This window comes from Homalodisca vitripennis, chromosome 2 (assembly GCF_021130785.1).
Source record: "Homalodisca vitripennis isolate AUS2020 chromosome 2, UT_GWSS_2.1, whole genome shotgun sequence".
Taxonomy (NCBI): domain Eukaryota; kingdom Metazoa; phylum Arthropoda; class Insecta; order Hemiptera; family Cicadellidae; genus Homalodisca; species Homalodisca vitripennis.
The window spans coordinates 46,143,898-46,265,650 of NC_060208.1; the positions used below are offsets into that span (position 1 = coordinate 46,143,898).

General features: G+C 33.5%; 3 protein-coding genes and 1 long non-coding RNA gene across 4 annotated transcripts; 2 read left to right on the top strand and 2 right to left on the bottom strand.

Annotated features, from left to right (window-relative positions):
* Nucleotides 1-1,113: 1,113 nt before the first annotated feature.
* On the bottom strand, nucleotides 1,114-49,687 carry LOC124353878. Its single transcript, XM_046803921.1, has 6 exons — nucleotides 49,409-49,687; nucleotides 42,672-42,769; nucleotides 34,257-34,387; nucleotides 22,492-22,693; nucleotides 22,164-22,314; nucleotides 1,114-2,861 (listed from the first exon to the last, which is right to left on the bottom strand). The coding sequence occupies exons 1-6, from the start codon at nucleotides 49,434-49,436 to the stop codon at nucleotides 2,080-2,082; spliced, it is 1,392 nt and encodes a 463-aa protein (XP_046659877.1). The 5' UTR covers nucleotides 49,437-49,687; the 3' UTR covers nucleotides 1,114-2,079.
* Nucleotides 49,688-53,422: 3,735 nt separating this feature from the next.
* Nucleotides 53,423-85,122, top strand: LOC124353879 (zinc finger protein 830). Its single transcript, XM_046803922.1, has 5 exons — nucleotides 53,423-53,642; nucleotides 59,651-59,868; nucleotides 63,173-63,420; nucleotides 77,284-77,453; nucleotides 84,891-85,122. The coding sequence occupies exons 1-5, from the start codon at nucleotides 53,530-53,532 to the stop codon at nucleotides 85,033-85,035; spliced, it is 894 nt and encodes a 297-aa protein (XP_046659878.1). The 5' UTR covers nucleotides 53,423-53,529; the 3' UTR covers nucleotides 85,036-85,122.
* An 8,701-nt stretch (nucleotides 85,123-93,823) lies between these two features.
* LOC124353880 lies at nucleotides 93,824-97,813 on the top strand. The gene is made up of 2 exons (XR_006921637.1): nucleotides 93,824-97,323; nucleotides 97,628-97,813. It is a non-coding gene; the product is annotated as an uncharacterized LOC124353880 (long non-coding RNA).
* Nucleotides 97,814-116,018: 18,205 nt separating this feature from the next.
* On the bottom strand, nucleotides 116,019-116,900 carry LOC124355615. The gene has a single exon (XM_046806776.1). The coding sequence runs from the start codon at nucleotides 116,898-116,900 to the stop codon at nucleotides 116,019-116,021; it is 882 nt and encodes a 293-aa protein (XP_046662732.1).
* Nucleotides 116,901-121,753: the final 4,853 nt, after the last annotated feature.

Sequence of the window (121,753 nt, forward strand, 5' to 3'; positions counted from 1 at the left end):
GTCATAAGATTCCATCATAAATGATTTCACTAGAACAGACGCTCTTAGATACTGAAAATCGTGTGCGAAGCCGTGAGTAACAAATATAATAATTATTATTTATACTTCTGGATTATTTACATGCTGATTTAGAAGCAGCAAAAATATTTTACCGCTGATGTACAATGGTGAAAAGGGGTGGCAAATTTAGGGCTTGCCCCCCCTGGAAAAATATGTAGCTGCGGCTCTGTCTAAAGGTCACAAATATAGTCTAGTTTCAGAAAATGTAGTTTTTTTGAGTCTTTGGGTAAATAAATTAATTTTAGCGCAAAAACTGAAAGTAGTACAAGAAACAGGTTTCGTGATGAAAAAACCAATTTGTAAAAATGTTTATAAATTATTATTATTCGTAAACCTAACAATATCTGCCATCATTTTATTTACTATAAGCTATAAAACACTATAATAATAAATATTGTGAGAAAACCTAAGGTTTTTATTTTTTTATGGTTGGTAGAAACCAAAATTGTTATAATACCCTTCTAAAAAAGGGATAATTACCTGATAAAAAAGGTTATACTACTAAAGTTTTGGGGTTTAGTATAATTTTATAATAACCTAAACATCATTAAAATATAGTATAGTTTTATATATATATATAATAATAATATATATATATATATATATTATATCGATAATATATATCAATAATATTATTATGTTATAAAACTATAAAAACACTTACAAAAAAAAGGGTGGGTGAAATTATTTGTTCTGGAAAGACGAAAATAACAATGTCATTCTAAAATTACACCGCTGTCATAGAACAATAAAAAAAAACCACTGCTGTGTTCGGCAACACTTTACCTTTCCAATGGTACATGAACCATTTATACTCGATTGTTTACATACTATAACAAATGAGATTAAGCGGGTGGGCGGGCCCATAATCAACTGATATCTGTTGATTGGCGTTTAAGGAACGAAAATAAACAATGGATATCCGTTGAATGGCAGTCGGAGAGTTAAGATGTGTATTGTCCTCAAAAATTAATGGTATTTTTTTTATACCATAAAGTAAGTTTTCATAAAACATGCAATTGAAACCAGACAGGTAAATGCAATAAACTTCAGTAAAATTGTATTAATTTATTATTAGATGCTTAGGGCAATGCAAAACAAAAATTAGGTTACGCCCATAAAAATTGTGTTAACAGTTAAAATTTTACATAATGAAGATTAAAATACATAATAAAAGGTAAACAAGGAATATATAAGTGATGCTCTAAAGCTAATTAACTACAATAAAATAAATTACATCAAATAAAATTCACCATGACTAATACATAAATCAATGTTAGTGGAATTATACATGGTTCAAATACAAATAAAACAATGTATCATAGATACATGTAATAATACATTAAATAGCATTGTAATGGCAAGGTACTAACAGCAGCAGCACAGTACTGCAATTTCTACATGTTCATGATTTAAATACAAATTTTAGCACAGTATTGATAGAATGAGTGAAACAATATTATAATGAGGAGGAGTAAGGTTAAAATGTAATCAATCATAATGTAATAATCAGCCTTGTCTTTATCCTTACACTACAGAGGCTATCTAAGAAGCAACATATGAATACACAAACACATGGAACATGGTATATACCACACCAGGGGTTATGTCAAGAGTTGAGGCATGATAAAAACCTTCAGTTGAGGGAAAATATGTCCAACTTCTGCCCATTCGTCTTTCCGAAAACATGTTACTTGTTCGCTAAAGCATTAATCAAAGTCGGGTTTTTAAAAAAGTAAAAGATTGGACTTGATTTTGGCATTTCTGTGAATAGTCATGAGACTGGCTTATGAAAGAATTTTTATAAACATGGATATATAAAGCATAGAGTTGAGTATATGCTATCTAAGTTTTCTATGTGAAAAATTGGTTATTTGGTGATTGCTTTACACCAAACAGTTGAGCAACCCAAAAATATAAAAATCTCAATATAAAAATATTAATGTTGGAAAGGAAAAAATAAGAACCCTGAAATTATTACATTACAAATATTTAAACAAGAAAATATATCTTATGAGCTTACAATTTGTAAGAAATATGTTTAACATGTAGTGGTGTGTTGTGTGTGATTATAATGCCTTCATAATGTCCTTCACTCACGAAAGTAACATCACTGTCATCATCTAAGCTGATCACTCTGTATACAGGATGTGGAGAGTCAAACTCCAAGGTGAAAACATATTTGCTTTTATTCTCCAGGATCAGAGATTGTCCGTCACTCAGCTTTAAAGGGAAAGTCATTTCCTTACTACCAAGCACTGTGCCTTCGATCTGAACAGTGTGGGTTTCTTCACATGAATCTAAAAATTCTGAAACCTGTATCTTTCTAACAGTTACTTTGCAACTGAGTGTGTAGAGCGGCTGGTTTCCTAGCTTCATAATCGACTTGGTCTGTACCGTGAAGGAATCAATCAGTATGTCTGAAAATGTTTCTAGTGTTAGATTGGATATTATCTTGTACTCATCTTCTTCTCTTAATTTAGTTCTGAATAAGGAACTAAATACATGAGAATTGTAATGTTTCTGTCTTCCAAAAACAGCATCATGTTGTAATTCGCTTAAATCCTCATCTTGAAAGGAAGCATACAACTCTCTCACTTCCCGGTTGTTGCAGAGTCCAGACAACTTGATCGGCTCGTTACTGAAGACAGCTAATGTCAACTCCTTAATTTGATCTTCAGTGAGGATTTTGGTAGGGATAACCTCCTCAACAATATCCTCTAAACGGAGAGTGGCCAGCCTCACATACTGGAGAGTTGTCTGTAACTGTTGTACTGAAGTTTCAAAAGATTCAGCAATGGCTGGGAACAAAAATTACACATTCCACAGATTAGTAACACAGCATGCTAAAAATCTTATTTTTGAATTACTATCTAAATACAATTAATTATGATTCACTACAATGAATTTTAAAAATTTAATTTACATTTAACCCTTTTAGCCCCGGCGTCCGATATATCGGACAGAGGTGGTCCGATATACCGGACGTCTTGAGAATTTAATGTAGCTGGCTAATAATATGTCCAAATGCCATCAGTTTTGGTATAGTGGTCTGTGAAGAAACGGGCTACATGCAAAAACAATAAACCTTCCAATTGGCATCGTATTTCGTCGTCGTTGAGCGTAGTTTATTTGTCAATGTCAGCCGTCAGACGACTTCAGTTGCATTTTGTTGTTGTATGCTGAGTTATAACCTCAATTAGTTTGCGTGATTGAAAGCGGTTGTTTTTCGTGTGATTTATTGTATTATTAGTAAAAAAACATGAGTAAATGTTGTAGAGAAAAGTTACCAGTGAGTGAAAACATTTTGATAAACAATATTATTAGTGATGAAGGTGCTATTTTTGAAGACAATGAACTGAGTTTTTTATATAAAATGTATATATTATATTATTTCTTTTACTATTTTGAAAAACTAAACAAGTTTTAGTGTTACAAACAATTACAATTAGTTTGTGTTATTTTACAATTGTTATTATTTAAAAGTGCAAAAACAAGTATACATATCTGTATACTTTTACTGACGTGTATGTGGGAATATATGAAGAAGTGCTTATGCAGCAATACAATGAATTGAATATATCTCCTGCATTTATCAAGGAAAGTTCTTCAAATTTTGTGTGTGTAGTAAGAAATATATGTATAACAAAATTGCTTCATTTTTCAAGGGCTACAATTTTTTTTTCTACCCTTTATGTATGTCCAAACTAATAAAAAATATTTTTTTATGTATGTATATATATATATATATATATACACTAAAAAAAATCATTCTGTAAAAGTACTTTTTAACTACTATATCTAAAAGTACACTTATTTGTGAACAATTTAAAACAAAAACCTAAAAGTTATCTTCAAAAATAAGAAAACTAGATGTATTTTCCCTCAATTCTGCACTACGGTCCTTTATCGCCATGGGCTTTATGGCAAGTCCATGGAAAAATGACTGGGGTTAAAAGGATTAAAGAGTGGTAATCTTCAATAATTCTCCTCTGAACAAACTGAACATTTCTCCCAGCAATAATAAAAAGGTATTGGTGAGGCTTTAGAATTTGTCTGAAGACTGATTAGAGTGCTTCCTGTGGCTAAAACAGGAATTATTTGAGTGGGAAAATTAAGATATATCGATTTTAAGCTTTAATCAGCAAAACTATTTTTACTAAACAAACTCCTTAGAACCAAACAAGTGTGTAGGAATGATAAACATACTGAAAATTGTAGTGTATTGTCATTGAAACAGTTGGTGCAATCTTTGATATAGAGAAAGTTGTAAAATGTGTAGTCAACTGCCCTTGTCTGAATAACTTTTTAAACAATTCTCTTTTGACATTGTTAATATTGCAAGCATGTTACGGAACATCATCAAAAGGCAGTTCCAGTTATAACAGCCCACTTCTAGTCGGAACTACCAATGTTGTATTATTCAGTTCAGTGAGGGACATTAGCAACTGCTGTGCCTCTGTCTTGTTATTGGTTTTACTTTTCTGTCATCTTTCTTTCAATGCTTTTTTTTATCATTGACGATATTTCCTTCCAGGTGTTATTTTCGAGCATTTATAGTTCAAATGTTCTTTGAAATCAGCTGTTGAACTAGCACTACTTCCATCTCAGTTCTCTCTGCCATTCACCAGCAACAAATAAATATTGTCTGTTCTGCAGTGTTCCGCTCCTTACCACAGTAGTTGCAGACTGTGATATCGCTCTTTAACCTCTAAAAAAGTAACTGCGAAAGTAGCCATGGCCACTGAAACTGTAGATGAAAATTTACCTCCCCATGTCCTTAATTTTGGGAAAAGTTTGGTCCAGACTTCTGTCTCTGCTATACTACATTTGTCTTATCATTTGTGCAGTATTTTGGCATCTTTGACATCTCTTCCTTCATGGACTGCTGCTCTTTCCTTTGCCAGCAGTTTTGGTGGTGGAACTACCACTATGACAAAAAAACTTCAGTTGAAACCTATAGCAGCTAGTTACTCTCAGAGCCACTGTCAGCCGTTTCCTTGCTTTCCGGTACTCCATACAGCACTACTGAGGACACTGCTGAAGTCAGCAAATGCCGCTCTACTGACCGACATTACATTACATTCTTGAGATGCCACTTATAAGAACTACGGTATATCATTATGTGTATTAAAAACATTATTGATACAAGTAAACTACCTTGAGGTACTCTTTAAGTTAATGTTTCTGATATCACTAAATTCATGATTTACTTTAACGAGACATTTCCTATTTGCTAAATGGGATTGAAACAACACCTGTATGTTTCCTTAATTCCAATTTTTTTCCAGTGAGTTCAGTAATTCCTTATGTTTAATTGTGTCGAAGGCTTTGCTAAAAATCTATAAATAAAGCAAGTGCAAGGCTTCTACTATTCAAACATTCTTTTACTTTATTTGCAAATAACTGTAATGCACTTTCAATTGATTTACTTTTTTGAAAACCATATTGGTTGACATTCAGAATGTTGTTTTCCTTTAAGTACTTTATTTGTTTAGATGATTCAGAACATAATTTTCCATTATTTTTTCAATTGCTGGTGAATTAGCAATTGGCCTATAATTGATATATCTTTTTTAACGTTTACCTTCATATATAAATCTAACTATGGATGGTTTCAAACACTCTGAAAACATTCCTTTTTCGAAAGAGAAGTTGAACAAAGTAGCTTAAATAGCTTTTATTCTGTTTATAATATATTTTACGTCTTTAACTCTGACTTTTGTCCACACCAGGAGATTTGTCAGTTTTCATTTTTTTGACTATCTTCACTAGAGGCTCTGGATTGTTGTTCACATTAAAAAGACATTTGTTTTAAATTTAACACCATAAAAAAAATTAATGGCTCAAAACCAGTATGGGAATGTAAGAATGTACGATTGGAACTGGCAAGGGGAAACAAAGTTACCCTCGACTAAGTGTCAGGGCTACGAAAACATTCAGGAAAATGATAAAGCAGACACTCTTGCCAAGACAGGCACAGAAAACCTTTTGATAGGACCAGAGCCACGCTGTGGAGTAGCCTACAGCAAACCTCTAGTAAAAGATTGAGAAAATAGGATTAGATCCTTAACCTGGAGAAAGACCTCAGGACTTAGACAATCTAAAATACTTATCTCTCCTTATGCAAAAGGATGGTCAGCTTGTTGACAGGACATGGAGGAAACATCTGATGAAGGTGGATCTAAGCCAAACTGATGAATGCAGACTCTGCGTAGAATCAGAAGAATTAGCAGAACATAAGACTTAATTGTTCTGCCATATGCAAAATCAGGAAAAAATTCCTAGGGATGTATTTTCTCAGCCATAAGGATATCAGAGATCAGGAGCCTTCAAATCTTATAGGCCTCTGTAAAAGCCTCAGATTCTGAGAGCTTAAATCTTGAGTAAGTGAGGTGCAAAGGTCCTTTCAGGACTACGTGCAGAGATTTTTGTCTCTTTCTCTCAATTTAATTTTTTTTAATCATGCGGAGCTCTCATGCAGGTGAATTTCAGTTCTCTAGCTGCTCGTGGAATGCAAAAATAAAACTCGAGGGTGATTAAAAATAAAACTCAAAGATCAACCATGGCTGAGTGTTTTGAGTGTGTATCATCACCTCAGTCTTAGCCTGTGAAAAAGGAATAATGCTCCTCTGGGTTTTCCCTTAGCCCGTGAGCCTCCAATAAGGATATGTTGGTTGAATGAATTGATCCAGGGCTTGTGAATGTTATCCAACACCTTAAACAACATAGCTGACTGCCAACATTCCCTGTGAAAGTGCTCTCAAGAAACAGTAAATTAGTGATGGTTTTAGGTTCAAACAACAAATAACCTCCGACCAGCACCTTACCTGGAGTACCGTGAGTCTGTTCACAAAAAAATTTGACACTTAAAACTCAAAGAAAGTGAAATATTTGACTTATTCATTCACTTACCAGTAACTGACCTATATATTGAAGTCAACAAACTTTATTTTCGACAATACATAGAATGACAATAATATATCAAATAAACAGAACCACTTTTAATCAAGTATTCTAGGAGCGTAAGGAAAGAATTTTGTCTTTTCTAAAATACTAACATTGACAAAACACTACTGAAAATCACCAAATCTGGTGTGACGTCACGGCCAACTCATCCATTGCTGCTAAATCAAATCAAATCAAAGAGAACTTTATTCATATACATCGAGTACAGAATATGTGTCAATATGTATGTAAAAATTTTATCTAGTTTAAAACATAGATCAAGATAAAAATGTCATGTCCAGTTTAAAAATTCCTCGATGGAGTAAAACGTCCTGTAAGCAAGCCATGCACTGAGATTCCTCTTCAACGCTGACTCTCTTGTTATACTCTTGAGGTGTCTTGGTAGGAGATTGTAAAATTTTGCACCTGCATAAGATGGCTTCTTGGTAGTCATGGTGAGTCGATGAGGTTGTAAGACGAAGTCTGTCACATTGCGGGTTCCATATGAATGAATTTCGCCCAGTCTATTGTAATCAGTGTTAAATACATGTAGAATGGTTTGTTGTATGTAAAGAGCCACCACTGTCTGAATTCCAAGGTCTTTGAAATCACTTCTGCACGAGTCAAGATGATTTAGACCTGCCAATATTCTTACTGCTTTCTTTTGAAGTTTTAGAACTTTAGTCATATTTCCTATACTTGACCCTCCCCATATTATCAAACCATACCTCACAACAGACTCAAATAGGGCAAAATAAGCAACCCTGGCCGTTGACAGATCTGCAACAGACCTTATTCTTTTTACAACATACAGGGCAGTACTCAGTTTCCTGCACACCATGTCCACATGAGGGGTCCAGGACAGATGTTGGTCAATGATCACTCCTAGGTATTTGGTCTCGTCCTCTACTTCCACCATTGGCAACCCCTCGGTTAAGTTTGCAGCTCTTGTAAACAGGATTTGTTTAGTTTTGCTGTCATTTAGTGCAAGATCGTTCTCTTGACAATATTGTTTTGCCATATTGAAAGCAATGAAGGCCTGACAATCTAAATCATTAGGGCCTTTTTCAGCAAGTATAAGAGCTGTGTCATCAGCGTACATTGTGGTGTGGGCTTGCTCCTTTAGGTAATCTGGGAGGTCATTTGTTACCAATACATACAATACTGGACCCAGTACTGAGCCTTGAGGGACCCCTCTTGTTATATTGAGGGGTTTTGACCTAGCATGGTAAACTGTGTTATTAACTGTATATTTCAGCTCTACTAGTTGAGTCCTGTTCTTCAAATAACTATTAAACCAGTTTATTGCATTGCCTTGGATTCCTAAAGTCATCAGCTTAGTAAGAAGTAAATTATGTCCCAGTGTGTCGAAAGCTTTACTTAGATCCAAGAAAATAGCAGATACTATTTTTCCAGTTTCAATCTGGTCAATTACATTCTCAAAGAAGTCAGTGATAGCTGTGGTTGTAGATTTAGAGGATAAAAATCCGTGCTGATGTTTACTGAGCAAATTATTGTCCATGAGGTGGGTTATTAATCTTGTTAAAACGATTTTTTCAAATATCTTGGAGATGGTTGATACAAGAGATATTGGTCTAAAGTGGCCAGCTTCTGTGCTTTGTGGTTGTTTCTTAATAGGGATTATTTTGGCAATCTTGAGGTCAGCTGGAAAAATACCCTGAGCTAAGGACTTGTTCATAATATCAGTCAGAGGCAGTGTAATTTCATCAACACAGTGCTTAAGTAAGATAGATGAGATATCATCTATGCCTGCTGATGGCTTTGATTTCATTGCCATGATGGTTTTCTTAACTTCTGCCTGTGTAGTGCTATGAATAACAAATTCAGGTGCATTGGTGGTGCATTGAGACTTCCTTGAGATATCTGAAGTTTGACCTGCTTCTTTTAGTGTTATCTCAGCTATAGTTGTAAAATAAGTATTTAGGTGCTCAGCTATTTCGAATGGATTGTTTAATTTGTTGCCATTGACTGTCAATTCAAGTGGAGTATCCTGTTTCTTCTTATGGCGTTCATTATTAATTGTGTCCCAGACTGCTTTTGACCTGTTTTCTGAGTTGCTTATGCGGTCTACTATTGCTTACCTTTTTAGATATTTCAGTCTCATACCATAGGCTTTTTTCTTTTCTGCTGTTTGGGTTTTAGCAGCTACGCAACCTGTGGTTTCTTCTCTATTTAAGGCTTCTAAAAACTCGGTCTTCAGTCTTTGAGCTTCTGGATCATTAAAATGACAAGCTCTTGCATTACGCTTTGCTTTGGTTTTTTTATAAGGACATGTTAGGTTCATTGCAGAGTTAAGTATTTGGCTAAAATTTCTAAAAGCAGTGTCCACAGCTGGTGCATTAAGCACTAATCCCCAGTTAAGTCCCTTTAAGTAGTCACTCAGGCTGTCAAGGTTATTTTTATTAAGATGTCTTCTAATTGAATAAGTTGTGGGAACAGGTGATTACTTCAGATTCGTCGAACACAGCTGTGCGTTGTGATCCAAAAGCCCTGTGGTCAAGACATCTACTGTGACTTCTGGTAAAGGGATGTTGGAGCAGACACAGTCAATTGATGTTGATGTAGTGCTGGTTATTCTGGTAGGTGGCAGTGATAATCTCCTAACACCATATTGTGCAAGAGCGTCATTAAGTTTCAAACAGGGACTGTCTTGAACTAGGTTGTCCACGTTGATGTCGCCAATTATAATGCTTTGTTGATGGAATGTGCTCGTGAGAATCTTCGTCTGCGATATAGGGGCAAGACGATTAACATTTTCACGGACAGTCAGGCAGCGCTGATGGCGCTGGATTCTTGCGCAATCAAATCCAAACTGGTTTGGGATTGCTATCAGACCGTTTCCTCCCTTGCCAGAATCAACAATGTAACCGTTTGTTGGGTTCCTGGTCATGAGGGAATTTCTGGGAACGAAAGAGCTGATGCCCTGGCCAACCAGGGCTCAGCAACAATTATGACGGGCCCTCAACCATTCTGCGGTGTTCCAAGGTGTGAATCCTCTAGGGTTGTCTCGAAATGGATTCGCGCGGAGCATGGGAGAAGGTGGAGGTTGCATCCGGGTTTGAGAGTGAGTAGAATGGTATTACAGTCACCTTCCTCCAAGGTGGCCTCGGACCTTCTTCATTAAACAGATCAATGTCTTCCAAGGTCATTGGTCTCATTACGGGGCATGGTCACCTGAAGAAGCATCTACACAGAGTTGGTATCCTTCAGGAGGATCCGCTCTGTGGAAGGTGTAATGAGCAGGAGGAGACTGCTGAGCACCTGCTCTTTGATTGCCCAGCAATAGCAAGAGAGCGGTATGCCATCTTTGGTAGCTTGAACAGGGGTGGCGAGTTTTCCCAGGAGGACTTGATAGGTTGTTTTCGGCGGTTTGTTGAACTGCTGAAGTTGTAGACTGGTAGTCCTCATGGTGTTTTCGGGGTGCGCAAAAGGCCCTTGAGGCTTAAGTGCATGGCAGTAGGCCGCCCCAAGGAAAAAAAAAAAAAAAAAAAAAAAAAGGATTGTGTTCAAGATCTCTGTTAAGTGATCGATTGCCTCATCCAAGTTCCCAGATGGTGGTCTATAAACACCCAACACATAGATGCTCTTTTGACCTTCTTTGATTTTGATAAGTTGGGTCTCACATATCATCTCTAGTGCTGGAATTGTATCAATCCTGTCCACTTTATTTCCCAGATTTAAGTATTTATATATGGCTACACCTCCTTTTTGATGATGCATCCTAGAGAAACTTCCTACCAGTTCATAGTTAGGAATTTTGGTATTTTCAAGAGCATCCATCATGTTTTAGTCCGTGCTCCGTTAGCACAACAATATACTAGGGAGGAATTCGTCTAACAAGTGGTTTAGTCTGTTCACTTTATTTGACATGGAGTTGATGTTCTGATGTAATATAGTCAGTTTACTTGTGTCATTAAATTTCTCCCCTGTGTTTCTGTGCACAGAGACTATTTTGTTTTTAGTTTTACTTTTATCTTTTGGCAGAGGTCTAAAAAACTTTGATTTGCACCATTACCACATATAATGTTAATGGGCTCTTGTAGCTCATTTTCTGTTGCGTAGGATAGAGAGTTGTGGTTCAGTTTTTTGGTAAAGGGAGTTTGGCTGACTCTCCCTATGTCTTGGTCGGGTATTTGTCCATTTTGTAATAAAATGTTGTAGTTCAGTTTTTTGCTAAAGGGAGTTTGGCTGACTCTCCCTATGTCTTGGTTGGGTATTTGTCCATCTTGAGGTAAAATATCGTGGTTCAGTTTTTTGTTAAAGGGAGTTTGGCTGACTCTCCCTATGTCTTGGTCGGGTATTTGTCCATTTTGTAATAAAATGTTGTAGTTCAGTTTTTTGCTAAAGGGAGTTTGGCTGACTCTCCCTATGTCTTGGTTGGGTATTTGTCCAACTTGAGGTAAAATATCGTGGTTCAGTTTTTTGGTTCAGAAAAACTAAAATTGGCTGCCAAAATTGGAACAGCATTATTGGAGGAAAACAATTTACTGAAGAGACAAAAATTTGAACTAGAAACTAAACTAACGTTTGCTGAGGAAAAGGCGGAGGGACTTGAGAGAGAAAAAGAAATATGTGCTCTAAAAATTGAAGAACTTTTATACCAGCTACAAGAAATACATAATAATTCGGAGAAGGAAAAACAGATACGTACAGAAATGCAACAGATATTTGAGGAAAATGACAGAAAACAAAATCAAATAATCAATGAATATATACATGAAATTGACACCTTGGAGAAAGGCATCAATGTTTTGCAAATAAACCTAAAAGAACATATAACAACAGACAACAAATCTACAAGCTATAAAAACTCGGGAACTCAAACTGACCAAAACATGAGTATTCCTACTCATATGCATGAAAACACAACCGTTTTTATTGAGCTAGTGGAAGTGAAGTCAAAACAACATCTTCTGGAGGAAGACATTAAAACCTTAAAAGCTGAAGTAGCAAAAGGTAAGTTACTCTGTGAAGAAGCTCCAATGACCCCATTGGCAAAAAAAAAACTGCCTCAGAATCAGTCTTTATTGTTACATCAACGTTTATACATAGCATTGCTATAGAAACAGGTAACATTGTCATAAATTAATGTAATAATGATACATACACATATACATTCATACATATGCACATCACAATTCACATATACATATAAACATACATATAAGAGGTCAAGACAGCATAACAAATTTAATGTAATCTATGTTAAAACACAATTTTAAAATTCAGGATCCATCAAATACTCATCAACACTATAATAGTTTTTTCCAACAAAAAATCTGTTAGTTTGCTTTTAAATTGATTAAATGTTTATATTTTTGAGGCAACTTATTGTATAGTTTTTTTGCCGTGTATATTGGAGTTTTTTCTACCAGACGCAGTCGATGTATGGGATATTGAAAATTAGCTTTAAATCTTGTATTGTAATTATGATCAAAGTTATCACTTGATAAGCTTTCAAAATTTGATTGTACTGTTAGTAGGGTTTTCAGAATGTATAAATTTGGAAGTGATAAGATTTTTAATTCTTTAAACAGAGGTTTGCAAGAAGTTCTATATGATGAAAAGGTCATTAATTTCATAATTTTTTTGGATCTTAAAAACTTTATCAAAGTCAGAAGATGATCCCCAAAATGTAATACCATATTGAATTATTGAAAAAAAAGAAAGAGTAGTAAATTATTATTCTAGTTTCCAAATTAATTGAATTTCGTAACACTAGCATTTGACAACATGCCGAGTCCAATCTTCTAATAATATTTTCAATACATCTTTTCCAAGAAAAGTTTATATACAGATCAATACCTAAAAATTTTACGCTATCACATAATTTTATTTGCTGGCCGTGGAAAATCACATCCTTATTATAGCCCTCCTTTAATTGTGCTGTTCAAAAATTTAGTAGTTGAGTTTTCTCTTGATTTAATTTCAATCCGTTAACCTTAAACCAGTATGCCAATTCATAAAAAGCTTGATTTAATTTATTTTCCATTTGAAAGTGAGAGTCTGCTTTAACAACTGCGGTTGTGTCATCTGCATATAATATAATTTTTGGTGAAACATTTTTAGGTAAATCATTAACGTACAGAAGAAAAAGTAGAGGTCCCAAAATAGACCCTTGAGGAACGCCAACTTTAATTTCCTCCCAACGAGATCTAGATTTTACACTATTTTTAAAAATTACAGTTCTTTGAAATCGATTAACTAAATAAGATTCAATCCACAGGATTGATCTATTTGAAAAACTGTACAGTTTAAGCTTTTTTAAAAGGATATTATGGTTCACACAATCAAAAGCCTTGGACAAATCACAAAACACACCCATGGTTCTCTGTGACCCATCCAAAGCCCAAGACACCTCATTTACAAGTTTATTAATGGCCCCTAATGTACTGTGACCCCTCCTAAATCCGAATTGATCACAAGTCAAAATTGAATTAGATTCTAAAAAATTTGTAATTTGGTTTAGTGCCAATTTTTCAAATACTTTAGAAAATGATGGCAGTATTGAAATTGGACGGTAATTATCTGGATTTTGTTTTTGCCCTTTTTTATAGAGTGGTTTTAATTCAGCCCATTTTAAATTTTTTGGAAAACTACAATTTTTGAATGATTATATAATTAAAACTGATAAAGGAACAGCTATACTATACATTAGATGTTTCATTACGTCCAGAGGTATTTCATCCCACCCAGATGATTTTTTATTTTTTAATGATTTTATCACTTTAACAACATCATCTGATGACACATTACCAAAATTAAACTTAAAAAATTGACATTCAAGATCAGTTTGTGCTAAATTTAGGGCCTCTTGTTCACAAGGTCGAGCCTTAATTTCTTTGGCCAATTCTGCAAATTTTTTGTTGAAGAATTGTGCAATTTCCTTTCCATCTTTAACAACCCTACCACTATCTAACACAACATTAGGAAAATTGTTAACAGATTTTTTACATCCAAGCTCAGATTTAACTACATGCCAAGCAGCTATATTTTTATTTTCAGAATCTTTTATGAAATTAGAATTATACATTTGCTTTGATTTATTACAGACATTTTTGAAAATTGTTTATAATTTTTTACATAATTTATAAAATTTGGATTGTTTGACTGTTTGGCTAGTTTACTAAGCTCCCTCTTTTTAATGCTTGAATTTTGAATTCCCTTTGTTATCCATTTTTTATTTTTGGATTGTTTGGTTTTGTTAGCTGAGAATTTTAATGGAAATGATTCTTCAAATATATTTTGAAAGCAATTAAAGAAATTAGAACAGTTGTCAGCAAAAGTAAAATTGTTTGAAACATTCCACTTAGTGTCTTTTAATCTACTACTAAATCTATAAAGAGCTTTTTTAGAAAAAATCCGTCTTTTTACTCTAAGTTTAGTATTGTCATTATCAGAAATAAGATCTTTAGAAATATCTAAAAAGACTGCCCTGTGATCTGACAAACCCAATTCCAAATTCATTGTCTGAGATTCAAAGGATGACTTAAATTTAAAAGTTAAAATATTATCAATGCATGAATTTGTATTAAAAGTAACTCTAGTTGGTGATGCAAAATGTGTTTTAAAACCGTATGATTCAATCAGAGAAAGGAATTCAAATTTCTGCTGTGGTTTATTTGTTGTTTCCATTACATCTACATTAAAGTCTGATGCAATATAAACATTGTTTACATGGTTTTCTTTACCTAAAAGTTTTAACAAAGCCTCAAGCTTATTTAAAAATAATTTGAAATTTGAATCTTCTGGCACTCTATAAATAGAAATGATAATTATAGGCCTTTTTAAATTAATTATTTCTATGCATGAAGCTTCAAAAACTGAATCCAAATTATAAATGCACAGATCTTCTCTGGTTATAAATTCAAAATTATTTTTCAAAAGAATACACGAGCATCCATGATAATCTGTATCTCTACAATAAAAATGTGCCAGAGTATAATTAGAAAAACTATTTAAAATGGTAACACTATCCCTACTCAACCAATGTTCATTTAAACAAATAATTTGAATATTTGAATTTTGTAGAATTATTTCTAAATCAATTTTTTTATCAAGTACTCCTCCTTGGATATTTAAATGTAATAGCCTATTATATTTCTGATCAATTTTGGCTTCCTTACAAATAGGCCAATCATTCTTAAATTTTAAATTTTGATTTACCTTATTTGCATGATAGCAGTGAAATTTACTACAAACTAAACAGAAGTTATCTAAATCTAAGTGTTCTTTATATTTTTGTTTGGAGGTTCGTTTTTTAAGTCTATTGCACCATCCTCTTTCTCATCTACTGGAGTCTGGGTCGAAGTAGGGGGACTGTCCACAGGAACTGATACGTCTTGACACTCTATATCCTGTCCACCAGCAGATGAAAGGTTACAGATGCCATCTTCGATCAACTCTTTCAGCTTCAACATAAACTCCTGATGTGAAAGTCCACGCCTTAATTCTCTTTGTGATACCTGGTCACAGCAAACAATACTTACTGAAGCACCAGTTTCTTGATGGAATGCCACTATGTTCTTGGCGAATTGTTCAGGCGGAATCATATCTCTCACAGAGCCCATTGGGGAGCAGATCAATTTTTTAAGCCCTTTGGCCTTGAAGTCCTGAGTCAGTTGGGCAAAAGCATCATTGTAGTCCTGAATTGTGGGTTTTGCATTATACGTCGCTTTGGTAATTAGGCTGTATATGCAGGCTCCTCCATGGCTTACCTTTTGAAACGTAAGTTTGTCTGATTTGAGGTCTGAAAGCTGTGGCCTACCAATTTTCTTCCTGAATACAACAGCTACACCAGCTGTCATATTTCTATCATGGCCAAGGTCACCAGATATAGAATGGGCGAAACCCACAGATGAGTCATACATAAAATTATCAATTTTAAGGCCCATGTCCTGTTCAATTACATGGATTCCCTGCTCCTCAATCACAGAAGACAAACCCGAAGTCTGATTGGTAGGTTGTTCTATATTTTTTGAAAGCATTTTCACAATCATCTCCGCAATTTTCACTTTTCCTTTCTTATTATAGTGCATACCATGAGTAGTGTAATAATGCCGTGGCAAGATATGAAGTGGTAGAATTTGGAACTTATCAGTCTTAGCCTCTTTTTCAAGTTTTGCATTTATAACTGAAATCTTCAGATCCAATTTGGGTTTATCATGCCTCATTGGCAATGTCGCAAGTATTAAATTTGTGTGAGAGGAGTCCCGAATCAGGCTATGTACATCTTCCATCAATCGATTCACACTTGTACTTTCTACATTGTTAGTACCTGCTATCACTAAAAGATAATCATTCTTCGTCAAGTCTGTAGTTAGCTGTTGGACTTCCTCAATGACTTTGTTAAAATTTGCACTGGATCTAACAAACTAACAGACATTTACAGTAGCTCGTTGGTGAATTAAATCACTCAAGTTTTTCCCATGACTATCGGCCATTATAGTAAGTTTAGATTGGTTCGTTTTGCTTGACACAAAGCTGTTAAAAATTTTAGGTCTGTTGTCTTTAGAACTATTTATGTTCTTAGGTAAGCGTAAGTTTTTCTTGTGTACTGATGTCTGTCGAGTGTCTTCAACAAGTTTGTCGCACTCCAAAATGTCTTAGACAAAATTTCAAAAGAATTTTCACAAGATGTATTAATATTCTGGGGTATTATAGCTTTCCTTGAATTATTACTAACAATTTTCCAGGGTTCATTTTGTAATGTTGTTGCCTGTAGAGCAGAAGTTGTTGCTATAAAAAATGCTCAAAAAAAACCATCCTCACAAACCCATGCTCAGACCCAACTACAGACACATAATACACCCTTATCTCAGAAAGTAAATATATCCCCAATCAGAACAAACAGAAAAAACAAATTTAGTGTTTCTCTACAAGTGGCTAAAAGTAAATACAAACAAAATTTAAAGAAAAGCCTAAATACTCCTCTTGTAGAAATCAGTGAAACGATTAAAGAGTTTGGCACTTTCCGAGTTCAAAACAGCCGACCATTTACAGCAAAATTACTCAAAAAGAATCAAACATATGAAGATCTTTAAAATAAACACTTGGAAGAAGTTACTGGAAGAGGATCTAGTGGTTTTCTCCTGAAAATGACCACTCTTTTTTAGGAGTAAAACTAAAGAAAATAAAACACCTATAGTAAGAGCTACAAGGATCTTCCACCAGAATGTAGATCGGATAGGTAAGAAAGTGGACCGACTTAATCATCTTGTAAACATGACTCACCCTGATATTCTAGTCTTAACTGAGCATGGACTTGATCTAACCACAATAAAAAGAACTAAACTTATGGACTACAACCTTGTATCGGCATATGGGAGGGATTACCACCAAAAGGGCGGAGTTGCAATTTACAAGAGTGAGAAACTTGATAACCGTGTAGAAAGTTTTAACATAGAAGGACACAATGAAGAACTTATCTGTGAGATGGCTGGGATAAAACTTCTTTCCGATAAAGATTTACCTCTTCTTATTCTTGGAATTTATCATCCGCCCAGCACTCCTATACTTGATGCTCTGGCACTGATCGGGAATGCGCTTGACACAATTCTTTGTGGTGACAATAGTGTTGTAGTTATTGTTGGTGACCTAAATGCTAACAGCTTGGACCCAACAAATAACAATACAATAAGGTTGCAAGAATTTTTAACATCATACGACATCCACAGGCTTGAACTGCCACCCACAAGAGTAACCCCAACCTCAATTTTTTTCCATTGATGTAGTCTGCATCAATACTAATATTGACAGAGTCAAAGTTGATGTGGTGAATACTTGCATATCTGACCATACTGGGCAGCTAACTACCATTTCAATTCCTTCCAAAATTAAAAAGCTGTCAACTTCAATTCACAGACATTTTAACCCATTGCGGATCGTGAAAACGGCGCGCGCGCGGGCCTTAGAGTACGAATTAATCCGTATTACAACGCAGCACCCGCAGTGTTTGCACGCCTACCTGCCTGCTTAGCGCGCTCGCTAATTATACATGTTTTGTTTGTTTACGTTGTTATTTATGTTATATAAACATTATACAGATCATATTAGACAAGTATATTATACTAGAAGTATATTCAAGTATATTCATAAATATCCTCGGAAGCACTACTTTGAGCGTTTTTATTTATATTGAAATGATGTTGAAATAGAGTTTCCACATCCGGTGGTGTCCCAGGAACAATGTCTGAAATAGTCTGAACATCTGAATCATGGTCACTAGCCCGCTCGTCACTGTCAACATTAGTATCCGCGTAATTATGAAAACGTGGACAAATACGCGTGATAGAACCGTCTCCATCCTCAATAACACTATCGATATCACTTTCGTCACTTCCACTTTCTAATAATAGTCTATCTAATTCAGATGATTGTAAATTGTCACCCATTTTATTTACGTACACGCACACGAGACAAAGGAAAATCGAACGCCACGACTGTACGCCTCAGACAAACAATTTGTCGCAAATAATAACGTTATTGACCGATAACGAGGGGAGTGTTTGTGGGCGAGTACCAGAGATAAGATAGGAAGCCATTCCAGGAAAACTGAGTATAAATATCTCCGAGGCTTATAACAGCGATAAGCGTTCAAAACAAATGAGTCATCCGGACCACGTCATCCGCGTGAGGGTCACGTCATTGTGCTTTTGGTCCACGCCTCGCTCCGCGTCACCCTCACGTCGTTGATCCGCAATGGGTTAATACAAGAAATCTGACAAACCTCAAACAAATACTGGATGCTCAAACTTGGGAAATTTTATTTCAAGCTGTTCATGCCCAAACTGCATATACATACTTTAGCGACATATTAGCAGATGCTTTAAATATAGCCTGTCCTCCTGTATCATCATGCAACAGACCTTTAAGAACTCCTAAACCAGAGAGGCACAATCTTGAAGCTGAAGAATTAAGAAAACAGTTTATTGAAGCTCAAGAACTGTATTTTTTAAATGGGAATGAGGCTGATCGGCTTGAGATGATACAACGAAAGAAGACCTATGACTTGAAACTTCGCAGCTTAAGAAGGCAAGCTAATGAGTGCTTTGTAGCACAATCAACGAACAAAACCAAAGCTATATGGAAAGTTGTGAACAGTGAGAGAGTGTCAAGAAAAGATATTGGTGAAATGAAGTGGAAGATAAATACTGAAGGAGGGACAACTGAAGAGCCTAGAAAAGTGGCTGAGCTCTTTAATGAATATTTTACAAGTATAGCTGAAGAGACCTTAAAAGTGAATTGTCTTCATCAGTCTTCCTCTTATGCTCTAAATCTAGCTCAACCTGACCACCCTCTTTCAACGTTTCAGCCTACTACTGGGGAAGAAATTCTCAAGATAATCAACTCAATGAAGACCTCATCTGCAGCTGGAATTGATAACATCACTTCACAACTTTTCAAATTCTGTGCTTCTGAATTAACTCATCCTCTAACAGACGTTGTAAATAAATCTCTATCTCATGGAATTTTCCCAGACAAGCTCAAAATTTCCAAAACATATCCACAAAACAAACAAGGAAAGAAACATGAAATGAAAAACTTCAGGCCAATTTCCTTATTACCTACAGCCTCAAAAGATATTGAGAAAGTTGTATTAATACGACTTTTTCATCACCTACAACTGAATAATCTTTTACCTGCTGGACAGCATGGCTTTTTACCAGAAAAATCAACATTGACTGCTCTTACAGAACTTGTAGAAAAAATTATTGACTGCATCGAAGCTGGAAACACGGTTAATAGCACATGTTTGGATCTTAGCAAAGCATTTGATTGCCTTGACCACAGTTTAATTTTAACAAAACTTGACATGCTAGTAATCAAAGACACTGTACTTCAATGGTTTCATAGCTATCTAAGTGAACGAAGACAAATAGTAGAACTGAAACAGAGAATTAATGGAAGAACAGTAAATATAAAATCTGCTTCACGAGAAGTAAAAAAGAGGAGTCCCCCAAGGATCTGTGTTGGGACCAGTCTTGTTTGTTCTGTTCACTTGCGACCTCTCCACATTTATGGAACTTTACAGTCAGACAATCATGTATGCTGATGACACTGTACTGCTATCCAACAACAAAACAGCTCAGGCTTTGGAAATAGCCTCATACATATCTGTCAGCATGGCTCATGATTACTGTATAGCAAACGACTTGGTCTTTAACGAAGAGAAGACAACACAGATGATTTTGGGTAAGCACAAGAACAAAGTCTCTGGAACACCCAAGATTGCAACTGTTGAACAAATGAAGCACCTTGGAATGATTCTTGACGACAAACTTTCATGGGACAGCCACATTGATTCTCTTTGCTTAAAACTCAACACCGCTTTGTATGTACTGAGAAGAACCACAGCAGTGAGTACAGAATTGACTACAAAGACTCGCTCTTTGAGTCTCATGTTAGATATGGAGTGATTCTATGGGGCAGCTCGTCCTCAAAGAACCTTCAGCGGATCCTACTCATTCAAAAGCGAGCAGTAAGAATCATGGCTTCCCTCCAACATCAAGATAGTTGTAGAGAGGTATTTAAAACACTAAGAATATTGACAGTTGTGGCTATTTATATAACTGAAGTCATTGTACATGCCTCCAAACAAGGATTTACTAGAAATGGTGATCTTCATGGCCTGCAAACAAGACATGCTCAAGACTTCAGCCTGGCAATACACAGGACATCTCTATTTTCCAAAAAAGCATCATATGCAGGAGCGAAACTCTATAATCTACTCCCACCTAAGCTGAAAGAAGACGATCCTGAAATTCTAAAACGAAGACTGAAGACCTGGTTGCTGAGAGAATCAATCTACAGCCTGGAGGAATTTGTGACATGCTGTAGAACATCCCAAGGAGAGACATAACCTTATGTATTACTTAGATTTAATTTTTTTTTATTTGTTTTATCGATTGTTGACCCTTATTCTGTACTTGATGTTCACGAATAAAGCCTACTGATTGATTGATTGATTGATTAAGGTCTAAATACCCTATCAATGCCTTGCAAAACATAAAAACAATTTTTTTTAATAGTGAAGACAATTAAAATAAAAAAGGTGTGTTTTGGGTTTGATACTGTGTCATACAAGAATAAACTAATCCCATCAATTTCAACTTAAACCAACCACCGTTATTGTAAGGTGAGCCCTTCCATCAGCTCTATCACAGACAAGTGACCCTCATCCAAGTGTACACAAAAAAATCCCTGATGTCAAATGCGAGAATCGAAGCTGTGGCTCTTAGGCCAACTACTGTGTTCAAAAGCAGCGCCTTATACCATGTAGCTATCCTGACTACTGTCTTGGATGTGCAGATAGCTCATTTACGATTTCACTATACCCTGAATCTTCCCCTTGTGCTTATTTTGAGGTTTTCTGGTGTGACGGAAAGGTTCTGTAAAAGCAAATCAATCGGTTGACCTTACTTATGATAAGAAACAATACAAAAAAAGTTTCATTAAATAGAATAGCTCCACCAAATCACATTTTTTTTATTAAATCACTGTACGAGTATGTTACTGTTTTGAGTATCTATAGCAGTAAAAGAAACAGCTAAGGCATAGATATACATTACTTTGTCTATTTTTGAATCTCTGACACTAAAAGGATGAATTTAAACAAAAAGATAAACTAATAAAAAAAGATTTTACAACCAGAAACTTTTTCAAAACCTTAAAAACAATTACTACCCCTTGTGGAATAAATTAATTTTTGATAGTTTCATTGGATGTGTTACCTTTATTTAGCAAAAAAATATTCCGTTTCTGGGGAGCTTTAGCTGACTTGGATTCAATGAAATGTTTACTACAAGTTTTGACCTCATTCTATCTTACTATCTCACAGTAAGGCCACTAGATTAAAAAGTAGCAGTTGTGTTCTATATTTAATAAAACTTATGTGCCACTAATTGTAGCACTCTTAGTTTCAACATTATCGCTGAGATGCATTTCTTCAAAGATTAAGCACAGTTCCTGTTTTTATTTTTTTCAATCTTGAACACTTACTGTGGCTCTATACTGAGTGATCTTAAATAGTGTAACATACAGCACATGGACTATGGTGTCTGCAATAGTCAACATGTCAAGATCTGTAAACGGGAGTTTCAATTGTTTTATCTGAGTAAGTAATCTCTAATCACCTTTATGTTCCACCCAGCGGACGAGGGCTCTCCACAACTCCAGTTCTGTGACAGACAATCTGTCTTGTCTGCTGATGTACTCCAGACACTTGGCATCTAGATTTAGAAACTGCTCTGATCTCAGCACTGTTCGTGTCTTCTCCTGAATAATCTGGAACATAAACTAGGTTTTGGTTATTGTACTACACTAATTGATTATTTAATTTTGCTTCCTGTCAGGTCTAAGGCAATCTCGATATACAAACTACTGTCAGTCAAGGCTTACATTACACTGTATAGTTTTGTAGACTATTCAGAGATAGTTATAATTAGAAAAGCTGCAACTTACCTTGTTGACGTGAGGCTTCAACTGTGGACAGTCCATATTAGCTACACAAACCAGAGCTGCAAACACATCTGGTACTGACATTGGAACTATCAGTTTACAGATTTTAGTCACCAGAGGACGTATGTTGTACCGATTTGCAGCTATAGCCAATCGTGCTGCTGTGAGGTGATGCAGAATCGGTAGCTGTCCACCGTACACATATCTGAAATTGACACAATAATGTAAGTGAACAGTAAATTATAATTTATATACAAAAACAACTAGCCAAGTTGCTTATCACAGTTTTTTTAGGTTTCAATTTCAATTTTCCATTCTGGAATCTTGTGGATCAATATTATTGTTCAATAAAATTAATTTTAGAACACTTTGTACAAGGTAGACTTGGTGAAAACAATAACTGATGGTAGGGTAGGGTGTGTTGTATATAATATAGTACTTGATATACATCTCTAACGTATATCAGAGAACATTTTAGGAATCTCTCTACTAGAAAATATTGTACTTCGAGTACAAACTCAAGGAATGATACCCAACATTTATCCTATACAAAATGGCAGTTTTTTAGGGTTGAATATTGATCCTATTTCAACAGCCACCATTTGTAATAAATAAAGCTTTTGAAGTTTGAAGTGGCTTACATCATTATAATAGTAAATACTTTTGAAATAATATGGATATTCTTTTTTTAATATGCATTTAAAATTTCCATGACACTCCGCACGGGCTACTTCAATAAAGGCATGTGAGGGTTACTAGATAAAAAAATAGTTAAGATAGCCATATAATATTATACAAAGTTTGTAAATTTTATTTGCAGAGTTGTAAAAAAATATTGTACACACCCTGTATCTTTCATACTGGGTTTATTGATATTTTTTTTAGTATTAAAATCAGAATTGTCACTTAAATGGTATCATCTTATACTTCCCAAGTTTTATTTATTTTTGGTTGTTTTATCCAGTTTGCCACTAAACAAGATCACTCTGCAATCTGGTGGTCACCAGTGTACTACAATAATTAGTTTATTTACATACCACATGGTACTGGTGTCTATTCAGTTTAGCTGTAACAACATCAAATGCACAAGTTTAATGTTTGTGCTTAATCCAGTTCAGTTTAATAAGGTTAGTAGATTGGTTGTTGAGTTCAACAAATTATTTATTTAATAAAGTGGTCTTTCATGATTTACAAGCACAGTGCACAAAGAGAAAAAAAGGGGTAAAAGCTCTCTAAAATGTTATAAAGAAGGTCTTTGTTCATAATTGAGTGCTGAATGTAAGGAACATGAGGGCTGTAAGCAAAATATGCGATACTCAACACATCTAGAAGATACTGTTATCTATTTCAGTATACATTATCTCTCTTATGCTCCTGTTTGCACTGGGAATAGCTCTTATTCACACCTTCAATAAGTCAGCTTTCATTGCTCAGTGTATATGTTTCTCAAGTCTTTGTCAGCTTTTCTCCCTAAAATATGATAGTTTGGTTTTAAATACATGCAGAGATGACTCATACATTCATGTAATACAGCAAGTCTTTCAGAGGCGTTTTTCTAACTTCTGTGAAGTTTAGAAATAGCTGCAATTCGGTTGAAAGTTTTCTGTATTCTGGTTGCCCTTTATCAACTCTGAAAAAATTGAACGTGTGTGGTTAACTAACAATCAAAGCTAACAATTGCTTAACAGTGCACGAGTTGAAAAAAGATTTAGATTACAAAAACCCCTTTGATGACAGAATTCTGTAAGAAGGGTTTGGGTTTGAAATGAGTGGTTGTGAAATTAGTCCCAAAATTGCTCACTGAAGAACCAAAGGAACATAAGATTTGTATGAAACTATGACCACCGACCCCAAACTTCTAGCTGTTACAAAAATTGAAATCTCTGCTCAAAGGAACCACATTTCAGACAGTTAAAGAGGTAAAACTGATTGCGATGGCGAAGCCAACGGTGATTCCTAAGGTGGACTTGGCAAATTATTCCTCGTGAGAGGTTCTTTGAATAAGTGTATCTTGTCCGATTTGAAAAAGAATAAAATTTAGTTGCGATTGGGTAAGCTAGTTTTTCAGTAATATATATATTCTCTTTTAAGCCTCAGCTGGCTTGTTTGAATCACTATGGCTATTATTCCTATCATGATTGTACCTTCCCGAGATTTAAACCCATGATCTCTCAGTTAAGTTAAGAGAGCCGTAACTATATTCACTAATCTACGAAGGAGGAAAACTCGTTAATATTTCAATATCAAGATACTTTTCACACAAAAAAGATTAATTTTGATCTTCAGAATGCCCATCAACTGAGGAGTTTAAAGGATTATAATTTAGTTTAATTTTTTATTATTTTATTCTGCTTGGACATAGAAAACAAATCCAATTTCGAAGCTTAACATGATGTATGCCCATGCACTTATGGTTAAGCTTTATCAAATAGAAAGGCAGATTGAAGATATTTCTTCCGACGTCTTTTAGTAGTCAGAGCACTTCTTAAGGCAAATTGATGCCTTTTGACTGCCTGACTACTGTTCTTGTAAATTTCTGTTGGACTTATATGGAGAAAGGAAGGGTATGCATTCTGGTTAAAAACTCTCTTTCCTTTCAGAGGGTTGAGGTCTTCCAGTAAGTTACTGCTCGGAGAGACTCTGAGATTTCTGCTAGTGAAGTATTGTTCATTTTTGCCATCTACAGGCCACCTAGGATGAGAGTTGAAGTGGTAGTTTTTCTTTGGTCTCTGGGAGGTGCCTTGAGATGGTCATTGGATTTAATAATCTAGTGATTGTGACCTAGATATAATTTTAATTTGTCAAGTAACTTCTGCCCCATAAAGGATCTAACAATCATCATGATGAATACTATTGTATTCCAGACTTAAATGATCACATATTACATAATCCTTCAGATGTTGTCAAGTGGATAGTAGCCCTCCTAAAAAATATACAAGTAACAGCAAAGTTCAAGAATGAATCGGCCACAATCATGGACTGGACAGGATGCCCCCAGGGAGGGGTTCTGTCTCCCTTTTCTGGGCAATAGTGGTTGAACCTCTTAATAAAAGCAGAAGAGAAGGGAATAAGTCTACAATGCTACGCTGATGACCTGGTGATGCTATTGTAAAAAAAATAAAGGCATGCTGGAACGCCTCACTCAAGAAGTTCTTAACTTTATAAGCGACTGGGGAAGGTCTACGGATTAACCCAAAAAAACAAGTATGAAAACCTTTACCACGAAAAGAAAGTTCCAGCTTGTACAACCTGTTCCAAAAGGTATAAGGATAAAACACTGATGCATTCAAGTAGCTAGGTGTAGTCCTGGATAAACTGCTAACATGAAACCCAAATATTGAGAACACATTATCCAAAGCGACAAATGCTCTTGGGGCTTTAAAAGACTCTTTGGACTGAAATGGGAACTGAAACCCAAATGATTTATTGGATCAACGAATTCATAATAAAACCAATGGTCACATATGTTGTTTTAGTGTGGTGGCCGAAAATAGAACAAAAAGCAGTTGCCTAGAGGCTAACGTCTTTAAAGATTAGCTTGCATAAGCATCATAGGGGCGAAAGTCTTGGTAATAGAATCATGTACCAGGAGACTCATACAAATGAGACCAAAAGGAACAGAATACTTAATCCCCTCTGATAGCCAGGCTGCAATAAAGGCACTTTACGTCTGCTTGTTTCACTCGAAAACAGTATGGGAATAAATATGAATAAGAATGTTCTAGTGGAACTGGCAGAGAAGAACAGTTACATTCGGTTGGGTGCTGGGCCATGAGGGCATTCATGGAAACGAAAAAGCGGATATTTTTGCCAAATTAGATACAGAATCTCTTATGTAGGACCTGAGCCAGGCTGTGGAGTAGCTTTCTCATATAGTAAAGCTCTCATAAAAGATTGGGAAAAGGATTAAATCCTTAACCCTTTTAAGGCCAATGACCAATTGAGTTGCACTAGTCTCAAAGGCCAGCTCCTGATATTGCTCAGGTACCTTGAAGGCCAGGCTATTTTTGTTTATTTTTGCATAGTTTTAGTAAATAAGCTGTAACTTCCATATTGCTTAGTAAAAAGTGATAATTCTTTTTTTAATTTGTTTGTAAAATTATAGGCTTAGACAGGAAACTACAAGGTTGGTCATATAAAATAAAAAAATATTTTTTACATACATGTTTGTATGTAAAATTTGTAAGCGTAATTTACTTTTTTTTATTTAACACCTCAAAAAAAATACAAAAGATTGTTTTGCACCCAAGTAACACGTATTTTCTAAAACTACATACTATTTACAACAAACATGCCAATTTTCAAGTTTATGGCGTTTTGTGGCTTAACCCTTCAAGGCGGGAGTATTTAAATGCAAGCCGGACCCTGCTGCGGGACTATTTTTCCAGATCGCGCCATATTTTCGCAACCTTTAACAAAAACCTTTTTTTCTCGGGCTGTAGACACTTTATCAACACAATTGTTTTATTGAATTACAAAAAGAAAAATTAAATGCAATAACACTCCCGAAAATAACCTCACTCTAACCAAACAAAGATATATATATAACCAACACGTTGCTGCACATTTCACAATAACCTACATTATAAATGTAAGTTATACACACTCCTACGTGATTCTAAAGTTACAACACTGATTGGGATACCTATAAAATGTAGCTTGCCATTATATTATTCAACAAAATAATATTAAAAACACAAGACAACAATCACAGAACGCATTGCATAGCAACAAGTTGCACCGGCGCGAACGAACTGAGTATGCACAATGTCAAGGTCAGATGCTCAGTTTTGTAAACAATACAGCTGTCTCTGTCGCACTAATTTTCGACTGCAAACAGCTGCAAAAGATCGACCAACTCATCAAATCAAATCAAATCATTTATTGTCAGGACACTACAAAAGTGTATAACAACGTCAACAAGTTATAACATGTGAAACTAGTTAAAGAAGCATACTATTACTAGCATTGTAAAATTCATTTACACTATATATACACTTCTTAAGCAACATGTTTTTTATTGAGGGTTCAAACCTAGGCCTAGATAATATTTTTATATGTTCAGGTAAAGCATTGTACAATTTGATTCCCAGATACCTAAAGCTACTTTGCGTGCTTGTGTATTTACACTTCATCAGCAACAGATCATTCCTATTTCTCGTAAAATAGTTATGGTTATCACTAAGGCTAACAAGGTCATTCAAGTTATCTTTAACATACATCAAAACACTTAATACATAAACGGATGGCAGGGTTAAAATATTAAACTTTGCAAACCAAGCTTTACAGTGATCTCTGTTAGATACACCAGCAATCAATCCAACAGCCCTTTTTTGCAGAATAAAAAGTTTTCATGCATACTGTGTATTGCCCCATAAGGTGATTCCATAAGTGATAAAGCTATGAACATAAGCATACAAACAATAAATAATCAGTTGAAATTGTGCCCTTTAATGCCCTAATTAAGAAAACACCTTTAGCAACTCGAGAGGCCATATACTTAATATGATCATGCCACTTGAGATTCGACTGAACATATATTCCAAGAAACTTAATACTATTTTCGCTACTTCTACTGTACAAATTAAGAGGTAGGTCTTGAACTTTTCCAATGTTTATGCAAAGTTTATTTGCAGAACACCAATCCAAGACAGTAGAATTCTTATCGCTAAGTTTATTTACACTATCCAAGGCTGATTCAGTACTAACCAATAGCCCCAAGTCATCTGCAAAGAGATACGTATTTACACAGCTGTCATTTAGATTTCCTGGGAGGTCATTTATATAAAGAATAAATAATGTTGGCCCCAGTATTGAGCCTTGCGGCACTCCAAAGTTAACAGGTTTAGTTACTGAATATGAGCCATTTAAATATACACATTGTGACCTATTTGTCAGATAACAGTTAAAAAAATCTAAAACTAATTGATTAAAACCATAAAATTTCAATTTATTGACTAGAATACTATGTTCAACAGTATCAAAGGTCTTTGAAAGGTCATAACTTCTAAAATTAACAACATTTTTTTGTTCAAGGCCATCAAAACAAGCACTTACAAGAGCCTGTACCGCTTTTATGGTACTGCGATTAGAACGGAAACCAAACTGACAGTCACTGAATAACTTATTTGACTCTAAATAAGCCACAATCTGCCCATGTACCAACCGCTCAAAGACCTTCGACACAGCTGGAATAATAGAACTAGGTCTATAGTTGCAATGCTTGTCCATAGGACCTTTCTTATGAACAGGAATAACCTTACTAATCTTAAATATATCAGGATAAGTTCCACTATTAATACATTCATTAAACAAGTAAGTCAAGACCTCACAAATATGTTCGGCAGCAGCTTTTAGTACATGTGCATTGATACCAAAAACATCCAAACATGTGCTATTGCTTAGGCTAAGAATAGCTCCATAGGTTTCCTCCACCTTAATTTCCTTAAAACTAAAGTTAAAATTTATAGTCTCTGAGTTACAGGACTTGTCAAGATAATAAAAATAATCATAGGTACTATTACCAATGTTTTTACAAGTATCTTCCACAGAAGAGACAAAAAAATCATTAAAAGTGTCAGGACTGAGAAAATGAGACTTGGGAACTGGCCTGCTGTTGACTTTGGCTGACTTTTTTATTATGCCCCAAGCAGCTTTGCTTTTATTTTTGGATCTATCTATTACACTATTGTTATAACAAAGTTTAGCTCTGTTTATCTCACGTTTGTACACTGCTTTGAGACTTCTATATTTTGCCATTACATCCTTCTTATCCTTAATTGTATTTTGAGTAATAAAATATAACCTATCCAGCTCAGACTTAAGTTTAACAAGACCATCATGATACCATCTAGTACATGAACTTTTAGCTTTTAATTTCAAGTTTTTAATTGGAGCAGCACAATTTAAGGCCCATAAAAAAAGGTCAAGAAACATTTTAAACTTTAAATTGATACTTAAATTAAGGCTATATACATCTAACCAGTTAATTTGGCTAAGATAATGCACAAAAAAGGATACCCCAGACAAGCTCAAAGGTCTAGTTAAGTGTTTTAATATGAGACTACTTCCCGTCGATCCATCAGTCTCGATATCCGCAACAAAGAAGATGATGTTGTGATCAGAAGCAGGATTATGGAGCACCGACGATTGTCCTCTATCAGGATGTAGGGAAGTTAGTAGGTTATCAATGCAGCTACCCGCAGTTCCACAAGAGTTGGTATTTGGCCTCGTGATACCCGACACAGTCACATTTAATCCAAAACTATCAATTAAGTTTAATAGTTCATGGGTCTCTTCATTGTCTGCCATAAAGTTTACATTGAAGTCCCCAACTACAATAATGTTCATTTTGATGCAGTATAAAAAAGCAAAAACATCATGCAACTTTTCATAAAAAGAGGCTAGACTACCTGCAGGAGATCTATAAACCGCAACAACAACCGTCTTTAACACAGGGAGCACAACAGCTGCCAACTCACAAGTCATCTCCTCAGAGAAGCCAAGAACTTGGTCCAAGATGGAGAACTCGATACCTTGCTTGACACAAATAAACACTCCACCGTGCAAGTGATGTTCCCTTGCAAAATAGCTTGCAACACTATACTCTGGAATTACCAAATGCTGGACCTCAGAGGAAGCTAACCAATGCTCCGCAATGCACAAGACATCAGAATTAAGTTGGTTATTCAATAATTCAATGCTACAGAGTTTATTAGTTAAACTACAAATATTCCAAAAAGCCAATTTAAAATTATAATTACACCCAATTATTGTATTTACATCACAGGATGTAACTTTCAGGTTAGGCCTATCAACACACAGTTTAGTTACTATTGAATTGTTATTAGGCTTTTGCTCCAGAACATCACCTAAAAGTGAAAGATCTATTTTATTGTATTTGCCCCTTGACTGGGATCCAAAAAAGAAGGTACTGAAGCACTTTTACGTGGGTACCTAAAACGACTCACATATGTTCCCATTGGCCAAAAGTCTGGGTCATAAACCTTGTCCCAGAGTGTTAGAGGGATCCCGATTTTAAAAGAACTGTAGCCAGGGTACCTGGTTTTTAATTTTGTTACATCAAAATTACCACCATCAGAACAGTCTTGCAAGTATTGCCTTAGATCCTCACACTCCATATCTTCAGAAAGTCTTGATACGAAAATATGTCTGTTTTTTTCAACAATTTTTAATTTATCACTGTTAACAGTAGCACTACCAGTCAAAAACATACATCTTTTACCCGTCCTAGGCCTACTCTGTCCCGGCATTTTACGTTTTTTGTAATTAACCTCTACAAAAGGTTATTTGTATTATCCCTTCTTGGCTCAGACGGTTCGTTTTCAGGCTCCCTTGTATCATAATCAACACCACGGACCGCCGAAACCGAACTCAATGCTGTAGAATTAACCGATACTGGGTTGAGCATCGAGTTGTTTCCATGTAGCCCAGCCTGCCGCACTCCGGATTCACAGGCAGTGCCAACCACTGCCGACTTGATAAACTTGTGTTTGACATTTCCAGAAGTTATTTTTTTACTTACTGGAGCAGGTGGTAGCATTGGATTATATTCTCTGATTTTTCTAGCAGACAAGAAATCAGGTTTATTCACTGCCGTAGTCAAGTTTTGTTCACCAACTGCACTATCAATTTTAATATTACTGTCCTCATTAAACTTATTTATCGTATGTTCTTATCGACAACGTATTCCATATAGCCCGAGTCCGATATAGTTCACCAAAATAACGACAGGTTTCACCACATGACGGAATGTTGTCATGACGTTAAATACACGTCAAACCGCAGCTGACTACACTTTTGGGATGACGTTTTATACACGTCAAACCAGCTTGAAGGGTTAATCATTAGAGATATGACAAAAAAAGACTGAACCTTTCTTGTAGAAAATTTAAAACTGAAACGCCTGACATTGGATTTGAGCTACGACCTCTGGTTTGCCCGGTAGAACCTGGAAGAAGAGACTGCACAGGTCAGCTATTGCAAACTTTTAGAGTAATATAAATTAAGAAATTGCTGGCTTTCAGGTGTTTTCTAGTGGTTAATCTTGAATCGTACAAAATTTCAGGTTTCTAGTGTACCAGGTACTGGGCTTGGCTCTGTATAATCTGTCAGTACAACAGGGATTTTAAAGATAAGGGTGTTTTGGTTACCTGAAGAATACTTAACCAAAGACGGTAATCTTCATATCAGCAGAATAAGTTGACCAGAAAATATTCTCAGGGAGGGTAAGGTTACCGGAGGGGGGGGGATTAAAGAACAGGGGCTTCTATCCTTCAGGGAGTTAAGTCAATTATAAGAATAAGTAAACTACGCGAATTGGTTCATCAAAGGGTTGAGTTTGATAGACAGTAATCTTTGTTAGCAGAATAAGTTTATCAATGGGTTTAATTTACACTGAAGATTATCTAGCGAACCCAGGAAATTCCCAGGAGGAAGGGTTATTGTTATCGGGGGTTAAAAGAACACATGGTTCTTTCTGGGAGAAGTATATCAACAAGATGGGTTATATCGACATATCAAACGAGTGTATAGAAGTCACTTGTTTACGTAATAATAGTAATACAAGCTTAATCTAAAATCGGATCGAATTACACAAATTGTAGTCGCATTAAAATTTAAAACTCCTAACATTGCCAATTCACAACACATATTTTACAGCACTTTTCAGGGTTTACAGAAGGATATATGACAAAAAGCTACTTGACCTTTTTTGTAGATCCCAATATTGTCTAGTTTTTTTTTTGCTCTCAGGTACAACCTATTGTTCAGCCACTATTGACCTCAGAAACAAAATTTTCACAAAAAAATTATAAAATATTTGCATCCAGAGACGTTTTGCAGCCAAACTATTACTACAGTAAAAGGTTCGGCTCCAATGGAGAAACAACATTTTCATATAAAACTTAAAGTATTGCATTTAAACTTGTTTTGCGACCAAACCCTTGAGGATAGGGCAAAATGTGAATGGATTTGTTTACTTTTTTTGTAGAACACATGATTTTCCAATTCCCATTGAAAATTTGTTTTGAGCTATGACAAACTATTGGTTATGCGGCAAAAGGCACCTGTGTACCAAATTTCAAGTTTCTAGCACTTTAGAATTATGTATGGATGTATGTAAGTAAGTATATTAGACTTTGTATCTCTATGTCAAGTGAGTATTTAGATTCATTCCTCTTGAAAAACTGTTGATTGGATTTGATTTTTGTTTTGATAATTACAAATGGTATTGTACAGTAGGATGTGTGCAGCTGTGTTTAAGACCTTGGAGAGGAACGGCACAGGGGAGACTGTGTACATTTCTGCAAACACAGAGTAGACACTGTCACGTACCTTCCCCTATCCTGCTGAATTTTGAGAGGTTTAAAACTCTTTAAGCAAATACAATAGGTTTATATTACAATAGTCAACATTGGCTGCAATGATAGGTGGGCAGGTGTACCTTGGCCAGGTAAGGCACAAGGGAGACTGTGCATTTCTGCAAACAAATGGTAGACACTGTCAAGTACCTTCCCCTATCCTGCTGTATTTTGAGAGGTTAAAACTCTTTAAGCAAATACAATAGGTTTATATTACAATAGTTAACATTGGCCACATTGATAGGTGGGCAGGTGTGCCTATGACCTTGGCTAGGTAAGGCAAAGGGGAGACTGTGTGCATTTCTGCAAACACAGAGTAGACACTGTCACGTACCTTCCCCTATCCTGCTGTATTTTGAGAGGTTAAAACTGTTTTAAGAAATATAGTAGGTCACAATATGCAAAAATTGGCCGTTACAATGGGTGGGCAGTAGTGCTTATGACACACCCCTATCTTGTAACAAGTTGTTACGACAGTTCCAGCAGTACTTTGTCATGGTTCCATAACCATTCCAGTTACAAAGCGTCTCGACAAGACAGTTCTAGTAGTAATGGCCCATCTCTAATTCCAACTGCCTCATCCAGTAGCATAGAAGATATATAAACTGATACTAGGTGTAAAATATTTTCATGTAGGCCTACATCAAACATTTCAGGATTATATAAATCCTTGATTTCAGTTTTTGAAGAGCAGTAATTGCTGCTTTCAATTAATGATGAAAACATTCAATTAAACCATTGGAAACAGGATACCAGCTTGTAGCAAAATTATGCTGCATTGAGTTAGTGAATATTTTTTAAAAAGATATGAAGTAAATTGAATTCCTTAATCAGAAGTATTAGTTTCAGGGATGCTGAAACTATAAATCCTACAGTATAAAAATAGATGTCACCAATTGTGCAGTTTTGCATTGTAGAGGATGAACCTCAAAATATCAAGTAAATATATATAAGATTACCATAAAAAGAACGGTACATTCTGATATTTTTTAACTTTTATATTACATAAATAAATGATGTAGGTTACTCAATTCCAAATAATCCATGAGTTTCAACAAATGATCCTATTACAATGCAAGCATATCATGAAAAAATCAGAATAGAAATATAAGAGTACACAGGTTTAAAACTCTGTAAAGTTGCAAAATAAAGTAAAACATTCAATGAATATTATTGGAGAATTATGTTTCTTTTACAAAAAATAACATCATGAGTAATTTTTATTTTGATGTTTTCAACTGCATTGTGGTACCAAGTTAGTTCAACTGCTCATAAAAACAAAGTAGTTTGATGTAAAAGGGTGAATAACAAATATGATTAGTGTAAAGCAATAAAAGCTATTGGTAATATACAAATAACTTAATAAATTACTTATCCAATCCTTACGTCAATATCAGCTTGAACTCATCAGGGCTAAGATCAGAAATCCAAACCTCACCGATATCGGTATCTTTCAGTATCTTCCTAAACACAGAGCTATGAGCTGCAAGGTCGGAGGATACTGCACTGATCTTCTCCTGTAAAGAAATAAAAATGTTTTTTTAAATTCAAGCAGTATTTTTAAATAAGTACATTACAGAGATCCCAAACCCATCAACTCATATTTCTTGGTGAGGAGGATAGATCTCACATAATATAACACACTTATATATTAGAGATAAAGAATGTTTGGAGAATGTAGACTAAAACTTAGATATAACAGTAATAATAAAAAATCTGTTCCCCTTAAATTATAGTATCGGGATGAATAACTAATAGTTCTGTAATGTATTGAATTACAATAATAATTATAATAATAATTATTATACATATTATAAATTGTTACTGGCAAGTTAAAGCCACAGCCAAAGACCAACTGTATGATCGTATGATGCTGTGACGTCATATGGGGTGATCAGTTTGAATAAATGCCATTGGCTGTTCTCATCACGCCACCAGATCATACCACCACTACCACTTCCAGTGTCCTGCCCTTGTCTCTCTCTCAGTTACCCTCCAACCTTAACCGAGCACAGTCGATGATGTAAACTAATTCAGTCTTTTATTCCGATTCCCCGTAACCCGTACACAACAAGTTCCTTATCCTAATAATATTATAAATGTGAAAGTGCCTTGTTTGTTTTGCTTTCGTGCAATAAACTATTCAACCGATTGTACTGAAATTTTACATGGACATTCTTAGGGCCCCTGGGATGAATACAGGCCCTCACTAGTCTCAAAAGCAGTTAAAAATCCAACCCTGGTCACTAAAATTGCAAAATATTAATTGAAAGAGTTTGTTAATTATAATCAAATGTTCTGTGCAAACATTTTTTTATGACAGCACGACTGTATGTTTTATTAATACTCATACACTATTTTAAATTTGTTACATTTATAGAGTGAAAAATTTTAATAACATTGATAATAACAATACTTTTTACTTTAACATTGTGGCAACAAGGCAAACTAAATATTAAGTGGCATCACAAAGCAATACACGAGACACTAAATGCAATTTTTAAGACATTGTCAAGAGGACATCACATCCATTTCTCACTGATGAGGTATACAACACTGATTATATAAATACTGATATAATTCCTAGACTAGACAGAGGAATTAGTATGATGTAGCGAATATGGATTGGGAAGCAAGAGCATGTCACAATGTTAAGTATTGAAATGTGCTAGCATTATTGATGTTGATTTGAGGTTTTAATTCTCTATAACAATATCTATATACCCATACAATTCGGTAATCTGCACTGTTCTGAATAAAACCAATAATTTATATTTTTTCTTTAGGCTAAATACAAAATTCCAATTATGTGTTGGAAATATATATATATATTATATATACAGGGTGTTCACAAAAGGGTGTCGCTAACTTCTATGGATGATATTATTCATCATTTCAAGCAAAAAATGTCCTATAAATAAATATAGGTAGAAAAATGTGTTGTATAGCCACTAGCCGCAATTTTGTAATTTTTATTAAAAAATTAATATATCTAGAACTAGCTAAGCTAAAGAAATCAAATTTGGCACATAGGTTTAAAAAGATAAGTGAAAAATAAAAATAAATAATTCTGTTATTTTCTGTAATATTAATAAAATGGTGTCTGTTGAAAATTTTTAAAGCCAAATAAAAAAAATCATAATATTTATTAAACATGACACTAACTATTTGAGTCATTTTATTACAATTCTAACGGTACTTTTCCCAACAAAATCAGTCAGCGCATGAGCAAGCACGACTACTTTAAAGGTATGCTTACACAAGCCAGGAGCAACAAACAACTGATACCTCTCCAACTATGACACGTTTGGCGATCCCGGTTTGTGCAAGTGGTCGTGTTCACTTATACGTTGACTGATTTCGTTGGAAAAAGTACAGTTGAATTCGGTATACACATTGCAAAATATTTAGTATCTTTTAAAATTGTATAACCTACAAAAACAGCTGATGCTTATCAATAGGCAAAATGTTTGCTGCTCCCGGCTTATGCAAGCTTACCTTTAACCCTCCAAGTGATAGCGGCTCAGACCGAGCTGTTAGGGACCCCGTCTCAATCGATAACGGCTCGGTCCGAGCCGTTCGTGAAAAACGACGTAAAATAATAACTAGTATCGGAATTCAGCTATATTTTTATACTAAACGGTTTAGAAAGAGTTCCTTTACTTGATACTCTATGTCGTATATATTTTCAAGCAGATACAAATAAACATTATATGGAACTTGTTGATGAAAAGTACATTTTTTGGCAGTTTTCGATTTGTTTATGCTGGTGAAAAACATATTCAAAATCAATTTTCATGTAAATATAAACTACAAGTGTTATACATCTTTGTGTTCAAACTTAAATTGTGAATCTTTTGTATATAATGAATTTCAAATATGTTACTATGGAAATTGTGAAAAATAGCCTCAAAAATATAATTTTTTATTGGAAAAATTTGTTTTTCAAGGTCATTAGTAAATAATACAATGAAAAAATTTTCTTGGTAAGTTTTTCTGTATCATTACCATTTAGTACATATTATAGTGAACATTTTAATATATAATATGTTATATTTCAGGTATATTTGATATGTTTTATGAATTAAAACAAAAAAACACTGCGCATCATCATAAAAAGGCCTATCACTGTAGAGTAATATGAGTATCACTTGGAGGGTTAAAGTGGTTGTGCACACTTGTCATTGACAGATATTTAAAGGATATATTTTACTTGAAATGATGACTACTATCATCTACATAAGTTTGCAACATCCTTTTGTGAACACCCTGTATATATAATAATACAAAATCAAATATAGTTATAATGTAAAAATTAAATATAATTTGAACCAGTGAAGTGCAAAACCTGAAATAAAAAATAGGTACCAGATGATACGAGGGCGGTTTGATAAGTGAGTGACTTATCAGTGCAAAAACAAATGTTTTTCAGCAAATAAACATATTATTTTTTTAATATAATTATCTTTTGGCTCAGTACATTTAGTTAAGCATTTTTCTAATATTTTTATTCCCTCCAAATAATAGGTTTTCTCAAGGCTCTCAATATAATAGTTTATTTCAATAATGACTTCTTTATTCGACTCAAATGTCCTACCGCCCAGCTATTTCTTTTAAGTTTGGAAACAGAAAATAGTTGCAGGGGGCTAGGCTAGATCTGGAGAACATGCTGGATGGGGTAGCAGTTCATAGTCCAATTCATAGGTTGTCGCCATCATGACTAGTCAAATGTGCACAGGTGCATTGTCTTGATGGAACAGCACTTTTCCTCTTTGGCAAATGCGGCTGTTTTTTCTTCAAATCAACGTTGAATCTGTCCAAAAGCTATGAATATTCGCCAGATATTATTTATCCCTTCTCAAGGTAATCGATGTGAATGACACTCTGTACATCCCAATAAACTGTGGCCATGACCTTGTTGGCTGAGAGACTCACCTTGGCCTTCTTTGTTCCACGTTCAGCCTGAGCAACCCACTGTTTCAATTGTTCCTTGGTATCTGGAGTGTGGTGATGGATCTTTGTTTCGTCCACAGTTACAAAACAGCACCAAAACTTGTCCAGATTACGGCTGAACATCGCTAAACACTCTTTTATGGTCGAGTGGGAGTAATCGCAGCGCCCATCTTGTAGTTTTTTCATGTTCAAATATTAGTGTAAAATGTGATGTATCCGTTTGGATGAGATACTTACAGCATGAGCCAACTCACGCACTTTCATCCTCTGATTATCCAATATCATTCCATAGAATTTATTGACGATTTCCGGCGTGATCAATTCTTTGGGTGACCTGAATGTTTAGCATCACTAGTGCTGGTACGACCACAAAGGAACTCTGTAAACTACTTTTGAACCATTGAAATAGAAGGTACTGAGTTCCAGTAGTATTTATCAAGTCTTTCCTTAGTTTCAGTGATGGAACTTTTACGTAAAATGTAATGCTTATCAGCACACAAAATTCACTTTTTTCCCAATTTTGTGAAAATTCACAAGGTTGTCTGCTTTGAACGTTTATTAAACACCAACTGCATTACGCTGCTTGCTGAAAATTAGAAAGTTGTTCACTGACAGATTACAGTTGACTGCAGCACTGTTGCATTTAAAATTACTAATCGGGAAATTCAAAGTCACTGACTTATCAAACCGCCCTAGTATGTGACTAACTCCATTTTTAAAATATCATAGGACACTATCTTATTACATGACAAATGTTTTCACAAAGAAAGCTATGAACTTCGACTATGGAGTTCTTCTACATTGGTCTAAAATAGTTCAAATGTTACTGAAATCGTGGGAGCTATTCAATCAAATGTACAAAATGTTGCATAAAAATTAAGGGCAAAGCCATGGATATGTGCTAATGTATACATACATACACACACATATATAAGTTAAACATCTGTTTAAATGGTCCATATGTGTATATTTAATTGTTTATAATTTATTTTGAGGCTAATGGACACTGATGATGGTTTAATACCGAAACACGTGTATGGCAATAAAATCATTAAAAAAGGGTTCTAGTTGACTTTTTCATTGTACTAATATATATGTATGTATAATGAATATACAGTGTCCCAGAAGAGGTTAAAATGTTTGATTTTATATTACTTACCCATTTATGCACCGGCCATTTTGAAAGTCTACATAATTAATAAAGTAGGTTTTACAAATATTCTGTGAAAATTTCAGCTCTCTAGCAATTATTGAAACAAAATGGTGACATTTTGAAAAACTATACTTTAAAAACAGCAAAAGACAGTATTTTTGGTTTTGTCAAATTATTTATTGTCGTAAAAACCTAATATATATGTATATTAGCATAAATAGCAACACAAAATCATCTATCTAGATTGTTAAAGGAGGTGTTGAAATTGTTCCCCCAGCTTCTTGACAATATCCCAGCCAATGATAAAACACTGACATGTTTATTGCATCTACTGGAATATACGCAGCTTCTTCTACAATACAGTCGCCCTATTGTTACTAACCACAAAAATTATTAATGTGAAATTAAACTGATTAAAGTAACTCCCTGAATTTTCTGCTGAATTTACAGTTTACTTTTAAAATCTTTAAACGGCAACCACTTTGTAATGGATAAACCTTTTGAAATCACTAGCTCTTTAAAATGGTCTGCATATAGACCTATGTTTACATTGAAAATTGTCTATTTGACTCCTCATGGACCGTTCCCTTAGAAAAATAGCAGGACACAGAATACATCTTAAAGAAGGTATTTGTGTGGAGTTTTGTAGCTTCATTTGATATGGTTACAATAAAATTAAGCTATTCTTGAACTTGCGCATAAGATCAGTATTGAAACTTTCAAGCGCCCCCATTTTGTTTACGATTAACCTTCTGAGGTTTAATTGGCAGCAATGGTATGCACATCGACCTATCCTTACATTTAAGATTTCTGAGGTGGTGAAGAGCTACTGATTGCATCAAAAAGTTTTAATTTTATGCACGTATAACATGTCAATTTTTATAGCAACAGCTGATTATTATCTTGGTGACATAAAATTTTACACTACCAGATGCTGTGTACAAATAATTTATGAATTATGACCATTACAACAGTTACCACACATAAATTAATTAGTCATCAATAGATCTGGATGAGCTATAAATAAGCTCACCCAGTTCACACTACAACTAATTCAAGACTAGATTATCAGGAACTTAAAAGATCATTCAGACTCCTCCCAGTGATGAAAGTATTGTCAGGCATCAGAAAGCTTTGATTAAATTGTCATTATAATTTCTCAGTAGATCTGAAAACATTCCTAGAAGATAGTGAAGTAGTGTTGCCATATGGTAATGTAGGAAAAAGAGATTTTAGATGATGAGTACTGTCGTGGGTAAAGAAGATTGAAAGGAAATATTCTGGAAATGGTTCATAATCATTTATCGTGACCGTGCCTGACACGATATGTTAATAGGCACACCTTGACCGGACATGCTCATTGTTGAATTGTCATTTGCCTATACTCTGACTCTTGACTGGAGGGAGGGCGGAGCAGCCCAGCCCATCTAATGGGCACACCTAACAAGACATGCTCACTGATGGATTGTCACTTGTCTATATTCTGACTCTTGATTAGAGGAGGGGAGGAGCATCCCAGCCCATTTAATGGGCACACCTAACAAGACATGCTCACTGATGGATTGTCACTTGCCTACACTCTGACTCTTGACTAGAGAAGGGGAGGAGCATCCCAGCCCATCTAATGGACACACATAAAAGACATGCTCACTGATGGATTGTCACTTTTATATATTCTGACTCTTGACTAGAGGAGAGGAGGAGCATCCCAGCCCATCTAATGGGCACACATAACAAGACATGCTCACTGATGGATTGTCATTTGTCTATATTCTGACTCTAGACTGGAGGGAGGGGGGAGCAACCCAGGTCATCTAAAAGCTTATATATTATAAAGTGATAAGCTTACGGTTAAAGATGTTACGGGATAAAGATAGGAGAGAAGGGTTTATGTAATGATGCCAACTCCCTGACGTTGTCCAAGCTTCATGCCTGTCTTTATCCAAGGAGGGGGAGGGTCACTTCCAATTCTTCAGGGCCTCCAAGGCTGTAGCGGAGTCCATGGAAGAATAGGCCACTTACGACACCTCCCTCTTGTCAGTAGCATTAGGCTAGGACACAAGTTTGAAGGGATCCATCTGTCTATCGAACATGAAACAAAGTTCAAGAGCAACACTACTTCGCCAACCGAATTCATAAAGGGCATCGAAACCCAACATGGCACTAAAACAGCCATCGAGAAACCTTAGAGTTTGTTGAGACATCTCTCATCACGAGACGAGAGTAACGATAGTACTGCTACAGCCAACAAGATGTACAAGGAGCATTCAATACACACGTACCTTGATAGAGAAAATAAAATCGCTTCTGCTACTTCATGACGCAGCGACTTCCAAGACGAAACTGACTGATACTGTGTTCAAGGGACGCTTTGCACAAGACAGATAGATGACACATTGATTTCAGTCCACAGATGAGAAATGGCCGTTAGATAGTACAATAAGTCCAAGGACTGAATCAGCTCATTGATCCATATCCTGCTTGAAATGCCCTAGATTATTTTAAAGACAGCAAAGAGTCTTATTCTAAATAATGGAACTAAGCCTACTGTAACTAGAAACTGCAAATATTATACATCAGGTCCATCTCCGCCCCGCCTTTCTCCACTTAAGGATCCGGCCGGTCCTTTTTATATAGTATCATTATCTGTGTGGTAACTCTTAAATTACTTAAGAAAAATCCTACACTTGGTACAGTAAAACCTCAATTATTGGACATAATAAGGGCTGAACATGTTTTGAATAACCAAAATTTAAGATAATATGATGTTATATGAAGAACTTCTGGGAAATATACCTAGGTATATTCAAATTATAACATTACTTACACTTTTACGGAATATAAACTTATTTATTCTTAAAATAAATCAAAGGCAGGAGTAAACAACACTACTTGCCACTGAGAGATAATGGGCAAACACATTTTGCTGCTGCCAGCAGGGTTGGTGAGTGCGGCCCTGACATTCCAAGATAAGACGTGAAAGAAATGATGGCAGCTGAATAGAGGTCATGAAGGACTGGAAAGATGGTGACTAATATACTATACAGTTATGACTGGGTTTGGGACTAAAAGCTTGGATGGTTTTGAAGAGGAGGGAGTTTATTGCTCTTCTTTGTTAACATCTGCCTTGAGGCAAGGCGGTTAGGGTCTTGTCCTCCATTGACAGCCCCCGAAAAAAATATTCTGAATGCTGTCAAAATAATATTGTGGTTGCCACTTGCACCAATTATTTGTTGTTTCCTTAGCTTCTTGAGTCAAGGGTATTGGAACTGTTTTCACTTCTTCTCAAGTAGTTTCTGATAACCCAGGTTTCTGATAATCGATAATCCAGGTTTCCGATAATCAGGGTGTTACTGGTGTCTTTTGGTTTAAAGAACTTATTGTTGAATTTGGTGTGAAGAGATCAAAGGTCCATCTATTTGTCTCTTTTATTCTTTGTTGTATCAGTTTATTGTTACCTTTAGTTTCTAAGCTAGATAATACTATATGCGTACTCAACATAAAGTTTATAAATTTAGTCTTCTGACCTTATGATTGTTGCATACAGTGTAAGCAGTTTACTTTATTTGTAACCTTATATGTCAAGTTAAATCATTATTTGAGGAAGCAGATGCCAGGACTCAAAATGCTATTTGTAAGAAAGTAAATATAACTAATATTCATAAAATAAACTCTTAACTCCATAAATTACTTACAATTTTATCAATGTTTTTGCCCACTATGAAGATGCGATCATGATTTTCTTTGTGTTCAAATTTGTACACAGACGGATCAATATAGACCTCCCCCTCACCTGAAACATTAACCACATTTCTTTCAGTCCATGGATACTTAAACTAAACTGAGTACATTAATATAATGTTCATAGATTTTTTATGTATTAATGTAATGTAAGTATTAATGGATGAAATTACTTGAAACTACTAAAAACTAATAACCGTGCCTATATTGGCAAAGTAATTTTCAAAGAAAACACACAGACAGAGCATCCCTCCCATACCATTCCAGGTAGCCCCAACTGAGAAACAGGAGTCAAGTCCCCTAAGGTACATTAGCCACTGCATCATCAAATAGGGTCAGTTTAATAAAATAGTAGTCAAATTAAAATATACAGTATAATTATAATGTAAAGTTTATAATTTAATTTTTAACAGATACCAAAATAATCGAAAAACTTATTAAAAATCGGCTCATAAATTATCTTGATAGGTACTAAAAAATTACTTTAGCAGGAGACAATACGGTTTTAGGAAAGGGAAGTCCACCGAGGATGCTCTTGTCAAGGTTACGGACTACATTTACATAAACCTTAATGAAGGAAACAAGTCCACCGGTTTATTTATAGATTTTCAAAAAAACATTTGACTTGGTTAATCACAAAATACTATTACTGAAACTAGATGCACTGGGAGTAAGAGGAATAGCCCTAAATTGGTTTAATAGTTTTCTTCATGGCAGAACCCAACAAGTACAAATTAAAAATAGTTTTAGTTCACACCTTTCTGTGAAATCAGGTGTGCTGCAAGGCTCTGTCCTGTCGGCTACTCTTTTTTTGATTTTTATTAATGACCTTTTAGGGTCTAATTTTAATGACGTCCCTAGCGTATTTGCGGACGATATTGCTCTGTTTTATTCTGAAAAAAATATTTTACCGCTCTGGAGACAAATAACAGAAGACCTGGAGATTTTAAGAATCTGGTGCGATAGTAATAAAATGGAAATAAATTTTAGCAAAACTAAATATATAAATTTTGATTTTAGAAGTTTTCATTATCAATCTGAGTTGAAGTACCACATCCTAAACTGTGCTGAAACTAATTATTGTAACTGTCTAAGTATAGGGAAAGTAGACAGCTTCAAATATCTTGGAGTATTTTTAGATGCAAAAATAAATTGGGAAAATCACATTAATTATTTATTTAAAATGTTAGTCATCATTACGAAATTTTTTTTTTAATATTTGTGGTGAAACGCTGTTGAGAACACTATATTTTGCACTAATTGACTCTAGGCTGCAGTATGCATTACAATGCTGGGGAGTAACTTATAAATATAATTAGTTAAGAATATTACCTTTGTAACATCTTTTTGTATTTAAGGTGCTAAGGCTCTTCTATTTAAGAAGTGGTAATACAGGCACAATAAATTTAATATACAGAACTAGAAACTTGGTACAAAACTCTTTTAGAACGTCTAAAGTAAAGAAATTGTTGTTTAGACATTCTTTTAAATATGTTGGGCCAAAATATTTTAATCAACTGCCTTCTGAGTTAAAAGACTGTAGCACAGTAAAATTGTTTAGTATTAAGTTGAAAAAATGGTTATTTGAAAATAGTGATATCAGTTTCTTAAACAATACACTTGTATAATTATTTATTGTTTGTCAGCTATTTATTGGTTTCTCGTCGTTATATTTATTATGTCAAACTTCAGATAGTGTGTGTATTTATTTATTACCTCATTGTTATATTATTTATTTGTATATGTGTGTTATATTTATTTTTATTTTTGTTGCCATTACATGTTTGTTTCCTTAATATAGTGACAAAATAAAGATTTAATATCTAAAAGTATCAATTGTAAATACATTAGTCAAATAAGGCAATTGTAATGATTAACATTAAGTAAAGTGATTAGCAGACGGCACGGAGTGAGCAGTCAGTTATAAAGAAGAATTTGGACTCTAGCTAATAAACATTTTTTCTATTATTACCCTGCCACATTACTGGATGAAGTGGTAGTGTATATTCCCAGAATGTAGATTGTTGCAAAACTGGATTTTTGTGGAGGAATAAACTCATTATTTCAGATACCTAATTTTATTGTTGTTTATAATAAGTTTCGTGTGAGCATCCCATGATAAGTTATTGTCAACTGTTAGCCCCAAAAATTTAACTTCTTTGGCAAATACTACTTCTTTTCCTTCAATTTCAATGAGTGTAGCAATTGCTTGTTAATTTTGTTTTTTTCAAAACTTAGGCATTACATTTTATCCATGTTTAGATATAAATTGTGGCAAACATTTTTTGTAAATTGGCTAATTCAATATAAAATTTAATTTTTAGCTGTTATTTTGATTTTACTTGATATTTTTAAATTCGAAAACATGTTGACTAATTACTTTGCCTTTATAATGTACTGTTACATTGGAACTAATATTTGGTTGTTTGCCAACTTCAGATTGGATTATTTTCCAAGTCCTGACTTCTTAAAATTTTGAAATTTTTCTTAATAAAAAGTCTATGTGTTTGTGCTTATCAGTTGGGTTAGCTTCCTTTTTTCTTTCTTAATTCTAGTTAGTAATCCTTTGTCTTTAGAAATTTTAAGAGTTTTCTCTAGCCAAGATAACTTTATTTTTAATATAGTCTGTAATCCATTTTATATTGTTAGCTTTACCGGAAAATATATCTTACTATGTATTACGTGGAGCTTGGTTCATATATGATTTATCTGACTCTTTGTTATCTTTGGAAAATCTTCAACAATATTTTTACTTACATTTTAACTATTCATATTTAAGTTATAATATTTGAAGTTGTGCATCATGGCCGGATATTTGTGTGATAATTCTTGACATTTATTTTTGTTGTCCTTATATTGTTGATAAAATTATATATGCTGTTACTGATTTAAATGTAACCCTAATTGGAAAATTTACTTTATTTGTTATACTACAGGTATATATTTTCAAAACATTTACAACTCTTTTATACTGAGAGAGTCATGGTTTAAATCAACATTAAATTAAAATTAATAGAACAGTCACGGTATAGCAGAATTCAAATACCAGCAGACAGAAAGAATGGCCAAGAAGTAAGGTTTGCAGATCAGCTGATGATGTAATTGTTTAACTTAGATGGACATCACTGTAAACTAGAGTTCTTCTGCTACAATGTAACAAAAAATATGAAGACAAACAAATGTCTGCTACATATACATAATAATGTATATTACTTTGACTCACAGGTCAAATATATGTGATTCTAGCTAAATGAAAATGATACAGACTCTGGTTTAAGAAATATATTATCGTATATCATTATTTGCATAAGCCAGCTAAATGCTACTCCCCAACCTTTAATAAGATGAAGTATCCTGACTACACATTTAACATCACAAGTAACTAAAAATCGGACTAAGCTTCATTATAGAATATTGTTATACTCAGTTTTAACAAACAAATTTTCTTCGATTGAAGTTTATTATTAATGGTGAACCAGTCTATAATTTCAGCAGTTCCACAAACTGCCGAAAACAAGCTATCAGTTCCTTCTGGAGAAAGTCACCACTCTAGTGCAAACTACCAAAGATGGCATACCGCTCCCTTGCAACTGAAGGACAATCAAAGAGCAAATATTCAGCAGTTTCATCCTTCTTATCACACATTCTACATAGCGGATCCTCCTGAAGGATACCGACTCTGTGAAGATTCTTCCTCAGGTGACCATGTCCCATGATATAACCCAAGAAGACATTGTTGTATAGTGAGAGAAGGTCAGATGCCACTCTGGAGGAAGGCGACTGTAGTACCATTCTGCTCATTCTCATCCCTCAGTATAGAGCCACAGTGAAGGTATTATATATGGCGGTAAAAGATTTAATTAACAGTATTGATTAAAATTAATCCAGAAAAAGTAGAATTATTTGTATAATATTCGAAGTATAGCTACAAGCACAATGGCGATGTAAAGGCGTTATTTGTCTCACAAGCTGTCAAACACGTTTACCCTTAAAAATAGAATGAAGTAAGTTTTACACTGATTTATTTGTTACATTTTAATAAATAGATATAAATTTATTTTATTAGGCCTATCATCATTTTTTTTTTTTTTTTTTTTAATTGTAAGGTTAAAGGCCGACCTGGCAAATCACGAATTTGACGTTATTAACGTATTCTGCTCATCCTCCTGAACAAATATATATATATATGGTTTTAGGGGGGTGCAAATGATAAATAACATGGTTTTAGGGGATATATTCATAAATAGTTCAGTTTTTAATGTTTTAATGGCCTGTTTGTGTGCTATGTCTGGATATCTGTAAATATTATCTGCTGCCGGCACTGATAGTGTATCTGTTATCTGAGCGCTCCTGGGTAGAAATAAGTGCTTCAAAAGATAACGTGTATTGTAGTTTGGATTGAGTGTGCTTGACAATCATGGATCAACCATCCACTTCTTCTATGAGCTGTAGTGAATTGTGTGTCGGAGTGTTTTCTCGGGCATGTTAAGAGTTTGCGTTTTGACTTACAGTAGATTATTTCCTTTTTAATAGAACATGGAATTTTTAATAATGAGTGTATTTGTTTGTTGTGCAGTCGCGTAGTTATTAAATGGGAGACATTGATGTTTTGTTGTAACAGAAAAATTTGTAAAAGTAGTAATAAAGTTTTGAATTGAGTAATTTTTAAAAATTGGCCCGGGCAGGTTCTTTTTTTTGAAAGAACGTGATTAGACATAGAGATATATTTTGGTTTGGTGATCACATGGTTGTAGCCAGTGAGACAATGCTATATTTCCTTGGAGTTTGCCTTTATGAACATTCTGTGGAATACACTAATGGTGTTCTCTATTAATGTTCATTTATATATTTATATAAGGGGTTTTCATGATTTATTAAGTTTTTACACTGTACATAATTGCCTTTGCATTACAATTCAATTTATATTTCTGATCAACCACTCTAGAATTAGATATTTTGTTGATAGGTACTATCTTGAAAGGTGTTTTTCTTTTGTTGACATCAGCACAGGGTAGCACCAGAGGGGAAGCACCTTCAGTGCTGATGGCCAGAGGCACTCGTCTCAACCCGATAACAACTAATTAATTTATAGCTCGAAATTAAAAAAAACACTGTTCATTAGGGTCAAAAAATTCTGCTCATTTCAGTATTATTTTTCATTTACGTTTGCTAAGATGGCGCCTATCCAATGACGTCATCACGAGGTTGAATCACAGTCACAGGTCATGTGACGCCCAACGTGGCTGTACAACATGGAAATATTGCTCCGCGCATGAACAGTTGTTCCATTTTTTAATGTTCTACAACTTTGTTATTTCTCATTTACACCCCGTCAAACCTTATATTATTTGTTCTGTAGGATGATTCCAGTAAGGTAATAACGCAAATCTCGTATTTTGCCGCTCCGGCCATTACTTTCACAATTACAGTTTATTTTATGTAAAAACATAGCAGAATTACACTACAATAATTTAAAATAGCTGTTATGTATTCTGTTCCAACATTTTGGTTCTTTATTATTCTGTAGTTCAGATCACGGTATCAATTTACAATATCGTGACCATGGAAAGGTATGTTCATTTTTTTTTCTGAATACTACAATTTTTCCTGAAAACAATAGTGAAAAAAAATTCGTCGGCAATGAAAGGAGTTACGATTTTTTGAAATTCTCTGAAAACTCTGTTTTGACAGTACCTCTGGCAACACTATCCATATTTGACAGTTTGGTATTACTCCGCGGCTCTCTCAAATAAAGAAGGGACGCCATTTTGAACTATTTTGTTCCTCCGTGTCTATTCCTAACCTCCTTATTTGACAGTTTGGTAATACTCCGCGGCTCTCTCAAATAAAGAAGGGACGCCATTTTGAACTATTTTGTTCCTCCGTGTCTATTCTTAACCTCCTAGTTCAGTAGTGGTAATGGCACACCTTTGTGTTGCATGTTCGTAACCTACATGGAAGCAATTCCCCACCTGAACATTAAGGTAAGTGATAAGTTACTGAAATGATAGTAACTAGTACGTTCATCCTGTCAACAATGCCTGCCCGCTGCGCACTGCTTGCTCTTTAAAAAAAAAAATTAACTCGAGTTTGCAAAAGTCGAATCCCAGATCACGTGATGCCCCTGCTCCTTAACGCAATAATGCCCGAAAGGCATCAATATAATACAATAATATTCTTTCCCCCCAGTTTATATGCACCTGTGATAATAATACTAGGCTATGAATGCCCGACCCATGAAAAAAGTCCATTTTCCATGGTCACGGTATTGTAAATAAATACCCAGATCACAAATCATTAATACTACTTAAATACTGCAGCCAATGATTTGGCACAAGAAAGTAATCAATCACAAATGGCCATAAAATGTGAAAAATGTTTGTTACTTGAAGGGGGCAATTTAAAAATATATGTATGTTCCATTTATTTTTTACAACTTCTCATATTCATTCATACAGATTAAATTTACGTATAAATACCACATGTTTTGGGTTTATTATGTATTTTCTAGAATCTTAGTGTCCAAGAACAAACTAATACAACCCCTTTAATGTTGTGGGAAATCTGAATAATTGTAACCTGTTCTATAGCTTGTATTACGACATACATTACGATTCAAATTTTAATAACACTTATTACATGTAAATAATTAACGCAGTTATTTACATATCTTATTTGAATATATACTTACATGTAGTATTCGGCAAGGAATCCACCATGATTTGGCTGACAAGAATCAAAGCGGAAATAACGGCTAATCTAGGAAATTTTCTGCTTATATTTAAACAACCGTATTTGTTACGGTACTACTTTTCACCAAATCAAAATCCTCGATTAATCCAATTTGTAGTTAGTATCAAGAGCTATCACTGATAAGATAATAAAATTCACTCTAATCACAATGTGGTGGGCGTTGAGGGTGGGTGAATGAGTCATAGAGCAAGTGAACGAGGGAACGTTGAACAACCCCAACGGAAGGAACGAAGAACCACCACCGCACAGTATAGGAAAACTCCATAAAACTTAGCACAACTATTACACCAACTGTATACTTTTATAATAAATTTCTCATTGTTGTGTTTTGATGTGGTGATTAAGAATGTTTACTTGAATTATTTAAACAAATGGAAAATGCAATATAGGCAATTTACCTATATTAATTATTATTTATTTACATAGAAACTACAGATGTATTGTATTAAATGCTTCTCTTTATAAAAAGCTTTAAAATATACAGTCATTGATAAAAACTACCTGAAAATAAACTAACGCTGACTTATGTTTTGTTATTTTTTCACCTGCATATGCATTAACTCTATCTGACAATTCACATTCAACCATGTTTAAGTTACGGATGTTTTATCCAGCGACCACAGAATAACATAGGCAGAGCAAGTGCGACACTGTGTGAAGCCGGCCTTATACTGCAAAGATAGCGGCGGCAAAGGAGTCATGCCAACCCCTCGCGCCGCGCCCGGTGCCTTACACGCTGTGTTGCGGAGAATTACCCCATTTGGGGTAAAAATCAGGCAGAATAAAATAGAAAATATAAACTGTTCTACACATGCATTTAGAAAATTAAACCAATAAGAGCTAGCAATTTTGGTAGCTAATGAAGATAACGAAGAAGTAGAAATTTTTTATGTTTGAGGGTCAACATCCAACATTACCTGTGATGTAATCGATTACGTAATAGGTTACGTAGTGAATCACTTAAGTCTAAGATCGTCTGTGAGCGGTGTCTCAGTCTTATGAAAAATAGACCTAATCCACCCCAGAAACATAGTTTGATTAATTAAAAAAACAGAGGTGGACTGATCCAACCATCTCAAGGTATAATTAAACTTTATTTGCTTTGTGAATCTACTGACAAGTATTTCATTGCAACCGGTTCCATATCTTCAAAAAACATTTATGGCGTGCTCGTGCTCGGCACCTCAGTCAGTGTCCAACCGCGACAACAGGAATACTGCCCAATGTTTGTACTTCAAATTTGAAATGTGTGCTGCATTCAAAAATTTCCGCCAGTTGTGAAATGCGATCTGTGATTAGTTTCTTGTTGGTAAAAAGCTTAAAACGAATAAAAATTCATCGGGAACTGTGTGAAGTGTACAGGAACTACGTAATGAACTGAAGGTTCTGTCCAAAGAAGAGTGGACGTCCGACCGTTGTGACTGACGTTCTAGTCGCCAAACTTGATGAAAATATTCGTGAAAAATGCCGAACACAGTTACTGAGTTTCTCTATGTTTTCTCTAAATTTCACGGAATTTATTATTTGAATTTGTGTCACAGAAGTTAGAATACTACAAATTTTGTGCAAAATGGTTGGCATAAATGCTTACAGATCATATTAAAAGGAACAACGAATAGGGGCCAGCTTTGACGGTTTTGGAGGCCTACCACAGTTAGATTTTGGATTTTGATTTGTGCGGTTGGATTTTGATTTGTACAAAATCCATAACAGTTCACAGTCATGGATTTCCATTTGTGCTCAAAAATGAAAACTTGGCTAGCAACACAGCGTTTCAACAACACTCTAACTGGCGCCTTTTTGGTACGCGTCACTGAGTGGCTGAGGTCGCAGGCAACAGCATTCTATGACACAAGAATTTTAAAGCTTGTTTTGATAAGTTTCTATGATCAGTACCTGAATTTTTATAGTGATCATGTAAAAAAGTGGTATTTTGTTCCCTCCTATCAACATGTACATAATAAAATGTTTTTCTTGTACTTGTTTTTTTTTTTAAACGTTATGAATAGCACTCGTTACATCCAACTTCATTTTGTGACAGTACAGCAGTTACCGCTGGACCATCCAAGAACGCTGTGGCCAGGGACTATTAGTTTGAGGTAAAGAGTCTATATTTTGTGTTAAATAGGCATTGAATCATCTGTAATTAGTGATGAATTTATCTCCGTGGCATGGCCCGGTGAATCATGTATACCATGAGTTGCTTCATCAACAGCGTTCCATGAATAACTGAGTGGATCTCGATTTTTATATGACCTAGGTTCTGGTGCTGAAGCTATAACTTTGATTGATACGGCTTTCTACCATTCGTTTGAGAATACATGTGCATGGCCAAGATTCGCTTGGATGAGTTCAACTTAATCCACTAAAGAGTCAAATTTGCTAGATCGGTTGTGATTCTGACGGCAGAACCAGGTAGGGAAAGCCATGTTGGAACAGAATTACCATAGTGAGATCTTCTGAGATGCTTGAAAATCAACTCACGTCGAGTGGTATTTGTAGATGTACATAACAGAGATCTAATCGAGTGGTGGGATTTTTGGAGAAATGGTTCCCAGCGTTTGGTTGGAAAATCTTGGCTCCTCATGGCAAGTGTTATGGTTTTCCAAACTATACCATTATACTTTTCAACACTATTGCCTTTGGGATTGTACGCTGAAGAATTACTTCATACTATCAGATGTGTTTCAAGAAATGATTTCAGATCTTTTGACATCATCAGTGCCAATCTACAGTCTGAATCACACGCACACACGCAGACTGAAAGATGGCATTCCAAATGACTGAACAATTCACTTAGTTTTTTCAGGTTGTTGATGATGATGTATCTCGATATGGAAATACAAACAGATAGTGTGAATACTCATAAAAAATAGTAAGAATGAATTTGTGTTGGTTGATACTGGGAAGAGGTTCTTTAAAATATATGTTTAATCGTTCAAATATCTGTATAAGATAGCCTTTGTAGTTGCAACACCTTGTTCTCAGCTCTGATTGCATATACTTTACAGCAGGATACAAGTTGGCGTACTTCTACCAAAGGACAGGGAAAGTTTTGATTCTATAATAAAATCTTGATACTTCAGGCTGGCAAAGCTTCTTATGTATATCTTGAAGATTAATTCTGCCTTGAATGGAACCACACAATCTTGGCATGGTGTCAGCAACGATCCGTTGTGCTTCTGGACAATATCGTATTTAAAGCAAGACAGTTGCAAGCACCAACGATGAATATTTTCATTCATACAGGTAGAATTTCCCCTTGAATGACTTTATTTTAAGCCACAAAAATAATTAAACTTAACTTAATACACTTAATTTTTTAAGCGATTGTAAGTATTTATCCACAGTCTTTACTTGGTTTTTGACAACGAGTAGGTGACAGTACAGGGAGAAAATTTAGTTTAGTCTGGAAATCATACAAAATATTGACTGCTTCATTAAGTGCTTTTGCATGTGCTTGTATACAGGAACAATCACAGGTTTAATGTGATTTACTATTAAACCTAGTTTCACTCCATCTGATGTTACTTTTGTAGAACACTCCTGTACGAAGTTTGTGAATGCCTGGTACCAATATTCACCTACTGTCCTTCTGCGTTGTCATTATCAGGGTTCAGGGTGTACATCCAAATGAAAACACAAGATATAAATACATGAGTGTCTACATAAATTGAAATGAAGAATGAAACAATTAGAAAATAACCTAAAGATAGGTTTTATTAGACACAGAAGTAAACTACAAACATCAAGCTTTAGTATTAGACAGTGATTTAATATAAACAACAAAGCAAGGAACAGCTAATAATAAATGTAAACTAGTACAATGAACACATCATCAATAGTATGCTAAATATTATATTACATATAATACCACAATAAAAAAGGAATCAGCTGCATGTTTTATAACTAGCCGGGCTATATGACAAACAGAAAGGTTAAAATGTTCTATAAAACGAAACGACGCGACACTGCGACAGGTTGGTTTCTGTTAGCACGTAGGTTTGTTTTGTGATTGAGGTTAAGTTAAATTTCAGTTGAACTTGGTGGATTAAAGCAATGGCAAATGAAAATAAGAAGAGAATAACCCAAAATGAATTGCGAAGAATTATGTCGGAACAAAAAAAGAAATTTATTTCTTCTCCAAGAAAAATAGAATCTCCGTTGGCAAAATATCCTTTATTTCAGTAACACTAATGTTAGCTATATTTCTGTTGAGGTTATATTATTTAGTTGTAATCTACTACATTTTTTGGAAAATATTTCAAACAAAACTCGTTGGCAAGAATATGATTAGACACTAGCTTTATATTATGGAATCATTTGGATATTGGGACACCTAAAACTATAAATCTAAAACCGCCCTTAAAATATTTGTGGCTGTAAATTCTTCATTATTATCAATAATGAAGGTATTAAGTAAGTATATAGGAAATAGTCTGAATTTGGCCATATACCAAAGTTGCATCAATGAACTAGGGGAATGAGGGGTTAGACTTTAATAAGTGGCCTACACTCCTTATTATTCCGTTGTTTGGGTAGGGTAGGATAAGCGGACCCGGTTTTTTATATCAAACGATATTACTTAACCATAACCATTGATATAATCAATCGATACTGATTAATTATTTTGTATTATTAACTTAAATTGTCTATATCAACAGCTGTAAACACTTTAAAATAATACGGGTAGGGTACGATAAGCGGACCCGGTTTTTATATCGAAATTGGCAAATGATATGACTTAACCCGCGGGAACTCGCGCTATTAGGTTGAACCTAACATTTTTAGCTGTTGTTAAAGAAATTTTTTTAATGATCGTTGTATAGGCCTCAGGTTATAAATATGCTATCTAGAGTATATTCGGCAGCTTTCCCTTTTTTTTAAGGTAAAGGTGGCAGGTGTGGGAAAGTCTGTGCTCATGCCTTTGTTAGTCTGGCCCTAACTATGCGAGCGACCGCATCTGTGTTAAGTCGACCCTAATGGCGCGAGTGATCACGGAACATTCCATTCTAGTTTTATTATTGACTGTGGTTTTAGTGTTTTGGTTGTGTTGGTGTTTCTGTTAGTGAATTTTCACTCGTAAGCTCAATTTCTCATATGTTTAGTGATGGAGAGAACAAATGACAATGAAATTCGGTGCTGGCTTGAAGAACATGATGTAAGTGAGGGTGATATTTCTTTTCAAGGACATTTATCAGATACCGATAATGAGAGTGAACATGACATTGATGACGTGCACACAGAACATTCTGATGACGATAGCCCTTGTTATGACACCGTTGATGAACAAATAAATATTGTACAATCAATTTCTTGTAGATGTAAACACTGTGCAACCAGGGCCTTTTACACAAAAAGGTTCTAAACAGCCAATTGAGTGGGTTTCTGCACTTTACACATTTAAAGACGGAGTTACTAACTGGAATGTTCACAAATAACGAAAAGGGCAAGACAAAATATTGTAAAGAAACTCCCTTCTGTTAATCGGTCATTTAGAGAATTGAACCACCCAGTTGATTGTTGGAAGATATTTTTCCCTAACGACATGATATCAGACATTGTACGTTATACAAACCAGCAGTTACAAGAAATGCGTCCAAATTACACAAGAGCGCGAGACTGCAACGACACTGATTTAGTAGAAGTTCAAGCATTTATTGGGCTCATATCTTATAGGAGTGAAAAAAGCTAACCACTTGAACACTTATGAACTTTGGTCCAATGATGGAACGGCACCTGAGATGTATGCAGCAACTATGTCCAAGAGACGTTTTTATACCTTTTACAGGCTATTAGATTTGACGACAAACTTACACGATCTCATGCAGCTCCAATACATGAGGTCTTTCAACGGTTTGTAAGTTTGTGTAAACTAAGTTATAATGTAGGAGAATTAGTAACTCTGGATGAAATGTTGGAAGGGTCTCGTGGCCGGTGTAAATTTCGGCAGTATATACCGAATAAGCCGGCGAGACATGGCCTCAAAATCTACGCACTTGTAGATGCAAAAACATTTTTTACTTCTAACATGAAACTCTATGGTGGAAAGCAACCCCCAGGTCACTTTGCTACATCTAACGATGCTACAAGTGTGGTTCTAAGGATGATAAAACCCATTGATAACAGTGGGATAAACGTAAATATGGACAACTATTTCACGAGTGTCTCATTATTGAATGACCTTTACACTAATCACAAAATTACTGTCATTGGTACTATTCGAAAGAATAAGCCGGAACTTCCTCAAGAACTCTTGGCCATAAAGGACAGGCAAAAGTGCAGCTCAATGTTTGCGTTTGGAAAGCCACCAAACAGGTGTACCATTGTATCCTACGTATCAAATAAGAAAACTAAAAAGAATGTTCTTCTTGCATCGACAATGGATAACGATGATGAGATTGACTCAGACACTGAAGATGCTGCAAAACCCACCATTATAACATTTTATAACATGACTAAAGGTGGGGTGGATGTGGTTGACAGACTAAAAAGCGAGTATAGTGTAACGAGAATTAGCAATAGATGGCCGTTGACTGTGTTTGGTGGACTACTCAATGTTGGGGCAATAAATGCACAAATAATATATAAGACTAATACAAGTGAGCTCAAACTGCGAAGGGTATTTTTGTCTGAAATAGCGAAAGATCTAATAAAACCACATATGACAAGACGAGGATCCATTGAAACCTTGCCTACTCACCTTCGAGGTACGATAAGACGTCTGACAGGCCAACAAACTCTTCTCGCTACAGCGAAGCCACAAGAACAGCAAGGAAGATATGCCTTCTGCCCAAAACGGAAGAATAGATTCACAATAAGAGCATGTTCATCCTGCAGCCAGAAGATATGTGGTGAACATACACAAAAAACAGTATACAGGTGCTTCCGTTGTGACGAAGAACCCGTTTCAGGCTCAGATGAGTAGGACCAGCGCACGATTGAGGTCAGACAAAGTAGTTTTTAAAATGTACTAACATTGATAGTATTGTTTTGATTTTTTTATAACTACTAATTTTTAATATGTACGTTTTAAAATGTAACAAAGTTTTTAATTTAAATATTATATATCAATTTACGTATTTGTATGAACTAAAAGAAATTGTACTTTTTGAACATTGTCATATTTATTAATTTTTATTGAGTAAATTTATGTTTAGAAATGTAATAAATGTATAAAGTTTAATATTGTATATCAGTTCATTATTTAATGCCATGAAAAAATCTCTAAATACAGTAATTTAAAACAATAATTGTATTTATAATCAATATTACACATTGTTAGGTTTGCCCTAACAACGCGAGTGATCACATAACTATCGATAGCGCGAGTTCTCGCGGGTTAATCATAACTATCGATATAATCAATTGATACTGATTAATTATTTTGAAGTATTAACTTAAATAGTCTATATCAACAGCTGTAACAACTTTTTATTAAAAAACAATTATTAAAAATGGCAGTCAATTTTAGAAAACTACAAGACATTGCTTTGAAAGATGATAAGACATAAATAAAATATATTGCTTTTGTGGCTTCAACAGGTTGGACTTGTACCGAAAACCCCATTATGTGAAATTTGTTGGAAAGAACCAACTGTAACTGTGAGAGGAGCAAATATGGCCTTCTTCAATTTTCATAATTTTTGTTATAATAATTTGTTTGATCACTATAAATATTAAATTCATATTTAAATTTAAAGCATATGATTGTTATTGAGGACTATAGATACTTTCATATCGATTGATAGTCTAGGATTTGAGATGCGAATATTAGGTATCGAAGACTACATTCTTCGATATAAAAAACGGGGTCCGCTTATCGTACTGTACCCTGTTGTTTTTATCAAATGGTGGTTTCATTTATTTATCTGGAGGAGTATTTCGATATTATAATTTATTTAACTTAGCATATGATTTCAACTGGGTAGACTTTAATAACCAGCCTACACTCGTTATTCGGTTGTTTTAACTAAATGTTCGATGTTTTTATCCGAAGGCATAATTCGATATTACAATATATTTAACTTAGCATATGATTTCACCTTATAGCAGTTTTAATGTAAACAATGAACAGCAAGAATTATCTAATATTTTGAGGCTAAAAATGGCGATGAATATGAGGAAAATATGTGAGATATTTTTCACAAGTGACTAGATTAGTTTAAGTGGCTTCAACATGTATGTTTTGCTCCTAGTAATCTATGGGGAGGATTCTTTCCTCCATTTCACAAAAGCTGTCACTCATAGCTAGTCAAGCTGGGCAAGTTGTAAATATTGTAATGTTTCTTTGATCTGTAATTCTTGGCCTTAGTTTGTTTTGTAATGTTAGTGTTAAATTTATGTTTTTAAAATTGTAATAAACGAGATTCTTCTTGTTACAGTAATTATTATTACTCTTATTGTGTAAGATTTTTTCGTATCGAAGTTGGATAATATATCGAATTGTTCGATAAAACGACTGTAACACGAGTGTAGGCCGGTTATTAAAGGCTCCCCAATGAGGGTTCACTGCGAAATTACATGTCATTTTGACGATCATTTCTTGTTTTCTGCCTCATAAGGAAGCGATGTTGGTGAGGAGCCCACTATGTCCCCATCTACTCTTGTATTGGACTATATAAGTAGATTTAGATTAGGTTATCATTAATATGTTACTGGTACCAAAGTTAGATAACCTTTACAAGCGCTCATGTGATTTGGTCTTAAATTTGGGTACTATTTTGAAGGAGGTTTTTCTTTTTTTATCAGAAGTGCAGGTGGTGCCAAAGGCTCCACTGAAGCCCACACTGGTGGCCTTCTGGCCGATCGGTACTACCTTGACCTCAGATCTGCCTTCGTAATCTGATGTCGGAAAAGTTGGTGTTTGTTAACTTTTTCTTTTTACAATATATAAGTGTGTATTTACCTACTTATATAGCCTAATAAATAGTAGATAGGAACAGAGCGGCCTCCTTGCTGATATGCTTCCTTTTGGGTGTTAGAAAACAAGATCCGATTTCCATAATCACATGTAATTTTCACATTAAGTCAAATAGTGTAGTTTTTCTAACAAGTTTTTTTAGATCCACAGTAAGAAACACTTCCATAAATAGTGAACATATAATTCAAATGAACCAAAAGTACTCATATGTGTGCAAAGCCTGTGAAATTTTTTGCAACGTCGTGGATAACTGCTAGTTAATAATATTTGTGGTGCTGTAATTCAACATTAGCAACCAATATTGGATTTTTTACAACAGTAGGGCATAGCCTGGAAGGATTTTAAAAATAAGAATAGACTTGTATGTTAACCATGGACTCTTAGAATGTCCATGTATAATTTTAGTACAATCGGTCAAGTTGTTTGTATGTGATTGAGTAACATAAATTGACACCATTTGAATTTTATATAATACAATAAATTATAGAAGTATAAACAGATATATAACTATAGAATGTGAGACTAGTGACTGATAACAGGAATTTACTTGAAAAAAATCACTTATAAAACTCAAATAGATTAATGATTGAACAAGTTAGATAGAAAATATTTCTTTCTCAAAATGCTAGTTGATCAACAAAGTATGAAATAAATAACAGAGTTTGTACTGGCAAGGATAAATCCTATCACTGCTTAGCACCTATCACATTTAACTGGTGACCATTTCCAGATAGATATTTTCACAATAATTTCTTGATAATGGAAGCAATATATAATCATCTGATACTCAAAGAGAATTAAGATACTGTAAAAAGAAAGATGTATGGTCAATTAAAAGAAAATTAGTTTAATAATGCATTATATAAAGTGTGTGTTCTTTCCAACATATTTTTACAAACTGCACCAATCTTCATTTCTAAATACTTTTGGATGTATTAATTAATAGCCAGATCTTACTCTGAGAAAGTTGTTTAGATGGTATTTTGCAAAAGATTATAGTTTTGGAACATTTATCTTGTTTCTTGGATCATGTTACAGATACAAAATCACATGTTTATTAAGGTTGTGTTATAAGATTTTAAATTTTAGAAAGCAACTGAAAATGAGTTGTAGAGACTAAGCTCAATAAAGTACTCTTTTTACTGTCTAAGCTTGAGTGCCATTATGAGGCCAACCAAGTAAGAATTTTGTTCATAAAATACTAAACTTTTTCCTCTTTAATGGAAGTTTTTATTGCTAACCTTAACTCCTCAACATGTATAAAGAGGATGGCACACTGACATGTATTGTTTGCGAGAGTATCATCCGCAGTGATGCTGTTTGGATAGTTCATCTCAACTCCAAACAACATAAAGACAATATTGCACGCAGGAAGCAGCAGTTACTCCCACCTAAACCACCACCTGAACCTCCTTTAGTTGTCTACAAGAGGCCAGCCACCCCACCACCATTTGTGCCAGCCAAGAAACTGAAAGGTAAGCTCACTCAGTGTAATATATCACTAAGCCACTACCTGATCCTCCTATAGTTGTCTACAAGAAGCCATCCATCCCCCCCTCCATTCATGCTGACCAAGAAACTGAAGGTAAGCTCACTTAATATATCACTTTAAGCCACCACCTGATCCTACTCTAGTTGTCTCAAGAAGCAACCCATCCCCCCCCCATTCATGCTGGCCAAGAAACTGAAAGGTAAGCTCATCCAGTGTAATATATCACTAAACCACCTCCTGATACTACTCTAGTTGTCTACAAGAAGCCATCCATCTCCCCCCCCCCATTCATGCTGGCCAAGAAACTGAAAGGTAAGCTCATCCAGTGTAATATATCACTAAACCACCTCCTGATACTACTCTAGTTGTCTACAAGAAGCCATCCATCTCCCCCCACCATTCATGCTAGCCAAGAAACTGAAAGGTAAGCTCATCCAGTGTAATATATCACTAGGCTAGGATAGTAAATAAAAAATATCCAATAAGGTAATCAAATCAATACAAGGTATGTTTTTGATGTAAATATTGTTTTGAAATTATCTCCTAGAGTTGCTTGTGAGATATTTTGGGCAGGTGTGACTGTGTGACACCTTACTAATAGAAAAACATATATATATATATATATATATATATATATATATATATATATATATATATATTATGGAGGAAATGTGATAGGTTATGCCATTTTCAAGATTATGAGTATTTAGAAAGCCTCCATTAATTGAGGATCCTGAGATTGTGAAATACATGCAATGATACATTTTGTTTAGCACTACAGACTAAACACATTTATAGCTAATATTAATCATTTATTCTAAGATAAGTGAAGTTCATAGAGGAAATGTTGTGATCAATGTAATAGTCTGTAAATGTGTAGTTTTAAAAATAAACTTACAAACATTCATGAAAAACAAAGTGGGTTATCTTCAGCCATGGACAAAAGTAAATACAACTCACATGGGTAATGAATATCAATATCTCCTTAAGCCATTTGATTGCAACAATGACTATCAGTGGCGTAGACAGTGTTTTGATCACACAAAAGAAGGCCAAAGGAGAATTTTAGATGGGAATGATCCCAGAGCTCACTGCAGGCCTATATTTGTAAAATTAAAAATATTAACAGTGGTAAATCTTTACATACTTTTTGCTTTGTTGCATGTTAAGAAAAATTTTAGCAGCTTCACGCTTAACAAGCATGCACATAATTATATTACTAGAAATAGAGATTTAATTAATAGACCATACATAAAATTGAGTAAGATCTTGTCTTCCTATGAGTTTGTTGGTATATCGCTTTTTAACAAACTACATTTAAATGCTCAGAATGTCAGTATAAAACGATTTAAGAAAGTCATGCATGACTGGCTTATTGAAAAACCTTTTTACAAACTCGATTAATTTTACAGTTCTGACACTAGCATGTTAATGTTTGAGGAGTTATAAGTTACATGTGTATTTTAATTTTTACCTAAACTATAGCTTATTTTTGATCATTTTATGCCCATGTTACTATTTTAAAAGTATCATATTTCCATGTTATGTTGAAAATAATGTCTTGCACTGGGTTGCATGTTTTGTTTTTTTACATTGTTACTAGTTTCCATAACTTTTTAACTTTATATCTATTTAAAAAACACTTTATAACTTATTAACTATTGATTTTAGCTATCGTATTGATTCAACGGTATTGCCCGTGATTTAACTATGCGTTTACTTTACGATTGATTACCATTGTTTATATGTAATGTATATATTGAATGTAATTCTTGATCTGTTTTAACTTTCAAATTGTAGTTGCATCATATTGTGACGAGATCCATTGCATGTAAATGTTTAAAGATCAATAAAGATATCTATCTATCTATCAATTGGTTTGTGCATTTGAAGACACATCTGGGTGGTCATTATTGTACTATTTGGAGACCTGATACTGTGACATTACAAAACCCATCTGATTGCACCACTTCATCCCAAGTATGCACTCGGCCTCATAACCCTTTGCAGCTTGATAACTGCCGTACTTTCCAGAGAACATTTTGCTATTTAAAGAGTAGTTTTTTCATTAAAGTAAGTTATATTTTCTTTTCTTTATTCCTATTCAGTTTTGAAGTGATATAATATACTTAGTACACTATGGTGTGCTGACCTAGTGAATATGGATGGTGTTTATAGTTTTACAAGTACACAGAATTTTTTTACCAAATGAAATATATTTTTTGGATTAGCAACGTAATTTATAAATTCTTTGAAATAAGATTGTTGAATAAATTTCCTGACTGTGTATGCAATAAATTGGCTGCATAAAAAATTAAAAACTAGTTAAAAAAATTTTTAGTTTCAAAAGTATTTGACTTATTTCATGAATTTATAGATCAAAGCAACTTCCTCATCAAAAATTGACAGGAAAATATATTGTGTATTTATTTCTATTTCAAATGTTTACTGTAGATAAGTATAAAAAACATTAATATAATTTTAATTTTAAAATAAAATAAAATATATTAGATCTCATGTAGCTATTACATCACAGAAGTTGGATTTGTTTTATAACATAATTATAACTACTCGTAATATTACTGTAAATCTGTAATTTATTATTTATATTGTATTTCTACACAATAGTTGTATTATTTTAGCAAATAAATTATTATTATGCTACCGTTGGCTTTGCCAATAAAATGTAAGGTGAGAAGTAAGCATGTTTAATCCTTACAACAAGATCTAGTAAGGATTTATAGTATCCATTATTTGGTGAGTTGATTGCTTTAACAGAAAGCTTTACATTTATTTTTGAAATTCACAATCTCACAAATGTTAGATTAAAAAAACTTGTCCTAATTTGAACGGGGATTACGTTAAAAAAATAGCCTGAGTGTAACTTTTAAATGTATATAATAAAATGTTCCTATTTCAGTTGATCATACACTTTTACACGAGTTTTCATACACTTCTAAAGAATTTTGTCATAAATTTCTTCAAGTGGAACTGCCGAGCTGTAGAAAAGTAGTAGTATCCATGTTGAAGTACATCCACGTACATAGTAGGTATCATCTCATGTGTGCGTGTAGATGTTTGGTGAGTTGAATGGATCTGTATTGTGAGTAACAGTACACCTTTCTAATATTCCTTTCTTCTCATCCATTTGCTGGTTTACTTTGGATTATGTTGTTGACAAATTCAAAACATAAAACACAAACAGAGATCTGATATTGGATAATGAAGCCAATAGGGATATGAAACGCAAGGTACATAAAACAATTTCATTATTAAAATGATTTCAGGAATTTTAAAGAATGCACCAGCGCCTAAACTGCCGGAAGGGTTTTTTGAGAGTGAGATCAAAAGTCAGTCAAAGACAGAAGCTGTGAAGGAGATAACTTCAGATGGTAATGCAGGCTTTTCTCCGGAAATGGCACCAAAGCCCCTAGAAGCTATGGAAACAGAAGAGGAGACAGACGAAGAGGCAACAGGGCAGTCCAAAGATCCTCTTCCTGAAGGATTCTTTGATGATCCAGTTATGGATGCAAAGGTGAGAAATGTTGTAGGTAGTACAATTTTCTATGTACTCTCGGCAGTAGTTCGAGTCATATAAGATCTTTCAATTATTATCTAGGATGGTATTTACAATTCAACTCCCAATTACTCATTTTTTATCTTATTTTGGAGTTTTATAAGGTAAAGTATACAATTATAAAAGTACTTTTATTGTTATAGAATTATTTATTCCATCATGTTGTAAATACTGGTCATACACCATATACTTTATGGAAGCTATTTTGTAATGTGGTTGTTTACATCATTGGGTAAAGCATGCAATATTAGGGACAATATTATTATTATTATTTGATAATTTCCAATTATGAAAGTCTGCATTACCAAGACCACAGTGTAAAAGTTGTTATTTTTTCATCCCATACATTGAATAAGAAGCGTATTGTGATGGTACAGATAATTATTTTTGTGGAAATTACCCTTTTGGAGTATTTTTGTGACATAAAAATTTGATTTCATGGGGAATTTAGCTTTTTGTATGTTTCTGATTGTCTCATTCTTCATCTGTAGTCACTGCTAGTTTTTATTTTATACCTTTTAAGGTCTTCTTATTGTAATGCACGGCTTACTGCCTTGTACTGAAGTCCCAAAGTGTCTTTTGTGCACCCCGTAAGTATAGTATGAAGCCTATCAGTTTACAATTTCAGCAGTGTCACAATGACCAATCATGTCCTCGTAGGGAAATTCACTACACCTGTCCAAAATTTCAAAGATGGTTCAATGCTCCCTTACTATCGCAGTTAAGAAGCTGGTGTTTACAGTTTCCTCCTGCTCATTACATAATTTACAGAGCATATCGTCCCTAAAATTGTTGACTATGAAGTTGTTTCCTCAGATGCACATGTATAGTGATCAGACCCATAACATATTACGAGGCAGCTATCTACATGAGGAGAGAAAATGAGATGCTACTTCGTGAGAAGGTATGAGTAGTAGTAGATAGTAATATGGGGTTTCTAGACCACTTTCGGAGCCAACCAAAAAGCAATGTAAAATCTTGTTCAATGTACCATAAAGGAAGCTGAGAAACAACACAGCAAACCTCAATGAAAAATTAACCGAATCTACATCCGTTCGTCTCCAAAAGCAATCTAGAAACCCCATATTACTAATCTACTGTGAACCATAAACGAATCTGTAAACCACGAATGAAAAATAACCGAATCTATAGCTGTTTGCTTCTACTTTCTTAAGCTGTTTTAATGTAAAATCTCCTTAGAATCAATGTAAAATATTGGAAATGTTGTCAAATCTGCTACGAATAAACGAAGAATCTTCGAAATCTTAATAAAATTTAATCAATTTAAAAGTTTTTTACTAAAAACATACTTTAATAAAAAAATTGTTTCTGCTAAATGGCAAATATGAACTCACCAAGCTCTCTAAAATTTCTAGCGTTTAAACAGTGCAAAAAAGATGAATTCAACGAATTACCAAAACATTTTATAGAACAGTTGATACCGTCTTCGACACTTTCCGATACAGAATTCATTAAACTTGTAAATTCTTTTGCAGAAAGAACGTATGATGGAGGGCTGTTTTTTCATCATAAAGCACGAAATGTATTGGATTGTTTATTTAACTTAATTACGAAAGATATTGAAAATAAATTAAAAAAGAAACAAACAGAGAGTTTTCATCGATATTTTATGGAATTTTTTAAATATTATACGTTTTTCGAATACAATCAAGACTTACTTGTTGAATTTCTTAGGATTTTTTGTGAGTATCAAGATTTATCAACAAAATTCATTAAAGAGCACTATCAGATTTTTCTTATAAAATATCACTATATTTTGCGTGAAACAAAAGGTATTACTATAGATAATATTCCATGTGATTCTTATGAAGAGAGACACAAACTATGGTTATCAAAAGAGTACTATGAATTGGGGAACGAATGATAATCTTCAAAAGCAATCTGCATTACCGAGGTGTACTACTACAGACCGACCATCACGATAAGCTCTTTGCCCCGCGTCATATCACGCCGTGAGAGGCACAATCATTGGTTTACAATCACCATTTAGATAAATAAATTTTTCTATATAAATGGAGCGTCCATTCTGCACGCTCCAGAATGTCCGTTCTGCAAAAAAGAAATTTTAAGAAAAAACTATGATCGCCATTATAATTCTAAAAGTCATGAAAACAAGCAAATTTACAATAATGAACTAAATTATTTAAGACAATGGGCTAGAGAAAATTAAATTACCGATCACGAAAACATGAATAATATTGAGAAATTACGAGAATTAAAGAGAAATTTCAAAGTTGAAAAGAAAAATCTCGACCTATTTAATGATGAAAAAATTCATTCAATAGCTGAAAAGTTAGCTATCGGTACTAACGATAAAACCAAGTCTGAAATCATTGAAAACATTGATAAAACTCTTAACGAAAAACCTGAAAATATCATAGATGTTGAAGTTTTATCCTCTATGCAAGGTCTTTTCAAGCAATACATTTTAACGAATTTGAGCAATAATTTTATGTCAATTTACAAATATCTTTCAATTATGCGCCCAGAAATTAAAAGTTTAAAGGAAAAATTTCAAGACACTGTGAAAAATAGTAAAGGATATCTCTCTTTGGAATGCGAATACGAAAGAACTTTAGTGAACGGTGAACCACAAACTTGCCCAATGTATTTTACTATGAATGCAGACGAGATCTTTGACGTAAACGACTTTATTTCTAAACAATTTAATAAATTATCACATCGAGAACAGACAAATCATCCAAATAGGGGTTCAGGATGGACATTTAAAAGCTGCAAACAACTAGTTTTGAGCCTTAACAAACATGAAATGATGAATGCCGGATCATATATCGATTTGCCAAAGAAAATCAAAGATAAAAAAGCTTGTATAAATATCAAAAATAAAGATGATTATTGCTTTATTTATTCTATCCGATGTGCTATTGAAAGACCCGAGACACATGTTGACAGAGCAAAGCAATACGAGAAATTTGTAAATGACGAAATATTTTCGGAATTTGAGTATCCAATGTCTTTAAAGGATATACAATTATTTGAAAAACGAAGCCATAATTCCAAGTACAAATATCCAAAAATGTCTATAAATATCTATACTTATGATGAAAAACTACATATTGTTCCGTTACAAATTTCCGAAGTTTATGATGCCGAGTTAGAAATCGATTTATTGTATGTTAAACAAGAAGACAAATCTCATTATGTTTTGATAACCGATTTAAATAAGCTCGTGAGTTCTCAGTTATCCAAGCATAAAGAAAGAAAATTTCTTTGTAGAAGATGTTTAAGCCATTTCTACAAATCTGGAGATTTAACAGATCATTTAGAAATTTGCAAGCAACATGAAGTTTGTAAGCCAATTATGCCATTTTCAGGTCAAACAACTAAATTTACTAATTATCAAAAGAAGTTTAGCCATCCGTACGTAATTTATATGGACTTTGAGAGCATATTAGAAAAAATTCCGACATGCAAGAACAATCCACAAAGATCGACTACAACCAAGATTCAGAAGCACATTCCTTATAGTTTTACTCTATATTTAGTGTTGAATGTGACCAATCGCATGTATAAACCGATATGTTATCGAGCCAAAAATGAAGAAGATTTGCCAAATGTTCCAAAACAATTGTTTGAAGAGCTCAATAAATTATCGAAATACATAGCGAAAAAATATAATTCAAAGAATATGAAACCTATGAAACTAACTGAAGAAGAAGAAATTTTGTATCAAAATTCAAACGTTTGTCATATCTGTGAAACAGAAGGTTTTGATGGTGAAAAAAGATTAAAAGTAAGAGATCATTGTCATTTAATAGGTAAATTTCGAGGCGCAGCTCATTCATGTTGCAATCTGAATTTGAAGTTTCCCCAGAACATCCCAGTTTTCTGTCACAATATGTCAAATTACGATACTCATTTGTACATAAAGGAATTGGCTAGACAATATGGAAATGTTGATTTGATCGCAAATACCGATGAACGATACATAAATTATTCTGTAAATTCTGGATATGGCTATGAGTTTGACAATGATAAGCCTAGAAAGTTTGTTAAGTTTTCTTTCGTAGACACATTTAGATTCATGGCATCGTCTATTGAAAAGTTAGCTAAAAACCTCAAGAAAGAAGACTTCAAACATACAAATCATTTTATACAAGATGGACGAATATTGAACGCAATTCTAGAAAGACAACCAAATGACGAAGAAGAAATCTTTAAAATTCTATCTGGAAAAGGCATATTTCCTTACGAATTTATCGATAGTATTGAAAAACTTGATTACACAGAAGAGCTGAAAATTGAAGATTTCTATTCACTTTTGACAGATGAGAGTATATCTGTGAAAGATTTTCAACATTACTTGAGCGTTTGGAACAAATTAAAAGATAAAAATCTTGGAAATTACTCTGATTTGTACAATATCCAAGATGTACTATTGCTCGCTGATATATTTGAAAATTTCAGAAACATTTGTCTAAATTGTTACAAACTTGATCCAGCACATTATCTAACAGCTCCAAGCCTCACATGGGATGCTATGTTAAAATTAACGAAAATAGAATTACAATTGATTAGTGATTATAATATGTATTTGATGATTGAAAAAGGTATTCGTGGAGGTATTTCTCAATGTATTAAACGATATGTTAAAGCAAATAACAAATATTTGAAAGATTTCGATAAGACAAAACCTGAAAATTATCTGTTGTATGTCGATGCCAATAATCTTTATGGTTATGGTCTTATGCAAAATTTACCATATGGTGATATTAAGTGGATGGATTTGAAAACTTACACAACAGCAGAATGGCAAGAAACAATTTTAGAACTCACTGGAGAAGAAGATTATGGCTATATTCTCGAAGTTGATCTAGGATATCCAACAAATTTACACGAACATCACAAGGATTTACCTCTTGCTCCCGAACATTATAAAAACAAACTTTGCACAACTTTACTGGATAAAACTGAATACGTTGTTCATTCAAGAAATTTGAAATTTTACCTCGAACAAGGGATGGTGTTGAAACATGTGAATAGGGTTATTGCATTCGATCAGAAGCCTTTTATGAAAATGTACATTGATTTTAACACAAACATGAGAACCAAAGCTACAAGTGACTTTGAGAAAGATTTTTACAAGCTCATGAACAACTCTGTTTTTGGAAAATCTATGGAAAATGTGCGAAATAGATGTGATATCAAACTAGGAAATGAAGAATTTTCAATGAAACAGGCCAAGAAAACGAACTTCAAATGTTTCAATATCTTTGACGATAACTGTATAGCGAGTCACATGTACAAACAAAAGGTTAAATTTAACAAACCGATCTACATAGGATTTTCAGTTCTTGACCTATCAAAATTGTTAATGTATGAGTTTTATTACGATAAACTAAAGAAGTTTGACCCAGATTTGAATCTGTGTTACATAGATACAGACAGTTATTTCCTAGAATTGAAACGAGATCCTTTTAAAATTATTAAAGAAAATATAGATGACTTTGATACGAGCGATTATCCAAAAGATCATGAATGTTTCACTACTAAAAATAAGAAGGTAATAGGGAAATTCAAAGATGAGTTAAATAGCGGAGTTTTAGAAGAATTTTGTGGATGAATTTTAGGAGATGTTTGTTCGAAGATAAAGAAGAATTTAGGGAGATGACAGTAATCAAAAGCTATAAACATGAGTTGTACACCGTCACTATAAACAAGTTAGCACTGAACGCTAAAGATGATAAGAGAATTGTCCTAGAAAATAAGATCGATACAGTACCGTATGGATATAAAGGCGAAATTAAAACAGATATTTTAGAAGAGTTAAACAAAGTTGGAAACTTTGATATATAAATGGAAGATGATTTAATTCACTGAAACAAATGTAAGAAAAAAACGAAAAATATAGATTCTAAAATTGTTCAAACTCAAAACGGATTGTATAGAATTGCAGCAAAATGTTCAAAATGTAAGACAAATAAGAGTAAATTTATAAAGAATCCTTATGAAAAACAAGTAAAGAAAGAATTGAAGAATAAAGAAGAGATAGAAATTGAAGCTAGAGAAATTCATGCACCAGTACGAAAAAAGATTAAAAAGAGAAAAATTATAACATTAGGAATTGACGATTTATGGGCAGCAGATTTAGTTATAATGTCTAACTATTCAGATCAAAATGATGGATTTAAGTATATGTTAAATGTTATTGATACTTTCTCAAAATATGCTTGGTCAAGAGCTATCAAAAGAAAAAACGGCAAGGATGTTTCAAAAGCTTTCGAAGATATAGTAAAAGATGCCATAAGGATCAATCACAAACCTCCTAACCTACTTCATACAGATAAGAGTTTAGTGTTTAAAAATAAAGAATTTAATGATGTTTTGAGAAAATACAACATTAAGATTTATCATACTGAAAACGAAGAGAAATCAAGTATTGTAGAGAGATATAACAGAACTCAAAATGAGAGAATGAAAGTAATTTTTGAGATTAATAAAAACTTTAAATGGATCGATATTCTTCAAAAAATCGGGAATTGGAAGAAATCTGCAAAAATATTAAACATTTTAGAGGAATCTTCATGAGAGATACATTACCTGAAAAAGTTAAGGAACTTGAGTGTGGAATTGTGAATTTAGACTCGATTATGGGAAGTGGAACGCATTGGGTTTGTTATTATAAAAATGATAAGAATGCATGTTATTTTGATTCGTATGGAAGAATTGAGGACAAACCACCGAGAGAATTGATCCAATATTTGAAAAAAATCAAGCGTCTACTACAATGATTCTCAGATTCAAGATTATAGAGATCCACCAATTTGTGGTCATTTATGTGTTTTTGTTTTGAATGAACTGAGTGATGGTAAAGATTTTAAAGAAGTTGTCAACAAATTATTACTTAATAAATATGGATTCACAAAATATTTTTGATGTATTTGGAACACAAATTAAAACAGAAAGTATTCAAAATGTAGATAATAGTTTGAATTTTGATAGTTTGAGAAATGAATTTGATAACAAGTTAGAAAATTTATTACAAAACCTTCCAGATTCAGATATGTTTGCTGTCGAGATTGAAGATTTTAAAGCAGAATATGATAACAAACTTGCAAATTTCATAAGTTCAAGTGAAGTTGCTGATAAAATAAAAACATTGAAAAAAGAATTTGAAGATGGCGCAAAAAAAATATTTACCAATTTAATGTCTCATATCGAAAAAGCTGATAAAATTACTGAAGCGATCAAAGTTGAAAAGAATTATGTTAGTTTGGCTAATAAAAAAAGAAATGTCGGTTTTCGACCTGGTATTGACAAACATGATGTTGTTGTTAAAGAACAAATTTTAAAACCTCTAAAATTATCAGAAAACATCGATATTGTTGATTTACATGATCCGAATGTTAAAAATGCCTTAGATTTTAAAGGAAAAAGACTTAGCAGCGTTAGTAAGGGAATTTATCCGTTTGATGTTGTTGTAATGATTCAATTAGAAGATCATATTAAAATGTTTAATGAACTAAACAAAAATTACGAGAATCATAAACAGCATGTTAAAGATTTTACAACAGAAGTCTATGAAAAGTTAGAAGCCAGAAATAGAAGATCAGTAGACGATGTTGGTGAATTACTTGATAAAGTAAATAAACTAGAAGAAAACTTTAATAAATTTAAAGAAGATGTTAATAAATCTTTTGAAAACATTGATAACAGATTTAATAGATTAGGTGGTTATGATGATTCATTTTAAATTATTCCTTTATAAATGGCACTCATATTGTGTGAGGTGTAAGGCAAAAACTGCAACAAATGATATAAAATACTATGCAAATATCAATGGAGTTAAAAGAGTTTCTGGAAAATGTGCTGAATGTAACGCTAAAAAGAGCCAATTTATAAAAACTTGATTTTGAAATTTTTTCCTAATAAATAGAGATGGTGGGACATTACAGTGCTTTCGATCTTTTTATAATGCAACACGAAAGAGATTTGAAAAAAGAACATTGGGATGATATTTCTCAAAAATATGAATTATCCAAAGATATGATGAGATTATACGTAAACAAATTGAATTGGTATAACATTGCTAAATATCAAACTTTATCATCAGAGTTCATTCAAGAAAATATACATTATCAATTAAAAGATCATATGTCTGTTCTTTGTCTCTATCAACACTTGAGTATAAAGTTTTTGGATGAAAATAAAGATTCAGTTGATTGGAATAATATTATAGATAGTGGTTACTATCCTGTGCAGATTTTATTGAAATATGTGGCCGAAATTGCAAAATTTAAGGAAGAGAATCCTGAATATGACGAAGTAGATCATTAAAAAATGACTAAAATCTTTTCTTATCGACTTATACATGATTAAAATTTTCGTAAAAGAATTTTGAAATTTTTTCTATATAAATGGCGGACTACAGAAAGTATGCTAGTGATATTGAAAGGGCGGAGTTTAAAAATTTCTATCCAATTAGTAAACAACATTTGAATGAACCGAATAAAAGAACTGAGTTTAATATTGATTTTGGAGATAATTTTTGCTCGTCTAACTTCCAGTTTTATATTTCTGGAACTTTAACAAAACAAGATGGTCAAGCATATCTTGGAACTGATAATGTTAGATTAATCGATAATTTTATACCGTTTTTATTTTCTAAGATTGAAGTAAGAAAACACAATAAATTGATAGAAGAAGTCGAAAACTGTGGCCAATTAATCACAATTAAAGGAACTATTTCATATTCAAAAAGTGATGTTATTTCTCAAACTTCTAATGGCTTTGAATCAGATTTTAAATTTGGTGTTTTTGAAGCAGCTGGAAATTTATCTCATTTTGGATTAGGATTTTTTGAAAATGTTACTATTCCGATCTATAAAGGAGGATTTTATCTAAGTTTTATAAGAGCAGAAGACGATGATGTGATTCTGAAGACTGCAACTGGAAATGTTATGCCTGTTGATGGAAAAATAACAATTACAGATTTTTTTATTAGAGTTCCAATGATTGATTATAAAACCACGAGTAAAATTAGGTTGATTGATGAAATTACAAAAAGTCAAAACATTATGTTTAATTTTCTAGATTGGCAATGTATTGAACAAAAAGGTATTAGCCTACTGGAACAACTTATTCGTTCGATATTACAAATATTTATAGAAATATCTTCAATCCCAAGTTTGTTATTATAGGTTTTCAAACAGATAGACAGAATAATCAAGAAAAAAATCCTTCAAAGTTCGATAGTTTGAATGTAAAAAATATCAGAGTAAAATTGAACGGTTCTTATTATCCATATGAATTACAAAATTTAAACATTTCAGGAGGTCTTTTCAGAATCATGTATCAGATGTATCAAGATTTTAAGAAAGTTTACTGTAATAATAAGGAAATGTATTACAATCCTAAAGAATTTTTAGCGAATAGACCTATTTATGTCATTGATACAACAAAGAGTTTGACAAATATTTCTGGTTCAAAGAACGATATAATTATCAATATGGATTTTCAAAATGCTGTTACAAACGTGATTTGTTATGGTTTCTGAGAAATTTTTAGCCTATGATGTGATTAAGAACGATATTAGAGAAATTCAGTAAAAATCGCGTTATTTTCACTATTATTCATCAGATAATTTTAAAACTTTACAGAATTGTTAAAGACATTGATAAAAGTATTTATTTTAAATTGCATTAAAAAACTTTAAAAAATAGGGATGATATTAGGAAAAAACTATTTCAAGGTCATGGACCGGAAGTGATGATTTTCATCAAAAAAGCTCCAATAGTTCTCGAGATATAAGAGTTTAAAGATAAGGGATGATTGGGGTAGATTTTGAAAATTTTGTTATTTTCATGAAATTTTAAGTTGAACTCGCTTGTTTTTGAAGTTTCAGATTTTTCTGATAATTTTTTAAATTTTTTTATGAATATTAAGAAATAGGGGATGATTTCACCCTTATGAATAAGTTAAGTCGAAAGAGTTAAGTATTTACTATATGTGTACCAAATTTCATTAAAATCGGTTGAGTGGTTTTTGAGTTATGAATTATGAAAGACATTTATAAACTAGCGCTCCTAGTTGAACAACTTATATAGCAGAGATTTTGCTTATAGACTTTGAGACTCTCCGTAGCTCAGTTGGTAAGACGCTTGCCTTCTAAGCCTGAGGTTCTGGGTTCAAATCCTAGAGCTTCAGGCGCGCTTTTTATTGAGGAAGACATGGTTGTCGTTCTGTGGTTGGGGACAAGTCTTTACACGAGTGGCCATAGTGTAATGACTATAGAACAAGCCGAGTAATGACAACTGTGGTTGGCGCGCCATTTGCTTCCTCACCTTTCCACTTCATTCCTTAATTCCTTCTCTTCCTTAATTCGTTCATTACATTCATCATTCACATCGTTCATTAATACAACATTACACTTACAAAACACCTGACACAAATTCCCTAATTGTATCTCTCCATCAACTTCTACACAGTAGTTACCAAAGAAAATTGAGACTTGGGAACGAAAAAAATCCAGAGTCTAAGACCCGAATTACAGCTCCTAGCCATTAACTTGGTTGGACAGTAGCAGTGCAGGGCCAAGTCTCTAAACAATAAACACCGTAGAAGTTGAATGTGATGTGATTCCCCATAGCGTAAACACGCACACTAACAACACTACACCAAAGACACAATCATTCAGTTTGTCTTTAACAATAATTGATGATGTTCATATTATTCTCTTTCATTCCTTCTAAAACTTCAAAAATATACTCTTTCGCTGATGAAAAATCTCGATTTTTTTCCGGAATAATCTTTGTAATCATAGACAAAATATCCTAAATAGTTGAATAATAAAATAAAATAATTTCTTTTTATCTCTGTTGTAGAAAGTAAACACAAATATTTGCGCTGAAAAATTTATATCTCGGCAGAGTTAGTTCCATAATCTCCATTTATAACAAAAAATCTTTTTGTTTAAATGGAAGCGTATAATACCAACTGTTACAAGTGTTATAATAGAGGAGAAATTATTGATAAAAGATATTTAGTTTGTAGAGGTTGTAATTTAATTTTGTACGAAAGACCTAAACCTAAGAAATTTCAAAATAAACTAACACATTTGAATAACCTGCTTAGAAAATTACAATATGGAGACAAGAAGCAAACACAATTTGTTACAGAATTTAGAAAACAGAATAAAAATTTTTACTTATCTCTTAGAACCATTGACAAAATTATTTTCCTTTTCAAAGAATACATTAGGTTTGTGGGTATTGATACACACGTTTATTATGAAAAGATATTACCTGTATTTTTTCATTATCTGGATGTTGAATTTGTCTACGATTTTAAGCCAGAAATCCTCGATGATTTTATAGTACACTTGGAAAAGATAAATAATGAACCTCGTCAAACAATGAAGATGTTGGCAATTCCCTCGACTTCTCGAGTGATTGTTAGCAAATTTAATTTTTTCCGTCTTTAAATTTTTTCTATCTAAATGGAGTTCTTGAAAGAGTTGAACGCGGTTGGTGAATTCAAGTTTCAAGAATATAAGAAGTTGAATGAATTAGAAGAAAATAAGAAGTATAAAATGATGAATTTGGAGAAAATAAAAGATAAATTCGGGTTTACAATAATTGCCGAATTGGAAGATTATAAAGTAAACTTACCGAACAGACTTTTGACTGTTTTGGATGAAAAAAAGATTAAAGAATTGAATAAACATGATAAATTACACTTGATTGTTATTGGAAAGAAGACTATTAAAGATAAAGACTGTGTTACTATCAATTTTGTAGAATAGAAGATTATCATTCGTTCCCCAATTCATAGTACTCTTTTGATAACCATAGTTTGTGTCTCTCTTCATAAGAATCACATGGAATATTATCTATAGTAATACCTTTTGTTTCACGCAAAATATAGTGATATTTTATAAGAAAAATCTGATAGTGCTCTTTAATGAATTTTGTTGATAAATCTTGATACTCACAAAAAATCCTAAGGAATTCAACAAGTAAGTCTTGATTATATTCGAAAAACTTATAATATTTAAAAAATTCCATAAAATATCGATGAAAACTCTCTGTTTGTTTCTTTTTTAATTTCTTTTCAATATCTTTCGTAATTAAGTTAAATAAACAATCCAATACATTTCGTGCTTTATGATGAAAAAACAGCCCTCCATCATACGTTCTTTCTGCAAAAGAATTTACAAGTTCAATGAATTCTGTATCGGAAAGTGTCGAAGACGGTATCAACTGTTCTATAAAATGTTTTGGTAATTCGTTGAATTTATCTTTGTTGCACTGTTTAAACGCTAGAAATTTTAGAGAGCTTGGTGAGTTCATATTTGCCATTTAGCAGAAACAATTTTTTATTAAAGTATGTTTTTAGTAAAAAACTTTTAAATTGATTAAATTTTATTAAGATTTCGAAGATTCTTCGTTTATTTGTAGCAGATTTGACAACATTTCCAATATTTTACATTGATTCTAAGGAGATTTTACATTAAAACAGCTTAAGAAAGTAGAAGCAAACAGCTATAGATTCGGTTATTTTTCATTCGTGGTTTACAGATTCGTTTATGGTTCACAGTAGATAGTAATATGGGATTTCTAGATTGCTTTTGGAGACGAACGGATGTAGATTCGGTTAATTTTTCATTGAGGTTTGCTGTGTTGTTTCTCAGCTTCCTTTATGGTACATTGAACAAGATTTTACATTGCTTTTCGGTTGGCTCCGAAAGTGGTCTAGAAACCCCATATTACTATCTACTAGTAGTACCTGTATACTCATCTTTAAACGAGGCTTCCACCTTCATATATGTTAAGTGTGAATTCATCTTAATACAACACTTCATACCTTCAAATTCCAATTTCTTATTCATATTATTCGCTATATCCTGATTTATCCTCTCACTATCAGGAACCTAACTAATAGATACATAATTTATTCTGTCAAGGGAAGAAACAACCTAATAGCAATCCCAGACAAATTTTGTGTTAAACACACAAGAGTCAAACACCTTGGAGCTGCCTGTCTATCGGTAAAAATACTAATATTCTTGCTCTTGTACTACAGACAAAGATTCTCATGAGCACATTCCATAATGGCAGTGACTTTCGCCTGAAAGACTGTGGGGTAAGGATCCTTAGGGTCTCTGTATTGCCTCACCTCTGCAATTCCAGGACCTGTGCCACTTTCTGCCTTAGAGCCATCAGTAAACTATTCAAGATCCACTGGCGTAAGAGGTTTCCTTCCCTTAATGTCAATATCAGTCAATGCTATTCCTCTTTTTTGTTATGAACTAAACTGTTTTCTGACAATAAATGTTATTTTATATGTTCCTACACAGTTTGTTTTGTGATGGCTTATAAGTAGTTTCACCTGGCTTTATCTTTTTGAATAAAAAGATAAAAATATGTATTTGTTACATGATAGTTACATTTATATTATTTCTGTTTCTAAGAAATGCAATGTTTTTGTGCATATAAAAAAAACAATTAAATTATTCATCTAAGAAGGAAATAAAGCAAACTCTCTATAACTTTGGCACTAAGGAAACATTAACCATTCCAACTGTCACCCTGTGTGGTTATCAAGACCTATCAACCGAGTTTTCCCCTTAACTCAATATATTGACTATCGTTTGCAGTTAATGCCACTTGTAGACATCTGTTGGGTTTCTTGGGTGTAAATGAGATCAGGTTTTACATTAAACAGTTTGATTTAGATAAATCCATCTAGAATGAAAGTTGATTACTCTAGTATAAATCAAATCTAAGTTGTAAAATGTAGTGTTAAAAGCACTGTAATAATCTGTAAGTTCATCCACAGGCACGGAACGTAGAATACAAAGACCCTATACAGGAAGAGTGGGAGAGGTTTCAGAAAGAGATCAAGGAACAGACGACTGTCTCCACACAGATTATAGAGGGGGACACAGAAGAGGCTACAACAGAACGGCAGATACACGAACTGGATGAACAGCTCAGTAACTGGTCCAGGTGAGGAAACATTGTTCTCCTTTTTAGCCTTATACTTGCTCATATTCGAGGGCTTCAGATTTGTGTGAAAATCATATAAAACAAAATAGGACAAAGGTGTACAATACTGACAAAAAGTGTGAAAACCTCTTACCACTGGCCACTAGCTTTCTCAAACCATGTCTTGATATCTGCGAGTCACTGTCGTAATCCATTGTAATTCTATAGTACGAGACATATCAATGCAAGCCTGAGTCATGGTGTGGTGTTATCAGCTGTAACAGATGAATAACTAGAGATGGGATAATTGATTGAATTCAACAATTGAGCTATCGTTACTGCTCATCTTTACTTCTCATCTAAATTCCTCAATCCTTTACCTTCACGATTTAAATTAATATGTGTTTACACTACAACACATTACGTGAGCAAAAATTAATAATAATAATTTTAAAACATGCTAAATATCTGGTGTTGAAGTGAGATGTCGTCACGTAGCCACATACTGAGGATCAGCTGATATGAAAATGTGGCACGATGCAGGGTGAGGGAGGAAGTGGGGTGCAGTAACTACCCACATCAGGCTTGCAATGATGTGTCTCGGACTATAGAGATATAGAATTTTGGTTGTTTCTTGGAACATAAAGTGTGTCCATAACTTTAAAATAAATTTAAAACAATTTAAATTAAGTACGAGTTGAGCATAATAAAACTTTCTTGATTTAAATAAATTATTTCAGACAAAAGGTGTATCTCAATTTTTGGTTATAATTTAAATTAAATTTTATACATGTATGCATGAAAAGTCAATGTAATAAGGGGAAAATTAATCTATTTCAGATTCTTTTTTCTCTTTTGTTGAGGAAGTTAAATTTGTTGTAATGAAACAAAAAATGTAAAATAGAATAAATGTGGAAAGATATTTAGAAATAATATTAAAGGGTGTGTATGATCCAATTAAATGGTCTAATTCATCTCTTCATGATGTGGATATAGTAGTCAATAGTAAATAGTTTTTACTAACATTTCTTTGAGAAATGTACATGCAACAAGATTTTTAAATGTAGATACAAAGTCAAGTTGTGTTGGGTTCTCTTCTCCAGACCAAAAATTCTTCTAGGGAGTAGAATGGTCTGCTAGTCAGCCATCTCGTCAGGGCTATCTTCAGTTTCTTCCCTCTTAGTCTTCATGAATTCTGTTAGATGGTTGAATGTCATTATGCCCATGTAAGATTGTTTTTTTTTTTCACATTGTGTGGTATGGTGTAGAGGTATGTAGAAATTTTGATGTGTAGCGGGTATTATGAATATATATATATATATATATATATATATATAGACTTAAAAACACACACACACACACATATATATATATATATACTTAAAAAATGTCCCATCATATTGAACGCTGAGCCCACATTGGCCAGGGGATCAGCTCTTTTGTTCCCAGGGATCCCCTCATGACCAGGAATCCAATAAACAGGTTGAGGTTTACTGCTCGTCAGGGCTATCTTCAGTTTCTTCCCTCTTAGTCTTCATGAATTCTGTTAGATGGTTGAATGTGAATGTCATTATAGATAGACTTAATATAGACATATTAAAAACTAAAAAACACCGGTATTTATTGTGTTTTATTTATTGTGTTATAAATTTATGACATAATTTGCTAATTAAAAAATGTCAGTGAAAACACATTGGGTAGTAGAGTGAAACGCCGCCTACCGCATCAGAATACGACGATCCAGTCAGAAATGGCAGCGCATAATGTACTTCACAATGTGTACCTAAAACAACCCGCCATTTCTGATTGGATAAACCTTTTGAGATGCGGTTTGCGGCATTCAACTCTACTAAGTGAGCTCTTTAAAATGAGGTATCACTCGACCCATGCTTCAATTTAAGATTTCCATGTTTTCCTCTGTGGGCCGTCCCCCCATGGTTGGCATGTCATGGTAATAGCAAGGGAAAATAGTTTACATAGCCATATGACACTGTGCAAAGTTTATAGATGTTATCTCCTATGGTTTTTAAAATATTAAGCCGTACCCATACTTTTCAAACACCCTGTATATGTTGTATGCCACAGAACGGTCATGTCCCATCATATTGAACGCTGAGCCCACATTGGCCAGGGCATCAGCTCTTTTGTTCCCAGGGATCCCCCTCATTACCAGGAATCCAATAAACAGGTTGAGGTTTACTGCTGTTGTCCTCCCCAAAACTATGAGGCCAAACCTATACCTTTGGTTTGACTCAAATAATCTAAGGGTTGACTCTGCCTATTACACTGTAAACTGTGTTTAATGGCATTACAGATTCTGATTTCTCAATAGTGTATGGTAGGCTATTTTTGTTGTGGTTTCATCACTGATATGCTTGATTCTTTTTTAAACATACAGTTTCTTAGAGAGAGTATCAATGTGATCATTCCATTGTAGGTTGTTGTTTGTTATTATCAATGGTGCACCCTGATATCTTATCTGGGGGGTGTCTGGAACACAAGGAGGCGGGGTATGAAAACCCTGCCAGATCAGTAGGAGGGTCCGGGAACCCTTCCCCGAGATATATTTGAAATATTATGTTCTGAATTTGTTATTGTATACTACTTCTGAACTAACTAAAGGAAAGCAAAGATCAGGTCAGAGTGTATGAAGTTTACCTTTGGAGGTATGGAGACCTTTACAGTAGAAGAACTCCATCATCAATCACCAGGAAGCTTATACAGAGATAATTAAATCCATCTGCAACAAATACAGTTTATATGAAGTGTATTTAATTAAAACAAAATGTAATCATAACATTCACAAAATATTGAACAAAATAGCTACGTTTAAATCACAAATCAAGACCTAAGCTATACCATGATGTCTATTCTCAAATTAAAAAGTATGAACACCTGAGTTTGAAAGTTGACTGCAAACTAACAATCTAAAAATAACTTAATATCCTTTAAGTTATCCTAAAATTAACTTGTTTATTTCTTATCTCTATATTTAAAATTTGTTACGAACAATTATTTCCTGTTTTTATATCGATAACAACGAAAAATACCAATTTCTGGAGTTTTTAAAACAAACTACAACTTTGAAAATTCATAACTCTGAAACTTGCTATCCGACCCTTGGATGATTCACAACTATTTATTGAATCGTGTTTTTGCCAAGAACTGTTTCACAACGATATATATCATTGTGCAATTTCCTGTAACATATTTTATTCGATGAATTAGCATATTTATATACCAACTGTAGAGAATTAAATTCTGGTGAATTAACCAAATGGCGGCTATCTCGAGCTGACTTCATGAAAGATATCATAGGAGACCTTGCCTCAGAATAGATCGCTGTCAGATCTCTACCCAGAATCTTCAGGGCGGTGGATATGGGCCTTCAATAAGTCTTGGACTCAGAAAGCTCCCTGAAAATAAATAAAAATTATGCCGAATGTCTTCAGGTGACAACCATCCTGAAGGTAAAACCTAGATCACACATAGTTTGTGTTTGGTGTGGACAGGATGTTAATCTGAATGCTTTATTAAGTACTAGCGGGCCCGGCGCGCTTTGCTGCGCATTTCAATAATTTTTTGCAAAAGTTGCCCGCGGCTTCGCACGCAATTTCCCGTTGAAAACAGTACACTATATTCACTTATTCTTTTTCTATCACATTCTAAACATTGCTGAGATAATTGATAGTCGTTCCATCGTGAGCCTCTTGGGCGTATTATGAAGGTATGTACCATATTCCTGCCTCTATCTAGCTGTTACCCACGGCTTCGCACGCAAATCTTAAGAACCGAAGTCCTTATATTACTTAGTAAATTTTTTTTTTTACTATAATAAATTTTAGATTAAATTAGTTATATCTCCGATGCCACGATTGAGCTTGCTTTGTTGTCTCGATCGAGAGAATATGTACACACGGAGTTTTGAGAACCATACTTCTGTCAAAAAAAACAACTAAGGTTGATTTTATAACATTCTTTATATTTGTAGCCAACGTAAGATAGTAATTATGATATCTGCATTACTCTTCTGATCAAGCATGAGCATGGTTTATATTAAATAAATATTGCAGTTAAAGGTGAATTTTTACGTCAAATTTGAATTGTATTATCTGGATAGTAAAGTCTATGTTTAACAGTGATTGCAAAAACAGTTTAAACAAAATTTGTCGTTTCTCTTAAGCTTACTCTATGCTTTAAAACTATAAGTGTAATATATGTTTACAAAGAACAGCTGATTAAAAATTTGAAAAGACGTTAACATATGTTTGCTGCAATGCATTTCTTATGGGTATTTCTGTAACCAGTGGGGCGGAATCCTGAATCGGGAAAGGGATGGGCATAGCTTATAAACCTTCTCCGTGGAAAAATACATATACGTACAAATTTTCATCATGATCGGTCCAATAGTTCACGATTCCATAAAGGACAAACATACAAACATTCATTTTTATATATATAGATGTTTGGTAGTAAATACAAGTAAAACTGCATATTTATAAATAGTGTAAAACTTTTTAATTTTTACTGACAAAGTGACTTTATACATGATTAATGGAACATTGCTTCAAATTCATGTACGTAAGTTACTATTTATTTGTTTTTTGTATAACCTGGTCATATTGTACCTAAATTACTTAAAATTTCCGGGGCCTGTTCAAATGAATTATAATCATGATTAATAAGTATTTTTAAGATATTCTACTATCAATAAAACATTATATAGCTCTAACCTTAGAAATCAATAAAATACAATTTTTTATTATTTGCTTTTTTATGTTTTTTTGTTTGTAATTAATTATAATCATAATTAATAAGTAATTTTAAGACATTCTACTATCAATGCAAAACACTATATAGCTCTAACCTTAGAAAGAAATAAAATACATGTTTTTATCATATGTAAAATTTTTGAAGTGAAGTCAACATCAAGTAATTTTTTTCTCAAATTCAAATTTATGGGCTAAAGAACAAAATTAATTTTAGGGAAATGTCATAATTTTGTAAGTTAAAACTTTTTATGAAAACTCGTGCAGAGAGGTCATTCTGAGACGAACAGTTTTTGGGTATGACCCATTTTCTCCCTTAGGAGAGGCAGATTAGAAATTGCACCTAGCTCTATAAAGACCTTTGTGCTGCTTCTGTAGTGAAAGGATATTCTGGATGGGTAAATGGCCGCCTCCTGTCGAGCCATAGCGTGAATGACAATATCCAGGAGGCCGAGATTAAGGAAACATTCTAGAGCTGCGCCCCACATTGGAAAAGCTCTAGTAATAGCAAGGCAAGCCATCCTTTGGATGCCAGCCAGACCAGCTACCACCATCTTGGTCTCCGTTTTTGGCCACCAGACAACAGCTCCTAATATTAGTGCAGGTGTGGCCAGAGACACATAAAGCCAATACAAAAACCTCCGATTAAGTCCCCAAGACCTACCTATCATACGTCTGCATTTCATTAGGTATATCCCTGTGGGGATAATCTTTTCTAGATGGAGTCCCCAGTTTAGGACTCTATAAAGGATTATGCCCAGTTACTTAATCTCAGACTTTAACTCAATGGAAGAGCCTCTCAGTAAGAATGGACCAATACCCTCTAACTGATGCCTCCTAGTAAAGGCAATCACGGCAGCCATCTCATCACACCAGTTCCGAGCAGCATTTGTCAATTCCGTGACTGTTGTGTTGAACTTGCCACTCACAAGAATCACAATGTCATCTGCGTACCCATGTGCAAAGACACCACTGCTGTTCAGAGACATGAGTTGTACATCTGATAGTGTTGGAGCTTCATCCTTTATTCTTCCAAAAGCAAGTTGCTTGGTTTTCCTAATGTTTCCTACTACTAAGTAATTTTCATCAAAGTATTGGTAAGCCATGTGCAATGTGATGTAAAAGTTGATGGCTAGGTTGTTAGAGGATGATTCAGACACTAACGGTGTTGTATCATCAGGGAGTGCCTAGATATTGTGGTATATAATTTGTCAGAAGGATGAAAATACTGGTCCCTGTACAGAGCCCTGTGGTACTCCCCTGTTGATGAGTGGAAGTCCCCTAAGGGTCTGTTTTAGGGTATCTTTCTATTAAATATAGCTTGAATCATGTATTTGGATTGGTTTTTATAATTATGTTTATTGATGTTCTCTAATATTTACAACAATTATTATATTGTATTAACACTTTGACTCCCAAGCAGCACAGTGTCTAGTCTTGATGTGAACAACATTGTCAACGTGTGTAAGTTCTGGGAGCGAATATTTTATTGTTCACTACAACATTACTAATACTTTTTAATATATTCACAAGTCCTTCCAAAAAACCAATAAACCATTCTCAGTTTTAATGCTCAAAAAAGTCTTGTTAAGGAAATGAATGTTTAATAAATGCTAATTATACCTTTTTTATCACGCCTCTGTTTAAGTCTTATTTATAAAAGGGAGTAGGCATAGAAATCAGATCACATCCCTTGCCATCTCATAAGATTAATTAGGAATAACTTTATTTCAAAAGTTCATTATATTACTAGTATAAAGATATTCCCTTCTGTTTTCCAAGGATTTCCTATCCTGAAGTGGGATGAATATAGACGTGTATTTCATTGTGGAATGAAATAGTATACCAAGCTGGCACATCATACTTGCTAAAAATATTTATTAAATAAATATTTGTACCAAGTTTCAAATTGTTTGGGTTTTTTTGCAACAGTTATCATTCTCCAAGCCACATCACATAGCATAGATATATAAACTTTGGAACTGGTGTTTTGGCTCTGAGGATCATATTCAGTGAACATTTTCGATAAGTGCTTTTATGAGGACAGCCGACTTTGTATATTCTTAAAATTATAAAATTAATGCAGAATTATTAAGCCAAAATAAACAAGTATTCAATATAAAATTGATTAAATACAAAATGTTCTATTTTGGTAATTTTTAATTAGAGCACAAACTTTAAAGGAATGCAAAGCTTTCTATTTAAACAGTTTTGTAAGTGGTTAAAAAAAATAACATAAGGCATTATTTAAAAATAAAATCAGAGGATTTATTTCTAACTAATGACATTAATTAGCTGGTGTTGTGTGGAAGGAGGCCTGCAGGTCCTGGGCATCATCCCCTATGGATAAGTGGGACCCCCAGCAAGTTTATTGTATCAATCATTTTAAATGTAATTTTTCTTCTTAATTGAATCATTGTCTTATTTCTGGTTTTATTCTTAGGTCTTAAATTATTTAAAACTAAATTAATTGCAGAAATATTTTATATTAAAACCTTTTATAACTAATTGAAATTTGTATTTTTCTTTAAATATATTTTTTTAGATTTCAACCTGCAAATTATATAAATAAAAAATGTTAGATATTTTTTAATTGTGTAACTTTTCATTTGCCTTCACATCTCTGAGATGTTTATTATTTTACAAATTTAATTTAATGTGACTAAATAAGATCCATGCTGTGTTACAGGGTTCTGGATTTAGAGAAGAAGAAGGAAGCTGTACAGTCTGTGCTGACCAAGAGTATCAGTGACAACACAGTTGAGGAGTCTAGCGGAGAAGATGATGACTTTGATGAGTTTCTGGACTGGCGAGCTAAGAAGGCGTTTAAGTGATGTTTTCATCATACAACTGTTTATATTGTACATAATTCTTGACTCATTTTATAAATATGTAAAATATACTGAAAATTTATTTCATTACCAAAGTATTCTTTTTATTGTATGATTTAAACCCAATATTCATAAAAAACATGTAGTATATAAGAGTTTTTTTGTTTTAAATGTTTAGAAATTGGTGGAGATTTGAAAATCCCTTTTTAAAAAACTGAGGAAAAGTACTACAGAAATACTCTTAGTGAGTTAAAAACAAATCTTAAGAATGGCCTATCCGAATATAATAAAAGTTTAATTTAATTTGTTTGTAAATGTATGTCATAAGAATTCTGAACAAGTGGACTGTCTGCATATCCCTCATATTTTGAAGATAAGTATTTCTTGGAGAAGTTGATGATCAGACCTTAGATTCCCCTACTTAATTTTTTCTTATGAAAGAGGTATTTGAATTTTTTCATCGTCTATGAAACCCCTGTGGTTAGTGAACTTATCTTCATTTGGTAGGAAGTCAGTATTAGTTACTGTCATCCAAGAAAATGTAGAGGAGTAATGTTTAGATATTGCAACATTACTGTAGTGCCATTGCAGGCCACATAGAGGTAAGATTATCAACCATCCTCCAATCCTCCCTGGTAGAAAACATTACACCAGTCGAAGAAGTAGTCAAAACAACGTGAGAGAAGAGGGATTGTAAATAAACACATGAACAGGAACAGATGTAATAGGAGAGAAAATTAAAGTTGTTTTTTTAAGTAATACACAACACCCCAACTTTTCACAAAATATTGTATTGTTTACTAAAACCTGAAATATTTAATTCTGTATACAACATTGATCATAGAATAAATCAAATTATTAACAATGATTATAGAATAAATCATAAATTATTAAACAAATAGAAGTGTTGTTACTCTGACCATTATAAAAGTAAAATGTGTAACCCTCTTTGATCGGTGTTAAATTCATATGATTGGTCTTTCATATCGCTTGGTCACAATGATGGCTGTTCTTTGCCCTCAGGTCGTTGATTTTTTATCATGCCCTCGATGTTTTGTTGTACAGCTCGTCAGGCCACTACACGAGGCTCACTATTTCCTTAAAATTTGGTTATGAGTATTTTTAGTTAGTTGGTATTCAAATTTACATTAAGAATCTCAATCCTCAACTTATAAATATTAGAATACATTAATTTTTTTCTATTCCAAACATGAGAGAATTCTTAAAAATGTTAACCAGCTGTTATATCACTTGAAGTGGTTTGCTAGTAATTCACTATGGAAGAATTGACATAGGCATTTTTAATAAACATATTCCATTTACAATTCTGAAAAATTAAAACAGAAATCTATAAGAGAACAATAAAATATAAAATAAGAATAATTTTTTTATTTGGAAAATGTTTCCCTACCCTAAGGCAGACATGTTAAATCTGTTTTATTAAAGAAAATTTGATAACCTTTTCCCTTCTAGTATTTACAAATTGGAGTTGTCTGGTATGGAATGGTTACAAACCACACGGCTAATGTTCTTAAAATATAATATCTAACCACACATTAAAATTGTTACTATGACCCTTCCTTACCTTGCAGATATTCAGGTCAGAACTCCAACTCAAAATGTCTTTATTTAGAATCGTGTACACTGTGTAATAGAGTCAAGTCAGGAATTCTAAAATTCAATTCACCAAGGAGGTAATGCACACCACAGTTGATAAGTCTCGAAGACATTTATATTCTTTCAAAAAAAACTGTCAAAAGTTTATAAATTCCTGGAAATGTTGTTATATTGTTTTCCTTAAATAGAGTTCCACACGAAAATCAACTGCTTTTATTGAGTATAGTTCTCAAAGTCTTCGTTTTAGATTTAAAAAGAGATTTGGTTATGTGCTATCATGGCCCCAAAACAGCAACTCTGTATGATATATGATATAGAGAGATAATCCCATAGTAGGTCACAAGCAGAGCTTTCCTGTCAAACAGAGAAGACAGGAAACAACTTAAACTCTTCAACAGTGAACAGCCTCAAACCAAAGAGAGAAGTTGACCTTTTTAAAAAGGTTGGGTTTGACCTGTTGCTGGGAACCTCAACAGGTGCTCATCCTACAGAAAAAAGCCATCAGAATACTCGCTGACCTTGAACCTCAACAAAGCTGCAGGCAAACCTTCCAAGCCCTTGGCATAAAGACTATCACTGCTCTGTACATTCAAGAAGTTATTCTACATGCTCATAGTCTGAGTCTTCAAACAGGGAAAGACTTCCACTCGTACAATACTCGTCATACAACTAACTACGTTCTGCCCCCACATCGCACAGCAATCTTTGAAGAAAAACCATCCTACATCGGCCGGAAGTTGTGGAATGCTCTACCAGATACAATGAAAGGATTAAAGAGGAAGACTGCATAACCTCCTAGCAAATCAACCTTTTTATACACTGGATGAGTTCCTGAATGCCTGCAATGGAAAATGGAGACTACAAAAACCTTGACTTTGTTTCATCATAAGCTAACTTTTTGTAATAATATGTGACTCTATTACTATTCTTTAAGAATATACCAATAAAGAAACTCGTCTATTTACAAACTTGTTCAACATGAGCATCAAACTTAAGGTGTCTGTCAAGAGCAATCCTAAGAAATTTACTCTCAATAACCGAAAGTGTTACTGTTTTAGTTTTATGTTATGTGCATCCTTCAATCAGGATTTTGCCAATTGGATGTTTCAATTTATTTCACAATTAGTAAGTTTTGTTGTGGCCGTAAGTTCTTTGTTAAGTTTACATTTTGTTTGTTTGTTAATTATATTATTACTTATTTATTTTTAAGTTTGTAAATATTGCATGACTAAAGGTTGTATACTTTTTAATTTGATTTGTATCAATCTCTAGTGAATTTTATTAATATTGTGGAATAAAATCTATATGAAATGAAATGAAAACCCAGTGTCACTTCTTGATTTCCAATAGTAAGGTTTAAGATTCCTTGATTCAGTGATGCAAAACTCAATAGTTTGTGTCTTCTCTCAACTGAGAATCAGACGGTTCTCATGAAACCACTGAAGTAAAGAATTTGTTTTCTCATATACTTTGAATTCTAAGGCACCTTGGATTTTAGCTGATACATATTAAGAGGTATTGTATGCAAACCCCACAGTTGTGATGCTTTTAGGAAGTCATTGATGAATAGCAGAAAAAGCAAAGGTACAAGGACCAAGCCCAGAGGAACTCCCCTCACAACTTTAGACTTCTAAAGAACTTGCCAACCTACAGTGTCAAGAAAGGGAACTTATGACATATTGGTACCTTCCTCTGAGATCTATAAATACATAAAGCTTCAAACTGATATGAGATATGATCTAGTTTGTGTAGAAGAAGGCTGTGGTATTTTTTTTAAAAAAGGTCCCAAGACAATTTCCCTGTTCAACACAAAAAAATTGTTTTCTTTAGATTTGAATATTGGCAGATTTAATTCTTTACTGCAACAGTGTCTGGATTTTGATTATTAGAATTGCTTCCAGTTACTTTAGGAAGAACATTAAGGGTCTTCAGAGGTTCACTGTTACATCCACAGCCCTTCATAAACAGGGAAACAAAACAAGTTACACAATTTTTAGTCCATATCTTTAGTTTCAACTGTTTCAAAAACTACAGACAAAAGTCTTATCAGAATCCTAGAATGCACTTATGAAAGACTATGGATTTATCCCTGGCAGATCAAATGCAACTGAGTTGTGTACATGATTATCATGACTATCTGGATGCAGAAAATAGAGGTACCAAGTGATTTCATTAACTAACGAAAGCATTTTAATGTCTTGATCACAATCTAAATGTCAAAAAACTCATATCTCCTGGTTTTGAGGGTACTTGTGTCAAATGGTTCTAGAGCTATCTTACAGAATGAGAACACTTAGTTGCATTAAATTTATGGAACAGAGAAGACAAGTGAGTCTAAAAGCCCTTGGCTGATTCTCTTATTTATTGCTGAGGTACCTAAATACATGTTACATCACCTACAGGTATATCAGTCAGTATGTTACAGTACTAATGGTTACACAATTACCTTGTCTTCAATGTTACAAAACACAATAGTTTGCTTCTGGAAACTAAAAGGAAATCTGACAGATACTCCTCATCTTAAAAGAGTAAACACTTAGGGTTAATTTAAGATTAAAGGCTTTCCTAGAAAAATAACACTGATCATCTGTATTCAAGATAAGCACTGTGATATTCAATTTGAGACACATGCAAGGTAATAAATAACTATATGGGGAGACTTAACCGCTGAATATCTTCGTTGTGTTCTGGTGCTGCAAAAGTGAGCTCTACAGATCATGTCGTCTCTGACAAGAGGCCTTTGAGATCCTGAGAGTATTATTATTATTATCATCATTATCCATTTATATAATTGAAATAATCACACACGCCTAAAAAACCTGCTTAAGGTTGGTAAATTCCACAGGCATGAAACACAGTTTAGAAAGCACCTCAAGATAATAATATTGATTGTTTGACCTTCAGGAACCCGGTGAAGGTACACAATCCTATGGATTATAAAAAACCAAACATCACTGCATGAAATTTTGACTTAAGCTTTTTTAGCTCTGTGAAGTTGGGCTCTTCCAATGCAAGGAATTGGTGCTTCATTTCAGGATCATAAGTAAAAAAAACCACATTTCATCACATTTTGTTTCCAAATAATTTAGGTAATTTTCAATCACTTACAAAATGATTGTACAAACATTTTTGTGAGCTTTGTGTTGTTCAAAAGTTAATATTTTAGCACACATTTTTTGCATGTTACAATTGTGTTCACATTCTTTATCACCCACAGTTCCACCAATTTCGCGAATTGTGGAATCAAATTGTACAATCGACGGTCAGACCAAATCAAAATACCAACTTATTTGATATTTTTATCTGTTTTTTATGTTGAAGGGCGATATAACTGCAAATCATCTTCAACATCTTCTTTGCCATTTTTTGCCCCTAAACTAAATGGTGGTGGTTAAATAAAAACACGTGCCTGCGATAAACATTCACTGCCATACTCTTCTTTCAGTAAACTATAAGTTTTAGTAACAGTTTTCCTAAGTTTAAAGTGAAATTTCACAATAATTCGTTGCTCTACTTTTACACTAATAATTTTTTTCCAGTAAAAAAAAAAAAACAAGAACATGATCATGGGCTCTGACTAACCGGTGTTGTTTATAGAAGCTAACTACATATTATTAAAGAGAAAAGTTCACATTAAACTGCTGTTGATTAATGGTGGTTGACGCGTGCCTCCATGATCCGCAGCAGCGTCAGTCACGTTATTCAATAGCCACATCTCGTATTGATTGTAATAAAATACTCATACCTAAGAGACTATAAATCATTATAATATAGAGATCAACGTAAGATAAATCAAGTTAGTTCTCTGGGAACTGAATTGATACTAGAACGTTAACAGCATGTTAGCAAATCATCTGTAATTTTTTTCATATTTATCATTCCAAGATTCACCTGCTACAGAGAAAGAGAAATGCCATATTTCTAATACTAATAGACTCAGTTGAGTGTATATTTCATGCTGGTGTTAAAATCATTAAAAATCGTACGATACATAGAGAAATATGGGTAATAACCTAAATATTTGCAATGTCCACACAAAATCAAGGGTTGTGTGAAAGGTATTTTAATTAGAATTTGATTATTTCTGAATGAAAATAACTCAAATAACATATTAAATGAAAGCAGAAGTCAACTGTCAATGCTACAAACTATACAAGAAGTACCACAAGTACTACTCTATCACATCTTATTTTATTTAAATGCACATCATATAATTTTACAATACTTTACAATATATATATATATATATGTATGTATTACAAATACTTTTGCTTTATTTTAAATATTAACACACAATTTGCATGATGTTTATAGGGTTTATTATTAACTGCAGCTGAGACGGATCCCCATGACCCTTTACAAAGCAATGATTTGTCGCTTGGCACATTTAGGATTTATAGGTCTAAAATAACAGAACTGAATTTCAATACATGCTTTTATTAATAAAATTCACTTTGTACTTTTGTATTGTTATATAAAACTAATGAATCGTTACCATAATTAATAATTAAACTAATAAATACTAACAAGTCCAGCTTCAAGTACAATAACATTACTTATTAAAAACACAACTAATTATAAATAAATCGGGTTCAGTGTAAAAATTAGTACCTTACGATGATGTTTATTACCTACATCAAATTACCTATTAAGCGTCAAATATTTACATACAAGTTAACAGGCCTGTTAATTTAAAAATGTAGTTAATTTTTTAGGTATATTTTAAGGACAAAAGGTAACCATGCTCTCATTTTGTTAATTAGAGGGAAAGAGGTTATATGCAGAATGTAATTGACTCATACATGTAGAAAAATAAAGCTGGTACAAACCAAGAGTTAGACCTTAGTGTTTATTATTATTAAAAACTAGTGAACACGTATGTCCACTTCACGATTCAAACAGTACCTATTTGAATGTACACTTGCTTCCATTTGGAATATATATATATATATATATATATTTGTGTGTGTGATGTTTCAAAATATATATTGCACACATATATTGCTTTTATTTTCTACCTGTAATGGGACCTGGGACCCGAGATGTTTACTTTATATGGTTTAATATTAAAGTTAAATTATTTCCCGGGAACACGATTTTCAATATAACACTAAAGATATAAATATGTAACTTCTTAAGATCCATGGATTGGGCACACTAAAAAATAGCCTGGATTAGAAGGTTTCATAAATACCCAGCAGGAATCACTGCTGGCTGGTTTATACCTTCCAGTTGAACCTACCACTGGGCACAGCAAAAACCAAAGTGATACTTCCAGAAGCGACACATTACTAACCGCAAATGTTGAGATTCTCGGGTGTAAGGGCAGTTCGATAGGTAGTCTTCTGCGGGAGATGACTGTTGGAGTTTGGTGGGATTCTTTCCCTAAAAGTCCAAGGTTCTTGTTAACCTGAACAGGGGTGTGCCACCTCTTGCCTGCTTAGACTGGAGAGGCTGGTTCAAAGCTGGCTTTCCCTTCTTCCGAAGGAGACATGACTTTGAGATTAGATAATTCTTCCTTGTGGATCACGATAGGAGGCAGTCCCTACCCCCTAACCTTACCCATCCTGATTATCCTGTAACTCCGGAAGCAGCGCTAAGGTTCTTACAGGACTAATTGCAATGCAATTTATAAGCTTCCTGTCCTAAGAGAACAAAAACTAAAAAGTTTCATAATCCAGTTAAACAGTAAGTGCAGGGTAGACTCTACTGTCTGAGCTCACGTACCTTGAGGATTCTCAAGGAGCTCCAAATGAACTGGTTTTTAACATTTTTACTAAACAAAATTAAGACATGTTAAATGGCTATTTTACCTTTTTATCCTAAAACTATTAAAACAAATTTTAATTATAAAAACATTTTTATAGCATTCTTACAATTCATAGCCTCTTAGACACTTAAAAACATTGCACAAGTCTAAAAAGTTTTGTTGAAAAGGGAATACTGAAATGGTGTGATAAAAAAAAAAACTTTTCATACATAAAAATATAAATACCTCCAGATAATATTATCATTTTTCTTTACTTAATAAAAGGTAATAAAACATAGTTTTTATTTTAAACCACAATTTCAAAAAAGATAGTTTAAATTTGTGCCACAATAGCAAGTAGAAAAATCTGCTTACTTGTAAATATTCTAATATTGTTGAAGAAGCCACTTACAAACCTCCCCCTCCCTGCATCCCTGAATGCTCATTCTCTTCACTTCACTATTTTTTCTTATCAGTTTTATTAACTTTAACAGATCTGTATTTATTTGCATATTTGATTTTCAAGAATTTACCTGTTGGCACAATACAACGCAGGCATCGCAGTCCAGTTTGCAGCTGCCTTGTGGACTGCCAGGCCTGCAACTAGAATCTCATTTCCAGTAATAAAACGTCAAAGCTACAACCTAGTGTAAAATTACCAATTAATAAGGATTGCTAATTATATATAATATTCAAAGCTTTAATGATACATTCCATGGTGACAATGAAATGCAACTTTAGATGTTGATGATCATACAAAGCATTAAAATTATCACAACTATCAAAGATTCTGAAAATAATAACATTTTTATAAAATATTGATGGTTAAGATAAATAACAGTCCTTTATTAATAAAATCATTTTAAAGTAAAAAAACTATCAAAAATATATTTATTTGATTCCTTAACATGACATTAACAATTCTTACAACTAAAATTTGCTAAAATGTCTTAGACAAATGAAAATATTGTAAAACAATACACAGTCCAATACAATAAGATAAAATAACAGTTTGGGTTTGAATAGTTTCATATTACTTTCCATAATGTAGTTGATTAAACATCTAAGATGCTAATGGAGTGATGATAAAAAATTGCCTCTTATTATACAATCAACTCTCAATTATCTGGGTTAGAACTCTCAATATCAGAACAATAAATTACTACTACAGTTATGACTGACTAATGTGAAAGCTACTACTTCAATTAGTAAAATACTCTTATTCCCTAAATAAAAATAGGTATACTGTACAGTTACTGTATTATTTGGCAGCCTTCCTAAATGATATGTACATATTATAAGATAAAAAATTGCTATACAATTTAAATTTAAAAAAAAATTTTAAGAATAGTTATACATTTTATCATAATTATAAACTTTATACTTACAAATTTTACTTAGCAGTACAGTGAGTTACTAATGAGAATAGGCACAAATACAATTACGTATCTAAACTAAATGTATACATGCTATGTAAAAGGATAACCAGTTATTTTACTGGCTAGTTAAATTTATTTTATTGGCAGTAAATAATGAGTGAGTCAAACTAATGACACTAGACACATATACGAAGATGCATCTAAATGGATAAATGTTAAGTAAAGGGTAAAAAAAATGTTATATATGATTTTTACAACCATTTGCGCAAATTACGGTCAATATAGAAAACTGTTAAAAATGAATTTTACATCATCTATCCAAAAACTGACTACTATGTTTTAAATATAGAATGTGAAAGTTGAGTATTTCATCTGAAACATTAAAAAATATGACAATCTAGCTTGACCCACCCATATAGCTGCTCAGAGTTTTTTAAGATAAATGGCCACGATACAAAAAATGGAATATAACGAGAGAGGAACAGAGTAAGTGCGGTCCACGGAGTATGAACCCGATAAGATGAAAACATAATCTCAACAAGAGGTTTTCACAGACTTCTGTGACCCCAACCTCCTCTCCAACATACTCACAAAAGATGAAGAAGAGCATATTTGACAGTCTAGATGGAGAGAAGGTGTGTTGGACTAGAAGAAGGAACCCCTTTGAGATCATTGGTGAGATGATCTGCAATATAGTGAAAATAAGATGTTTAATATGGCTCGAGAATTCGATTACATCTCACATTACCTAAGCTCACTCGCAAGACCATCCGCTTGTACTGAAATTGCATAGAACTTGGCCCGTTACAAATATATGGAAACATGATCTCAACAAAAGGATTTCACAGATTTCTGTGACCTCAACCTCATCTCCAACATACTCACAAAAGATGAAGAAGAGCATATTTGACAGTCTAGATGGAGAGAAGGTGTGTTGGACAAGAACAAACCTCTTTGAGACCATTGGTCGGATGTTCTGCAATATAGTGAACATAAGATGTTTAATATGGATTGAGAATTCGATTACATACTCACATTACCTAAGCTCACTCGCAAGACCATCCGCTTGTACTGAAATTGCATAGAACTTGCCCCGTTACAAATATGGAAACATAATCTCAACAAAAGGATTTCACTGATTTCTGAGACCCCAACCTCCTCTCCAACATACTCACAAAAGATGAAGAAGAGCATAATTGACAGTCTAGATGGAGAGAAGGTGTGTAGGACAAGAAGGAACCCCTTTGAGACCATTGGTCGGATGTTGTCCAATATAGTGAAAATAAGATGTTTAATATGGATTAAGAATTCGATTACATACTCACATTACCTAAGCTCACTCGCAAGACCATCCGCTTGTACTGAAATTGCATAGAACTTGCCCCGTTACAAATATGGAAACATAATCTCAACAAAAGGATTTCACTGATTTCTGTGACCCCAACCTCCTCTCCAACATACTCACAAAAGATGAAGAAGAGCATATTTGACAGTCTAGATGGAGAGAAGGTGTGTTGGACAAGAACAAACCCCTTTAAGACTATTGGTGGGGTGTTCTTGAATATAAGTGACCATAAGATTTTTGATATGGATTGAGTTTTTGACTTTATACTCACGTTACCAAAGCTTACTTGCAATACCATCCACCCACGCTAAAATAGTGCAGTATTTTGCACATTACAGAGATATAAATAATCTCAACAAGAGGATTTCACAGACTTCTGTGACCATAACTTATTCTCCAAGATACTCACAAAAGATGATGAAGAGCATATTTGATAGTCTAGATGGAGAGAAGGTGTGTTGGACAAGAACAAACCCCTTTGAGACCATTGGAGAGAAGATCTCCAATATATTGACTATAAGAGTATTGATATCGATTGAGTTTTTGTCTTTATACTCACGTTACCAAAGCTTAATCGCAATACAATCTCCCCACACTAAAATTGTGCAGTATTTTGCACGTTACAGAGATGTACACAATCTCAACAATAAGATTTCACAGACTTCTGTGACCCTAACCTTCTTTCCAACATACTCACAAAAGATGAAGAAGAGCATATTTGACAGTCTAGATGGAGAGAAGGTGTGTTGGACAAGAACAAACCTCTTTGAGACCATTGGTCGGATGTTCTGCAATATAGTGAACATAAGATGTTGAATATGGATTGAGAATTCGATTACATACTCACATTACCTAAGCTCACTCGCAAGACCATCCGCTTATACTGAAATTGCACAGAACTTGCCCCGTTACAAATATGGAAACACAATCTCAACAAAAGGATTTCACTGACTTCTGTGACCCCAACCTCCTCTCCAACATACTCACAAAAGATGAAGAAGAGCATATTTGACAGTCTAGATGGAGAGAAGGTATAAGACAGCATATAAGACAAGAAGAAGGAACCCCTTTGAGACCATTGGTCGGATGTTGTCCAATATAGTGAAAATAAGATGTTTAATATGGATTAAGAATTCGATTACATACTCACATTACCTAAGCTCACTCGCAAGACCATCCGCTTGAATTGAAATTGCATAGAACTTGGCCCGTTACAAATATGGAAACATAATCTCAACAAAAGGATTTCACTGATTTCTGTGACCCCAACCTCCTCTCCAACATACTCACAAAAGATGAAGAAGAGCATATTTGACAGTCTAGATGGAGAGAAGGTGTGTTGGACAAGAAGAAACCCCTTTAAGACTATTGGTGGGGTGTTCTTGAATATAAGTGACCATAAGATTTTTGATATGGATTGAGTTTTTGACTTTATACTCACGTTACCAAAGCTTACTTGCAATACCATCCACCCACGCTAAAATAGTGCAGTATTTTGCACATTACAGAGATATAAATAATCTCAACAAGAGGATTTCACAGACTTCTGTGACCATAACTTATTCTCCAAGATACTCACAAAAGATGATGAAGAGCATATTTGATAGTCTAGATGGAGAGAAGGTGTGTTGGACAAGAACAAACCCCTTTGAGACCATTGGAGAGAAGATCTCCAATATAGTGACTATAAGAGTATTGATATCGATTGAGTTTTTGTCTTTATACTCACGTTACCAAAGCTTAATCGCAATACAATCTCCCCACACTAAAATTGTGCAGTATTTTGCACGTTACAGAGATGTACACAATCTCAACAATAAGATTTCACAGACTTCTGTGACCCTAACCTTCTTTCCAACATACTCACAAAAGATGAAGAAGAGCATATTTGACAGTCTAGATGGAGAGAAGGTGTGTTGGACAAGAACAAACCTCTTTGAGACCATTGGTCGGATGTTCTGCAATATAGTGAACATAAGATGTTGAATATGGATTGAGAATTCGATTACATACTCACATTACCTAAGCTCACTCGCAAGACCATCCGCTTATACTGAAATTGCACAGAACTTGCCCCGTTACAAATATGGAAACACAATCTCAACAAAAGGATTTCACTGACTTCTGTGACCCCAACCTCCTCTCCAACATACTCACAAAAGATGAAGAAGAGCATATTTGACAGTCTAGATGGAGAGAAGGTATAAGACAGCATATAAGACAAGAAGAAGGAAACCCCTTTGAGACCATTGGTCGGATGTTGTCCAATATAGTGAAAATAAGATGTTTAATATGGATTAAGAATTCGATTACATACTCACATTACCTAAGCTCACTCGCAAGACCATCCGCTTGAATTGAAATTGCATAGAACTTGGCCCGTTACAAATATGGAAACATAATCTCAACAAAAGGATTTCACAAATTTCTGTGACCCCAACCTCCTCTCCAACATACTCACAAAAGATGAAGAAGAGCATATTTGACAGTCTAGATGGAGAGAAGGTGTGTTGGACAAGAAGAAACCCCTTTGAGACTATTGGTGGGATGTTCTTGAATATAAATGACCATAAGATTTTTGATATGGATTGAGTTTTTGATTTTATACTCACGTTACCAAAGCTTACTTGCAATACCATCCACCCACGCTAAAATTGTGCAGTATTTTGCACATTACAGAGATATAAATAATCTCAACAAGAGGATTTCACAGACTTCTGTGACCCTAACCTTCTTTCCAACATACTCACAAAAGATGAAGAAGAGCATATTTGACAGTCTAGATGGAGAGAAGGTGTGTTGGACAAGACGAAACCCCTTTGAGATCATTGGTGGGATGTTCTTGAATATAAGTGACCATAAGATTTTCTATATGGATTGTGTTTTCAAGTACATACTCACGTTAGTATGACAAACCGTACAGTTCCTAGTGGAGATGCATTGTTGTTACTTGGAAACGTGTGTGCCAAGCCTTAGAGCTGTCCGGAATATGTCTTATGACAATTGAGTTTTAAATTATTTGACTTCACTCAAAGCTTAATTTTATATCTTGAATTCCTACTAGCTAGTGTTTGAAACACAAGTTACTGTTGTGTATAACGTAATTAGTAAAACCAAATGGTGTAAAATTGAATTATTCAAGTTATTTTAGGATTAATTTTTGGAATGAAAATTAAAGAGAATGTTCTCTACACTACACTTAAATATTACTACCACATTTGAAGAAAAACATGGGCAGAGTTGGTTAATAAAAGTGATAAAATTAGCTAGTGAATATTCAGAAAATATAAAGAAATTAAATTTAATGCTGAAATGAGTGATGATTTAACAACTACTACTGAAGATTACAACAATAAATGTAAATTTAAGTTCTCAACTATGTAAAGATGGTAAGAAGTAACCCCAGTAGATAAATTACTGAGTTAACCTTTTGGATTCAGTGTTCAGAATATAACAGGCAAAATATCATAAAGTAAAGCCAGAAAAATATTAGAAAGAAATGTCAATCTTATGATAATGGGAATTGATGTAAAATAATGGTTTTTGCTAGTGATTATTTTTTGTTAGAATAAAAGATTTGTGAAAATAAAATTGAATTGAAACTGTAAGACATGTACATATAATTTGCCTCACTTTGTCATAAAATTGACAAAGTTGGGGGCTTTCAGAACTCTAACCCCAACGAAGACACACACAACGGGTTTCAAAACATACATTAAGATTATGGTGACAACTAGATACTGTTCGAAGGAGTGTGATTCTGCTCAACAAAGAACTAGCTTTGAAGTGAATAGCCTGGTGATCTTAAACACTGAGGTAGAATATAAGGGGAGAATAAGTTTAGCTATTAAAGGGTTTTAGTAATAAAGCGGCCTAGTGAGTAGACTCAAAGAACATACACAGAAAGATACCCTACATTTAAACAGGTACACATGGATGTACAAATTCTATAGCTACAGGTCTTGTTAATGTAATGTAGATACTAAGAGTATGTCTTATCTTCAGCGTGTATTTTTGCACAAGCCCTACACATGTGATTCTGTCTTAAAGTGTATAAAATGCCTGCAAGTGAGAAATAGAAAATGTCAAGAAACGAACTCAGTTGTTTCAACTGACTTGCTAAACTGTACTGAACTGATTCTTGTGTGATGGTTCACATTTAATCTACCTTGCTATAACAGAATTATAATGGACCTGCAAATAAAAAGAATTTCAAGAGAGATGCAATTGTTGCACATCCCTCATTACATGTAAATTGTTTTTAAGTTTCTCTAAATCTGTTGTTTTAAAATTAAAAAGTACTAAAAAATATGACACCCACATATTGGAACATTTGTATGAAGAGAAATCACAAAGATAATATATGAAACTTGTTGCAAAGAATATTTGGTTTTATATATTTTTTGGAGGTTAGGAAACATTTGACATTTCTTTAATTTGAACTGTTTGTATTGGAGCGATCCCTCCTCTGTTTTACTTGGATAAAAAAGAACAGCAATGCTGTGAGGAGTATTCATTTGCAAGCATGAAAAAATTGTAAATTTTGACTTCAGTGGATTTATGGCATCATATTCCAGGAGATATGAATCCCGCTGATGTATTGATCAAGGGTTTTCAAATTTTAGATGGTGGAAGGAGCTCTAATAATCAGCATAGAAATAGTCATCAAAACACTGGAAAATTCATATGAAAGACACATAATGCTTCTTCACAGGTCTGGTTCTATACTGTAGAAAGATATCCGAGATGGAAGATCAAAGGGACCAATTGTGTTACAAATGAACTTCTGGTTAGAATCAGTTACCATTGAATGTCATTGTACAAACCTTAACTTAGTTTAATTAACAGTTTATTTAATCATTTTCAGAACAGTCTAACTGTAAATAAAAATTATACATTCAAGATTCCATTAAAACAATTTTAGAATGAATCTCAATGGTAACTGATTATAAGCTGATAATCCCTTCTTTTAATAGCTTGTTTTTCATACATTAATAATAAATATAACTAAATAAGAAAAAATAAAGAAATACAGTTTGCAAAGTGTGAATGTAGATAGCACAGACATATATTTACAAAATTAAGCTGCCAGTTTTAAGTTAATAGGAATAGCTTGCAGCTATATTTTGTGAATTTGGTTTCTTACTTTCATGTGACATACAATGGTATTTTTTCAGCCCCAACAGATTTGTTATAATGATCATGCTATTACAATTTTTACTCAATAAACCAACAGTTGTACATTTAACCAATTACTGACATTTCTATGATCAATTTCATTAATGTATAATTGCTGTAGAATCTGCTATATACGAAATGAGGCTTTAAAGAATGAAGTAAAAACTTCATATTGATTATAGATATCAACATCATTTTTCAGAAAACTATAACACACTGAAAATAAACAGTACGCTTTGGCAACATTTACTGGTAATAAACATTTTGCAGCTTATATATACTATACTATGTATAGCAGTGTAATTACACCAATTTTAGTGTTATTATATAAAATGTACTTTTATAAAAATAAACCAACATAATTTATGCTTTACAGTGGACTTGTGGTTATTTAAATTAGATTGATTTTATAGGTTTAATTTAGCTGTGAAAAACTTCTCAGTGACCGTCTTGTCACAAACCGATGAAGAATTAATTTTACTTTTTAGTTGTTATCAAGTAGACCCAGTTGTTACTGACATAACTAACATTGAAGCTTGTTATATAGAAGTAACTGCCCTTCTCTTACTTACAATAATTATCGTTTCTTTAATCAAAGAAGAACAATTAGAATTGAACGCAGCCTATTATTTAGTCAGATTAAAATCTAAGAGAAAAATGTCTCATGGTGCAATTTTATTTTACTTGTTAATAATGATTGGTACTGTTACGGTCTTGTTTGTATCTAAATTTCTTCTTCTTCATGAATATCTTCATGTTCCTCCTTAACAACAACCATGCTGATCTCAAGGTGGTTGCAACACAAGTGCTTCTGCAGTGTCGTCATCCGATTGCATGAGTAGTCACACTTGGGACAGGGAAACTGCTCTACACCTGCATGCGTTAGTTGAATATGCCGTTTCATTGTAGCTCTTTGCGTGCTTTTGTATTCACAATGGGGACACTTGTGTGGTTTGTCTCCTGTGTGCGTTCGTATATGTCGCCTTAAAGTTCCTGGTTGTACGCTGCTGTAGTCACAGTACTTGCACTTATAAGGGCGCTCATTTATATGTGTCCGGAAATGGTCTCTTAGACTAATTGCAGTCCGACACTCAAAGCCACACACTGTGCACTTAAATGGTTTCTCATCCGTGTGACTCAAGAGGTGTCGTTTTAAACCCGTTTTCTGTGCAGTTCTGAACTCACAATGCTCACATGCAAACGGTTTCTCACCCGTATGAGTCCGAATGTGTTTAAGTAGCGTTTGACGCAGAGCACCACTGTAATCACAGTGTGGACACTTATGCGGCCTGCCTCGGTCAACGTGCGTTAACATGTGCTTGGTCATGTTTTCTGCCTTAAAGGTCTTTTTACATTTCACACATATTTCTCGTTTGCTCCCTGAATTAGCTGTTACTGGTTCCATACTTCAGATTACATTAAGTTTCTCCACATCAGATTGAAATTCTCTGAAACAAAAATAAAAATAACACACATGGTTACTATTATGAAATGAAATGAAAAATGTCTTTATTGAATACAACGAAAAACATACTCAATTGGCGAGGTTAGAAATATTAAGTCCTCTCTTACACCTAACCATAAATTAATAAACTATACTATTAGTGTAAAACAAGAGCCCCAATATAGTCTACATTACTATTTTAAATTCAAAAATTATAATCTATATTTATATAAAATAATAAAATTAAAAGGTTTTTTATGAAACTAAAAATAAATAAATAAAATAAAACTTACAAGGAAATTTGGGTGAATTAACAGACATTCACTCATCACCATTCATACAAAGCCATCATCCCATAGCCTATGCCACGATATCGTCAACCCGGACAGGAATAGACAAGATTTTTGACCTTGTCACTGTATGAAAGAGGATGACCGTTCAATATGAGTGTAGGAGAGTTGTTCAAGTCGATATTGCTCAGAAGTCTGGAAGTTCCAATGAGAATAGTTTGAGTCTTGCTTTCGTTAAGTTTCAGTCCGTGTTTTAAGGCCTACGTTGCAATAGCGTCAATGTCAGTGTTCATGTCAGCAACAACGTTTGGATAGTTTGAAACGGGAAAGTGGCTAAATTTGCAAATCATTGGCATACAGGTGAAAAATTAGTATTTGATCATAGCAGTTAAATCGTCGATGTAAATTGAAAAAAGAAGAGGGCCAAGGACAGAGCCTTGTGGCACCCCTCAATTTACAGGTTTCCAGTTGGAGTCTTTGTCGTTGGACCAACACACTGCTGACGATCTGACAGATACGACCCAAACCACTCCACACAGCCATCAGAGAATCCGATTTTAGACAATTTCAAAAGAAGCAATGTAAACACAGTCAAAAGCCTTAGAAAAAAATCAAAAAGCGTTAAATGGTAACAAGCCTTTTGTTCATTGCCGAATGTATATCTATAGTGATTTTTAAAAGAGCACTGGTTGTACTGTGATTAGAACGAAATCCTGATTGAAAGCTGGACAAAATTTTATTGGATTCGAGAAAGAAACATATTTGCTGATGCACCACTCTCTCAAGGCATTTAGATAAAGCTGATAGAATACTAATGGGTCTGAAATCTGAAGAGTCACCAGGTCATGAACATTTTTGAAGTGGGCGAACAATAGCAAGTTTCCAAACAGACGAAATTATTGAAGAAGAAAGAGATTTGTTAAAAATATTTGTAATTATAGGAATGACTACGGGAAGAATAGATTTAAACAATTTCATAGGTATTTTATTGGCTCCAACTGCGTTACTAGAAATCCTCAAGATCGCACTCATAACATCAGTCTCAGTCACACCAGCAAAAGAGAACTGATGCAGAGCACGATTAAGAGGAGCAACACTCAACTCATTGGTATAATCACGGGCACCGGATAGATCAATAGGGATATCCACAAAGTAGTTGTTGATTATATTTAGATCAATTGCGATGGACTTATCAGAGTTAACTTTACCTATGCCAAGCTCTTTTACCTTTCTCCATAACGATTTTGTTGATTGTTGAACAGAAAATTGTATGTAGTAAAATCTTATTTTGGCTTTGCAAATTTGTTGCTTGGCTCTGTTCCTTAGTCTTTTATATATTAGCCAATCAGCAGGTGACTTAGTACATTTTGCTTTACAAAATGCAGAATCTCTTTGAGCCTGCAAATTACGTATAACATCTGTGATCCAGGGAGCTGGGCGCCTAGTAACACTTCTCGTCACCAGTGGAGCGTGCTGGTCACAAAGAGAGGAAACCAAAGAACTAACTTTATTGACCATAAGATCAACAGTAGAGGCTAGAATTACCCCATTCCAAGGTAAAGCCCACGCATCATTGAGAAGAGCATCTGAATCAATATATTTGTAATTTCTGAGGGAACGAATTTGGAGCTCACCTTAGGAATAGATAGTCTGCAAACACAGAAGATGAGGTCATGTCGAGAAAGGCCAGGGGCAGGGTATTGTCCATGATGAACAACACAATCTGGGTCAACAACCGCCATAACATCCAGCAGTAGCTGTGTGGTAAGTGGCGTTTAATGGAAGAATAATTAAATTACAGGAACAGAAGAGGTTAGTCAAGTTGGTCTTGTCGTAGTTATTACGTCCCAGTAAATTGTAATTAAAGTCCTCCATTACAATGACATGACGGTAAGGAGCCATAAAACTGATAGGTGAGTGTTCGAATTCCACATGAAAATCTGGGCCAGGTGCCCTGTAGCACACAGCAACTAGAACATGTATTCCATTACAACTAGTATCGATAATCATGTACTCAGGACGCCCTAACCTGGAGTTATCAGAAGAGTAAAGGACAGATACAGGAAGATGAGATTTTACAAAAGCGGCAACTCCACCACCTCCCTTTGCAGTGCAATCGTTTCTATAAATATTGTACCTGTGAAGCTCAACGCTCTTGTCACTTATATGGGATTAAAGCCAGGTTTCAGAGACTACAATGATATCAAATTGAGTGGAATCGAAAATAGTGCAGAATTCATCTATGTGACAGAAGAGGGACTGAACGTTGACATGAGCCAATTTAAGAGAACGGAAAGATGACAGTGATTGGTGGAGAGCATGTTGGAGAGGTGAGGCAGAGACACTGACAGCGAATGAGTGTCAGACATAATATTATGCTGATGAGTGTCAAAATAATAAGATAAAAATTGTATTAAACAGCCAATAATTCTTGTATAACTGAAGAAGGGACACCTGTTAGATTTATGACTATGAAAAACATTTCAATATTGGTAAGTAATTATTATTTACTGTTATTACACAGTACAAATGTTTTATATTTATTAATACTATGCACTCAAAATAACTATATACTCATGTAAAGACGAAATTCTATCTTTCAATTCCATATACACAAATTTATTACAATATTCACTGTGAAAAATTAACAGTGAAATAATATGCTTAGTCGTATCTGGAGAACATGTTTTTATATTACTACTTTATCTGTTTCCTAGGTATCTATACACATATCATAATGCTGCACTTCAACAAAAAAGAAAGGGAAAAGATAAGCCTGAAAGTTAAATAAATATTTCTAAGCATTAAGTAATCACCAAAACCATAAATGTTTGCATTTCCTGAAATTACTTCTGTAACCAAAGAAAACTCGCTCCCAGTCTTGCTTGTGTTGTAAAATTTGTAGATTATTAACCCTTTGACACGGTCGTTTTAGCTTGCATCGTGACTGCTACGGCAGGACTTTCTTGAACCAAGCTAGTAAAAATACACAAAAGTTTAGTAAGCCTCAATATCATAGGTACTTTTGGACAGATCTTCATGATTTTAACTGAAATACTCTTAGTGAAACTTCCGCTAAATCTAATATAATACATAATTTTTACAATTTATCACAGTTTTGACATATCACAATATCAAACACTTTATCAAAGAAAACAGTTTTACTAATGTAAATAATCTACAAATACGTCCAGGTTGAACACCATTTTGTTTACTCACTTTGTCATAACTGCTCTCAGCTGACAGAATATTGACGATATCAACAAAATGAAACAATCAGAATGAAAAAGAATACAAAAATAAATTATGCTCCTTGTTTTGTCTAGAGAATAGACAATAAGCTTTATTCAGATTTGCACATTCTGTACACTAAGTAGTGTCAACTGATTGAAATAGATAATTAATTATTAAAATTGTAAAACTATCAAAAATACATTAAAATAAAATTCTAAAATATTACTAACAGCAAAGTTCCTCTAAGGAATACAAAGCCTTACCAACAATCTAGTACTTCAAAACTTTTCTAAAGCTGTTTTTATCTTGTATGTCCATAATGCTTTTAGGGATATATTTTAAAAAATTTACTCCTGAGTACATGGTATTTTTCTTGAAAAATTCTAATTTGTGTTGAGTCAACACTGTATAATTTTTATTCCTTGTATTCTATGGATGTGGTTTATCATATAATTTGAAACAATTGTGTTGTTGTTTAGCATACAAAATACTTTCTAAAATATATAAACCGTAAATTGTCTACAACGTTCTCTTACAGATACTAAGTCAAGTTCAAGAATTGGCTGCTGATAGAACCACATGACAGACTGTCACTGTATGTTATATAGACGTAACAAACATAATGAGGTTGAAGTCCATATAATATCCCAAAGCATCAAAGGGTAAAAACGCAGATGCCATTACAAGAAAGTCTATCCAAATACTGAAAACATTTCACTTCCAAAGTCCTTTGTTCTCACTTGGATGTATAACAATCATCAAGATAATATTTTGAGAGATAATCATGTGAGATAATATTAATAAAATGTCAATTGTCCGATGATATTAATAAAATATCAATCAATAAACCTATGCTACGAAATACATTTAAAACCCTACCTGTAAAAAAGGTATCTGAGATCAGATTATTATTCTTGTTGCATTCTTTTAATACTCTTTCAACTTCTATTTTGTAACAAGTTTAATCAGTTCAGGTTGAGGTTCTGGAGGTGCATATTGTTTATGCAAGTTATCATAGTCAGCAAAGCCAGTTAGAAATAATTCGTCTCTTATTTTCACAATTTTACATCTTAATATTTAAACTACATAATGTGATGAGAAAGGTACAGGAGTTTCACTAGCAATTTTGTGAAAACCCAGGATTAAAACTGTTACTGTAATATACATAATAGAAGTAATAATCCTTGTATTGTACAGTGGGCCTTCCCAGAGAAACAAGGACACACAACTACAACACCAGGAACTTCAAGAATTTCAGTCACCACCCGGCTTGTGCAAGTGTGGTCGTGCTAGCTTATGCATTGACAGATTTTGTTGAAACAAGTACCGTAGGAATTGTAATTAAATTGTTCAAATAGCTGAAGTCTAGTAAATGTTTTACAACAATACTGATTTACAACAATAAAAATTTGTAACAAGCCATTTTGTTAATATTCAAGAAAGTAACACAACTCTTTTTAAATTTCGCTCTTATTTATTTTAACCTGTTATAGTTTCTTTAGCTTAACTCGTTTTAGAGGTTATAATTTTTTTATATAAAATTGAACTAAAATTTTGCATGGAAATTCTTAGTATTCCTGGTAATTATTTTGAAAATCCCTCCAGACTACACCCCACTGGTCTCTAAAGTTGCATTAGCGTAAACAAATATTATAATTGAAAGAGCCTGTTAAATGTAATCATCTGTTTTGTGTAAACATTGTTATATGACACCACAACCATATGTTTAATTAATTTAACCACTATTTTCAAACTGTTTATATTTAACTCATTGGCTTATACATATTTTTACTATCAGCTCAACTGGAGTTATCCTATTAAAAATGCTAAAAACGTAAGAGTTTTGTTATATGTTTATAAAAAATTTAATTTTCAAGTTATTTGGTTATATTTTATATCTTTTTGGATTAACATGAAATGGGCTTTAATAATAAATAGATAGTGATATATTTGGTCATAATTTAAAAATAATAATGCTGTACAAACTAAAAAAGTGTTTTTGGAATTTTTTAAATTAAAAAAATTTTTTCTTACTCAAATAATATAAAATAAAATACCCCATTGTTGCTTTTATTTTATTTGAAATGTATTTCTCTACATAGCAATACTAGAATATTTGTATATATATGCATAGTTTTTCAGAATAAATGTTTTTTCTAAATACTGAAAATTTGAGAATATTGATTTTTTTCTCTTGTAGTACACTAATATTCTTATAGTAACTTATTATTCATTTCAATTTCAATTAATTGTAGCATTGCAGTTTTTCTTATGTGTTACAACAATATTAGCCTAACATATACTAACATTTGGTTGAAAAAGCAGTTAAAAAAAAATTATTTAGATGGCGCTGTACTTGTCACGGAACGGTTCCGTGATATAAATTTTGAGCCCAGACTAGCTGTCACGGAACCGTCCCGTGATACAAGGCCAATGAGTTAAAATCTATAAAGCATACCATGACAACACTTCTTATTTCACCTTTTCTGCAACCGCTGTTGACCACAGAGTAAAAAATATCCAGATATGAAAATTAAAAGTTTTTAGTACAAATACACTTTTAACTTAACATTTAAGCAAATATTAAGTATGCAGTTTTGTTCAGTACTGTAATGCAGACATGAAAGACCAAGTTACTATCTAACTTTTACTTTAAATTTAAAGATTGTAATAAAACCCATCTTTGTAGACTTCTCAAACCTGTGTATTTCTATATATTTTCCTGAGTGAGAAATAAGACAAAATTAACTTTGGGACAAAAATAATAACACCGGAGTGAATTACAATGGCCATAAACATACAATTTTGAAATTTTTTCTTCATCATGGCTATAAGGAAAACTCAACATTGATGTCAGAAATATAATTCACTCGAACCAGAAGTGCTCATATGAGTGCAAAAGCCTAAGATATTACATGCGAAGCTGTGGGTAACTGCAAGTGGAATAAAAATCAATACACCAGACACTAAATGTAATTTTTGAATGTCATAAAATTGTCGAAAGAAATTTTTTATTTTTCACTCCATCGTATTGTATCATAAATGCTTTCACTAAGAAAGCTAAGAACTTTTGGGGTTTCTTCATATTTGTTTAAAATAGTTCTAGTGTTACTGAAATTGTTTGAACTATTCAATCAAATACATGGAATGTTCGATGTAATGCAGCCTATAGGAATTCCGGGCGAAGCCAGGGGTAAGTGCTTGTTATGGTATATTTTGAAAAATATCAAATCAAGTTTCAATATGGTATCAGTCTAAAATGTTCAAACTTTAATATCTTAAAACAGGAGATTTTACTAAAACTTTATAAGGATAGTACATATAGGTTACTTTTGGATGAACATTTTGATTCCATGATTATTTCTCTATAACAGATGGCTAGAAAAGGTTTTACTGAGAGCCGGTCCTATTAAAAATACACTAATAAGTTATTAGTGTTGTTTAACTGCTGATTAATAATGAGCAGACAGTTAACAGATTAAATTACCAACTCATTATCATTTTGAAGATAAAGTCATGAAATTTGTTTGGATGCACTACAGGTTGTTTTCTTGAATTAATCTTTAAATTTTGCTTTGTTTTGTTTTAAAGCAAATATTAATTTTTAAACATACAATTACTTGTTTATGTTAAACTTTCTTATTTCTTAAAATTATTTTATTTGCTTAAGAATAGTATTTTCACTGATTATTACATTTAACAAATTAAATTTCCAAACCATTTTTGTTCATTGTATTTAATATAAATTCCCAATTTCAGTAAGCATAAATACAGCAATACAATTGTGTAAACTAATAAAATCTATATTTAACCCTTTCAATGACAATGCCATTTCCCCAAAACTAATATGCATAAATTGCCGGACCATTTCTCACAGTTTTGCAAGTGTCTGAAGAAAACATTTGTATTAAAAAAATTAAACAACCAATTTTAATAACTGTTTTATTTGTTTGTAGTGAAATTAAGATTGCGATATATGTAACAGTCTTGTTCTATTCTTATCCATGTAAAAAAGTTGTTATAAACAAAAATAAAAAAAATATTTTTTTAATATTTTGTTTGAAGTAAAGTTTTGTACATTTAGTAATTTTATACATTTTTTTAAATTTTTACATACAACAAAAAGCCATTTTATGCAAACCTATCAAAAGGTCATAAATAATATGGAAACTGTCATATTTAACGTACAGATGAAAACTTATTTAAGCCTATTCCAAATTAGTTACAAAATAAAAAGTAATAAATTAAATAATAAGTTACTGTACCTACTCATAACTCATAACTGACAGCGAGTAACAGCTGACAAACAATAACTGTGTAGTCATTTTTGCAATAATAGCAAAGCACTATTACAAGGCAGTGAAAGAGAAGAATTGATTACAATTGATAGTTCAGTTCAATATTAGATTTATATTAGGGTTTTCATGATTTATTAACTTTTTTACACTGTACATAATTGCCTTTGCATTACAAATCAATTTTTATTTCTGATCAGCCCCTCTAAAATTTGATATTTTACTGATAGGTACTATCTCGAGGGATGTTTTTATTTTTTTGACATCAGCGCAGGGCAGCACCTGAAGCCCATGCTAATGGCCGGAGGCACTCGTCTCGACTTGATAACAACTAATTAATTTGTAGCTCGAAATTAAGAAAAACATTGTTTATTTGGATCAAAATTCTGCTCATTTCAGTATTATTTTTAATTTACGTTTGCCAAGATGGCGCCGCATCCGATGACGTCATCACGAGGTTGAATCATGGTCACAAAAGGTCACGTGATGCCCGACGTGGATGTACAACATGGAAATATTGCTCCGCGTTTGAACAGTTGTTCCATTTTTTATGTTCTAGAACTTCGTTATTTCTCATTTCCACCCCTTCAAACCTTTCGTTTTGTTCTGTAGGACGATTCCAATAAGTTAATAACACGAAACTCGTATTTTGCCGCTCCGGCCATTAATGTGACAATTACCAGTTATTGTTCTAATTAATTACTATTGGTTGATTATATTAATTTATGTAATAATTGTTTTAATAGTTTTGATGTAAAAGCCAGGTCTGGTTATTGTACTCTACCTGTAGTCACTTCAAAAGTAGGCCTAGGTATGTACCAAATACATGTGACAAAATATGTGGTGTCAAAAAAGTTCATTTGGCTTTTTGGGGTTATCTAAATTAGAAAGTCTTACATAAATACTTCACTCAACACTCACTTTCAATCCATCAGCCAACTACCCACTATGCTCAAAAGATAGGACTGATGCTGTATGAACATTTCTTCTTTCTTCAATCTGCTATCCTTCATGAAACATAGTCTACTCAGCAATATCTAGTGTTAGGGTGCATCTTTGACCACTCTGCCACCCTCCTCCTAAGAAATAATGGTTTGTTTATTAAGTATCAAAAGTACCTTTACATTTAATATGTCACTGGTATATTACTCTATAAAACAATCTAAACTGCGATATGAACCATTTTTCAAAATTGTATTACCACCCACACATTTGCTTGTATTCCTGCACTACTAACCTGTAACAGGATTTTATACATTTCCTGTATAATGTATGTAGCCTCATTACCTCCTTAGTTAGAGGGGCTGTTACACGTTGAAACATGTTTATAACAAACTGGGCCCAGAAAACATTGTAGTAATATCATCTGATTGTGACATCATCTTCATAATACTTAACATTTCAAATTTAATACCAAGAAAAGAAATAAAGGCTCAACAAACGCTTTCATTCATTACGCCGCTATCTATTGCCATTTGCCAAAAGAACTGAAAAAAAATCTACAGCTGATAACTTGGGTATACAGTAATGCTTTAATCAATACATAGAGAAAGTGTAAAAAAAAACGCTAAACCTTAGTGTTTATTCAAACTATAGTAGGCCATTTCACAGAAAGAGAAACGAATAAAATAGATTTATTAAAGGTATAACCAAAAATAAATGCTGTCTCCTAGATTGTTTTTCCAACTTCGAATATTACACTTTATGATCTATTCCTTTGTGTTGTTATTTACATAATATTTGCAATGGTTACAGGCATACTGCGCTTTTCCTCAAAGTTTAGTTATGAAGTGAAAAAATGGATCGTTGATTCATGAGTGTCCCATACAGTAAATGGTTTGAATTTGAATGACATTATTGTTATTTGTAGTACAACACGAAAAAATTTGGGCATGAAGTAATTATATTTAATATATTAGTAGTCCTCTGAAATATATCTAGAAATTTTAAAAGAATAAAAAGTTGACTAGTGAAAGATTCGAATGCTGTTATGAATACTATTTAATTGCTAGCATGCGTTTATATATTTTAATTCGAAAGCTTTTGTATTTTGAAACAGTATGAAATTATTTATTAGTTATATACGCACAAATGGTCATTTAGAAAACGAGTATTACTTTGAAGTGCAACGTTATGTAAGGAGTAGTACTTTTCGTGTTTTAAAACATTCCTTCTTGCACAATCGTAAGAAATAATATGTCTCCATGTAGTCACATTTCAAATTTGAGCTGCTTTAATAGTTTTAAAGGCTAATGTGTAAAAAAATTCCTTAACACATTTGTTCAATGGATAAAATCTATTCGCTTTAGAGTTTAATAATAAAAAATACTACATTTGATTTCTCCAAATTCCATCAGTAGGATACATAAATTTACCCTGACTCTCGCCTTGTAATAAACACGTAGTTTTGACCACTTTGTAAGGATAAATAAAAAATTGTATTTGTTTGACAATCAGCCTCCACTATTCCGATAGCTAACCACAAATCTCCTTGATTATTTAATTTTTTTCGAGGTAGCATATTTTATTCGTAAAAAATAATACAAGAATAATAATATAAAACAAAAATACTTCCAGTTTAATAAGAACTACCTTAAAAAATAAAATTTAGAACATTACATAAATCCAAAATTATACTTAAATATTAGGAAAAAATGTGTAATTAAGAACGATATTTTGAACTGTACGTTGCAAGAGAATACAGTTTTTCCTTTAATTGAACCCTTATGTTTAACTCCTTTCATTTTTATTAGCTTACGCGTTATTTCCACATTAAGTTACCGAATCAATTTTTTTAATAGTGTTTAACCTATACATTTTTTATTCATCCAAATATTATTAAAATTTCTTCCTTGTACCTTTAATACAAGACAATGTTTTTTGGCAAATAGGATGTTTTAGAACTCCATAACAATATTTTGGCATTATCACCTCTCCTTTGGGCAATAAGGCTTTTTTCAGGTAAATTTGTTACAAGATCTTTATTTAAAACCTGATTTCTTCACTTTCATTTCCATATGATAAATAAGAGCTTGTTTAATAAATTACCACAGAAACTTTTGTCCAAGTACTAACGAAGAATAAAAGCCGTCCAATATTTTTTTAGAGGTTCAGTTTTCATCTAAGTACTTACTATAAGTAAGATGTATTTTTAAGCATGTTGTTGCGTTATTTCAAGTAAATTCAGTAATAACAAACACATCATTGTGTTGTTCATGGTTTAGTTTCTTTGTACTATTGTTTTTCGGTAATACTGTCTAAAATTATTTTGTTTAAAACGCTTTTAAGAGCATATTAATTATTCAAGTTTTCTCTGGTCTTGTTTTTTAATAATTAATTAACCAAGCTAAAGCTAACAAAGCTTGAAGAGCATTGTATTTTAGAGGGCTTTTCTCAATAATATTTTGAGATATTTTGTCCAGTAACCTTTGGCAATCTTGTCTCAATGTACATCTGCGTATGTTGCTTTCACAACTTTGAGAAATTTGTTTGTTTGAAATCCAACGACAATATTTTTTAATTAACAAACTGAGTTATGGTAATGAAGGTTGTGTTAATCAAAATCGGTTCTTACGTTTTTGAGGTACGGAACGATCAATAAACTATAGTTTCAGTATTTGAGGGGGCTAGAATCATAACTCACCATGTAAATTTTTTTTAGAAATTGAGTTAGGAGTGTGGTCTTAATATCTATGCATGTCTCTATTCAGATGTTTAGATAGTGTGAATCAAAACTTTCCAAAACCTGTTTAAATATATAGTTAAATAGCAGGGTTAGAAACATAACTGGTCTTGTCCACTTGGTAACAAAACTCGCCAAGTCCCTTAGAAACGAATGGCCGATTAAGTTGACAGAATCATAACTGACCATTTTAACATTACTACTCTTTTTCTTTTCTTTACCTTTTAATTTGGAACAGTTTCCGAGTTTTTAATTACTATGGAAACTACATGGTGGAAATTGAAAAAAAATACTAACAGCTGGCAATAGCATTTTATTGTTGTTCTTCGGAATGAGATGTATTTGTAGTAGGTTCTAAATCTAACATACACACTGTTATTCTTGTTTTAATTACCTTGCTAGGAGCATTATATTAGTTTAAAACTTCTAGGTGAAAGTTTTAAACATTATAATGAATGGTACAAAATTACAAGCTACTCCAGGAAGAGGTCGAAAGAGAATTAGAAATGAAGAAGAATGGAAAGCAAACAAAAGGAAACGAGAAAGGTATGACACATTCTGTAACCAAGTCTTTATTTTTGTGACCTACAATGCTACAATAGTGTCGTATAAAGACGTACTTTTGCAGTTTTATTTTATAAATAAACTTTTTTATTTTCATTTTATGACATGGTCAAAGTCTGTGATGATGGAGTTGTTATTTTCTCATATGATTGCCAAAAAACTCTTGTCTTACCCAAGGTTCCTGACCAGGCAGCATACTATTTCCGCCAGTTATATTATTACAATTTTACTATGCGTAAAGGATGCTCAAAAGATTCTCAGTCAAAAGAAAATGTTTTTCTTTATGTTTGGAAAGAAAATGAATCAGCTAAAGGCTCGAATGAAATTGCATCCGCAATTTATCACCGTCTTTATCATACAGAATTTACAAACGATCATGAAGAGGTAAGGCTGGTATCAGATGGGTCTGGTGGCCAAAATAAGAACACTTCAGTGGTAGCAATGTTATCCTATTGGCTTGCACATGATGCTCCAAATCATGTTAATAAAGTGCAGATGATTTTCCTAGTAGTCGGGCATTCATATATTCCTCCAGATCGTGTTTTTGGACGGATAGAGAAGGTGTTGAGGAAGAAAGATACGATCGTTCTTCCAGAGGATTATTTGCAAGTTTTTAAAGATCATGGAACCACAATCGAACATGGTAAGGACAGTGAAATTTTTGATTGAAAGCTTAGCAAGGATGACTTGCTTAAGCGCACAACAAATTGGCATTTCCAATTTAATAAATCGAAAAGGATTTTTTATTAAAAGATTAATAGTGGTGTCGTTGTTAGAGGCAAAGAGCATTATAGGAGCGAGTTTGGTAAATACAAGGGTGTTTGTAAGAAAGGGAAGTTCATTAATTTTATGTCTAAAGTGTTTGTTTCTTACAATGTCAAAGTGAAACCCGAAAAATTCAATGATGTGGATAATTTATTGAAAAAAAAACATTTCGGTGAAGATAGGCAAAATGAACCTTCACTATTATACTGTAAACAAGTTTTGACATCAGCTGATCATGTTGTGAATAATAATAATGGCAATGATGAAGATTGGTGTGAACCAAGAGAGTTTATTGAGGAAGCTACGGTATAGTTTCATTTTCAAGCCTAATTAAGCCTTTTATTTAGCCTTTAAATAAATTTTATTACTTTAGCAAAACAATTAGTTTAGATTTTGTAACACTGTACAGTTTTGTAACAATAAAAGTGTGTTTTTTCTCAAACCTGTAAACGTTTCATTATTATTACTAGCAATAAAACCAATTGTTTCTCTCTTTCTCAGCAACAAAACTAGCCATGTCCTTGAAGGTAAGAAACAAAACAAGTTATGTCCAACAGTTTGTAACAAAACGTGCCATGTCCAAACTATTGTATGCTATAAAGTCCTTTTATTTAACCTTTTAGGCTTGAAATGGATCTTATTATACATTACTTTCATCCTTTAACACATTAATTTCCATAAAAACTATGTTGCAAAAGAGAAAATATCCCAAACAGTTTTTTTTTTGGATTTTTGAACATTTACCCATAATGGACTTGACAAGTTTTGATTCTAGCACCCTCATTTGACCTGTAAAATCGATATAGCTCCGAAAATAAGCGTGACCTAAGAATGCGGGCACTGCTAAAGTATAGTAGATTATGTCTAGAATGTATGTGCAAAGTTTTATTAAACTCGGCTCGTACATTTTTGAGGTTCGGAACAACCCATAACACAGTTTCAGTTCTTTGTCTGTAAACTCGATATAGTTCCGAAAATATGGTCTAAAATGAGAGTTGTATTTATAGTATAGTAGACTTTGTCTAGAATGTGTATGCAAAGTTGTATCAAAAGCGTCTCGTACGTAGTTTAGGTGTATTGAATTGCATGAGCAGATAGTGGTCTCTCAGAATTTCAGTGTACGTTGTCAGATTGTTGTACAGGGTGCGGCAAAATAACCTCCATATTTTTAAATGCTAATAAAAACCACAGTATTTTCCAAAAAACAAATTTATTCATTTTAACTTAGTCTATGACATGGGAAATTTTTGTCTACTTTCTTTTAAGAAGAATATCAGATAAGTGGTGGCCGTGGTTATCAATACACTGTTGCAAGCGAATTCTGAAACTCGTGGACTCTCTCGAGCATGGCTTGAGGTATACGCAGAACTTCCTCCCGTATAGCTTGCTTCAGATCTTGCAGGTTTCTGGGGCGATGTTTGAACACCTCGGCCTTAAAGTAACCTCACAGAAAAAAGTCACATGGGGTTAAATCGGGTGATCGCGCTGGCCACACAATGTCTCCTCCCCGAGAAATCAATTGGCCAGGAAACATTTGCCTCAAAATGTTTATTGCTATTCGGGCAGTATGTGCTGTGGCACCGTCCTGCTGGAACCACACATTCTCGAAAGTCCTCTGTTGTAGGGCAGGTTCAAAAAATTCTGCTAGCATGTTGGCATACCTGTTTGAGTTCACAGTAACAACACTGCCATCCTCTTCAAAAATATGAGGGCCAATGATTCCACATCGTGATAACGCGCACCAAACAGTCACACGTTCACTATGAAGAGGCCTCTCATGGATTTCCTTCGGGTTGTTTTCACTCCAATAGCGAAAATTCTGTTTATTCACACTTCCAGACAGATGGAAATGCGCTTCGTCACTGAAAAAAACAACAGCGTCTGGTGGGAGACTTTCCAAGATTATTTGACACGCTTTCATACGACTCTGCCAATCACGTTGAGACAGCTCTTGGACAACAACCATCTTGTAAGGATGGAAATGAAGATCCATGTGTAGGATTCGACGAACACTACGGTCGGACATTCGAAGGGCGGCTGCATGTTTGCGAGCTGATCGTTGAGGAGACTGCAAAACTGATTGCCTAACCGCATTAATGTTTTCTGGTGTACGTGCACTACGAGGTCTTCTACCTCGTTTTTTCACAACAGAACCAGTTTCTCTAACGTTTTTCACCCACAGCACAATAGACTTGCGGTCCAGTACTGAATCACGACGAGGAATTTGAATCCGCGTTCGGAATTCGCGTTGAGCCATGATAACTGATTCATGGCTACGAATGAACGCTTCGACCGCAAAAGCTCTCTGTGCACTCGTCCACACCATGGTGGCGACTGACGACTGGTGCCTACGCGCGGAGCGTCACTTAAACTTCCCCCTCTCCTGCGTCGAGTGCGGCTATCCCCGCCATTCTGAGTGCCTCCCTCTACTCACAATAAAGCAATGAAAATAGGTAGGTTATTTTTCCGCACCCTGTAGTATAATAAACAATTTAGAAGTCTAACAAACGTTTTATTATCCTATGATGACTCTTAAATACAATATTTTATTAAAAATTAATAAATAAAGGTTCTGCATGAAGAGTAGCACAATTACTTCACTGCAATATATTGTCTCAAAAAGTAAATCAGTGTTTTGGGTGAAGAGTGACACATTTTCATGACAAACAATAATTTCTAAAAAAAATGATTAATTTAAAGCAAAAAGAGTGACAAACCTTAAAACTAGTTTATGAATTAAACACAAAACACTTAACAGGTATTGACAAATCGACAATAATTATACATCAGACTGTAAAATGGAGAGATTTTATTTAAAATATTTATATAACGCGAAGAGCGTTACACTATTCGGTGCGCAATAGAGTGGCGTCATATGTATGTGAGTTAATTTAGTACGAGATAAGTTATAATTACTGTATATGTAAGTTTGTGAAGTTTTATGAGAAGGAGCGATTTCTTATTCTATTTTATTATCCCTAAATTTAATATAAATCAATTGTTCAATTGTCTTACAAGATCGATTAATTATCTCTAATTTAATCGATTATTTAATTTAGTTAAATAATCTAGTGATCAACATTATTATTTGTATTTTAATATCTTATCACTCATGTGCCAATATTATTTAAATTTAAATTGAATTGATATATAATTTCCAACGTATTTCCCCTCCCCAAAACCAATTATATAGTACAGTACAGAGTGACCAGCATAAAACAGTAATGTGATCAACCTGTGCCAACTTCCCTTTAAATTGTTAAAATAAATTATCAATAAAACTGTTTTGAACTATCATAATAAAATCATGAAACCCTCGAAAAACAGTTGTTCTTACCTAGAACATAGTAACTGTCTGTATTAATCTGAGCTATAAAGAGTTCTTATCATACTGTAACCAACAACAAGCCAATTATACTGCACAATTGAGTACACTATGATGTTTTAGGCACAATGGAGCAACCGAGTTTTATACACGACATGCACTTTATAGAACAATGATAATACCTCATCAGAGAGTTCATTCGAGCAGAGTTCGTTTGGAACTTCTTCGTCGCTGACTTTATTGTATCTCTTCAGTCGAACATGACTCCAGATTCCAGGAGTCAAGTCTGTGACAGCGGCAGATTTCAGGCGCTGCATTAAGAGAAAGGTGAACTGGAGCTAAACTCTCCATTTGCGTTCACATAAAGATGTAATATAGTCAAATAACTTCAAATTTAAGTGAATGTATATAATATGTACAATTGTTCTCAGATCTAAATTTATGATCCTATGATTAAATAGATCCTATTTTAAAAATGTTACGTCTATTTTGGGGGAGGGGAATCAAAAACGTTCATACGTCAAGAAATCCATCATTTGATTATCTTCCGCCTAATCCCTTAAATGAGTAAATTCAATATATGTATTTACTTTATTTTCCAAATGTTCCTTAGAGTTGTATTGTCGAACGTAATGTTTCTTAAAAATTTCTTTATCGCAAAATGGACAATTGATTTTTTGTTAGTCATTTATTACTAAAAGTTTTTACGTGTATTTAGTATAAACATATTTTAGTTACAAAAATAATTCAATACATTCATGTTGTTTTCTATAATACTTTCTAGAAACTCAAAAATATAGTCGGTAGCAATTGAAAAATGTTTGTATCTTCCAGAATAATCCTTGTAGTCATACACATAATACCCCAAATAGTTGTATATTAAGATCAATATTCTATAATCACAATATAGAAAATCAACGCTGATCAAAATAATTATGAATATTTAAAAAAAAGTTGTTATTAAACACCATTACGCATTAATGCCATCTGTTTGTAGCAAATAAAAAAACCAGTTTTTTAAATAACAATTTTTGTTACTAAGAGTCCTTGAAGGAGTTGAACGATATTGGGGAATTTGCATTTAAAAAATATAAGAAATCAATGGATTTAAGAGAAAAAAGAAATATAGTTTTGAATTTAGAAAAAATAAAGGAAACATTTGGAATGACAATTATAGCAAAATTAGAAGATTTTAAAGTGCATTTGTCTAACAGATTTTTGAATGTTTTGAATGGTAAAACGATTATAGAAATGAATAAAAGAGATAACATACATTTAATTAATCGCTATCGGCAAAAGGTAATAAAAGACAAAGAGTGTCTTACCATCAATTTTTTGTATAATCCAGATTTTTCATTGTTTTTAAGAGAATTTTTAGTACTTTTTCGAACAGTTTTTTAAAATTGATTCCCAACAGATTTTGCATCGATTTACCAAGATTTTGCAATAAAACAGCTTAGAAGCAGACAGCTGAGATATTTGGTCAAGAATTTATACAGCATGGCAATTTGGACAGGATTTTTCGTTAATTTACTAGTTTCCCCATAAGTGGGCTAGAACTGGCAATAGCATATTAGTCTGGTCAATTTAGCCAAAAAAACAGAGGTAACTTTGCATTAATTCCCAGAAAGCTGAAAATTTGCATAGATGTTAGGGATACCATTGTTATGAAATTGTGAAAAGTCCCCATCGATCCCATGTCTGCAAAAAGTTTTATTAAAAGTCAAATTTCACAAAAACAGGTTTTTTGAATTTTTTCAGCGAAACTGTTAGTTTTAAGATAAAACATTTCAAATATAAATTGCAGATCATGCAATTATCTACAAAAATGCTTCTTATGCTTTTTATCATAACACCTACCATTTTGAGAAAAAACAATTACAAACTTTCTTACGCTGTATTGTCCATAATAAGCACGACTAAGCTGCCTATGATATTATTGGGCGTGTAATATAAGTAAAACTAAAAGTCTGCGTGGTTAATACATTCATATGGACCGATAATTCTGAGAATATGATATTAAAAAAACGGAGTCCCTAATTTTAAGGGACCATGTGCTCTTTGAACAACATCTTCCTGTCATTCCAATGTTCGAGTGACCGTTCCGTCCACTTGCTTTTCTTGAGGTCGCACCTAAATCACCATTAGTCTTGAAAATTCCTTCATAGTGAAAACACGTAGATATTTCAAATATTCCCTGTTAAAGTTTGTGCTGTATTCACTCAAATTTGTCGCAAGAGTGTTTTATTTGCACTAAACTTTTATCTTCAAGCGAATGTGTTATTGTTGATCGCGGCATGAAGACGTTACTTAACGTGAGTATTCAAGGGGGAAATCAATTTACTGATTACTTGAAGAATGTAAATTCAGCGACAAATCATGTGCAGTGTCGCAAACAATACAATAGAAAGAGTACAATTTCAGCAGCAAAACGGCAACATGAAGAGGAATCAGCTAGTACCTCTCAAAAAGTCCTCCTCGTACTAGAGCACATGTGAGTCATATTTTTCTTTTAAAAATTTTTGTTTATTTTGCGGCGACGAGTTGAGTGAGGAATACAAAAAGAAACAAGCACAGATCTCTTGTCGTAAAATTTGTAACGTTAGAACTCTTTCATTTAAAGACTCAGTTATGAAAGCAGCTCAGTCTCGTTCTGTTGACACAGCAAAAACTATTGTTGCTCGCATTGAGTTTGAACATGATTTAGTTACTGCTGAAACTAAGTACCATAATGATTGCTTTGTATCATTTTTAAAAACGACCACTGGAGGCTAAGTCGGCCGTCCTCAAGATGAAGCATTGTATCTCGCTATGGGGTAAAATATTTTTATATATTGAAAGTAGTGATGACTGCCAGTTTACGTTAGAAGAATTAGAAAATATTTGTAAAGTGTTGATAACAGAAAAATTAAATTACGACTGAAGTTAAATTATAGTAATAGAGTCATTATTACCCAGAAACTAGGACAATTACGTTGTATGTTTTCTTGTTAATTATCATGATATTATCAATCAAGCTTAGATTGAAAAAACCTAAAGGCAAAGATCAATGAAGGCCATATCAACTGCGGCAGCAATTATTCGGGAAGATAATCAATCGGTTCAATCATATACAGTTTTTACATGCTATGACTGGCTGTGATAAAACATCGGCAATGTTTCGAAGGGGTAAAAGAACAATTTTTTTATTAATTGTGCACAAGCTTTCTAAGATATCAACTCTTCACCAGAAATTCGCTTTCTTCTGTCTGTATATGGAGCTCCAAACAAATTACTTTGATAGACAAATTACGTTACTTATCTTTTGCAAAACACGTAATAAAAAACGTGTGCAATTGGTTTGCCTTCCTCCAATCGCAGCTTCCGCTCACCAACAGTTTTATCCTGTATATTACTAGGTTCAGGTGTGGCTTGGTAATCAACTAGACCCAGAACAATGGGGTTGGAAGGATGTCAATAATGCATTGGAACCAACCCACACACTTCTTTAACCTGCACCAGAAAACCTCCTTAATTCTGTTTTTTGCAACTGCAAAAAGGGGTGTAACTTAGGATGCGGCTGCAAAAAAGTAGAATTATTTTGTTCACTAGCGTGCACCACTTGTCAAGGCCAATCGTGTTCAAATGTTGAATCTCCAACAGAAGGTTTTTACATGAACGACGAAACAACTGATGTATCGCTGTTAGTAGACTACAATTTACGTCTACTCAAGAAGTTGAGGAAGAAGAAGAAAATAGAGAGAGAGAAGAAGATGGAGGGGAAGAAGAGGAAATAATTAGTGACAATAATGATGAATAAAATATGTTTACAACCAAATACAACGGGACTTGTCACTCGAGCTGTTCCTGATCGA

Excerpts from the sequence above, each read along its gene's own strand:
- LOC124353878 (XM_046803921.1), bottom strand. The coding sequence starts at position 49,436 with ATGGTGGATTCCTTGCCGAATACTACAT. Across the intron at positions 42,770-49,408 it reads TTCCTTGCCGAATACTACAT|GTGAGGGGGAGGTCTATATT; the intron begins GTAAGTATATAT and ends TTAATGTTTCAG. Across the intron at positions 22,694-34,256 it reads GAGTTCAAGCTGATATTGAC|ATATGTGTACGGTGGACAGC; the intron begins GTAAGGATTGGA and ends TGTCAATTTCAG.
- LOC124353879 (XM_046803922.1), top strand. The coding sequence starts at position 53,530 with ATGGCAAATGAAAATAAGAAGAGAATAACCCAAAATGAATTGCGAAGA. Across the intron at positions 53,643-59,650 it reads ATAGAATCTCCGTTGGCAAA|GTATAAAGAGGATGGCACAC; the intron begins ATATCCTTTATT and ends ACTCCTCAACAT. Across the intron at positions 77,454-84,890 it reads CAGCTCAGTAACTGGTCCAG|GGTTCTGGATTTAGAGAAGA; the intron begins GTGAGGAAACAT and ends GCTGTGTTACAG.
- LOC124355615 (XM_046806776.1), bottom strand. The coding sequence starts at position 116,900 with ATGGTGTGGACGAGTGCACAGAGAGCTTTTGCGGTCGAAGCGTTCATT.